This window comes from Acinonyx jubatus, chromosome B4 (assembly GCF_027475565.1).
Source record: "Acinonyx jubatus isolate Ajub_Pintada_27869175 chromosome B4, VMU_Ajub_asm_v1.0, whole genome shotgun sequence".
In the NCBI taxonomy this organism is placed as follows: domain Eukaryota; kingdom Metazoa; phylum Chordata; class Mammalia; order Carnivora; family Felidae; genus Acinonyx; species Acinonyx jubatus.
In genome coordinates, this window is record NC_069387.1 from 62,643,923 (window position 1) to 62,788,101 (window position 144,179).

Below are 144,179 nucleotides of genomic sequence, written 5' to 3' on the forward strand. Positions count from 1 at the left end.
AAAGTGGATCAATTTTAAAATTATTAAGGTGGGCTGGGGCAGCTGGGTGGCTAAGTGGGTTAAGCTACCAGCTCTTGATTTCGGCTCAGGTCATGATCTCAGGATTCATGAGTTGGGAGCCCCACATCAGGCTCTCTGCTGTCAGCACGGAGCCAGCTTTGGATCCTCTGTCTCCCTGTCACTTCTCCTCCCCCACTCATATGCGCTAGCTCTCTCAAGAATAAATAAATGTTTAAAAAAATATTAAGGTGTGGAAAGGACATTGAGCAGTCCCTTTACCTAGTTCCAAGTGTTGGTTAAAGTAGCTTCACATTACTAAATGCATCTTCAGTGATGAGCACTTAGATTTTCTTTAAAGTTTATTGATTTATTTTTGAGAGAGACAGGGACAACATGAGTTGGGGAGGGGCAGAGAGACAGGGAGAAAGAGAATCCCAAGCAGTTTCCTCGGCACTGTCAGTGCAGAGCCCTACGCAGAGCTCAAACTCTTGAAACCGGGAGATGGTGACCTGAGCTGAAACCAAGAATCTGATGCTAAACTGACTGAGCCACCCACGCGCCCCTTGAGCACTTAGATTTTTACTACAAATCCTCTTTTGTAGCAACATTAGGCTTGCTTCTTCTCCCTGGTGTCTTGGGCAACAATTGGGTTGTTCATGCTATTCACTGGGATAGAACACAGAAGCTAGTTAAAAATAATTCTTTGACAAATTGATCTTGAACATGTATTAAGGTTTATTGCTAGTGAGGGAATGGGAGAGCATGTGGAAATAAGAAGTTATAGTTGAGAAAACAAAGGTTTACATCAACAGCTAATTTTTTAAAAAGTAGCTAGTTAATAAATAGAGTTTTATTCACAGTCATTAGTTTTATAGAGGAAATCTAGGGCAGAATGACTCAGAAATGCTAGGTGTGTAGCCTACCAATTTAAAATAAGTATAGCTATTCATGCAAGAAGGAAACGATAAGGATGCATCTGGGCTTGTTAACTGGAGTAACAGTTTCATTCCCTTCTAGTAGTTCCTAGAAGTTCCAGTTTACAGGGAAAATGGGAAACCCCATAAACTGAGGGCAGAAATGGAAAACAGAAGCAACGAGCTCTAATTTTGAAAGGTGGCTGCCAGATACTACTGCAAACTAAGACGCAGAAACATGGTTTGTCTGTTTTTTCATTTGGGGTCAATTTTCCTTTCCTTTGGCACAGCAGAGCAGGTTTTAATTGTTGTCAGGAGGGATGGTGAGTTGATTTTGGACTATATTTAGTTGAAGGTTGGAAGATGGACATATGGGTCCAGAAATCGAGTGATATAGGTTGCAAACAGATTTACATTGTACATTTATGAAAATTATTGTAAAAGGGAAGACATACATCATGATTTAATCTCAGTTGAAGGTAAGCGTCATAAAAGGCTTATACTGTGACTATTTTGCTCACCATTCTATGCAGGGTGCCTAGAAGTGTGTGAAGGGCCTCAGAAGGAATTGCCCCAAGGTATGCCACTTTGGCCTGCAGATTATTTCTGAGCTGAAAACAATCAAGGTACAAAAAAGACTCAGGAAGAAACTGACCTCCCCTAACTGCCTAAAAGAATTTAAAAAGAGGACCTGCTCCAGAAGAGAGCTATCACCATAGATGACTATAGTATAAGATGAATTAGATGTGATTAGGGAGGAATTTAGCAGTCTTAAAATTCCTCTCTATGTCCCATTGTTTCCTATGGGGCAGCAAACATTTCTTTACCAAACATTTACTCCTTTTCATCTTCTGTGAATTGCTTTCCTTCCCTTTGAAGTCCCAAACTCCCTTCTCCTCAGTTCAGGATGACATATATCCTCATTTTATCTTCCTGCCTTTTCATTTCTCCTGTACCTGGCATTCCCCATAGGTACAAAATTCAATTTGGTCTTCTTCTGTTAATGTATTTAATGTCAATTTAAGACTAAGATCAGCTGGAAGAAGCTTTGAAGGGTAGAGGAAAGGAAGAGAAACCTATTTCCTCTCCAACACGTGCCTGGCACAAAGCAGATGCTCCAGTTTGACTGGATTTTGTAGAAATCAGAGTTTGGCGGTCCCCGGTTCCCAGAGGGAGGTGGAGCGCCACCTCCTCCGGAAGCCCTGTCCCTTTAAGAAAGGTAGGAAAAGGGAGAGAGAGGCTGCTGGGAAGGAGGGCGGGGCCCTCTGCCACCCGGAGCAGCGCGTCAACCTCCACGCGGGGGTTCGCAAGCGCCAGGCGCGCTTCTAAAAAACGCAGGAAAAGACGCACTGGGGCCGGGGGCTTAGCTTCCCTGGGCCCTGTTAGCCCAGCCTGGTAAGAAGAGGACTGTGTCTGCCCCTTTAAGGCTGACTCCTGTTCTCCTTGGAGGGAAATAACGTGGTCACACACACATTTGGGACTTACCCTTTTGAACTTCCCCTTCTTTCCTTAACAGTGCATACAGGTACCAAGTGTCCTCTACGTAAGTCGCGTGTTCATAACAGATGCTTCATTGGTGCTGGAGTGGGACGGGGAAACGTCGGTCTAGAAGACATGGTGTCCCAAACCAAAACCAGTTTCACGTTTGTTCTGCTGTATTTTTAAGCTTAGGCTTGTGCGATTCAAGGGCTGACCCGATACTTCTAATAGAAGGAGTCCAGAGAGAAGGCAGGCTGTTAGAGACCTGGGATCCCGAGGGCACGATCCGGAGATGATTAACACCCGATGGAAGTCTGTACCGAGTTCACACAAGTGGCCTGACAGGTATTTTAGCCTGCCCTGTGTTTTGATATTTTAATTGATCGCTTGCATTTGCAAGTGGGAGTTTATGTGTAAATATCTGGGTTATTATCTTGGGAAGATCTGGCAGTGTGTTCTTCCCTGACCAGTTTGCTGGCCTCTTTGGCCTATTGAGAAACCATCTCCAGTTCGCTACAGTCTTTCTGTTACAACCATTGGCATCACTCATCACGAGTCTGGACCCTAGTAAGGGTTTGAGTTTGGGGCCCCTCCTCTAAATATTTGAGTGGATGGATATATGACTATTTAAAACATTTATGTAGAACAGATCAGAGGTCCCAAGTAACTGGGTGTATAGTTCGTGTTTAAACTGCTGTTCCTTACTCTCGCTTATTCTCATTCAAGGTGTTTTTCTGTTGGAACAAGCGTTTTTGGCCCAGGCTTGGGAAAGATGAGTCATCAGAGATATTTACAGAAAGATATTTGGGAGTTGATATTCTTTTGTGACAATTAAATCCACAAAGTTTTCTTTTAAGGAAAACATCTGAATCTTGATTACATTGATGTTTTATGCTACAACAATTTTTATTGAAATAGAGTGTACTCAGTATGATTTATATGTCTTTGTCCACAGGCAGTTATAGTTTGTTAACCTCCACAACTCTTGGCAAAGCTTCATAAAAGCAAGACCAGTGTTTGCCCTGGTAATAACTCTGCCTCACCCACTAGAATCTAAGCTTCCTGAAGCCGCAGACTTTTATTTTGTTCAGGGTGCGTGCTTAAAGGTAAGTGATTTATTCAATGTGTGAAAGCACTTTAAAGGTAAACCTTACTTTATGTAACAGGCATGTTGCCAAGGATTTCTCTCAGATTCAAGTGCGTGTATATTTGTTGTTCTAAATTATTAAAAGGCTTTTGTTGTGAAAAGGCTTCCTTTTTGAAAGGTTGTATTTTCCTAAATTGATGCACCAACACTTCCATCTGAAATGGACTTGCACTTGTGAATCATCTGCTACAGAGCTTACACTGTAATATTTTCTCACTGTGTAATGGGATTTGGACGTGTCCGTGAGCCTTGGAATTTTCAGCTTTATTTCTATTTTTAGAGACGCACAGATTTCCAGTTGAGATCAGTGTGGCAGCCAGACCCTTCCTTCCTCATGAGGAGCGGCAGCTCTTGTCAACAGCATCACTGACAGAACCTGTGTTTTGGAAAAGGACTGATGGCTTTGAGCCTGGGTGGGAGAACATTTGCACCATTTCCTGTGAACCACTCTGGTGTCTTTCTGAAAGCTGTGAGAAGCAATGGTCTTCCCTTGTTTCCCTGGAGCCACAGCCCCTGGAGAAGAACTGGAAACGTTTTGGATCCTGAGATGAAAGGTTTCCTGGAAGAGAACACTGAAGTCACCAACAGAGGCAGCCTCACTCCTGAGATCCAGTTGCGGCTTTTGACACCAAGATGCAAGTTCTGGTGGCAAAGAGCTGACCTGTGGCCCTACAGCGATCCTTACTGGGCAATCTACTGGCCAGGAGGCCAAGCCCTGTCTAGGTACTGCCCTAATTGAAATGGGAACCTTTAAGGACCATTCAGATCCTTTCTGTTTTCTACAGATCCTTTTTTCTGCATTCTCCTTCTCACAAAAAACCAGAGTAAATCCCTAAATTCTTGTTTGTTTAATTTGGAACAGTTTACTTCAGGCTTATCAAGGTAATTCCCCATAGACAGTTCTCTCTCCAAGAGAAACCCTAGGGTCAGCTGTGAAGACCATCGCCAGCTATAAATGATCTGGAAATTTCACACTATTCTCAGGTTCATGGTTCATAATATATGGCCAGTGCAGAGTTCCTAGATGGAAACTAAAGCCCCAGTCCTTCAGCTTTCCTAGTTTAATTTCATAAATATTGCTCCTCGAGCCTCACACTCCCTCCATCATTGCATCTTAATCTCTCAAAGAACAAGAGATATGAGTGGGCCCCACAAAGGTTCCCTCTTCTGTAGTGGCTTATTGACGTCTCAAGTGAACTCTGGACTTGAATCAGCATTTTTTTTTTTTTTAAAGTAAGCCATATGCCCATTGTGGGGCTTAAACTCATGTCCCCCAGACCAAGTGTTGCACTTCTACTGACTGAGCCAGACAGGCGCCTCTGAATCTGCATTTTTTAAGGTCTCCTAATTCCCCAGACTGCAAAAGTGTTCTTTTTTTTTTTTTTTTAAAGTGTATTTATTTATTTTTAGAGAAAGCACATTCGAGCAGAAGAGGGGCAGAGAAAGAGGGAGAGAAAAAATCCCAAGCAGGCTCTGTGCTGTCAGCTCAAGTCCTGGGGCTCCATCCCACAAACCTCAAGATCATGAATGAACCTCAATATCATGACCGGAACCAAAATCTAGAGTTGGAGGCTTAACCGACTGAGCCACCCAGGCACCCACAAAGGTGTTCTTTAGAACATTTTCTCACACATTCACACTATGCTTTTTATTAAAACACAGCTGCTGAAACAAAGGCAAGACCTTGCAGCATTTCAATCTGGTCTTTGCTCTTGGATTGGTAAATGATTAAACCTGTTTATGCCTTGAGGTTCTAGAGCTCTGAAATGAAAAGGATAAGGACTTCTCATTCATAGGTATCATATGGCCTAACAGAACTAATGTTGCTTATAGTTTTAAATGTAAATTAAATAAATGTAAATATAGGGCTCTTCAGAGAATGAAGATTGGAAAGCTTTCTAGGTGTTAATAAACAATTCTGATTTTCTGGTTGTTGTTGGCAAATTTTCATGCTTTCTTCACTTACATCCTACCTTAAAAATATTGACATTTTAAATGACGTCTATTAAAGTGATTGTTTATCAACTTCAAATACAAATTCCTTAACAGACTGAATCAGAGGCTGCACATCGGTGCACCCACAGATGTGTTTTGTTTGGCCTTGTAAGCTTAAAACAAAAAATTAGTTGCTAACATTTTACAACTTGGAAAACTTCATGTAAAAATCTACTCTGACTTGAAAAACAGGACTATGTGATAACATGGGATTTTGTGTGGCAACAGTGCGCTGAAGATGGGGTAGCAGCTCTCCCTTTAGCCTGGCCATGGACACCCCTACTTTGCCATAGTCCCTGCTGTTCTTCACTTTCCACTAGTAAGGTCGAGTGTCAGTTGATAATTATTATTTCAGGGTTTCTCATCCATCTTCATTGTTTGATAACTATTTATCCCTGGTCCAAATTCTTTAGTTGAACTGGACTGTGTGCCTTATCAGGTCATTATAACGTTAGCAGTAGGTAAAACCATTCTAGGATGAACAATCAAGAGGAGACTGTGAATTTCGGATCTCACTTACTGAGTCCTGATTGTAGCAGTATTTTGTCTGCTTATATTCTTGGTGCTTAACAGTTTCTGGATCCTAGTAAAGTGCTCAGTACTTTAAAATGACACATTTTTGGTGGGTGCTTGGCTGGCTCAGTTGGTAGAGCATGTGACTTTTCATCTTAGGGTCATGAGTTCAAGCCCCATGTTGGTGTAGAGTTTAAAAAAAAAAAGGCTTTTTCTTTTATTATTTAAAAAAAAAATTTTTTTTTTTAACGTTTATTTATTTTTGAGACAGAGACAGAGCATGAACAGGGGAGGAGCAGAGAGAGAGGGAGACACAGAATCTGAAACAGGCTCCAGGCTCTGAGCTGTCAGCACAGAGCCCAACGCGGGGCTGGAACTCCTGGACGGTGAGATCATGACCTGATCCGAAGTCGGACGCTTAACTGACCAAGCCACCCAGGCACTCCGCCATTTCTTTTATACTTCTTACTGACCTTCTCCCATCTCAGATAGTGTTTTTTTTTCTTTCTTTCTATTTAGGTATCTTTTGGATAATCCTGATGTTGTCAGAGGAAGGTCTGTATTGGATCTTGGGAGTGGATGTGGAGCTACAGCTATTGCTGCTAAGATGGGCGGGGCATCGAGGATCTTGGCCAACGACATAGACCCTAGTAAGGATTTCATATTTAAAAATATTTAAAACTCTATTTTCTTTCAGGATAAATATCTATAGATGCCTCAACGTGATAGCTTATTTCCATGCGTATTTTGTAATCTGATATCGTGAACTTATGTTCAGTGGGATATTGATATTATCTGTGAGGATCCTGTGAGGCCTGAATTAAGTACATTTTTCTTAACAGGATTTATATTTATGTCTGTCAGATATCCCAAGGCGATACCACTTGGGAGCCTGGGAGCACTCACGTTAATTTCTGGGCTGCGAATTTCCTGAAATATGTAGGTTGTGTGTATTTGACCCCAAACCGAAGTGAGGAGAGGCCTTGGGTTCTTAAGGGAGATTTTAGTCCATTAAAACCCAAGTTGAGACAGGTAAGTTTTAATTTCATCCGAGTTTCTTTTAGTTTTCAGTTTTACCGAGGATTTAGCTCTTGAAGATCTTGTTTTATACAGGGGTCTCAGTTCTAACTTGCCACATTGCTCAAGCCCAAGGTTTGTTTCCCTGTCTTCTAGACTAACAAACCAAACCTCTTGGTTTCTAGGTCAGCAAATGTTCCTTAAAACCTCCACAGTTTTAGGTGTTTTGTGTTGTTTTGTTTTGTTTTCAGGATATCCATTCATATATCTGAAGCAGTAAATGGTTTCTATTGGTGTAAACTGCTTTACCTAAAAAACAACTTACAACAAAAGGGAAAAAATATTGTTAGGAGATTTTCTGAATCACTTAAATGAACCAATAGGGAATCAAAACTGCCCAGCATATACCAATGCATTTTGTTCTTTTTAAAGTTGCAGGAATGGCTATCACACTGAATTGTGAATTGAACCAACTGAATCCTTTTCCAATTTTAACCAAAAACATTTTGGATTTGGAACAAGATAAGTGGGACCTTGTTGTGCTTGGAGACATGTTTTATGATGAAGACCTTGCAGACAGTCTTCATCAATGGCTGAAGAGTTGCTTTTGGACTCACAGAACTCGAGTACTGATTGGTGACCCTGGGCGACCCCAGTTCAGTGGACATAGCATTCAACATCAGCTGCACAAAGTGGTAGAATATTCACTTCCAGAGCCTACTAGGAAGGAAAACAATGGATTGACAACAAGCACAGTATGGGATTTTCGGCCTTGAGTTGTCCAAGTGCTTCTAAGATGAATATAGCTATGTTTGGGTTTACTCCTAAGAGACCTGCCAGTTTAGAGCATGCCATTCCTGTTAAATGGCAAATCTTGTTTCCAAAATGTGAAGGCTTAAAGTTTTGTCAGCCATTGTCACGTAGTTCTGCATTATGCCAAATATACAAATCTCTACCTGCAATTTTCTAGTTTTACTGCTGTAGGGATAGAACTATAAAAGACAGTACCAAAATGGTAGCAACATGTAATTTAAGTAGTGGAGAGAAATGAGAAAGTGTAGCAAAGTCTGTTTGTGTAGTTGAGGACAACTATATGATATATCTTTGAATTAAACACAATACAAAATATATAAGAATGCTGTATTTCCAAAAAATCACCTGTAAAGATCAAAGATGCAGTTAACATGGTACAGAGTACATGGGCTTTGGAGTCAGGCAACTCTGTCACTTTCTAGTTGGGATTTTCAGGTAAAGCTCTCTGAGCTCTAATTTCCTCATCTATAAAATTGTAACAAAACTTAGTAAACCTCACCTCAAAGGCTATTATATTAAATGAAAGCATAAAGTACATAATATATAATAGGACCTCAATGGACAGTCATGCATAAAAATAAAGATTCTAGAATTTCCTACATACTCTGTACTGTGACACCTTATGATGCCTCTTTATGTCTCGCTAAGGTTAGCTAGAAATTGGTTATGCTGCCACTACATGTCCCAGGTTGTCAGGATCTGATAAATCAGAAAAAACCCTATGACATAAATGAGAATGTAAAGAAGAATATGTACAGTATACCACTATTTATATAGAAGAGATATACATATGTACTTACATATATGTTCACATATAAAATACATATTTGCTTGCAACATACATAGACTATCCCTGAAAAGATAAATAAGTAACTGGTAACAGTGGTTGTGTTCGGGGTAGGGTACCAGATAGCTGGTAGACTGGGGTGGGAGGGAGACCTAGATTTTACCTTTGGGTCTTATAATTTTGTACTAATTATATGTACTACATTTTCTTTCTTTTCCTTTTTTTTTTTTTTTTTTTTACTTTTTTTAATGTTTAGTTTTGAGACAGTGAGCACAAGTGGGCAAAGGGCAGAGAGAGGGGGACAAAATCTGAAGAGGGCTCCACCCTGACAGCAGCAAGGCAACGCGGGGCTTGAACTCATGAACTGTGAGATCATGACCTGAGCTGATATCAGACGCTTAACCTACTGAGCCTCCCAGGTGCCCCTATGTACTACATTTTCTATTCTCTAATTTAAAACTAAACACCAGCATCATATATGTTACAAGTGAAGTAGAAGATGCAGCCTTTCTAATGTGCTCTCACGTTCTTATACACTGCTTAGGAATTATTTATAACATACGCATTATATGTAAGCTTTCTAATAATACATGCATGCCACTGGGATTAGGGTACCAAGGAGATGTGATCAGTTATAGTCATACAGCAGAAATGTGCAGAAAGCAGTAAAGGACAAGTTGTTGCTTAAATAGGAAAATAGGATAATTAGATGGGAATTTTGGAGCTGGGGCTGCAGAGGAACTTGGGATTCTTGAACTTGGAAGTCAGAATTTATTCCAGCCTACTGAAACAACTCTTCTGCATCTAATTCCTGCTGGTTACTGGTCTCAAACATTATCAACTGTAAATTTTTATTCAGCCTTGGTTAAAATTAATAGAAATTATAGGCTACAATGGCATTGGATGATATTTGAGAGGAAAGAGTTTTATTGACATATCCTTTGAAGATTCAGAGTATTCTGCTGATTATTGCCCTTCTTAGCAAGATAAGAAAGAAAAATGGGAGAAAATTACACTCTGGAGCACTGTGGAAATTAACCTGAGACAAAGAGAAGATTTAAGCCTAAATATCTACGAACCCTGCTTCTATTATCCTCTCTTGGTGATTTATTGGGAGGGCACAAGAAGGTCGTTGAGGTATCCAAATGTTACTTATTTTAAAATCTCCCATGTATATAATGGTGAGCCGTGAAGGACTTCATAGTTTAACAAACAGGTTTGTATTAAGACTATTCACATTTAGTGGTGCCTGGCTGGCTCAATTAGTGGAGCATGGGACTCTTGATCTCACCCCACGTTGAGTGTAGACATTACTTAAAAAAATCCTTTTTTTTTTTTAAAAAAGGACCATTCAGGGAGCGCCTGGGTGGCTCAGTCAGTTAAATGTCCAACTTCGGCTCAGGTCATGATTTCACGGTTCATGGGTTCAAGCCCCGCATCGGGCTCTGTGCTGACAGCTCAGAGCATGGAGCCTGCTTGAGATTCTGTGTCTTCCTCTTTCTGCCCCTCCCCTGCTTGCGTGTGCTCTCTCTCAAAAATAAACATTTATTTTTAAATTTTTTAAATGTTTTTTAATGTTTATTTTTGAGAGAAAGAGAGAGAGAGAGAGACTGAGCATGAGCAGGGGAGGGGCAGAGACAGAGGGAGACACAGAATCCGAAGCAGGCTCCAGCCTCTGAGCTGTCAGTGCAGAGCCAGATGCGGGGCTCAAACCCACAGAGTTGTGAGGTCATGACCTGAGCTGAAGTTGGACACCTAACCAACTGAGCCACCCAGGTGCCCCAAAAATAAATAAACATTAAAAAAAATAATAAAAAAGGACCATTCAATTTTAAAGTGGTTATTGATATAGTTGGATTAATATCTTCCATATTTGTAACTGTTTCCTATTTGTTGCCCGAGTTCCTGGTTTCCTTTTGGTGTTCTACTCTTGTCCTGCCTTCTCTGCTTTAAAGTTTTTTTTGTTTAATGTTTATTTTTGAGAGAGAGATAGAGCGAGAGACAGAGTGTGAGCAGGGGAGGGCAGAGAGAGGGAAACACAGACTCTGAAGCAGGTTTCAGGCTTTGCGCTGTCAGCACAGAGCCTGATGCAGGGCTCGAACTCATGTACTGTGAGATCATGATCTGAGCCAAAGCCAGGCGCTTAACTGACTGGGCCACCCAGGTGCCCCCTGCCTTCTCTGCTTTAAAAAAAAAATTTTTTTTTAATGTTTATTTTTGAGAGAGAGAGAGAGAGAGAGCACAGGGGGAGGGGCAGAGAGAGAGGGAGACAAAGAATCCGAAGCAGGCTCCAGGCTCTGAGCTGTGAGCACAGAGCGTGAAGTGGGGCTCAAACTCACCAACTGCAAGATAATGACCTGACCTGAAGTCAGACGCTTAACTGACTGAGCCACCCAGGTGCCCTGTGCCTTCTCTGCTTTTAATTGAGCATTTTCTATGATTTTCTCTCTTCCCTTAGGATATCAATTATACATACTAAAAAAAATTTTTTTTAGTGGTATACATTTATGACTAGGCCGAGTCCACTTATAGTACAAGGAGTATTGTAGCACTTAATGACTTTCAGTTTGTTCAGCTTTTATCTTTCGAGGACAGGAGTGATGACTTCCAATCTCTTTATAACATCAGACTGGAAACTGGAAGTACGGAGATTATTTTTATTTATTTATTTTTGTCCTTTATTTTTTTCTGTGTCCATCAATTCAACAAATATTGGGTGTTTGTTATGTACCAGATACTGTTCTAGGTACTGGGAATACAGCAACGGGAAAAAAATTTTTTCTGTCTTTGTGAAGCTTATATTCTAGGGTGGGGAGACAGACAGTAAACAAAAAATAGACAAGATGTCAGATGGTGATAGATGGTAAGGAGAAAAATAGAGATCAAGGTAACAGGTGAGGATGATAGAGATAGATAGGCACGGGGTCCTGAAATTTTAAATAGAAATAGCTAATACAACCAGCAATATAAAAAGTCAAGAATATTAAACTGCAAAGTGCTTTAGGAAGATAATCCTTTACAGACCCTAAAAAGCTGATCTTCAGATCTTAAAACTTGTTTCCCCAAGAGAGGAAAAAGCTACTTTGTTTGATATTTACTATTAAATTTTATTGAATTTGTCTTTAGGGGTAGCTGGCTGGCTCAGTTCGTAGAGGAGGTGAGTCTTAATTTTAGGGTTATGAGTTCAAGCCCCACATTGGTGGAACCTACTTAAAAGAAAATTCACAGGTAAAACAGGCTTTACCCATTTTACACATATACATATGTACCACCTTTGAGGGGCAATATATATATCCATACTATAAACATACCATATTTATAAAGTAATCAATAGTAAGGTCAAGAAATAGAGTTGACTGTGTAAACCCTCCTTCTAAACATGTAGAAGAATTTTGCCTATGCTATACTTCCCTTCTTTTGCACTACTTCAGAGTTAAAATAGAAAATCTTTAAGAAAGTCCCACTGAGACAGGCTCATGGCACAGGGAATATTCTGAATTTGGGGGTAGTTTAAACACTGTATATTTCACTGTATACGTATGATAATAAAAGAGCAATACGTTTGAAAACTAAGACCTGTGCTATTTGTTTCACAATGTGAAACCAACAGAGCTTTAGAAACAGCCTCTATAATGATATTTTGTAGCTACTCATTCTTACAAATTCCTGAATGCAGTTTTTAAGGAAGAAATTTCATAGATACATAGCACGTATTTGGAAAAAGTAGCCATAAAAAGTAAGTGGCTGGGCAAGGGCCTCAGTAACATTCATATGCTGAATGGCTGAGGTGTATGATGTCATGGGTTTATGGCATTAAACTATTATATTTCTTTCTTTTATTGAAATATTGAATTCTGGGAAGATTTAAAGGCCTGATGTTCAGCTTTCCTTTTAGCCAATGAGCACTTAAATACTTCAGGAAGGTAGGGGCCAGAAAATAGTTAGGAAGGTAATTATGCCTTTAGAGATACTTCGAATTCTAATGGTTATTCATATTGGTAAAATTTCTCTTACAATGGCTCAAATATGTAAGTAGGAGAAGGAAATCTCCAGGGAAAACTGGTAATTTAAAACTTTGTTATTTAAGAAACAAACACAATACTCCCCCCACCCCCACCCCCGAATACATCAGAGGGCATGCTAGGCTTACCATGTCAAAAACAATGACTCCTCAAACAAACATAGAATAATACCACTATTAAAATGTTTAAGAGTCTGGTTAACTTCAAAGCAAAAACCACATTATTGGAAAGCCAATCTCAAAAACCATTGTTTCCTGGGAATGTAGTATGAAGATCATTGCTTTGATAAGCTTCAATAAGCATCAATAAACAGTCCAAGTCACTTGCTTTAGTTTGTTTGGGCCTACTAATTGCTCCAGGACTTCTCGTGAATGATCTACAAAAGAAAACAATGACAATATATTAACTCACAATAATCAGAAATATTTAATATGTCCTCAATATAAACTAGGGGTGATAATAACTATTATATCTCATAGGGGTATTTAAAAGATTAAAGGGCATGATATACAAAGAATAGCATACAACTAAAAACATTTAATTAATGGTAACCTTCATTTATTAGCTGCAGTGCACATGTCATAGTAATACTTTTTAAAAATGGGTATTCATTATTTTCTCTGTAATTTCATCTTAATTTCACCAACCAGAGAGTAATGGTATAATTTCACCATTAGTCTGTGTATGAACTTTCCCAGGGTCCTGGTGGGAAACAGACATACTAAAGTGATGTGCTTGAACAGGGTTTAACGAAACAACTATTTACAAAGGAGTGAGCAGGATTAAAGAAAACCTATAGGTGTGGTAAAGCACCTTGGAAAGCTGCAATATAAATGGATAGGGGAAGGAGCAGTTACTAGGACAATTTGACCGGTTGGTAAACATTTCCACATCATACAATATTATTATAAAGCATGATTTTTAATCGATAACTATTATATGAATTCATTATGATTTAACCAATCTATATTATTGGACATTTAGATGTTCTCAGTTATTCATATTGTATAGCAGCAGTTTTAATATGGTTTACATTTCTTTTGCAAAATTGATTTTATAAGATCTTTTAAAAATATGAATTAAAGCAAAAATACTGATAAAATGTTATTGCTTTAAAAATTATTCACAAGTTTACCAAACTTGTTCCATAGATACAGCCTATGTTGTAAATACAACAGATCTCCAAACTAGTCTTGGAAAGTTTCTAGGTTAGTGGTTGTTAGTTACAGATTTCACAAACCAATAGAAAAAAATTGGGCCCAATATATGGTCCCTAAATTTGATTTTAAACAATACAAAAATAAGCCAAAATGCCAAGATTTAGTGCAAGCAAGAGAACCAGAGTGTATGAAATGAGAATTATAGTTCAAAAAACAAAGGTTTATATCAGCAGCTATTTTTTTTTTTTAAAGCAGCTTGTAAGTGAACAAATGTAGTTATTTTGTTATAAATATCAGGGGTGGGGGTCCTAGGTGGCTCAGTCAGTTAAGCGACCAACTTCAGCTCAGGTCCTGATCTCACATTCCTGAGTTCGAGCCCTGCGTCGGGCTCTGTGCTGACAGCTCAGAGTCTGCTTCAGATTCTATGTCTCCCTCTCTGTCTGCTCCTCCCCCACTTGTGCTCTCTCTTTCCCTCTCTCTCTCTCAAAAATAAATAAACATTTTAAAAATGTATTGGGGCGCCTGGGTGGCTGGCTCAGGTATGTCCAACTCTTCTTGATTTCGGCTCAGGTCATGATCTCAGGGTGGTGGGATCAAGCCCCATGTCAGGCTCCATGCTCAGAGTGAGATTCTTCCTCTCTCTCTTCCTCTGCCTCTTCCCCTTGCTCTCTCTAATGTAAATTTAGAAAAAAAATTTTTCAATGTTTATTTATTTATTTTTAATTATTATTATATTTTTTTAGAGAGAGCGTGCGCGAGTGTGAGAGGGGCACAGAGAGAGGGAGACACAGAATCTGAAGCAGTCTCCAGGCTCTGAGCTATCAGCATAGAGCCCGATGTGGGGCTTGAACCCATGAACTGTGAGATCATGACCTGAGCCGAAGTCCGACACTTAACCAACTGAGCCAGCCAGGTGCCCCAATGTTTATTTATTTTTTGAGAGAGAGAGCGAGAAAGGCAGAATGTGAGTGAGGGAGGGGCAGAGACACAGAATCTGAAGCAGACTCCAGGCACCAAGCTGTCAGCACAGAGCCTGATGCAGGGCTCAAACCCACAAACCGTGAGATTATGACCTCAGCTGAAGTCAGATGCCCAAACACCTGAGCCACCCAGGCACCCCTCTCTAATGTAAATTTTAAAAATATCATTTATTATAGAGGAAATCTAGATTAAAGGCAGGTTTTAAATAGTTTGAAAGCAAAAAGATGGACAAGGCTGTATCATGAAAACAGTAACTATTAACAAAGCTGGAGTGGTTTTACTAAGAGCCGAAATGGGGAATACTTCCTAACTCATTCTGTAAGACCAGTATTACCCTGATGCCCTGATGCCAAATAAAGATATCACATACACACAAAGCTACAGACCCGTATCTCTAGTAAATATGTACTCAAAAATCCTCAACAATACACTAGCAAATCAAATCTAACAACATATAAAAAAGCTCATATGCCATGATCAACTGGGATCTATCCCAGGAATGAAAGGTTGGCTTAACATCTGAAAATGAATTAATGTAATACACTGTATTACTTTCTTATTACTAATGTAATAAATTACTACAACCTTACTGGCTTAAAGCAACACAAATTTATTATTATATAGTCAGAATCCAAATTAAGTCTCATTGGGCTAAAATGGATCAGCATTCCTTTTTGGAGGCTCAAGGGAGAGGATTTACGTTTGACTTTTCCAGCTTCTAGAGGCCACCACATTCCTTGCATTCCTCCATATTCAAATGGAACAACATGGGACAGAGTCCCCATGTTGCCATCTCTATGATTCTCCTTCTGCCTCCCTCTTCCATTTACAAAGATTTATGATTACACTGAGCCCACCTAGATAATCCAGGATAATCTCTATTTTAAGGTCAACTGATTAGCAACTTTAGTTCCATTTGCAATCTTATGTAACATAGCATACTCAGGTCCTGTGCATTAAAATGTGGACATCTTTGGGTGGGGGCATCATTCTGCCTATAACATATATATCAATAGACTAAAGGACAAAAACCACATCATTTCAATAGATGCAGAAAAAGCATTTTACAACACTGATGGTAAAAACATTCAACAAACTGGGAATAGAAGGGAACTTCCTCAACCTGATAAAGAACATCTAGGAAAAAGCTAATACTTAATGATGAGAGACTAATGTTTCCCCACTAAGATGAGAAACAAGATAAGGATGTCTGCTCTTTCCACTTCTATTCAGCATTGCAGTGGAGGTTCTAGCCAAGGAAATTAGGGAAGAAAAAGAAATAAAAGGCATCCATGTTGGTAAGAAAGTAAAACTATCATTACCTGTACATTATATAATACTGTATACAGAATGTCCTAAGGAATACACTAAAAAATTAGAACTAGTAAATGAGTTCAACAAGTCTCCACATACAAGATCAATATACAAAAATCAAATGATTTATATACACTAGCAAGGAACAATCCAAAAATGAAATTAAGAATTCCATTTATGTTACCAATAAAAAAGAATAAAATACTTAGAGATAAATTTAACAAAAGAAGTGAAAAAGTCTGAAAACTATAAAACATTGTTGAGAGAAATTCAAGATTTAAATAAATGGAAAGACATCTGTGTTCACAGATCAGAAGATAATATTAACATGGCAATACTCCCTAAACTGATTGCAGATTCAATGCAATCTTTCCCAGAATCCCCGTTCCCTTTTTTTTTTTTTTTTTAGAAATTGACAAGGGATGCCTGGCTGGCTCAGTAGTAGGGCATGTGACTCTTGATCTCAGGGTTGTAAGTTTGAGCTCCATGATGGATGTAGAGATTACTTAAAAATAATAAAATCTTTAAAAAAATTGAGAAGATGATCCTAAAGATGAGGGAGCATGGGGCACACTGAGGGCAAGGTATAGGCTAACAGCACACTCTGCACCCACCCCCTCCCCCCCCCCCCCCCCGGCCTCCTCCGGTGGAATACGTGTGATATTCCATGGACACTCCTGGCTATCGAAGAACAAAAGGAAAGGGATTTAAGTGCTTGCCATGGTGATGTGGGAAACTAAGGCAAATGAAAAATTAAACTCTCTTACTGCCTACAGCCCACTGACAAGTCCTTGAAACCAGCAGAGTGACCTCCCACTATGAGCTCAGCTGCCTCTAAGATGACACTTTGCTGGGGGCAAAAGAGAATCTTAGCTGAACATTATCCCAATCTCAAGGATCCTGTAAGTCTACTTCCTTTATCTCAACTGCCCCAACATATATGCTGTCAATCATACTTCAAGATTATGGCCTCCTCATATACATCTGAAGGGTTTCATGACTGAGGCTTTACTAAACGGTAATAAATGGTGTTTTCCTAACAACAGTTAGCCACCCCCCCCCCCGCCAGGTCCTGGAAACCTTGCTTCCAAAATTTCTTAGAGACTCACACTGTCCCTGACCCTCTCCCAACCTGAGGGTATATAATGAGTTACCGGTCACAAACCCAGTGCAGCTCTTTCTGCCCATGGATCCTGTCCCTGTGCTTTAATAAAATCACCTTTTTGCACCAAAGACGTCTTCAAGAATTCTTTCTTGGCCGTCAGCTCCAAACCCCAAAACTTCATCACTAATATGTATATGGGAATTCAAGGGACCCAGAACAGCCAGTACAATTTTGAAAAGAAGAACAAAATTGGAAACTATACTTCCCAATTTCATTTTAGTTGTTTTTAGGATTATTTTGGCATTTTTACTAGTTAGGAATATGTTATCAAACATTATACATACATGTTTGTTTTCTAACTCTATTTGAGTCATTCTTCTATAGAAATTTATTACTGCACATAAATAAGAGGACACTTTTCCCTCCAATAGTAACCATACAATATATTTTTATGTACTTTAAAGATTTTGAGGCTAGATGGCAGTATTATATTACTCAAAGCCTCCCCAGGCACCTTTTTCCTGAGAAAATAGAGTATTTAGGACTGTGAGTTTGAACAGGAGGAGTATTTGGTGCCTATGAGTTTATTATGCTATATGGAGAAACTGTGGATTCTCTAAGTATTTAGTGATCCCTTGCCAGAACACTGTAGAAACTGTAGGGGAGGAAAAACAATTTCTCCTCTATCCTCTAAGTTCTTGGCTGAGACACTCTTGTAAAAAAAAAAAGGCAATTAACCAGAAAAAAACCCAGTTTATCAATATGTTTACTTACTTCATGTATGCATGAGAGATACTCAGGGAAAATAAGTAAACTCCCTGAGACAGCCCTAGCCACCACGTCAAATCCCATCTTCAGCTAAAGACAAAAGAAAGATATTGGGGTGGAGTGGGCAGGCCAATTATAGGAAGTTACTAGAAAAAGCACAGTAAGGAGTACAAGGTAAGATTTGCTATACACATTTAGGTTGGTGTCTCCTCCATTGGTAAGATTCTCTTGGATTTAGAGTTACCCTTTTCCCTCCCAGTGTAGAGGGGGAGATCCTTACAGATGGAGATTTCCTTTATAAATGCAAGTTTCTCTTACAAGAGGATAACTTCTCCATTTTCAGAGCTCTCTGGTTGTCTGCTGTTTCTCAGACACAATCAGCTCAAAAAAAAAAAAATCCTTATCCTAAAGAAGCATATTTTGGGGTGGCATGTTCTGCCACCCTTTAAAACACAAACTCTCAACATTGAAAAAGACTCAAAACGTCATCAAACCAATCCCACTGCTGTTGCTTGATGTCACTCTCTTATTTCCCTCCCTTTTCTAGTAACAGTTAAGCCTCTTGACACTGTCGGCTCAGGAAATTGCTCTGTTGGGGAAAGAATTAGAGACTGAATCAGGTGACCTAGGTTTTTACTCCCAGTTCTACTATCAAGTGTTTCCACTTAAATTCATTCTCTGTTCCCTTATCCTTAAAACAAGGGTGTTGTATAGATGAAGTCTAAGGAAGCTTCTACCATCTCTCAAAATCTATGACTAACATAGTTGGAGGCCACTTTTTGAAAGAGATGCATGGCAGGGGCTTTTAAAGCACCAAGAAAAAGAAGAGAACTGTGGGAAATATAAATTAATGAATGTTTTCAAATGATCAAGGAAGATGTAATTTAGATATTTTTGTAGAATACACAGTGAAAAAGGTGAGGCTGGAAGATTTTTACAAACAACAGTTCTAATGCTTCAAAGTTCTAAAGCTTCATTTGTGTCTGGCAGCAAGAAGTTCTGTCATGCGTGGGGCGGGTGGGGATCGCCCCGGGTGGCTCAGTCAGTTAAGCTCTTAAGCATCAGACTTCAGCTCAGGTGAACTCAGGCTCAGGTGATCTCAGGGAGTTCAAGCCCCCTGTCAGGCTCTGTGCTGACAGCCTGGAGCCTGCTTTGGATTCTGTGTCTCCCTCTCTCTGCCCCTCCCCTGCACACACACACACACACACACACACACACACACTCTCTCTCTCTCTCTCTCTCTCTCTCTCTCTCTCTCTCTCTTTCAAAATAAATAATAAAAACATTTTAAAAACATTCAGTAAAAAGTTCTATCATGTGGGATTGGTAATGGATGAATAAATAAGGAGAAGGAAACAATAATATAGGGTTTAGAAAAAGTAAAATACAAAATAAAAAAAGAGTTGTCCTTTAAGCAAGGAATCAACTTTAATTAAAGGAAACTCTGAAGCAAAACACTTGGGTCTTAAAATATATATTTTTAAAGTTTATTTATTTATTTTTAGAGAGATTGAGAGAGAGAGAGGGCAAGTGAGTATGAGCTGGGGAGGGGCCGAAAGAGAGGGAGACAGAGAATCCCAAGCAGGCTCCGTGCTGTCAGCAGAGTCTGATGAGAGGCTGGAACTCATGAATTAGGAGATAATGACCTGAGCTGAAACCAAGAGTTGGTTGCTTAACCGACTGAGCCACAGGTGCCCCTTAAAATACTTTTGTTTTGGGCTCTATGTGGTAAATCGTGACATATTTATGATCCAGGAATTGAAGTAAAGAACTTCCTTGTATAGTAATCAAGATGAAACATATTCTCACATGTGACTAAAATTTGGGTCAGTTCAATAAAAAGTGGCAGATTTCCTGTTGGATTTTCGTGTCTTTCAGTGTAATACATAAATTAATCTAGTGCCGTCTCATTGCTTTATTGCCCTTCTAAAATCTAAACCTCCATGCCTGCAAATACTGTGAAACTGAAATGCATGTCTGTTGTAGATTAGTAAAGGTGTATGAGTTGAACTTACTGATAATCATTGCAGACATAATTGAATTAAAAATAGTTTAATAAGTTGTAAAATTATTTTCCTGTCTCCATAACGTGTATAAAAAATATATTATGTGAAAGAACAAAATTCAACCGAGTAAATTATTGGCTTTATTAATCGGTTCATTAATCAGGCTGCATCCCATCTAGCAAGTAGAGGGGAGTTCTAAGGAGTTGTACAAAATGGAAGATTTTTATAGGAAGGAGAGTAAGGCAAGAACTTATTAGCAAAAGAAAAGAAAGGATTGGTTCAGGCAAGTTCACCTTCTCATAGGAGGAAAGGCAAGGAAGGGGTCTTATTAGGTGGATTATCTCATCTTTCTTTGGGGGATGAAGAGGGCCCATATGACAGATTACCTCAGTGGTGCTGACCAGAAAACTCACATTGATTGGCTTAAAATTTCACTCTTGGAGAAGTTGAAACTTCAGTTAAGTCTTAGTTTGCTGTACTGGGGCAAGTGACTCTACCTTTGGCCTGTGGCTTTCTAACAATCATAATTTACGATATTTTAAATAACAGCATAGTTTTTTTTCTTTTCTCTTCTGCAGTAATAAAATCAGCGTGTTTCTAAGTTTCAAGACCCAATTTATAATGTGGAGTTCTGTTTATAGTGTGACCGTAAGGTTAAGAAAATTTAAATACACTAAGAATTATAGTAGAGAAGATAAACCTATTAATTGAGGGAATCTGATGAGAAACTACAGCAGACACTGCCAATTTTGGGGTCTGCTTACTTTGAGGTTAACATTATAATTGAACATACATGTGCATATATGTTTTCATGGAAAATAAATCATATTATCTTATATATTCATATATAAGCAACCACATAGATATATGAGCATGAAGAAAAAATGTTATATAATGTGTCACATGAAAGACAAAAAACTTTCATTTACCAGGCCAAGAAATTCTTTGGAGAAAAAATAAATAAAAATTAAACATAAAGTGAATATATTACCTCAGTTTATTGTCATTCAATGACAGCAGCAAAAATATACAATGGTTGTAGTGCTGACAGGAAAGGGGGAAGAGTAGAGATGATCTGGGTAGCTGAAAAACTTCAGCTTCTTCTCTTTATAAACCTTTATTAATAAAACCATGGTATATGAAATCTTTTGCATTATTATCAGATCTCCCAATTTTATGTCTGACAATTATACGCAAGGGAAAGCTGAGGTCCACAAAAGTGTTCTGTGCTAAAAAATCTTGGGAAATGCCTGGATAAAGAAAGTTAAATAAGATTCTTAGCTATAGTGTTTCTCAGAGTCTTTGATAAATTAAAATTCATTATAGTGGTATATTGCATTTCTCAAACTTTTTGGACATATAAACACTTTTAGTTCTATGCTATTGTTGGAGAATAAAAATTTCCCTCTACCCTTCAAGATTTTTCTGGCTGATCTATGAATTAAATTGACATGAGACAGATTAACAGGAGAAAATCAAATTTAATTTCCATGTATGGAGGTCTCATAGATATGGGACCTAACAAGTGACCAAGACAGGCAGCTTTTATACTTTTTTGACAGAGAAACAATAAATTTGTGGGGAACTGACAGGAAAAAGAAAACTTATGTTTGGGAGCTTGAATTAATAAGGAATTCTAAACAGAATTTGGGCTGGGGTAGTAAATAAGTAAAAAAACAAGGTTTGTTTACATAGGCTTCTTAGGTCCTGAGTTCAGCATCTCTGATGATAAGGATGTCTTTCTATCTCCTGGTACAGGGAGGGTACCTTTCACATGGGAGATTTGTTTCCTGCTTTCTAGAGACAAAAGACGGTCAGAGTGTTCTTGCACGGGCTGTTTCTTAAGTAACTTTACTTTTTATTTTTATTTTTTAAAACTTTTATTTATTTTTGAGAGAGAGAGAAAGAGAGAGCTCAAGGGGTAGAGGGGCAGAGAGACGGGGAATCAGAGGATGTGAAGTGGGCTCTGTGCTGATAGCAGAGAGCCAGATGCAGGGCTCAAAGTCATGAACTGTGAGACCATGACCTGAGCTGAAGTTGAATACTTAACTGACTGAGCCATCCAGGTGCCACTCTTAAGTAACTTTAATTCAAAATAATAAATACACTCCAGGGCATACTTTTGGGTGGCCTGCCCTGAGCCCAACACTATATCTATGGTATTTTCTAGAACACCATACCATACCAGGTCACTGTAGTAAGTTTAAGGGATTTCAGGGTAGAGCAAGGAAAAAGATATGACCACACGGTGGCAGTAGGACACAACGAGCTTTATTTGGGCAGTGCTTTGACAGATTTGTTCGCAGAAGTCCCTCACAACATAAGACCTTACAAAGACAACAGTGTGTGTGTGTGTGTGTGTGTGTGTGTGTGTGTGTGTGTGTGGTGGGGGGGGCACTACTGAGAAGGGAAGGAGGGTAAGGCAACTCTCAGAGGACAGGAGAGGAGGTTTAGGTCTCATGATGTTGCTCAGCATTACGATAAGGAGTCTCTGGGTCAGAGAGTTCCAAAAGGCAAGGGGGTCTTTCACACCCCTAGGTTTCATCTTATCTATGGTGGTAGATGTTGAATGAAGTTTTTCAGGGTATGCAAAGCAGGCAAGCTCTGGATGGCTAAAAATCGTCTTCTTCTTTTAAAAATTTATTTTATTTTATTTATTTTATTTTATTTATTAATTTTTTAATTGTTTTAAAATTTAAGTTTATTTATTTATTTTGAGAAAGATTAGATAGCACAAGCAGGGGGAGGGGAAGAGAGAAGGAGAGACAGAATCCCAAGCAGGCTCTACACCATCAGCACAGAATCTGATGTGGGGCTTAAACTCATGAACTGTGAAATCATGACCTGAGCTGAGATAAAGAGTCGGCCACTTGGGGCGCCTGTGTGGCTCAGTCAGTTAAGCATCCAACTTCGGCTCAGGTCACGATCTCACAATTCCTGAGTTTGAGTCCTGCGTTGGGCTCTGTGCTGACAGCTCAGAGACTGGAGGCTGCTTCAGATTCTGTGTCTCCCTCTCTCTCTGCCCCTCCCTTGCTCACATTCTGTCTCTCTCTCAAAAATAAATAAATGTTAAAACAATTAAAAAAAAAAGAGTCAGATGCTTAACTGACTGCACCACCCATGTACCCCCTTTATTTTTTTTATTTTAGAGAGAGTGTGTGAGTTGGGGAGAAGGACAGAGGGAGAGAAAGAATCCCAAGCAGTCTCCTCATTCAGCGTGTAGCCCAATGAGGGGCTTGATCCTATGACCCTGGGATCATGACCTGAGCTGAAATCAAGAGTTAGACACTCAACCAACTGAGCTACCCAGGCCCCCCAAGATCTGCTTTCTTAGCCTGTATTTAAAACCACTGGATAAACAAAGATTCAGTGCCGGTGGGCTTTTGAACTAACAGTTCCAATTTGATGTGAAGAAGTAAACAACATAGAAGTCATCTTTGGTTCATTTACATAACAGTAACATAGTTGGTAAATGCTGGCCTAGATAATCTTCCAGGTCAAACTATAGTTATTTTATCCTAAGTATTTTGAACTTCTGTCATTTTAATGTCTACTTTCACTTCCAGCAGTCACATGAAAATATAAGAAGTGATTTGAAAGGGATATTTGTTCCTGCTCCAAATGCTGAAGTTAACTGATAACTGTTTTTTTTACTGTAAAGCAATGGTTCTCAAAGTGTGGTCTGCAGATCCTCCAGTCAGACCTTTTTAGGGTTGTGAGCTAGTCATTTTATTCATAGTGCACCATTTTTATTTGAAAGAATGACTGTTAGCCTAAGGTTATTCAGACTTGGGCGCTTCTCAGACGATTTCTTGAAAAAGAGCGAAATGAACCTGTCACTTCAAAGAAAACAAGTGACAGAATTTGTTGGCAATGAAAAATTTTAGCATCCAAGTGAATTTTGGAAAATTTGTAGCTGCCACTATGATCTTGACAACCACCCAATGGTGATATTAACAAATGTGACTTTTTTTTGTCTGATGAAATGTGTCAACATTGGAAGATCTATATTACTAACAGAACCAATATTGTCTAAACTGCCAATGCATGACATTACAAAATCATGTATGGGTAAAAGATCCAAAGATCTAATCAAATGCAAGACAGACCAATGGATTGTAATGTAAGTATATAAAAATTTCATTAATATGTTTTCATTTCCTACACTGCAATTAACCTTTAAGAAATTACCAGTTACTGAGTTTTGGGGTAATGTCAAAGAAGAGCATCCACAGGGTAACCAGAAGGATAATGAGGGTAAAATGAGCAACAGTTGATTTTATGACATGTTGCCTAGCCAAGTTATCCTGAGACAAATATAACAGAACATTAAAATAGAACTATTTCAGCTAATGTTCCAGGAGTGGAGTTACCAGCTACTCTCTGATTCTGGTGAGATTCCAGACCACGTATACATGACTTGAAAATGCTTGGCTAAAATCTGATTTTGGAATCCATGGCACTTCATCCATTCAAAGATACAAAAGTGTTAAAGTTAGAAGGGATGGAGAGTAGGAAATTGAAGAAAGGATTTCTTTGAAGACAGCTGTGACTGGAGTTCTAGAAAGAAGCCTGGAGGTGCTTGCTTTTCCCTTCAAGCCTAGTGAGAGGAAATTCTAAGGAGATCAGTCGGTGAGTCTGATATGTCCCTTGGAGCTTGGGGGACACAGGACACCAATATCAGACCCATATCTGAGAAAAATAAAGGACAAAAAGCTATGGTGAGAGTCTATAAAGCTAAAGAGAAGACTGGGTTGGGAAGTACCCACACTCTCATTGCTGAAAGTATGTGTTTCCTGTGGACAGAGGTGGGCTGCCATGGGTTTGCCTTATATTCTGCTCATGAAAGCAACTGAGACAAGTTAGGAAACCTGAAACAGAGAAAGACTGAAGATATATGCTGGATTCCTGGGGATAGAGAAAGAAAACAGTAGCTACTAGCCAGAAGAGGCACCATGGCTTGAATCAAGAGAACTGCAGATAGGAGATATATGCAGTGATGGGGGTGGGTAGTAGGAAGTGGGCCCTGAAGAACCTCAAAAGTGCCCCACTGTTGACAGAGTACAGATCAGCTTTCCACAGGCCTGGAGTGCTGATATTCAGTCACAGTAGCACCGATAAGTAAGCCTTTTCTTTCCCTTCCCTCTGTTCCTGCTTATCCCAGGCCCACCCTGTACTAACATCGGTGGGATCAGAAACTGCAGTGGGCAAGCTGGGGGTAGGAAGAAAACTGAGGGCTGGTAAAAGAGAGGAACTAACAATGTCTGCGTATCCACTGCAGGCCAAATCTGAGCTGACCAGAGGAGCAAAAGCTTTCACTTGAACTTGTTTGGAGTACTGCATGGATTGAAGACGTTTTAGTTAACGAAATGAGAGGTTTCAGTGATAAGAAATGACAAGGCATTTTAACTCTCTGAGAATGATAAGAAAAGCCAATGGCACCTGGGATTTCACCTGGCAGTAGGGAAAATCTGCTCTTTAGAGCAGATTTGTAATAAAGTAGTGTGAGGAAAACAGAGTGACTATGAGTACCCCTTGCTTATTCAATCTATTGATCAAATGCACACATAGCTCAGGGGGTAGATATACACACTTAGATTGTTATTCTGGAAAGATTATCAAAGATTGCTGTTATTACATTCCATATTCTGTGGTCTTCTCTACCTTAAAATAAGAGCCTACTTGTTAGAATACATTTTTTTTTGCCTTATTTGATAACCAGAGAACCTCTGTTTGCCTTCTCACAACCCCCAGGATAATGTACGCAGGTACCAATCCCCTGCACTCAGTCCCATGAGTTTTTCTTGCTCTAAGTGATTTTTTAAAAATTATTATTACTAATTTTAATAGATATAACCATCCACATGATAAAAAATTCAAAAGGTACAAAGGGTATATAGTATAGGCTTTTTCTTGCTCTTGTCCCTCCACAACTTTCCCTGGAGGTAAGCACTGTTAACACTTCCTTTCTTTCTTTTTTTTAATTTGAGAGAGAGAGAGAGAGAGAGAGAGAGAGAGAGAGAGACAGCAAGTGTGAGCAGGGAAGTGGGGCAGAGGGAGAGAGAATCCCAAGCAGGCTCCATGCTGTCAGCACAGAGCCTGATGTGGGACTCGATCCCACAACCCTGGGATCATGACCTGAGCTGAAACCGAGTCAGATGCTCAACCAATTCAGTCACCCAGGTGCCCGTTAACAGTTCCTGATGTCCTTTTTGGCCTTAGTTTTTTGAGAAATGTCTTGGCCAAAAATAAGATTTAGTCTTCATTATAGATGTCACTGATACCACATACAACCTGTTGTCGGCTAGGTTTACATTCACAGTCCAAACATAAGAACAGAAGTTGCTAAAAGGACTTCTAGGATCATAACTCAACCCAGAGAATAACTGTTTAGACTGTAACTAGAGAAATGACATGGAAGGACTGGGCATCTATGCTGACTTACAAGTGAAGTCCAGGTTATATTGTAGTATATGGGCCATTGCAGAGGTGATGCAAAATGGCTGAGGTGCTAAGGTTTCAAGACATGGTCATGTATATTATCATGGCTCTTTTTTTTTTCACAATAACAAAATATTTTATTCATTATTTTATATAAATTGTGATACCAAAATGACATTTTGCCATTTAAAAATGTATGTTCTTATATATTACTATTATTGCAATTATATTTTATAAACAATAAAATATTCTTAAAGGTAAAATCTTTATATTTTACTATCTTTAGTAAAATTTTTTCTTAAAAAATCTTTTTTTTATTTGAATAGAGTTGACACACAATGTGACATTAGTTTCAGGTGTACAACATAGTGATTCAACATCTCTGCATGTTATACTATCCTCACCACAAATGTGGCTACCATCTGTCACCACACAACAATATCATTGGTTATATTCCCTATGTTATACCTTTTATTTCCAGTATCATGGCTCTTATACAGGCCAAATGGGCTGTGACTACTTTGTTCTCCTTCAGTGATGTATCACATTAGCCTAAGAATCCAAATTGTTCTGAATACGTTATGCTCTGCTCTGCTCATCACAAGTGCAGCTACCGTCTGTCATCATACAACATCATTGGCTATATTCCCTATGCTGTACCTTTTATTTCCAGTGTCATGGCTTCCAGCCACAGGCCAAATGGCCTGTGACTACTTTGTTCTCCTTCAGCGAAGTATCTATCACATTAGCCTGAGTCCAAATTGCTCTGAATCTCATTGGCTATAGTTTGATGAGATTATAGTCAACAGATCATTTAGCATATTTAATAGATGTAATATTACAAGCTTGAATTTTTTGTGTCTACATAAAACATCATGTTTAATGTCAACACTAGTACCACCACTATCATCCTCATCATAGTTAACATTTTTTTAATTTTTAAAAATGTTTATTTATTTTAGAAAGAGAGTGTGAGCAGTAGAGGGACAGATAGAGAGGGGGATAGAGAATCTAAAGCATGGTCAGCACAAAGCCCAATGTGGGGCTCGATACCATGCACTTGCGAGATCATGACCTGAGCTGAAGTCAGATGCTCAACTGACTGAGCCACCCAGGCGCCCCCATAGTTAACACTTATTGAACACTTAGCATTACCAGCACCACCAACATCGTGACTAACATTTACTGAGCCTTTACTATGTGCTAGCCACCATATAAAGTGTTGTCAGATAATTTTCACGATCAAGTTTACTACTATCATGTCCATTTACAGATGAGGAAAGTGAATAATGGAATGAGTTGAGTAATTTATTCAAGGTCACAGTTATTAAAAGATGAAGCCAGGATTTGAACCCAAGCAGTCTATCATACTAACCTGTTATTAGGGGGCATCCATGGAAGAGTAATATACGTATCTGAGGACAGCAAGTGAGGACAGCTTCTACAGCTTCATCAGTCAGATTCACACAATGTCCCATATGAATCTCCTATTTAAAAATAAAGAAAGGACAGTTAAAAGAAAAAAATTTATGATGACAGTATGAAAAAGCATGGGAAATACTCTGATACAAAAAGAACCAGGGGCGCCTGGCTGGCTCAGTTGGAGGAGCATGAACATCTTGATCTCTTGGTCATGAGTTTGAGCCCCATGTTGGGTGTAGAGATTACTCAAATAAATAAAACTTAAACAGCAAACAAACAAAAAGAACGAAATATCTACTTGCAAGAAAAATCCTATAGAAAGGACTAATGTAAGTATGTAGTAATTTGGAAAGTATAGATGACTTAAAAGTTAAGTGCCCAACCATTTTATAAATCAATATGGCAAAATCTGTTAAGGCTGAAGACAAGTATACCCCAGAACCCAGCAGTACCAACTGCAAGCGTCCATTATACATAGAGTTACTCTTGTATATGTGCCCAAGGAAATAACTTATAAATGTGCTCATTTTAATATTATTTGTAATAGTAAAGAAGTGAGTAATGAATAAACAAATGGTGGTTTATTAATGGGACAGAAAAAAGAGTTAAAATGAAAAATATCTCCTTGTATTAATAGGCATAAATCTCAAACAGAATGTTAGTTCAGAAACTTTGGAAACCTGTATGGTTGTGTTTTTTAAAGCCAAATGTGTACTTTCTATATCTAGCAATTCCATTCCTAGGTGTTTACCCAAGAAAAATGAAAATGTATGTCTATACAAAGATTTGTATGCAAATCTTCATAGCAGTATTCATAACAGTCCAAAATTAGAACAACCCAAATATCCCTCAAATGGTGAATATCCAAACAAACTGTGTCATATCCACACTATGGAATACTACTCAGCAAAATGAATAAATAAAAGGAATGAAATATTAATACATGCAACAACATGGATGAATCTCAAAAACATTATGCTAAATGAAGGAAGTAAAATAAAAAGGTAAAAAACAAAGAACAGTATTTCATGACTCCATTTATATAAAATTCTAGAAAAGGCAAAACTATAATGACAAAGTAAATCACTGGTTGCCTGGGGATGGAGGCATGGCAGGGAATGATTGCAAAGGGATGGGAGAAAACTTTTTTAGGATGATGGAATGTTTTATATATAATTGTGGTGGTTACAAGGCTGTATAACAATTACCAAAATTCATCAAACTTCATTACACTTAAAATGGGTAAATTTTATTGTATGCAAATTATACTTTAATAAAGCTTGGAAAATTAAACAATTTTGAATAAAAAAGCAAATTGTAATAGAACACATATATTATGAAGCTATCATTTGAAAATTTATAACATAAGACAATACTCTATCTTGTTTATAGATCTATATCTATATGTTTCTATCCATATATAGATAAAGTATGCAAACACACAAGGATAAATACACAGGCATCTTTAGAATAGTGGTTACTTCTGCAGGAAGAAAGGGAGAATGAATGTCATGGGAACTTTATAGGTAACATATAATTTTTAGGAACTGAAGTAAGTGCAGAACATGTTAAAATTCAAGGAGTGTCTGGGTGGCTCAGTCGGTTAAGCATCCAGCTCTTGATTTTAGCCCAGGTCATGATCTCATGGTTCATGGGATTGATCCCCATGTTGGGCTCTGTGCTGACAGCATGAAGCCTGCTTGGGATTCTCCTCTCCCTCTCTCTCTGCCCCTCCCCTGCTCATGCTCTCTCTTTCAAAATAAATAAATAAATAAATTAAAAAAAAAGAAAACGTTAAAATTCAAGTGTTTGGTCCACGGGTTTATGTTAATATTACTTTCTATACTTTTTCATATGTTTGAAATATTATATACCCCTTGTTTGATGTTTTAATTTGGAATCCTTCTGCATTGGTGGTGGGAATATAAAATAGTACAGCCACTATGAAAATAGTATGACAGTTCCTTAAAAAAATTAAACATAGCATTACCATATAATCCAGCTATTTCACTTCTAGGTAAATGCCCAAAGAATTGAAAGCAAAGACTTGAACATATTTTTGTATACCTATGCTCATAGCAGCAGTATTCACAATAGTGAAAACGTAGAAACAAATATTGATAGGTGAATGGATAAACGAAATGTTTATGTACTTATATAGACACACCCATAAGCATACATATATAAACATATTCATATATAAGCATGCACATGTTTCTGCATATATATATGAATATACCATATATCTACAATGAAATATTATTCAGTCTTAAAAGGAACGAAATTCTGATATGTGCAACAACAGAGATAAACCTTGCAAACATTGTGCTAAATGAAATAAGTCAGACACAAAAGGACACATATTGTATGATCCACTTATATATGAGTTATCTGTAATAGGCAATTCATCGAGACAGAAAGTAGAATAGAGATAGTTAGAGGCTGGGGGTAAGGGGTAATAGGGAATTACTATTTTAATGGGTAATGAGTTTCAGTGTAGGATGAGGAAAAATATCTGGGAATGGATAGTGGTGTTGGCAGCACAATAATGTGAATGTGCTTAATTCCACTGAATTGTACACTAAAAATGGTTAAAGTGGTAAAGTCTGCATTGTGTATATTTGACCACAGCAAAAAATATTTTAAGAATTTTGGAAGTAAGGGGGCACCTTGGTGGCTCAGTCGGATGACTGCCTGACTCTGGATTTCCGCTCAGGTCATGATCTCACAGTTTGTGAGTTTGAGCCCCGCATTGGGCTCTGTGCTGACAGTGCAGAGCCTGCTTGGGATTCTCTCTCTCCCTCTGTCTCTCTCTGCCCCTCCCTCACTCATGCTGTCTCTCTTTCTAAACAAACAAACAAACAAACAAACTTTAAAAAAAGAATTTTGGAAGTAAGGTTATGTAATGGTTGACACATTTATTTATGGCATTAATATTTTTTCCTTCCAAAAAGTTGATATTAAGTTGGTGTGCATACTATAATCAATCATATTGTGTAAGTAAAGGAAACCTGCGTATACCGAAAACTCATAAAATTGAGGAAAAAAGCATTTTCTGTTATAAACTGGCAAAGGTAGCCTATGATATAAATTGGCAAAGGATACGGACAAAGAAATACAATTTGAGAACAGATGGAAGGAATAGCGCTCCACCCAGGTACCATTTAAAATATATTAAGGCATTTAAGAAAAAAAAAAGATTCAATGTTGCAAACTGGGGTCTTGGCAAAATTGTGAATTCACAACATAACCTTTATAGGCAACAATCTTACAATATGAATTTAGGAGCATTAAAATATCCATACCTATTGACCCACTGATTCCATTTTTTGGAGTTTGTTACAGCAATGGAAGAAAAAATTTGTAAACCCCAACATATGACTATTTCTAACAGTTAAAAACTGGAAATAATCTGGATTACCAATAACAGAAAAAATGATTAAAGTAAGGAATGATACATTGTATGAACAGATTTTGTTCTCTGATACACCAATGCCTAGAACATAGCAAGTGCTTAATAAATAATTGTTGAATAAATGAAATTTTACAGGAAAAAAACTTTTAACCATGAAGACTGTAAAAACTTACAAAATGACTGTAATATAAAGTTAATATGATAACATTTATTGAGGTACTATCATGTGCCTGGAACTGCAGTAATACATAGGGATAAAATGATGATAAAATGATGAACAAAATGGTCTCTGCCCACTGGGAACTTAAATCAACAGAAATTTCAAAAACAATCATGACATTCAATAAATGTTGTCACATAAGTTTGTATAACTGTTTTTCAGTCTTTAGGAAAGGTTGTTAGACTTTTTTCTTTCTTCCTTCCTTCCTTCCCTCCCTCCCTCTCTCCCTCCCTCCCTCCCTCCCTCCCTCCCTCCCTCCCTCCCTCCTTTCTTTCTTTCTTTCTTTCTTTCTTTCTTTCTTTCTTTCTTTCTTTCTTTCTTTCTTTCTTTCTTTCTTTCTTTTAATTAAGTAAGCTCTATTCCCAATGTGGGGCTTGAACTCATAACACTAAGATCAAGAGTTGCATACTCTACTGACTGAGCCAGCCAGGTACCTGAAGTCCTTAGAGTTTTAATCAAATTTCTTGTCTTTCTTTCTTTTTTAAAGCTTATATATTTATTTTAAGAGAGAGAGAGTGAGCATGAGCAGGAGAGAGGCAGAGAGAGAGGGAGAAAGAGAATCCCAAGAAGGCGCCATGCTATCAGCCCACAGCCCAATGCTGGGCTCAATCCCACAAACCATGAGATCATGACCTGAGCTGAAATCAAGGGCAGGATGGATGCCCAACTGACTGAGCCACCCAGGCATCCCCAAATTTATTTTCAAGTTATAAACAATTCAGTAACATTGATAATATAATTTCCAGGAAGAGAACATATAAAAAGCAAGAGATTAAAACAGAGCATGTGATAAAAGGTAGGAATACATATTGCCCACAAGAGAAAAATCAGTAAAAAAGATGAAAAAGTTTGTGTTTCAATGAGCCAGAAATTGTGGTCACAAAAATACTAGATGCTATCAGACAAAAGTCAAAGTATATTTACTTTAAGGAAGGACTTAAGTTCTTCTTTAAAAAATTAAAAAAAAATTTTTAATGTTTATTTTTGAGAGAGAGAGAGAGAGACAGAGCGTGAGCAGGGGAGGAACAGAGAGAGAGGGAGACACAGAATCCGAAGCAGGCTCCAGGCTCTGAGCTGTCAGCACAGAGCCCAACTCAGAGCTCGAACTCATGAACTGCAAGATCATGACCTGAGCCAAAGCTGGATGCTTAACCGACTAAGACACCCAGGTGCCCCTTCTTTAAAAAAATTTTTTTAATGTTTATTCATTCTTAAGAGATAGAGAGAGACAGAGTGTGAGTCGGGGTGAGGCAGAGAGAGAGGGAGACCCAGAATCTGAAGCGGGTTCGAGGCTCTGAGCTGTCAGCACAGAGCCCAATGTGAGGCTTGAACCATGAGATTATGACTTGAGCTGAAGTCAGAGGCTTAACCGACTGAGCCACCCAGGTGACCCAACTTCTAATAAAGTTTAGAAATATTTCCATTGAAATATTTTGGCACTTAAAGAAATAAGATTTGTAAGTTTGAAAATATGAAAAATTGAATGATATGGCAGTATAATTGCCAACACTTATTGGTTCCTGAATCTCTTCCTAAGTCTGCTTAGGTTGGTGCTCCTAGTTTTGTAACACTGAAGTAAATATGCCGGTATGTTTCCTATCACTGCATAACATCTAATTTCCTGGTAGTTTTATTTGGGAATGGTAAACTGTGTTAACTGTTTGGGAACTTTATCAAAAATGATGATGGGGGCTCCTGGGTAGCTCAGTTGGTTGAGTGTTGACTCTTGATTGTGGCTCAGGTCATGATCCCAGGGTCATGGGATCAAGCCCTGCATCAGGCTCTGTGCTGAGTGTAGAGCCTAAGATTCTCTCTCTCTCCCTCTCTCTCTCCCTCCCTGCCCCCCTCTATCCCCTCCCCTGCTCATGCTCTCTCTCTCTCAACTTAAAAAAAATTATGATGAGTATAGGATAATGTTGTTGTAAGAATTAGATAACCTAATGAATATAAGGCAACAGTATGTAATATATAGTAAGTGCTCAACAAATGTTAGTATTTCAAACAGTAAACGTTATGGCAGAGTTTATTATCCCTACAGTTAGGATGCAATTTGGAATATTGGAACTTGGTATAAGAAATACGGTAATTTGTTAATCAAAGGATTTGTAAAAATATATATGCTATATGTATGTATATATACACATACACATGCAAACACACATACATACAAGCAGCATGCAGATATAAAAACAAAAAAATTATCTCAGGGCAATAACTCAAGGAGAAATATTTGGGCAAAAACATGGCACTGCTATTCTATTATGATAGTTAGTATTAACATTTATAATTCATTTACAGCCTGTTTACTTCCAAAAAACATTTGATGTGGCTTATTAATATAAAGCACATCTATATTAAATAAGACTTAAAAAACCCCAATATAAACTGGGAAAGGCGGAAATCAAAATCCTGGGATAAAAGGCTTCTTAATATATTTAGAAACAGGTTATAGGTGCCACATCAGTCACTGAATGGAAGGGCTGCACACTAATTTAGGATCTTTTTAAATAGCTGTACAATGCAGCTGTTGGGGAGGAAACCTTTTTCTCTATTCTATTATGTTCTATCTTTGGGAGCTTGTGAATTAAACTGACAAAGACAGACTAGCAAGAGAAAAGACAAAGTTTATTCACACACTAGCTCACAAAGAAAATGGCTCAAAGAAATGGCTATGATTTTGAGTTTATATATCATCTTAACAGGAGAAAGGGAGGGGGAGATAGGACACTTAGAGAAAAACAGATGACTTTCAGGGAAAACAAAATGGGCCTTTAGAGAGTAAAGGAGGTATGACAGTCTTGTGATAATGTTTGTTTATGTAATTTCTCATTTGATTCCTCCAGTGATGGAAGCAATCTTCCTGGTATTGGGTAGTCTTCCTTGAAAGTGGTTCGAGGCAGTTGAGTGCTTTTGGAAGTCTCTGTTTTTAGGCAGATGGGGTGTGTGTGTGTGTGTATGTGTGTGTGTGTGTGTTTCAGACAAAGCCTCTTTTTGCATTTGTAGATTTTTTTAAAGTTTATTTACTTTGAGAGAAAGTGAGAGAGCAAGCTGGGGAGGGTTAGAGAGAGAGAGAGAGAGAGAGAGAGAGAGAGAGAGAGAATCACAAGCAGGCTCCACACAGTGAGCACAGAGCCTGATGTGAGGCTCCAACTCACTAACCATGAGATCACAACCTGAACCGAAATCTAGAGCCGGATGCTTAACTGACTAAGCCACCCAGGTGCCTGCATCTGTTGATTTTTAAACATCATGGGGCGCCTGGGTGGCGCAGTCGGTTAAGCGTCCGACTTCAGCCAGGTCACGATCTCGCGGTCCATGAGTTCGAGCCCCGCGTCGGGCTCTGGGCTGATGGCTCAGAGCCTGGAGCCTGTTTCCGATTCTGTGTCTCCCTCTCTCTCTGCCCCTCCCCTGTTCATGCTCTGTCTCTCTCTGTCCCAAAAATAAAAATAAACGTTGAAAAAAAAATTAAAAAAAAAAAATAAACATCTTTAGCTCAAAATAAGTTTTATGTGACTGGCATATTCTGAATCCCTTCATGTATATTAAGAAAATAGAATAGTAAGGGACTAAGTAGTCCTGGCAATGAAGATTCTAAAGAATGTAATTTTTACACTGATAAACTTTCATAATCTTTACCCATAATAAGATTATCCTTAAATGTGTTAGAAACTAAAACTTATGGAAAATGAGACCTTTTGTTAGAAGCAGAATGGGTTTTTATTTGAAGCATGCTTTATCTAACTTTACTGTTTTTCTTCACTCTGGAAATAAAGAGGTGGAGGCAAAAACCCAAAGCAAACCCAATCAAAATAATGCCATGGAAACACCTAATTTATAAGGCATTGGTTGTTTGCTACATTCAAAAAATAATTTCTGACGATAATATAAAGAATTTAGTCAGCACCAACTTCATAGATATTTAAAAATTACCTCTAATTTCTTGGCACAAGGTCCATTAACAAGTGCAACCACCCCATCATCTGACACCTAAGCAAAGAGAAAAAGCAACACAGCACACAAATGGGAAAGATGGAACTAAAATTTTCTAAATATTATTAATCATTTATGTATAGTTTTATCGCCTCCCATTTAGCAAACATGTGTTTTAGCCACACTTATCTTTTTCACCCTTACTTAAAATAATTGAGGGAAATGTGCCAAATTATATTGCAATTATATGAACAGTGAAGCATGAGGTAGTCAACAAATTCAACAACAACCAAAAGAATTAATTATGCTTTTCTGATGAGTCATGGAAGTTCACTGGGCAAACACATACAGTCTCTATATAGTAAGTCTGTATTTCATTTACCTGCGTAGCTGAGAAATCAACACACTGCAAAAATGGGCAGTTTTCTCCTAATGCATGTAAGGACACATCAGTAATACCTAAACAGCCACCTAAATCAATTATCTTTAGTAGCCGGCAGTTACGTGCAAGAGCAAGGACTCCTTCATCAGTGAGATTGCAGCATCTTTTCAAAGAAGCTTCATGCAGGTATGAACAGGAGGAAGCCACTGCTTTTATTCCTGAGGGGAAACATAATTATGTATCAATGAGCTATATATGCATATATATGAGAAATGTGACTGATTTTCATTTTAGCAGTCACCAGTATTGATGTATCCAACTGTATGTTAGCCTTTTGCAAAGTAGTCCGTCTGTGAGGATATACTTATTTTCCAGTGATGCTGCCATTATTAAAACTTTTTTGGAAAGTTTCAGGAATTCTCTACATAGTCTGTAGTATATCATTCAGAATATCTGTAACGAATGGCAAGGCTTTATTGTTGACAAGTAGATTTGCCTTTAGGAAACAGCCAAAAGTTATTCAGAACCAAATTAGGCAATTGAATAGTAGATAAGTCTTTTTGTTAAAACAAAAGTTTTAAAGTAATAAAGTTAATTTTCTTGTGGACTCTGAAGGGAAATCAAAAGTTAAATTGCCCCAATGTCTTAGGTAATAGTTTTCATTGTTATCCTTAGGAATCATACATATGTTTCTGCACTCTCTCTTCCCCCTTTGACTCTTAAATCCAATTAAACTGATATAAATGCACATTGGAGACTGGTACATGATAATGAGCCACATAAATAAGAGAGTACTTTGGGAATCCTGGGCCCTTTAATCATGCACACACATTACAACAGTGTTAAAAGATAGCTTTATGAGCAAAATACACAAAAGGGAAGATGGTAAATTCATATGTAGGTCATTTTTACTGTTCTCTGTATCTTAAGAACTTAGATTTTTTATTTTTTTTACCCCCCAAAAGAACTTTTATTTTATTTATCAGTGTCCAGCATGAAAGTTCTTTTTAGTGAGTTACTATTTGTGTAAACATTTAAAAAACTTAAGCTTCTTTGTAATATTATAGGTAGCTTAACTTGCTAACCAAGATGACTGCAAAATATAGCCAACTACTCACAAAACTTTCTAGAAACCTAGCTAGACAAATTAGTCCCTCTTTTTTTTTTTAAATTTAATTTATTTTTAAAATTTACATCCAAGTTAGTTAGCATATAGTGCAACAATGATTTCAGGAATAGATTCCTCAACGCCCCTTCCCCCTACCACATCTTCTTTATCCATTCATCCATCGATAGTCTCTCTTTCTTATATTGAAGGGAAAGGTTAAAATTCTATATTGATAGAAAAAAAGGGCAAAAACTCTGTAATTCATGCAATAGTGACACTGAAAAATGCAGTCTGACTGGCTATTAAAAACTATGCATTGTAGGGGATGAAAGGTACAGCGTAGGGAATATAGTTGATGGTATTGTAATGGTCTTGCATGGTGACAGAGGGAAGCAACACTTGTGGTGAGCTTTGCATAATGTACAGGCTTGTCTAATCACTAAGTTTGTACCACTGAAACTATTGTAACATTGTATGTCAATCCTACTCCAATAAAAAATTTTTTTAATCAAAAGACATAAAAACAAAAAATAAACTATGCATTGTACAGACTGATAGCAGAGTACTTAGTAAGCTTACTCTGATGATGATTTAACTTTCTGTTGTAATTTTGCATCAAGAAAGCCTTAAAGTATGAACTGGTCATTTCTTATTCTGTTATACCAGGAAAAATATTTAAAATACAGACATCCAAACAAACATCCATGTTTATTTTAAATATGTTTAAATTGCAAGTAGTGACTTAGTGTATTCTTAACTTTCAGCAAAGGTTATAAGCAGGAACTCTAATTTGGATTCTTTAGCTTGGTTTGAATATTAAACATTTTTTTAATGTTTATTTATTTTTGAGAGAGAGAGAGAGAGAGAGAGAGTGTGTGTGTGTGTGTGTGTGTGTGTGTGTGTGTGTGTGTATACTTGAGTTGGGGAGGGGCAGAGAGCAAGGGAGACACAGAATCTGAAGCAAGGTCCAGGCCCCGAGCTGCCAACACAGAGCCTGACATGGGGCTTGAATCCATGAGCCGTGAGATCATGACCCGAGCTGAAGTCAGACATATAACTGACTGAGCCACCCAGGCACCCCTTAGTTTGAATATTTTTATTGATAAATACAGTTTCTGTTTCTTTGATATCTTCATACTCATTTTTGACATATTTACTACCCCTCCTTCCTGTTCTTTGTTCCAAAATTATACTAGATGAGGAATAGTAGTCTACCAATGTATTCAGTGTTAACAAACATACCTTTTGAAGTTATGGAAATTCTGTTTTCTTTTGAGGAACTTAAATTTAATTTCTTCAGCTTTCTGCAGTTGCACAGGTGCAGGAGAGCAGTATCTGAAATATCACAGCTCCGTAGATCTAGAGTTTGGACTTCAGGATGTAAAATCTATAAAAAATACATGATTTAAAAATTAATTTTTCCTATGAATATAAATGTTTATTCCATATTCAGTGTTTTGGTGGTCCCATCAGATAAATGGTGGATGGAAAATGTAGCAGAGAATACAAAGACATATCTGTGTGGAGACACATATGTAAGGCAGGAAAAATACAAGCCCACTTCTAACTGGAGGTGCAGCTTCTAGCATCCCCAAAATCTTTGCTGGGACCTGAGAAGCAGGATCGAGGTGGTGGCACGTGCTTATCTTTTTTCAGTAGATCTTGACTATTATTAGAGATCCTGGCTACATGCCTCTGCTCAGCAGGTATGAGTCTTTAATCACTTAGACACTGAATGGTTATAGGATATGAATATTACTTATCTACAACATTTACCTCCTTCATTCTTATTGGGAGCTAGTACAAGCAGACCCAGTATTTCTGAATGTTTACTTGAAAGCAACAAATATAGCAAATCAATTTCAAAGGGTTTTGAGCTCTTTTCTTGGGCGTTCTTTTTACTTTATTTTTTCCAAAGTAGAACTAACTTTACTTTTCTGAATGTAAAAGTAATGTATTATTACTGAAAAGATTTAGACAATATAGACAAATTATAAAAATAAGAAGAGTACTAAGTACATTATATACATGATGCCATTTAGTATTCTCTCTTTCTCAAACACATAAACACTCCTGAGAGATTCGTCATTACCATATTATAAAGGAGGGAACTGAGGCATCCAGAGCTTAAATAGTAACACAAAGTACAGAGCAAAAAAGAAGCAGAGCTAAGATTGAAAACCAGGTCTTTCCAATTCCAAAGGCTATGATTTTATCCACTATAACTAAAATTACCCATCATACCAATGCCCAGAGAAAAGCATTTTAGTTTTGGTGGCTTTTGACTTAAAAAAAAAAAAAAAAAAACTTTGAAGAAAAATGGGATCAGATTATATATAAGATGAGCATTTTTTACAAAAACAACTTATTGTGGTTGCATATGATTCCATTTTATGAATGCACCATAATGTATTAAATGCATCCTACATTGACAAACACTTCAGTTGAACATTTAGGCTGAGTTAGGAGGCAATATAGTATAGTAATTAAGAACATGTCCTCTGGAGGCAGACTGCCTGAGTTTGAACCCTTTGAGTGTGATCCAATTCTGGTTTGTGTGTGTGTGTGTGTGTGTGTGTGTGAGTGTGTGTGTATGCGCCTCAATACCCTCTTTATTAAAATTGGTAGAATATTTTGTGACAAATAAAGGTGTCTCGCTTATGTGTTATATGTAACTGTCAACTATTATGATAAATGGTATTATGATGAGCATACCTGTGTACTTTCCTGATTATTATTTCTTGGGATTCATGTCAGAAGTAAACGGTAAATGCAGATGCTAACTAACCCTATTGTGGTAATCATTTTGCAATATGTAAATGTATCAAATCATCACATTATGTTGTAGGCTGTCAACCTACACAATGTTACATGTCAATCATATCTCAATAAAACTGGAAAAAATACTAGGACTAAAATTTTTGAGTCCATAGTAAGTACATTTTTAGGACTTTTGATAGTTAATGCCACACTGTCCTCCTAAAAGGTTTTTATAAATTTACACTCCCACCAACAGGAGACAAAGTGACTGTTGGCCACACTATTGTCAACACTGGGTGTTATTATTTTTTAAGTCTCTGGCAATGCCAAACTGAAAGACAAACTGTGACTTTTATTACTAATGAGGTTAAATATACTTTTATACACTGATAGTGATTTATATTTTTTCCTTTGAGTATTTCCTGATTCTTCTGTTTTAGTATTTGTTTTGATTTTTCTTATTGGTTTGTTACAAACCTATAGAATTACATGTGTATTGCAAATATTTTTCCTAGTTTGTTACTTGACTTTGTTTCTTTTTTTTTTCTTCTTGCAGTAAGAAATTTCATATTATTATGTAATCAAATCCATCAATAGTTTTCTTCTTGGTTTCTAACTTTGGTGTCATGTTTAGAAAGGCCTCCTCCATCTAACTATAAAAAGATTTAGGAAATATTTCAAAAAGAGCCATCCAATGATGCATTCAACTTTGCAACAGATGTTAGATCTGGCTTTTTGAATAATTTCATAAGCAGGACTCCATTTTATAGGACAGGGATTTGAGAGAGAGCACTAAAGAAAGCATACTTCTGTTTTTTCTCTATCTCATTCACCCCTTCGCCCTTTCCTATTCAGGTAAAATGAAGTTTAAATGAATATTAAGGATGGTCATAAAATGAACATTTAAGCCACTCCAATATAAGCTAAAGGGTTAGAACAAAATGGGGATAGTGGGGAAATGAGGAAAAGCATCAATTTTCTGTAGTTTCATAATGTTTCTTCTGTGAGCCATACACAAACTATATATATATCCACAGAACCACTGGCAGTAAGAACCTGGGGATATTATTCTACCTCCATTGAGTCAAGCAGACTGCAACACTAAAATGTCTATGTTCCAGTGCAAGCTAACATGAAGAAATCAAAGCATTACAGGTACCTCAGGCTGTTAAAAGAAACACTAATGGCACATGTAAGTGCAATTACAAAGAGAGGTCACAGGGACAGTCATGTGCTGGAGTGCTATCACCACAGTTTGTTCCCTTTTGATTCCGGGCTTTGGGCAGAATGTGTACTAAAGTCAGCAGTTGGTAGTTAGAACCAGAGTTTCTATAGTAGACTAGTCTAGTCTAGACTAGAGTCTCCGAAGACAGTGATGATGGCTGCAAACCCATTTTATAGTTAAGGGCACTGACGCTCAATGTTAGAGAGTGGCAAAGCTAGGATTTCAAATCGGGTTGGAGGCCTTTACTATACTTATTGCCTTACAGAATAGCCAATTTTAGCTTAGCTGTAAGGAGGGAGAGTGAGCATTAGTTAGCAGTAGGGAGGTATCCAGAAGAGTGAGTTTAGAGGAGAGGCTTTTAACTGCTGATTGTTAGCCATGAGTGGATAAAACCAACGTAGTGGACTCTGATCAACATTTTTGTAAATTGAAATAAGACATAATAGAACAAAATAGAAAATATTCAAGTGTACTGCACACAGTATGTTACATGTAAATGTGGTTTGTGTACCAGAGGCATAATAGAACATATATTTCTTACTGTGGGTTTTTTTTTTTTTTTGCCATTTGTGTATTCACCCTGCATTTTAATTTTTTCCAGCCTTATTGAGCTATAATAGTTCAAAAAGCTTAAAACTTTTAAAAAATGTAGAGATCAAGGGTGCTGGTATGATGAAGACAAGGGAAGCAGATGAAAGAATGGTGGGAGAAGATTTTTAGGTAACTATTACACATAAACATTTGGTTATATGCAGAGAAAAAAAGAACCCCAATGTTTTATTATATTTTGAAATTATTACTAAACCTAAAAAAAAAACCATTATTACTAACCTACTATATGCCATTGCTCTAAAAATCTGAAACCATATCTAAATAGTAAAATATAATATGCTTGCTTTACAAATATACATACTCTTACCTCACTTATATTTGAATCTGTTATCTGCCCCTGGGTACTCATTATTTTAATCAGTCTGTCTTTTATGTTTGGAGGCAAAGGCTTAATGTCTGTGATATATCTGGAAATATTCTTCATGAAGCACCAAAGGCATCTGAAATACAAAACAATATAGTAAATTACATGGTACCTATACTGATTCCTAATATTTGATGCTGTTTGTTAGCACTTAGTCCTTTCATAAATAGGGTGTACATTTAATATAAATATTTGCAACATAAGCTTGGTAAGATTTAAAAGCCTAGTGTGTACTCAGTTGTGGACCAGAGGCTCTTCCCTCACATTTTTTTTCTCAGCATACCTCATTTACTAAAATGCATTCTAAATTTCAAAAAAAGTTTTTTCTAAGTCCTAAGTTTTTCTCTAATTCCTAAGACATACTACTAACATTTCTGTTACATATTCCTAAATAAACAGTGATCTAGGGCCTGTTAATTGACAAGTTTTATCTATTCATGCAGCAAACTTTTCATGATTTTTCTTAAAAATTATTTGTGTAATGAAATCATGAAAGAACTATGACCATGAAGACTGCACAAATAGTACAAATCATGGAGATAACAACCAGGGTTGTATATGCCTAGAGTAGGGTTATCAGAGCAGGCAATAACCAAGACCCATATGACCAACATATCTCATATGTGGCCTGAAATTCCAACTATCTGAGAACCTCGTACTTTAAACAAACAAATAAATATAAACCTTACTTAAATTTCTGACTACAAATATCCCCACATATATATAATTTTACATTCGTGAATTTCCCTCTCTGATCCTTTCCCCTTCCTTCCTCCCACTAATATCTAGTGTATGTTCTTTCTTATTTTTTTCTATGCTTTTACACACACACATACACACACACAAACATACACACATACACATTTAAAGGGTTGTGGGGGGTGGGTGATCATTGTTTCCTAAAATGGCATCACTGTGTACTCTTTTCTATACCCTCTTTAACTCAATAATATCTTACAAAATTCTTCAAAGCATCAAGTATAGTTCTAATGCTCCTTTCATGGCTATATAACATTTCACAGTGTGGATGATTTATTTAGTCATTCTCCTATATATGATATTCCACTGCTTCTAGGACATGTTAACATATGCTGTCAGATTGTTTTCTAGAAAGTCTATAACACTTCATATTTATTATATCTACCCTATTTCTCTACATCCCTCAGGAAATAGGTTTATTTTACTTAATTTTTCATTTCCATTATCTCCATTTCCCAATCACATCCTCCATCATCCAGGAATCTAATGTCTAGTATGTACCCTTTTGATGTATGTGTCCTTTTAACATGCTTGTATTTCTAATTTATATATGTGGTATTTGTCATAGATTTATCTAGTTTTTCACTCACCACTGCTTTAAAAGTCTACCTACTCTTGAATGTTGGAAAATCTTATGTGTGAAAAGTGGTACATTATTACTTTAATTTGCATTTCTCTATTTACTATAAATTTGACATCTTTTCATGAACCTATTGGCTATCTGGATAGCCTATTTCTCTAAATTGTCTATTCATATCCTTTGCCTATTTTACTATTTTTTGACTTAAATTTGTAAGAGTTGTTTTTGTGGCCAAATATATGACTGAATTTGTATTTGCTCTATAAACATTTAGAGAATGTATGTTCTCTAAGAGATGTAATGTTCTCTCCATTATGCATGTTTGTCTAACTATATCTCTCCATGTATGTATATGTGTATGCACACAAATATATTATGTGGACATATGATTGTTTATGGATAGTATTAATTCTTCTATATTCTTTTTTTTATGTTTACTTTTATTTTTAAGACAGAGAGAAACAGAACATGAGTGGGGGAGGAGCAGAGAGAGAGGCAGACACAAAATCTGAAGCAGGCTGCAGGCTCTGAGCTGTCAGCACGGAGCCCGATGTGAGGCTGAAACCTGCGAACCATGAGATCATGACCTGAGGCGAGCATGATGCCTAACCAACTGAGCCACCCAGCTGCCCCAACTCATCTATGTTCTTATTTTTTCTACTAAATTTGTAGAATTCTTAGTTTACAATACAATGCTTGTATTTTGAAATCAAGTTACTTTCTTTTTTTGGGGGGGGGGGATATTTTATTTTATTTATTTATTTTGTAATTTACATCCAAGTTAGTTAGCATATAGTACAATAACTATTTCAGGAGTAGAATCCAGTGATTAATCCCGTATGAAGTTACTTTCATTTCTACTAGTTTTTGCTTTTTGTACATTACTGTTTTATAATGAAAAAATTTAAATACATAAAAATAAAATAGAATGATATAAAATCCTTGCATCATAAATCTAGAATTTTAAAATTTATTATTTATCATATTGTGTCAAATATCTTTAAGACATAAAACATTTCAGATAAAATTAAAGCCTCCTTTGTACACCTACATAGGTTTACTCTTTATTGCCCTTGGTAGAGGCAACCACAACCATGAAGTTTTTTTTTTTAAACAGCTTTTAAAACAGTTTCTGTCCATGATTTTATTATATTTTTACTACTAAAGTATATGTGTGTAAATAACAGAGTATTGTTTTCTATAATTGTAAAATGTAGTATATTAAATTTCCTACCATGGCTGAATGTATCAATTGTCTTTGTATGTAATGACATTCCTTTTAATAAGACTTTGGTGTTAGTTGCAAATTCATGATCATTATTTCTTCTTCTTCTAGAATATTCCTTTCCTCAGTAAGTAATTTCTCTATCCACATTAATGTTTTTCACATTAGATTGTATTCAGTCTGGTTTTAACGTTGTTCTACCATTTTTCTTTGGCTTCTTTGGCTAACATGTTTACAAGATTCATCTGCATTGTTGCAGGTAGCTATAGTTGATTTAAAAAATTGTTTCTTAAAGTTTATTCATTTTTGAGACACAGAGAGAGACAGAGCATGAGCGGGGAAGGGGCAGAGAGAGGGGGACACAGAATCTCAAATAGGCTCCAGGCTCTGAGCTGTCAGCACAGAGCCTGACGTGGGGCTCGAACACATGGACTGTGAGATCATGACCCGAGCTGAAGTTGGACGCTCAACTGACTGAGCCACCCAGGTGTCCCAAGTTGATTTTAATTTTGAGTTTGTTCAAGTCCATTTTTAATACTGTATACTATTCCATTGTTTGAACAATTTGTCTTTTCTATTGTCAGTGAACATTTGGGTGGTTTATAATTTACTATTATAAATTATATTCATATGAATGCTCTTGGACAGGTCTTTTGGTGCACGTGTGCCTGTTTTAATCAAGTATATGTCTACAAGTGGAATTGCTGGCTCATAGGGTATGCATATGTTTAGCTTCATGCCAAACAGTCTTCAGAAGTGATTGTACTGATTCTTATCTTCAATTAGTGAAAGTTCCTGGAATCCATATCCTTGTCAGCATGGCATTATCAGTCTTTTTAATTGTAGCCAATTTATGAATATATGGCAGCAATGCAATGTGACTTTAAATTGCAACCCCTTATTGGGGCGCCTGGGTGGCTCAGTTGGTTGAGCATCCAACTTTGGCTTAAGTCATGATCTCGCAGTCTGAGTTCGAGCCCAGCGTTGGGCTCTGTGCTGACAGCTCAGAGCCTGGGGTTTGCTTTGGATTCTGTGTCTCCCTCTCTCTCTGCCCCTCCCCTGCTCATGCTCTCTGTCTCTCTCTCTCTCTGTCAAAAATAAATAAAAAAACATTAAAAAAATTGCAACCCCTTATTATGAATTAATTTGAGCATGTTTTCATTTCTTTATTGTTCATTTGGATAGTCTCTCGTGGAGTATCTGTTCAAGTAGCCTGCCCAGTTTTCTTTTGGGTCTACATTTTACTTACTGACATGTAGGAGTTCCTCTTCCATTCTGGACATGAGCTTTCTGTTGGTTATATATGTGGCAATTATATTCTCCCATTCTGTGGACTGCCTTTTCACTCTCTTTCCCATGTCTTATGTTGAAGTATAGTCTAATGTTTTCTTTATGGCAAGTTTCTTTTGCATTCTGTTTATGAACTCTTTCACTGTCCTAAGTTCATTAGGCTAATCTGCTATGCTTTCTTCTAGGAAAAATTAACTAAATGTGTTGTTTTATCTTTCACTTAAAAAAATTTTTTTTTAATTAAATAATCTCTGTGCCCAATGTGGGGCTTGAACTCACAACCCTGAGATCATGCTCTGCTGAATGAGCCAGCCAGGCACCCCGGCTTTTCACTTTTTGACTTAAAAACTACCTGGAATTGAATTTTGCAGTTGTCAAGAACTATGCAGAGTCTGAGAATTTCCCCCACTTACAAGCTTGCAAGTTAGCCTACTACCATTTCATGAGTGCTAGCAGAAGATAGATTCCTGAGTCAAAGAAAAAGGACTTTATTACACATGACAAGAGCAGTAGTCAGAGCTTCACATTTATGCTGGCTCTTCATGCCCTCTAAGTCCTACCGTGTAATATAGGTAGGGCCCAGATAAATGCTTGAGAAAAACAACGAGCTTGGGTGACTCACAACTTTTATGGTAAACTGAAGCAAGTTTGCTTTTTTTTTTTTTTTTTTTTTGGAAGGAGACAGTATTTGCTGCAAAAACACATTTGAGAAATGCCCTAGGTAAAGAGTAGTCAAAGCCTTACATTCTTGGCATAACCAGTAGGTTCATGGCAGATTGCCTCTCCCAACATCCACCCAACATGTTCTTGGCTGAACTCAAATATTTATATAAGTACACCACTCAGTCAGCTACTCTAATTTGACCAACAAACGGAGAAACCAAATCTGTTCAATTTGTCTCTTAAAGCATTTAATTAAGGCTACTATCAATAGTATCCTAAATAGTAAGATAAGGCCAATCTGCAGTAATGACCTCAACAGTGCCCGCCAGAGTCCCAGACTCAGCTAACTGTGAATAAGTATGGAGGGGGGGAGGAGGACTAGTCAGTCTCATTTAGACAGACAGGATGTAGTCCAATATATCAGCTATTATGAAACATGAAAAGGAATTTAGATTGTTATTCAATCTGAGGATTCCTTAATGCCCTTTACCCATTTAGCCCATCCCCCCTCCCACGACCCCTCCAGCAATCCTCTGTTCTCTATATTTAAGAGTCTCTTATGTTTTGTCCCCCTCCCTGTTTTTTATTTTTGCTTCCCTTCCCTTACGTCCATCTGTTTTGTATCTTAAAGTCCTCATATGAGTGAAGTCATATGATATTTGTCTTTCTCAGACTGACTAATTTCGCTTAGCATGATACCCTCTAGTTCCATCCACGTAGTTGCAAATGACAAGATTTCATTCTTTTTGATTGCTGAGTAATACTCCATGGTGTATATATATATATATATATATATATATATATATATATATATATACCACATCTTCTTTACCCATTCATCCATCGATGGACATTTGGGCTCTTTCCATATTTTGGCTATTGTCGATAGAGCTGCTATAAACATTGGGGCACATGTGCCCCTTCAAAACAGCACACCTGTATCCCTTGGATAAATGCCTAGCAGTGAAATTGCTGTGTTGTAGGGTAGTTCTATTTTTAAGTTTTTGAGGAACCTCCATACTGTTTTCCAGAGTGGCTGCACCAGTTTGCCTTCCTACCAGCAATGCAAAAGAGATCCTCTTTCTTTGCATCCTCACCAATATCTGTTGTTGCCTGAGTTGTTAATGTTAGCCATTCTGACAGGTGTAAGGTGGTATCTCATGTGGTTTTGATTTGTATTTCCCTAATGATGAGTGAGGTTGAGCATGTTTTCATGTGTCGGTTGGCCATCTGGATGTCTTCTTTGGAGAAGTGTCTATTCATGTCTTTTGCCCATTTCTTCACCGGATTATTTGTTTTTTGGGTGTTGAGTTTGGTAAGTTCTTTATAGATTTTGGATACTAACCCTTTATCTGATATGTCATTTGCAAATATCTTCTCCCATTCCGTTGGTTGCCTTTTAGTTTGTTGTTTTTGCTTATTGTTTCCTTTGCTGTCAGTTTATTTTGATGAGGTCCCAATAGTTCCATTTTTGCTTTTGTTTCCCTTGCTTCTCGAGACATGTTGAGTAAGAAGTTGGCCAAGATCAAAGAGGTTTTTGCCTGCTTTCTCCTTGAGGATTTTGATGGCTTCCTGTCTTACATTTAGGTCTTTCATCCATTTTGAGTTTATTTTTGTGTATGGTGTGAGAAAGTAGTCCAGGTTCATTCTTCTTCATGTCACTGTCCGGTTTTCCCAGCACCACTTGAAGAGACTGTCTTATTCCATTGGATATTCTTTCCTGCTTTGTCAAAGATTAGTTGGCCATATGGTTGTGGGTCCATTTCTGGGTTCTCTATTCTGTTCCATTGACCTGAGTGTCTATTTTTGTGCCTTGATTACAGCTTTGTAATACAGTGTGAAGTCTGGGATTGTGATGCCTCCAGCTTTGGTTTTCTTTTTCAAGATTGCTTTGGCTATTTGGGGTCTTTTCTGGTTCCATACAAACTTTAGAATTGTCTGTTCTACCTCTGTGAAGAATGCTGGTGTTATTTTGATAGGGATTGCTTGTTTTTTTTTTTTTTTTTTAAGATTTTATTTTGAAGTAATCTCTACACCATCGTGGGTAGAGAATTTACAGTCCCGAGATTGAGAGTCCTGTGCCCTACTGAATGAGCTAGGCATCCCCACATTTTGTTTATTGATTCATTGGTGATGGACATTTAGTTGTTTCCACTTTTTGGCTATTGTGAATACTGCTACTATGAATATATGTGTATAAGTATTTGTTTGAGTACCTAGTTTCAGTACTATTAGGTATATACGTAGGAGTGGAAGCTGGGTAATATGGTAATTCTATGTTTAACTTCTTGAGGAACTGCCAAGTAGTTTTCTCCTTTACTTCTTAATATGACTTCCCTTAGTTCTTTGAACACATTTATAATACTTTCTTTGAAGCCCTCGCTAAGTCCAACACCTGGGTCCTCTCAAAGGCAGTTTCTTTTGCCTATTTTTTTTCTCTGTGTATGGGTCACAGTTTCTGTTTCTTTGTCTTGCAATTTTTTTTTTTTCAAAAACAGCATAGTCTAGATACTATAATACAGTAACTCTGGATATTGATGCCACAGATTTGTGATTATTTACTTGTTTGTTTAGTGACATGACTGGACTAAGGCTATTTTCCTGACTGTATGCAACCTCTGATTTGCTCCTTAGTGGGCACGACTTGGACGTAAGCATTGTTACCCTGGGATGTCAGCGGTTGTAGTAGGGGTCTCTTTGACTATCTCTCTCTCTGATTATTTTGTTAAGTCTGTATTAATATCACACCCGCTGTCAGCCTTCACTCATTACAGATCGATTGCTCTAATGTTTTCAACAATGCGTGGGGTATAAATTGCTCCATAATGTCATCCAATTCATTTTGGACTCCTTTGTAGGATTAGTTTCAGAGGTCAGTGTTTAAGGCTTGTTCTGACCCCAGGCAGGCTCTTGTTATATGTTCCTTTCCCCGGTTCTCTCTGGTAAACTTCCTGGCCTATGGTTTAGCTTGCATCTCACATGAAGCTCTCAGGCTCTTTGTAATTACTTTTATTTAAACTCCCCCCACCCTCTGTTTCAAATAAAGTCATTTTCTTGACAGCTTTGGAGTTCTGTGTTTTGCAGTCTGTCTTTCTTCCTGGGAAAAATCTTTAAGCCAGAATTTCAGAACTGGGAACAAGGATGATGATATACTTTCATCTGAGTGAAACCCCTACTCTAGGAGCAGGGTGCTGGGAATTAGCTTCTGGTCTTCCTGGCTTGTCTTGTTTAGGATGGAACCTCCACCCACAAATGAGCTGCCTGATAAGTGGGGGCTAGGTGGAGGTAGCAATCCCCCAATCACTGACCATACTCACCCATAATTTAGCCTGTGCACAAGTATCTGGGGTGGAGTGTGATGATAAATGCTGGCATCCTGTCCTTCCCAGGAAAACACTGAGGCCTCTGAGTAGGAGCTGGGGGGAGAGGTAACCCCATCACCTTGGCCATACCCACCTGGAGTGGAGTTATAGTTCCAATGCCAGACTCTTGTTCTTACTGAGTTTTAAAAGATTATCTTGAATGAATATTTCTTCATTTGCTGTATACCCTTAGGAAGCTGTCTGGAGACTTGAGGCAGTTGTTTTTATAATTTTCAACTTTTATGCTTATTTTACTGGGGGACATATTCTTGGAGCTTCTCATGCTGCCTTTTGTAAGTCTTTCAAATATCATCAATGTTCACATCCATTTAACAAATACCTGTATGCCATTAATAAGAAATGTGGTGACTCCTTTTCTTTTAAATATGTACTTGGGTTCTTTTAAAATAAACTGTTCACTTTAAGTTTGCTTACTTTTCAGTAAAAGTTCTTTCTATCTCCATTAATTCTACAACAATTCTTGGAAAGAAATGGTGTGTGTGTGTGCGAGAGAGAGAGAGAGAGAGAGAGAGACATTCATGTATTTTTAAAAATACATAAATTTGCTAAATTGTGTTAAAAATTGAGGTGAGAGATAGTTTTCCTACTTGTGGCTGGTGTTCACAGTTTAATCTTTCATACTTCCATAGGTATGCCATGAATGTAAGGTCCCAACCGCTCTTTATTTGGAGCATTTCTCAAGGGGGTTGTGTTTGCAGCAAACTAAACTGAGAGATGAGGTATCATCTCCCTCCAACCCAAAGGAAAGCTTGCTTACTGCTTGTTATAAAATTGTATCACACAATTGTTTTTGTGTGATACAAAAAACACTCAGTGTTTTTCTTCCTGTAATACACCCACTGTGCAGGTATCCATCTGAGACCTCTGTGTCATCCTCATGGGATTTGGGGGAGAAGGGTAACTGAGGCAAACTGCTTGTGCTGCTTGCTGTGCTGTAACACAGTCCTTTGTCTCTAGCCCAGAAATCGTAGGTCTTCTGCCAGTATCCATGAAACAGTAGTAGTCTAATCAAGTAAAATCAAATCCTAGATCTAACAATATTGTGATGAGAATTGGATACTGATGGAAACATAGTTTTATGGAAGAGGAAGAAGAAAGGTTCTGTGGGCCTGGTCTGGAGATATGAGGAGACTCCTTGCGATCTGGTAGCAAATGTTCTCCCCATTTACAGCAATCTGTGCTGTCACCCAAAATAATATTTTAAAAAAATTGTTGCTTTCTCCACCTCCAGCCAAAGCAATTTTATGATCCACCTGAGGCAAGCAGCAGCTGTAGCTGTCAATTTGATCTGCTGCTGGGTTTCTTATCTCTGTCCATGTGCAGTAACAGAAAAATGTCTGTGGATATGGGTGGCCCTGAACTTCTGTGTATTATAAGGAAGGTTGCAGTTACTCAGCGACACTGCCCAGATGGCAGAAGCAAAACGATGTCATAGTGATCCAAATCGAGTTTAACAATAAATCCAGACTAGAGTGACCTGTGTCTCTTTGGTTTATATGGTTGTATGTAGAGAAGAATAGGCCATGGAATATCTCTCAGTTGGGCTGAGGGTTTCTTTTTGGCTCATCTACTATCCCCGTAATTACTGACCATATCACTAAAGATTAACAGGTAAGCTTCAATTTCCTTGTGCAGGTCATAATGGATACTATCCTGGGCTTATACTACCTCTTGCCTAAGACCTACCGGTTTCCCTTGGGATTTATTCACAGCTGAGTCTGGGCTCCTGGGAACACAGCTGAGGTCAATATTGCAGGTTGACCTCACCCTGCTTCTTGGAGCTCTATTAATAGACTCAGTTAAATGTTGTATTTTACAAACTCATTACATTTGGTCCTAGCCTCTGCTGATCAAATTAATCAGTGTGGCTGAAAAAGTATCATACTCATGTGATAATTTGTCAGAAGCCAAGATGGTAGGACCAAAAAGTGGAATGTTAGGAAAGGCAGTTCTTTATGGGTTTTTCATCATCTTACCAGTCTTGCTGGGAATGACAAGAATACACAGCCCTGATATGCTTTATCCGGGCCATCCACAGAGTTGTGTTTATAATAAGCAGACCTGTGCCATAAAGTAATATCTCCTTCCAGGACAAAGAGGTTGCTTACTGCTTACTATACATTGGCAGAGTCCCTAAATTCAGTGTTTCTTTTCTGTAATGTAACTCGTTGCTTGAGTAGACATTCATTTGGGCTGTGTTTCTCTCCTGGAATGCAACCCATTGTTTGTGTTGGCATCCATCTGAGCCCTTTGTGTTGCATCTGTGCGTCTTGGAGGTCAAGAGGAAGTGACATAAACATGCGAATGCTCATGTTGCTTGCTGTGCAATGAATAATAAAGTCCTTTGTGCCTTTGACCTAGGAGACTTTGTTCTTCTACCAGTATCCATGAAACAAGACCAGGCTAAAAATGTATCTGTTTATATATAAGACAGGTAAAATCAAATTCTACACTGACAGTCACTCCCCTTATATTTTCCTTAAGCAGATTTCAGCTATATTTTAAACTTTTTTCCATGGTGCCATCTTTTTTGCTCCCCCATGTCTCTTCCTCAGTCTTTGTCATCTTGGCCTTTACGGTCCTCTTCTCTGAGCTTAGCTGTGCAGCCTGTGCCACGTATTCCCCACAGTAAACAGTTTCCTCTTTCTGCTCCAGTTCCCTCCAGCAGCAACATAAGGGAGTTGGGACAGAAACAATTTAGTATTTTGAAAAATGCTGCTATGAGATTTACTAAATGGCTCACAAAAACTATCTAAAATTCTGTTGGTCAAAGAAAGTTTATTAAATTTACTGCAGCAAGGGTTTAACAGGGTCTGGGTAATGTCTCAATAGGGGAAAGCTATGTAAGAGTACATTTGGGATTCTCCCTCCAAGATGGGGAACGGGTTAGGATGAGACAAAATTTGTAACATAATAGTATAAGACTGATGGACACGACACAGGGTCTCAAAGTAAGCCCCGATGAAACAATCTATCCTGATAAACATAATGTTTGCTCTAACAATCAAAATGTTTGCCCTAATAACCAAACATTTGTTTAGATAAACTGATTGCAAAAATTTCCTGGAGCAAAAAGTTATATTGACGTTAAGCAATCTCAGTTCTCAGTCCCAACAGTTGACATAGGTGGTCTAAGTTCTCAATACAAAATGAAAACTGGCCAGCTAGAACTTAACAAAATCTTTAAAAGTTATTGACAAAAAGGGGGGGGGGGGCGGTGGATAGATCTCTCATTCAATATGAATTGCTCTACATTTTATACTTAAACTTATTAATATAACCATCAGTTATATGGTGAAGTAATGTAACAAAGAAATGATTTTTGGCAAAATGGTCTACTGATATGAGTGTTGCACAAAATTTCATCCTTAGCTTCCTTTTCTTCTCCCCATATTCTCTCTCATAAATTTAATATGGCTTCATCTACCATTTATTAGAAATTTAGTCCTAATATTTCAGTCTGCTTGTTTGATATTTCTACTGGATATTTGGATTCATTTTTCTCATAAGACACCTACTTCTCCACAGTTATCTAATATCACAATTCTCCTGGTCAAGAACGCTGAAAACTTTAGAGTAATTTTTGCTTTTTCTTTTTTCTTGGTCCTTCTATTCAAAATTATTCACCACTTCCCAGATCCAAAGGATTCTCTAAGGCAGTGCTGTTCAAAATGCTAGTCAGTGAGATTAGGAGCTCATGCAAGGATGTAACCAAGCAGTTTCCTTCATGGAGAAGTCCCATCCTCTGGACAAACAGTGCACTTAATAAAAGGGTTGATTGCTATTCTGGATCAAGCTCCTCATTACAATCCAGAAATAGCTTACTGCTCACCAAGTGCCAGCCTGAACATACCTTGTCCCAAAAGGATTTGCAAATATGATTCTCAAGGCATATATGGACCCTTACATGGGGGACAACACCCTAGTATGACAGTGAAGGTCATGTGGTCATCTTTTTACTTTACTTCCAAGTTCTAGATGATTTTTCTTTTTTTATTTTATATTTAGAGAGAAGAGAGCAAGTGGGGGAGGGGCAGAGAGAGGGGATGGAGGATCTGAGGTGGGCTCTGTGCTGACAGCTGAGAGCCTGATGCAGGGTGTGAAGTCACAAACTGTGAAATCATGACCTGAGGCGAAGTCAGACACTCAACCAACTGAGCCACCCAGGTGCCCCTAGATAGTTTTTCTTACCATGTTTTATTCTGTTTCCTCTTTGCTCACTAAGCACTACATTTTAAAGCTCCATCCATTTGAATATATATTCATCTACTCTTCACTTTCCTAACAGCTTCATAATACTTGAAGGCACCTCTCCCAGCAATGGACATTCCAATTCTCCACAATCGAATTCTGCAATGAACATCTTCATACATGTCTCCTAGTTTGAGCACTCCTTACCTCTTTCCAAGATTTTGCAACAGTTTCCTAATTGTCTCTTTATTCCCAACTTCTCCCTAATGCAAATCTCTCTCTACACCCAGTACAGTTCCAAAACCTTTTATAGACCCCTACTGCTACAAAATTAAACAGTCTAATATCATTTTGATCCCCAAAGTTCCACTTCTAATTAACAGCTTTATGTCTTACTGCTCTGCTATTCACATTGTATTCTCTAGCCAAATTGAAATGCTACTGTCTGGTCTTACATATTTCTAACTCCTGCTTGTCAAGCCTTTGCCCTTATTATTCCACTCCTTCTTAGACGTTTTTCCTCCCATTTGCAAACGTCAGATGCTACCAACCTTCAAATACAACCCTCTTTACAAAGCCTTCTCCTAGTCTTGTATATTCTTCTCATCAGAAATTTCAAAATTCTTTGTTAATCTCTCTTTTGTGCTATTATTCTACCAATATTATAGTTATTTATATACTTGCCTTATGCTTGCCCCATAAAACTGTACCTCTTTTATGCTAGATATTTGTCATAACCATCAGCATAGTGTTTCATATGCTAAATACATGCTTAACTGAATATTGAGCAACTCCTAAAAATAAGGAACTGTGGCTGTGAAGAGATAAAAGACTTGATTCTGGCCACAGAAGTTCAGAGGATCATTTATATGGATGCCTCAGGGAATCTTCAATACAAAGGCAAGAATTAAAAGACAGGAAGATAGCTAGGCTTTCATCTGTCTTCGTAACTTGCACTCTTAACTATTTCTCTGTCTTTACTGACAGAAAGAAAATCTTATTTGGATCAGGTATAAAGTTAAAGCCAAGAATGAAAGCAAATACTTTTCTCAGGACTCTACACAAGCCTGAGTTATACAAAGGAGAGTCAACAGATTTCTCTTTTACAAGAAGTGACTGTGAGGGGTGCTTGTGTGGCTTAGCTGGTTAAGCGTCCAACTTCAGCTGAAATCATGATCTCATGGTTCATGAGTTTGGGTCCTGTGTTGGACTCTGTGCTGACAGCTCAGAGCCTGGAGCCTGCTTTGGATTCTGTGTCTCCTTCTCTGTCTGCCCCTCCCCCTCTCGTACTCTGTCTCTCTCAAAAATAAATAAACATGTAAAAAAACATTTAAAACAAGTGACTGTGGATTGAGGGACAGAAGTTTATGAGATGTAATGTAAATATCAATTCAAAAGCATTGATTTCAAAAGCATTCAGCAGATAAAGATAATTGTTCTCCTCAGCCTTAATTTTTACATGGCAATTTTTTTATGTAATATTAACAGACTGAAAACTCCTGGAGAGAAATAATTGCTATTGTAACTACAACTTCCAGCATATATTTCAGTGAAATAATTAATAACAATAAATAACACTTAGTAGTATTTACTACTTGCTAGGGTTAAAATAACATGCAGACCAGGCTTAAAAATTCTTCAAGCAGACAAAACCAGTCAGGTCATATAAGTGAAATTTAATCCAGCTTATATCATGAATGTAAGACAAAATTAACCTAGGTTATTTCTTGTAAATGTCTCTGATAATCATAAATAAACCACCTTTCTAAAATGGTATAAAGAATCACTTTTAACCAATCCCCTTCTATATGTAAACTCTCATTTTTAAAAATTTTAATTCCAGTATACATAACATACAGTGTAATATTAGCTTCAAGTGTATAAAATAATGATTCAATAATTCTATGCATTGCTCAGTGCTCATCATGTTAAGTGCACTCTTTAATCTCCATTACCTATTTCACCCATTCTACACCCACCTCCCCTCTGGTAATCATCAGTTCTCTATAGTTAAGAGTCTGATTCTTGGTTTGTCTCTCCTTCTCTCTCTCTCTCTTATTTTGCTTGTTTTGTTTATTAAATTACACATGAGTGAAATGATATGGTATTTGTCTTTCTCTGACTTCTTTCACTTAGTATTACATTTTCTAGCTTCACTCATGTTGTTGCAAATGGCAAGATTTCATTCATTTTTATGGCTGAATAATATTCCAGTGTGTGTGTGTGTGTGTGTGTGTGTGTGTGTGTGTGTGTGTGTATGTGCGTATCACATCTTCTTTGTCTATTCACCTCTCAATAGACACTTGGGTTGCTTCTATAATTTGGCTATTGTAAATAGTACTGCAATAAACATAGGGGTGTATATATCTTTTTGAATTAGCATTTTCATATTCTTCGGGGAAATACCCAGTAGTGAAATTATTGGATCATCCAGCAATCCTATTTTTAATTTTTTGAAAAACCTCCATACTGTGTAAACTCCCCTTGTAATAACCAATCATTGTAAAGATTAAACAACTTCCTCATTCTCACTTTATGAGCCATCCTATGACCACATCTCGAGATTCTAACTATTTTTGGTTTTAAGTCTCCCTGTTCACTAACAGTTTGTTTCTCACTCAGTAAAACATTCATATCAACTAAAAATCTCTGAATTTTCTTTTGAAAGTTTTTGGTGTCAAAAGTGGGATCCAAAGATGACTCCTGATGAGCTCCAAGGCCAGAGAGTAATTAGGTGCCAGCATCCATGGAGCCCAATGCACACTGCTTTCTTAACAACCATGGGATTCCAGGGCAAATCTTCCTCAGATCTAAACTCCATTCCCTTTGTGTTGACTCCTCTGATTTTACCGAGCAACACTTGTTGAAGCTTTTCAGTAAGTGATGATATTCTGTTCAAAAGAGGGGGGAATGTGTGATTCCCTCTACTTTGGAATAACTGTTGGAAAACAGGAGCCCTGATAATTAAGTTTTCTTAGGGAATCTAAGGCAAAGATGGGTTCCATCTGGTCCAAAGCTCAGATCAGGATCTTATACTTTTTTAGAAAAATGGGTAAACTTTACGAAGAATAATTGGAACTGCAGTGACCATTTTGGGAAAATCTTTAATTTAGATAAAATAGCCCACGTTAGGGGCATCTTTAAAAAAAGAGGATCCCAAATTTCTTAAAGGCAATAAATGCATTCCTTGGTTGGTATGTCAAAGCTTCTAAAAGACAAAATGATTCCAAAAATAGCTTCTCTAGAAAATTCTTACAGCAAATGAAAAATGTGTGGTAAAAGCTTAAGTCATTGCAGCACATAACCTTATCCCATCAGCCAGAAACACAATTTGGGTCCAACTATTCTTTTGAGTTTTGTATTGTTGTACCTGACATACAGCTAAAATTTTTAAATGAAAGCTACAAGATCTGTTTACAACTGTCTGTATACTAATGTATATGTATGTATATATGTATGTATGTTATGTATATGTGATTTCAAAAAGAGCTCTATTTAATTAGCTTAAAGAAAAATAAGTACTTATATAAGTTTAAGGATTCTTAAAACTCTCAGAAATATAAACTAACGGAAATGCTTTTCAAGTTCATATGATCTGGAGAATCTTGAATTATAAAAGCTTCAGAAGTAGTTTAGGGGTGCCTGGGTGGCTCTGTTGGTTAGGCGTCTGACTCTTGGTTTCAGCTCAGGTCATGATCTCACAGTTTGTAGGATCAAGCCCCACATTGGGTCTGCACTGATAGCGTAGAGCCTCCTTGGAATTCTCTCCTCCCTACTCTCTCTGCCCCTCCCCCCTCTCTTTCTCTCAAAATAAATAAAGTTAAAAAAAAAGAAATAATTTAAATGTGTTGGTTTAATAAAAATAGGCATGTCTTCACAGTAGTCAACATTAGACACAATGCAAATATACAATCTTTTCTACCTGAGTTTACTAGTCAGATACGCTGGTGCTATCTCTGTTATAAAGTTTGTAAGCAAGGGGTGCCTGGGTGGCTCAGTTGGTTAAGGGTTTGACTCTTGATTTCGGCTCAGGTCAAGATTTCATGGTTTGTGGGTTCAAGCCTCACATTGGGCTCTGGGCTGAGAGTGAGGAGCCTGCTTGGGATTGTCTCTCTTTCCCTCTCTCTCTGTCCCTTCCCTGCTCTCTCTCTCTCTCAAAATAAATAAACAAACTTTAAAATAGTTTTAAATTTGTAAGCAAGAAAAACTTAAGATGCTAGTTAAGTGTTTAATGCTTAATACAAATATGATTATTAAAAACAAATTAAGTAGATTACATTAAATGATGGGTATTTGTTAAATACATAGATCATTCAATAACAAGCTAATATACTGAAATATTAATTGCTAAACATATGTTCAAGTTTATTTACTTTTGGCTGCTTAATTTTTACGAGACAAAAGATATTTGGATCTATTTGAATGTGGCCTTTTGCTGCATTAAAAAAATGTACTATGAAGAAGCACATGTCTCTAAAAAGTATATTTTTTTATAATTAAATATTTATAAATTTGCTAATCTACTACAGGATGCTGATATATGCCAGGCAGTTCACAACTTCCTGTCCTAGTTTTCACTGGAAAATAAAGATTAATAATGGTTAAAACTTATAATCCATATATAAAAATAAGCCTCCTAAAAACAAGAGTGAAAGAAAACAACTTTGTATACAAAGTATGAGAGGAGAATGGGATGTGTTTTTTGTAAGAGTAAGCAAAGAATATAGGATGTGTTTTTATTAGGAAAAAAGGTAATTTTGTCTTAAAGTAAAATGAGAAAGAAAAAAGGAATAAAACAAAAATCTAAATGAATACAGAAAGTTGCAAAAAGCTTGTGAAGAAATTTCATGTTGCATGGTCAAAGTTAGCTAAAATTCAATGGATTTATTTACAAAGATTTCCAAAACTGAGCTGAATAATATACTGACACAAAACCACAGTTTAATTTTCTCTGTTAAAAGAACAAATTTTCTTAGGTTGTTAGTCTGCTCCTAATAAGGGATTATGAAAGGTTTTTCTTTACCTTTGTGTATTTTGTCTAGGAAACAAAGATTCTGTGTCTTATTAAAGTAATTTCCTGTGTTTCATTTTGTCTTTATCAGGTTTTTGATTGCTTAGGAAAACAGTCTTTTCAATATTAAAAGAGCTAAGGTACTTTTTTAAAACTATGTACTTTCTATATTTGCTTTTGAAATCTTTTTGTCACTTTGGTTGAATAGATAACTAAGTATTATTTCACAATGACTTGTGATCCTATTTAATCAAGTGTTTTAAACCTTTTGGCATTTTTTACAAACTTCGCAAAATCAAATTCTAAATTAAGTCTTTTTGACTTTGAGCTAACTTTCAGGGTTCCTAAAGATCTTGAAGTTTTTTTTCTCTTCTTATAAAAAGGGAGACATTAAACTATAGGCTTTTTAAATGTGAAATTGCATGGAAAACATTATCAAGTAAAGCGGATGCTTAACCTTCTTAGGTTGTATTTGTATGGATACATGTTATTAATATAAGTGTTCCAGAAATTGCATGAAATTCCTAGGAATCTGATATGCCCTGATATAATGTTATCAGTCATAGTTCTAATCATTTTTAAATGTTGTATACCACAAAAATAGCCAAACTTAGCAGTCAATCATATCATTTTTTTTTTGTAGTGAGCTGTAACAAAGGCTATTTTTATCTTTTGTCATTTACAAACAGCTATTATTATACACTGAATCATCTATGAAAGCATTTATAACCAACTGCAGGCCAAAATGCCTTGTCTTCAAGGAAATTCATGGAAAAGACCCTGACAAATACTCTAGAATACAAGTTTCTGATAATTTTAAGATCATACCACTTAACTGGGTAAGAATTTCTAGCATGCTAATGGAGAAACTGATTGATTCATAAAACTGCTAACCCAAGAGCAAGAAAAAAATAATTGATTACATGGGACTAAACCAACTAATAGAGATGATTATCATTTTTATGACATTGTTTGAAGCATTGCTGGTTCTTTAATGTTTTGCTTTCCAAATTTAAAGAACCCCCTTTCTGTTTTCTTTTAAACTACTATATAACTGGGGAGCCTGGGTGGCTCAGGTGGTTGAGCATCTGATTCCTGATTTTGGCTCAGGTCATGATCCCAGGGTCTTGGGAGGGAGCCCTGTGTCAGGCTCTTTGTTGAGCATGGAACCTGACTAAGATTCTCTCTCTCTCTTTTCCTCTACCTCTCTCTAAAATAAAATAAAATAAATAAAATAAAATAAATAAAATAAAATAAAATAAAATAAAATAAAGTAAAGTAAAGTAAAATAAAATAAAATAAATAAAGTAAAAACTATATAACATAACAATGTGGTAAACTTTTGAGAACAAAAATTAAACATTTATCTTGTTCTCTCTACCTGATCCCTTCAGAGTTAAGACAAAAGAACTCTTACTGAGTATTGAGTATTCTTATTTTCATGGCAGTGTAGGTATTAGCACAAGTTCAATCAGAATTTGCTCTCTTTGTAACAGAACACAATTGGACAACCCATTAGCTTGAATTCTTGGCCTAAAGGGGTGTTTAAAGATCTAATCTGAGATTTCTTATTACCAGACAGTTTTTAAGAAACTAACATTGGATTTTTGGAGCAAACAAAGACCCTTGGATTACCAAAGCTTGGACTTGAATATCATTTTTGAAAATGTGCATAAAGCAACTATTCTGCTGCACTTATATAAATAATGAGCTGAATTTAATGGGACCAGATTCATTTTACAAATAAATTGGTCTTACTATGATTATCTTTGGTAAAAACAAAGTGGTTATAGAGAGAAAAATTATGTTTCAATAGAAAACTATAGTGTACCTGTTATTATATTCTAGTCCTGTTCATTATCTTTGAGGCTTTGTTATCTTTCTGTAAACTGGACTGGATCCTGAATTCTTCTAGTTTCCTCCAACATCTGGCTACAACTTTCCAACCTAACTTTTCCAATCTTCTCTTACCCTTCTGACTTGGAATAAAAACTAAAACTACCCTTTTCCTCAAGTCCTACAACCTAAAGTCAGACAACTTGATATAAACTTCAGAGAAATCACCACAACAGATCATGTACAGACAATCTTCGTGCCTACTTCTATTTCAGGCCACTCATGAGAGTTCACCAAAATACTCAATGATATCATCAAAATCATTCAAACTGTAAACCAGGAAAATCCAACAGATAGAAATTGCCTCCTCACTCCATTATCTAAAGATGTTTTGAAAAAAATGAAAATAAAATAAAGATGTTTTGAGCTCAAATCTGGAAATTTTCTTGACTGGTTGCTCTCCAGATTCAGAAACTGAGTTTGTAATTTGCTCCAAGTGTTAATTTGTATCTTTCTTTAGTTTCAATAGAAATGCCTAATTGCTCACACCATAGAGGCGTAACTTAGATGGAAGCGCACCTATAACACTCCTGAAATAAGACATCCTCATGTTTATCTTCGGTGATCATAACATGATTCAATAGGGCAAGGCACTAATGCAATATTAAGAAATGTACTTTCCACCAGATTTAAAAATGTGATCCATTCCAAAAGAAAACATTCCTAGAGACTTAGTTTATTGGAAAGGATACTCACAAAAGACTACAGTTAAATCTCTTCAGGAGAGATCTTATCTTCTGCAAAATCCCTACCATTACAGCAAGAATCTGTAAACTCTTGCACAGCCTTAGACACCCTAACCACTTAACAAGGAGATGCATATGCTGTAACTGGTTAAAAAAAAAAAAGGTTCCATGGATTTAAAAAAAAAAAAAATTTAAAGTAGGCTTCGTGCCTACTGTGGAGCCCAACACAGGACTCCAACTCACAACCCCAAGATCAAGACCTGACTTGAGATCAAGAGTCGGGCACTTAACTGATTGAGCTATCCAGGTGCCCCGTTTCCACGTTAATAAATTAGGAATTATTACCCCTTATTTAAAAGATCTTAAAGATCCGATGTCAATCTTTCATCAGATAGGTGATGCTTCTTCCACTGATTTACTTAGTGGGTTAAACCTTGGCTCCTGGGAATCTCTCCCAGAATTTTTGAATTTCCATCTCATAGTCATCATATTAACATCCCTAGCTGTAGCAGCGCTGACAACACTGACTCCATCTTTGGCCCTCCATCTTGTTTCTGCTCTTGCAATGACCTCCCTCGGAGCTGTATGTTCCAAGCCCCTTGGAGGTTAGAGTATGCCCTGACTGGAATGCAGAAAGGCTTGCTCTGATCTTCTCTAAAGTGGTGCACAGAAGGTACCACTTTAGATAACTAGTAGTGATGACTGATGCACAAAAGGCACCACTTTAGATAACCAGGAGAGATGATCTCGAATAGATGGCGCCACTTTAGATAACTACACTTTGCACCATAATGCCCTTTGCTCTATAAAAGCTGTAAGTTAAGGTTTGGACTGGGTGGAGAATAGCTGCATAGCACCTGGATTGTAATGGGACCGAGGTCCACACAGAAGAGTCAAGACACTCAGGCTTTTCTTTCCAGGGAGCAACTTTATTCATTGTGCCGGCATGGGCTCAATGGGTTTGTACCTGAGAAACTGAGCACCGAGCACAGCGGGGGGTAGCCTTTTATGCAATTTCTACTTCTTTGTCTCCCATAAATGGTGACATATAGACATACAGTCTGATTGGGCGGTCTATGTTACAAAGTCGTGAGGAATGTCACGTACACACACATAGCCAGGTTGCCTTCCCTTGAGGTTTTCACCACATTCCTTAGGGAGGGGCTCTACCACAGGATCATCTATCCACTGGCTCCCCTTTGTCAATAGGTCACCCTGAATAAAAGTCTGTGTAAACAGTAATGGAGAGGCTGGCTTCACTTTTCTGCTTCCAAGTGCCTACTCAGTCTGGAGGATACTTTACTGTCCCTCCCCCACCTTTTAACACTAGTGCACTGTATCCTCTCAAGAGTTTTAAATGCCTTTCGGCAGCCACTCACACACCAAATGATAGCCATCAGGATTACACAACTCAAAGAACTCAGTGGTCCCACTGCCCATGTCTTCAATGACTATGCAACTGTTGGTAATGGCAACTACATGACCATACAGCCCAATGACTACATCAATGGGTATACAGTATATTGGGCATACATCAATGGGTATACAGTAACAGTATATCGGCTCACACTTTCAGCTTTCTGAGGGAATGACCCCAAGGGAATAATTTTTAAAATAAAATAAAATAAAATGGAGACCATGCTTGAAAATCCCCTAAGCAGACCCAACCAGTTAGGTCACATAAGTGAAGCTAAATCTGGTTTATTTCACGAACAAAGTGAAATTTAGCAGGTTATTTCTTGTAAATCCCTCTGATAATCATAAACAAAGTTTATTTAAAAAAATTTTTTTTAAACATTTATTTTTGAGAAACAGAGTGAGACAAAGTGTGAGCAGGGGAGGGGCAGAGAGAGAAGGAGACCGGGAATCTGAAGCAGGCTCCAGGCTCTGAGCAAGCGGTCAGCACAGATCAAGATGCAGGGCTGGAACCCACCAACTGTGAGATCACGACCTGAGCCGAAGTCGGGAGGCTCAACCGAGTGAGCCACCCAGGCGCCCCAATCATAAACAAAGTTTAAATCATCTTCCTAAAATAGTGTAAGACGACCACTTTTAACCAATCCCTTGAGGTTTTTTAAATTGTAGTAACCAACCATTGTAATAACCAATCACTGCTTAGGATAAACAATATAGTCATTCTCAGTGTATAAGTCATTCTGCAACGACATGCCTCTGAGATTCTTGTTTCTCCCTCACTAAAATATTTTTATCAAGTAAAGTTCTTTGAAATTTCTTTTGACACTAGGCATCCTTCAAAGGACTTTACATCCGTTAAATTTATTCCTTACTACAATTCTATGAGATACGTACTGTTGTTACACTAATTCGATAAATCAAGAACTCAGGCACAGAGGTTAAGTTACTCTCCGTGGTCACGCAGCTGGTGAACGGCAGCCTGGGAGCTGAACCCAGCAATCGCGGTCACGCAATCACCGAGCCGTGCTGCCTCAAAGAATCAATATCTATCCCAGTTACAGGAACTGGGGGAACTCTGCTGAAGGCTTTTGAGAGCCACATGTAGTGTTTTTGTTGTTATTGTTCTACCAAGGCTTTCAGCTCTCCTCAGAAACAGGTCACTGCCAGCAACTACCAGAGCATCGAGGGTCAAGGCTGACAGAGTTCGGACCACCACCCATCTGGCGGGGCCCGGGGCGGAGGACAGAGGGGCAAGCCTCCCCAGCAACACACTTGGCACAACTGTCATCTACGAGGAGACAACAAGTCAGGAACCCAGCAACAGAAACACCAGCAAGCCCTCTTCAGAGGTCCAGAGGTGGAAAGCGGGCGGGGAGGGAGAGCGAGCACAGGGCGGGGCGAAGGGGAGGCGGGGACCGGGTGAACTCACAGATCCAGGAGCTGACTGACCCGCCGCGAGCTAGGCATCGCGGCCGACCAGGGAAGCCTCTTCCGTGGTCCCGGGGCCGCCCAAACGCAGCCAGAGACCGTCCGTCAACTCCTGCCACCCGCGCGACGCGTAGGCCCTCGTGACGTCACACGGCTTCTTCCGGTGACCAGGACGCAGCCACCCTCGGGACTACAGAGGGAAAGAAGAGAAGTGGCTGGAGGTGATAAAATGTAGAGTAGCCCTAAACTCGGTGAGGCACGACGGGAGTTGTAGTTCTTCCACCTCGCGGGCTCCGTTTCCGGGCGGTTTCCCAGTAGTTTTAGCCCTGCCTGCAGCCTGGCCTAGTACGCCTCCGGCGGCGCTTTGCTTGGAGCTTGCTGCTGTTACTGTAGGGATGTGTTTGATGCTGGTCCATGCATTTGGCGACACACCCTGGAGACTCTCTTGGATACGGACACCATTAACGTCAAACGGAGAGTTTTAGAACAACCAAGAGTGACCACTGTTTACCGAGCACTTTCTCTGAAGCACGCACTGCGCTACGTGCTCTCAATAATTAGCCACATTCATTTAATCCTATGAAGTCGGAATTATTTAGTCTTATTTTACAGATGACACTACAGGCCAACAAAAAAGCTCAGTAAGAATTCCATTATGGTGGTTGGGGGGGGGGGGGCGCTTATATTCAAATCAGAAGGAATTCCAGAGGGACACCCTTCATTTATCACGCACTGAAGGAGAGTAGAGATCGTGTTGGTGCTGAGGATTCAGTGGTGAACATATGCACCAGACAAGTAGAAGGACAATCAGAATAACTGTTAAACGCTGATACGAAGTTGGTTCTATGTGAGCACCCATGGAAGGGTAGGGAGAACAGGCAGGTAGGAGGGAAAATGGTGGTCTGTTAGGGACTGCAGACGGTTCAGGGTGGCAGCTACGAAGGGGAGTGGTGAAAAATGAGTAGAGCAGGGGTTGGCAAATTTTAAGGGCCAGACAGTAAAGATTTTACGGTTTTGTGGGCCATACAGCCTTGGTCACAGCTACTCAACTTGTAGCTGAAAAGAAGCCATAGACAGTATGAATGGGTAGAGCTGTGTTCCAGTAAAGTTTTTTTTTATGGATGCTGAAGTTTGAATTTCATGTAGTTTTCACTGTCATGAAATATTATTAATATTTTGAATTTTCATATATATATGTATGTATATATAAAAGTTTTGTTTATTTTGAGACAGAGATAGCATGAGTTGGGGAGAGGCAGAGAGAGAAGGGGAGAGAGATAATACCAAACCGGCTCCTCGCTGCCAGGGCGGAGCCAGTCACAGGGCTTGAAACTCAAGAAACTGAGATCATTACCTGAGCCAGAACTGAGGGTCAGACGCTTAACTAACAGAGCCACTCAGCCGCCACATCATATTTTGATTTTTCCAACCGTTAAAAAATGTAAAGGCTTTACATTGGAAACAAAAACGGGCAGTGGGCTGGATTTGGCTGGCTGGTAGTATGTCCTCTCCTGATCCGAAAGCTAAACTGGGGCCTGATGATCTGTGTTATATTAAACAATTTAGGCTTTGGGTGGAGTCATAGATAAGTTTTAAGCAAGGACAGGGCATGCATAGGTAAAACGAGTTTTAGAAAGAACTCTAGCTGTTAAGCATTAAAAACTGTAGAGGTCACAGGTGGAGACCAGATAGGAGTCTTGATGACAGCTTAAGTTAAAGTAGTAACAGTGGAATGGATGGACAGATTTGAGAGGTAATAGAAGTAGAACTGATAGGATACAGAGATTGGTGGGGATGAGGGAAAGTGAAGACTCAAGGCTAATTTCTAGGCTTTGGGATTGGAGAATTATGTGGCGTATGGTGGTGCTATTTATTGAGCTGAGAGGATTACAGGAGCTTTTTGAAGAGAGGAGGGTATTTAAATGTTGGACATGTGGATTTTGAAGTATCTATGGAAAATGTAGGCATGGAGCTTTAGATCTGCAAATTGTGCCGGTTTGCTTATAAAGACGAGATTGAGGGGTGCCTGGGTGGCTCAGTTGGTTAAGCCTCTGACTTCGGCTCAGATCATGATCTCATGGTTCCGTGGATTCGGGCCCTGTGTTGGGCTCAGTGCTGACAGCTCAGCCTGGAGCCTGCTTCGGACTCTGTGTCTCCCTCTCTCTCTCTGCCCCTCCCCCACTCACGCTCTGTCTCTGTCAAAAATAAATAAACGTTGAAAAAAATTAAAAACATAATAAAGATGAGATTGAATAGCAATGACAATACATCCATTTACTTATTAATACAGTAATTTTTTTGGAAGAATTCTCTGTTCTGGGAGCCAATTACACCTTGGAAGACCATAAGAGAGCTTGACAGAGCAGATAAGGTAGGACTTCATGGTCTTTTCTGTCTGTTGAGTGCTGCACATCTGTCCATCTAGGTCTTCCCACTGATTACTTGATTCTTCAAGCCCAGGAAAATATAGGCCACGTCCCATCATTATGAGATGTTCAGCCCTGGGTGCCTGAATTGTTCTCAGTGGTCAAAGGAAGTCATCACAGCTGTTTTTTTGTTTTTTTCTTTTAAGAAAATAATTATATAATGAGATAGGATGACAAAGTTCTAGTTGTTTCTAGCCAGTTATTTTAAAGGTCAAAGATGTGTAAGCCCTCATGATATGAAAATTATTAGAACTATTTTGATTATGATTTCCTGCAGCTTTTAGGACCTGTGGTGTCTACAAACCAGCCTCTCCGGTATTTAGCATACTGTATCAAGAATTATTTTGAGTCTCCACTGAATAAGATAGATCTGATATACATTGTGATTGCCTTGACAGTTTTATTTCATCCCTTCCTCTTTTCTTTTCTCTTTTCTTCTTCTTCTTCTTCTTTTTTCTTTTTATGGCAGCCATGTGGTTTGGAGAACTGACCCCATCTTCAGAGGTGGGTCTAGATTAGGCTAATCAGTGATTGCTGCAGTAATTGATTCAGGGATAAGCAGACCTTAATCAAGAAATCACCATATTCCCTCAGCCACAGAGTTGGGTTCAAAAATAGGCCCAGGGGCATATGACTTATTTGGGACCAATAAGAAGCAGGAAAAGTTTTGCTGCAGATTTTTGAGAAAGAAGTTTTCTCAAATTTATGATAATGCTTCATGAATCAACATTCTCAGCATTGTCACGTTGAATGAAGTTATATAGAGGAAGACAGATTAAGAGAATCAAGGGAGAGCAGCTAGGGTCCTGATTGAACTGTGCCTGAACACCACCCTTCCTCTCTATTATGAAATGACAAAAATAAAACAATTTAGCATCGAGTTTGATGTTCTTTACTTGAGGGAAAAACATCCATAGATTGAGGGAATCAGTGCCCCACAAGCAGTGGAGCACTCTTGCCATGGGATGTTTGGGCAGGAATGCATTTATAGTGTTTGAAGCAGCAACAAGGAAACAGGGAATGATTGGCTAGTGGGTCAGGGATTTCCTTATAAGGCTAGTATGTTAATCAGGGAATAAAGAAAGAATATTTGGCTTAAGCTGATTGGCTGGAGTTGCATATCTGAGAACAAATAAATCATTGCAGATTCTTAGCAGTTGGGGATTGGCTGACTGGATATACCAAACTCTGGTGAAGCAGAGCATTTACAGAAACATGAAAGTTAGAATCCAAGTTTTGTTTTGCTGATGTGGCAACCTGGGCAGGGGTGGCTTTATTTTGTGCTGTCACACAATTCAGTTAATTCCCTTTGTTGTTGATAAAATTAGTGGAGTTGAATTTTCTGTTTCTTGCTGCCAAAACATCCTAACAATTATGTATCCATAACAGGAGTCACCAGCATATAAATGGAAATTGAAGGTATGGGAATTGATGAGCTCACCCATCAGATGTATATAGAGTGAGAACAACAAGTCCTTGGAGAGGCAGCTGAGAACAACAATTGACTGGCAATTGACACTGAGAAGGAACAGCCAAAAAGGTAGGGGAAAAAAACAGTGGGGTGCTACAGAAGATAAACATGAGCAAAATTGTCACATGCTGAAGAGATGTCAAGTGGAATAACACTTGAAGGTAGTTTAGCCACAGGAAGGTCATTGAGGGTCCTTGAGGTGATGGTAAAGGATGTAGTCTGATGTAATGGGAGGAATGAAGGGGAAGAGAAGAAATAAACACACAAGTAGCCCAGCTCTCACTTACAATACATACTTGTTCAAACGAATTGCTGCTTCTATTAAGAGTCATGCTGAGAAGAAAAGGAGATTGTATAAAGGTAGAGCTCTTTGAATTTTTTTTTTAATGTTTATTTTTGAGACAGAGGGAGACAGAGTGTGAGTGGGGGAAGGGCGGAGAGAGAGGGAGACACAGAATCTGAAACAGGCTCCAGGCTCTGAGCTGTCAGCACAGAGCCTGATGCAGGGCTCGAACCCACGAACCATGAGATCATGACCTGAGCCGAAGTTGGACGCTTAACCAACTGAGCCACCCAGGTGCCCCATAGACCTCTTTTGCAAAGAAGGTAAAATGGGATATTTCAGGATGATTTATGGACCTTCTAGGTGTCAAACATGGTAAATACTTACATGATCTCATGTAGTCAATCATCAACCAAGTCTGAGATATCATGCTATCTTATAGATGAAGGTGAGCCTTACCTAAATAAATAGCCGTGTCAGACTCCAAAGACCATGCTCTTCCTACTTTATTTGGGTGCTCAGGAGAGGTTTATTTTATTTTTGAGAGACAGAGAGAGAAAGCTGGGGAGGGGCAGAGAGAGAGGGAGCCAGGGGATCTAAAGCAGGCTCTTCATTGAGAGTGGAGAGCCCAATGCGGGGCTCAAACTTATAAACCATGAGATCATGACCTGAGCCTGAGTCGGACGCTTAACCAACTGAACCACCCAGGAACCCCAGGAGGGAGGTTTATGATGCATCCAATGCCATCAATATAACTTGCAAAACTCCTTTTCAAAAGGTTATTAGGAATTTCAAGATGGTGATAGCAGAGCATTAAACCAAGGCTGGGCCTTGTATGACTGCATCATTAGTTTGCCCATGAAGCTGGCCTTGGTATATCCAGTACTTACCAAGAAAATCAGTTCCAACTACTGTCTATCCAGTAACTCTTTGTCAGAATAAAATTCAGAAAGAAATGTGAACACAGGGAAACTTTTTTAAAAAGTTGAAGTACAGTTGACATATTAGTTTCAGGTGTACAACATGGTGAGTTGACAGTTATGTACATTACGCAGTGCTCATCATAAGTTGTCATTATACAAAGTTATTATAATATTATTGACTGTATTCTCGATGCAGTACTTTTCATCCCTGTGACTTATTTTATTTTATCTTTTATAACTGCAGGTTTCTACCTCTTTATCCCCTTTACCTATTTTGCCTTTTATTTGCTAATAAATAAGCGAACCAGGCCTTCAGAAGTAGTGGCTCATCTCATAGAATAGGAGGAATTTATAGCTCTGATGATATGGCGGATATTTATAGCTCAGATATGGCAGTTGACAGTTCAGATTGGATAAGAACAAGATGTTCCTGTCTTTTTGAAAGGAAAACAGGATGTTCTTATTTTTGTGGCTTATCTCAAGAGGCAAAGATTTCAGGATTTCCTGTTAGTAAATGCTTTTGGGAGGTTCCTGTTATTCATGGTTTATCTTGGAATGCAAGGTTGTTAGGAATAAGTCTTTTCTGGTGCATGGTAAGTGATTTGTGGACAGTGCTAGGCTAAGGGCAGGATGTCATTTTCCCATTCTCCCCTCTTTGCTTGCTGTGCCCACTTTGCTATAGTTTCCTCTAGCTCGAAACCTCTTCCATTTCCTACCCTAGCTACCATATAAAGAAAACTTTATATGTTTCTTTAGGCAGGTTACATGTTTCTCTGGGCAGGTTATATAAGAATAATAAGCAACATTACTTTCCTTAAATTATGCTATTTATTCCTAGTGTGTTTGTGTATGTAAAGAAAAATATATAATAAATGTATACAGATAAAATGATTAAGTATACTTTATGCTATGTATGTATGTGTATATATGTACACACACAGTTGACCCTTGAACAACATGTATTCGAACTATGCAAGTCTACTTATATGTGGATTTTTTCCAGTACTGCAAATGTATTTTCTTTATGTTTTTCTTCACTTATAATATTTTCTTCTCTCTAGCTTATTATAAGAATACAGTATATAATACATACAACATATAAACTATGTGTTAATTAACTTTATGTTTTGGTAAGCCTTCCTTCTGGTCAACAGTAGACTATTAGTAATTGAGTTTTGGAGGAGTCAAAAGTTATATGTGAATTTTCGACTGCATAGTGGGTAGGGGCATGTAACCCCCACATTATTCAAGGGTCAACTGTATATGTGTGTTTTTGTGTGTGTGCATGTGTGTGCATGTATGTAGTAAATCTTGGGTCATTTATAAGTACGTATAGGCATACAAGTAGATAGAAATAAATTGTTGTTCAAATCATCTTTACATGTCATATCAAAATATAAGAACAGGCTATGAGTTAGGGTCTTCACTCTTAAACCATATTATATATTTTTTTTAATTAAAATTTTTTTGGGGGCGCCTGGGTGGCTCAGTTGGTTAAGCGTCCGACTTCAGCTCAGGTCACGATCTCGCGGTCCGTGAGTTCAAGCCCCGCGTCGGGCCCTGGGCCGATGACTCAGAGCCTGGAGCCTGCTTCCAATTCTGTGTCTCCCTCTCTCTCTGCCTCTCCCCCATTCATGCTCTGTCTCTCTCTGTCTCAAAAATAAATAAACGTTAAAAAAAATAAATAAATAAAATTTTTTTTTAATGTTTATCCATCCTTGAGAGAGAGACACACACAGTGTGAGCAGGTGAGGGGCAGAGAGAGAGGGAGACACAAAATCCAAAGCAGGCTCCAGGCTCTGAGCTGTTAGCACAGAGTTTAATGCGGGGCTCGAACCCACGAATGGTGAGATCGTGACCTGAGCTGAAGTCAGATGCTCAACTGACTGAACCACCCGGGTGCCCCATATTGCTTATATATAGATTCAAAATAGCAATTGCTCTTCTAAAGTTAATTTTCAGCTCAGTATAATCTATACTTCATCATCCACTGTTAACTCCAAATCTTCAGTTGGGTGTTAGTGTCCAGACCAGGTGCAAGATGGAACCACTTACGCTAAGCCCACATCAGCAAACTGGAATTTAACCAAGTTTCTATGCTTGGCTCTCCCAGAAAAAGTGGGCCTAGGCCAACCAATCAGTGCTTGCCTGTCCCCACAAGTTATCTAACCTGGCTCCAAGACTCTCCTTTGCTCCATATAAGGGAAGTAATCCTGCTTTAACCAATCAGCAAATGCCTAGTACAACTTCCTTGTTCCTTCTCACTTTGGTCTATAAATATTTCTTGCCTTGTACAGCTCTTTAGAGCTCCTTTCTATCTGCTAGACTGGATGTTGCCCCATGTATGAGTTGCTGAATAAAAGCCTACTAGATCATTAAATTATGGAAAAAACTCTGTTAACAGTATCAGTGATAATTGTGAATACTTGCTGGGTGGCTAGAATAGTGCCTTGCACACAGTGAGTATTTTACAGGGTCAAACTCATTTCACCCTCAAAGAAATCCTCGTTGGCAGGTATTTTTACTGTTATCATACCGATTTTCCAGTTGAGGAAACTGAGGCCCAAAGAGATTAAGAAACATGCCCAAGTCCATGTGGCTAGTCAGTGGTAGAGCTGGGATTTGAAGCCAAACAATTAGGCTGCAGAGCTGGGTTCTTAAACAATACTATATTGTTGCCTCTACCTCTTTAAAATAAAAACTCTTGATAGTTCTTCATAATTATAAAATATAGTTATCAGAGATTTAGAACTAAAAGTTATCTTAGCTATAACTCATTCCATCATCTTAATTTTGTAGTTTCAGGAAAGTTGACTGATTTCTCAAGATTTCTGAGCAAAGATAGAACTAGAATATGTTTGCTAATTCCTTGCCCAGTACATTTTCTATTTCTCAGCTCTTTAGGTTGTAACTCTAAAGGGGGCTGAAAACAAACAGAATAAAGAGAAGCCAGATGAGTGACTACTTTATTATCCTACCATGTGCAGGTTATTTCCAGGTAGGAATGTCCTTAATTGGTGCCAATGTGAAAATATTTAATTTCTTTTTGTATCTCATACTGTGTCTTACTCTAAATTGGAAACAACAGTGCCCACGCTCATGAATTCTTGTGCATTGTTAAAATTTTCCATTGACTGAGCCCTTGATTTAATTTGTATATAGGCTATAGACCCAGGTCTTTCAAATTCTCAGGAGTTTGAGGCATAAAATGTATGACTCAGGATTCTTGCAGGAAACAGCTGCAGAAGTTCAAACAGGATAGGCAAGGAGATATTAATAAAGAGGCTGTTTATAAAGATGTGGGCAGAATTTAGGGAAAGCAGGGATAAGGGTGGTTCAATACCTAGACTAGCAATAGCAGGAAGCCCTTACCTCTCCTAGTCCTGAAAGCCAGGAAGGGAACAGTTACCAAAACCAGAGAGAGTGGCCATAGGTGAGGCCATCTAGAAGCAGCTACGGCTTTTGGGCCAGTAAAGGGATGTAGTCAGCCTATGGCAACACAGCTGGCAGGGATCCTGAAAGAGTAAATGCTCTAACCCCATTCTTCATCCCCCTTTAGATCTCCTGGTGCTTCTGTGCATAGTTTCAACACACCCAGAAATTAGAGGTGCAGTCTACAAAAGTCAGCCTCTTAGAGCCCAAAGTAGAGAAGGATAGAGTGGAAAATAACGGATTCATAAGCCACTGATTTTTATATAAAATAATTAAATATCACAAACATTTTGAAAATTAATAAGTAATAGCTTAGTCTGAGCCGAAGTAATAATTGTTGTAGTTTTATAACAGTGAGAGGGATGGCAATCGTGGTCTTTAATCATGATGCTGAGAGCCAGTGCAACAGCAGCTTAAGTGTTGCCTTTTCCTAGTTAGCTTCATTATTTTTATAAAACTATACAATTCGTAACCCACATTTATTAGTCATTTGCAATAGAATCTAGTGCCTGTTATTTCTGTCAGATAGACTTTAAAAGCCTATTTATTCAAATAACTGTTTAATACCTATTATTTGCCAGGCAGTTTATCAGTAAACAAATGTCTCTCTTGGAGTTTACACATTAGTGTGAGAGCTACAAAACAGGCACACAAACAAAGCAATATATGGAGATAAGGGCTATAAAGAACTATAAAGATAGAATGGGGGAGAGATGGGGGAGAAGGGAGAGAGACAGAATGAGAGGGATTAGTTTTACTCTGGTGGTCAAGGCAGGCATCTTTAAGGCTGTAACATTTTTGATGAGATTTGTTAAAAGATAAACTGAGGGGTATTAAAAATTTTATTTGAGCAAAGATGGATTGGAATTGGGCAGTGCCAAACCAAAAGTAGTTATGAGTGCTGAGCCAACAATTCAGAAGAAAGACTTGTATAGAGAAAGTGCGGAAGCAAAGAAAGGAAATTATTTGATTGGCTATATATTAAAGTCTAGTTGGCTTTTTGTGATTGGTTATCCTTAGTGTTTTGATATTGGAACCTTGAGGCATTTACAGGCTTAGATTTTGGCTTGCATACGTAGGCCACCATGGCATTAGAGCCACCTCAGTCTAATGGCCTCCTTGTTTAATTAGTTTAACAGACTTGAAGGATGAAAGGAGCTAACCATGAAGGGATCTGGGGACAGAAGGAAAAGAAAGGCTCTGAAGCAAAAAATGTGCTTGGTAAAGTTCGAAGGATTGAAGGAGCCAGGTGGAAGGTGCCCCAGGGAAAGAGAAGAACTGTGGTGATAGTGAGCATGAACATCCATAGGACCTTCATGCCTGGGACTTCTGGGATTTCAATTCTGGGTTGGGGTCATGGTGTTGATGAGAGCATTTAGAATCTGAGACTGTTAAATCTCAGAGCCATGAAGCCTGCATGGGAAGAGCTTGGGCTGTAACCTCAGAGTTGGAACGCTTATTTTTTCCACAGTGAATGTAATGTGATTTGTAACAATGGTGAAGTTTTGGGGTGATGGGCGGTTCATGAGGTCTGGAGCCGATGGCCCAGAAATAATTCTTGAAGACATCTTAGGGGGCAAAAAAGGTGATTATTAAAGCATGGGGACAGGACCCATGGGCAGGAAGAGCTGCACTGGGGTTGTAGGGAGTGACCATTTTATGGAGTTAGGGGAGATGAAGTTAAGAGGGGAGATAAAGTCAAGAGGGAGTTTCCAAAGAGACTTTCATACACTAAAGACTTACTGGAGGCCTAGCTATTATCAAGGTAAGGTTCCCCGCCCCCCCTCTTCTCTCTCTCAAGTCATTAACATTAAGACGGTAGGGAGTTCCTGGATGTTAGGCTGTGATGAGGTTGCCTTTTTCTGGTAAACTGGTGGAGACTCTTATCAGTTTAACCATTTGTTTTTGTTTTTGTTTTTGTTTTCTTGTCCTTTCCTGTTTTGGTGTGGCTGGGAGTGTCCAAGGAATATCATATATTTCCTACCTCGGGAGGGGGTGTGGGCTAACTTGTACTTTGCCCTCAGTTTGCCGCAAGCTTCCTCATCAATAGGACACATTTATTTGGTCTTCATCTTGTTTCTGGCAGAGCTCCTAAAACCCTTGGAATTTTTTTTTTTTACATTTATTTATTTAGAGAAAGAGAATGTGCGTGCATGTGGGAGGGGCAGAGAAAGAGGGAGAGAGAGAATCCCAAGCAGTCTCTGAAGAGCCTGATTTGGGGCTGAAACTCAGGAACTGTGAGATCACGATCTGAGCAGAAATCAAGAGTCCTGTGCTTAACCTGCGAAGCCACCCAGATGCCCTAACCCTTGGAATTTCTTAAGAGCAATGGGAGTAGCCTTTGTTATAATATTTGGTCTTTTGTCCTTTGTCCCTGAAATAGCTCCAGATCCTTAAAGGTGAAAGGAGTGTCTTGTTCTTCATAACAAGCCCCTTTCAACCACACCTGAGTTTATGTTAATTTGGTAACTTTTGAAAAGGCTCTAAGGATGGGGGCTGGTTGCCAGGGGAAGCTACTGGATTAGAAGGTTGGAATTTTTAGTCCCACCCCCCATCTCTGGGGAGGGGAGAAGGGCTGGAGGTCACCAGTGGCCAATGATTAAGTCTATCATGCCTGTGTATGAAGCCTCCATAAAAACTCAAAAGAACAGGTTTGGAGAGCTTCCTGGGTTGGCAAACACATGGAGATTTGGGGAGGGTGTTGCACCCAGAGAGAACATGGAAGCTCCATGCTCCTTCTCCCAAAACCTGCCCTATGCATTTCTTACATATGGCTGTTCCTGAGTTACATTTCTTAATAATAAATTGGTAATCTATTAAGTAAAATGTTTTCCTGACTTCTGTGAGCTGCTTTAGCAAAGTAATTAAACTGGAGAAGGGGTTCATGGAATTTCCAATTTATAGCCAGTAGCTCAGAAACACAGGTGACAACCTGGACTTGTGACTGGCATCGTATGTGAGTGTGGGAGGGGATTTGTGAGCCTTTAACTTGTGAGATCCGGTGCTATCCCCAGGTAGATAGTGTCAGATCTGAGTGAAATTGTAGGACACCCAGCTGGTGCTGCAGAATTGCTTGATGTGAAGAAAACTCACACATCTGCTGTCAGAAGTAAAGTAGTGTGCAGATGGTCCCCAACTTACAGTGTTTAACTGATGATTTTTTGACTTTATGGTGGTATGAGAGCAATATGCATTCAGTATAAACTGTACTTCAAATTTTGAATTTTGTTCTTTTCCCAGGCTAGCGATATGTGGCAGGATCCTCTTTTGTGATGTGGGTAGTGGCAATGAGCCACAGCTTCTAGCCAGCCATGATTGCAAAGGTAAACAACCAATACACTTATAACCATTCTGTTTTTCACTTTCAGTACAGTATTCAATAAATTACATAGATATTCAACACTTCATTATAGAACAGGCTTTGTGTTAGATGATTTGCCCAATGTAAGTGATCTGACCATGTTTAAGGTAGGCTAGGCTAGGGGGCGCCTGGGTGGCTCAGTCAGTTGAGCGTTTGACTCTTGATTTCAGCTCAGGTCATGATCTCAAAGTTCATAGGATTGAGCCCCGTATTAGGCTCTGTGCTGTCAACACAGAGCCTGCATGGGATTCTCTCTCTCTCTCTCTCTCTCTCTCTCTCTCTCTCTCTCTCCCTCTCCCTCTCCCTCTCCCTCTCCCTCTCCCTCTCCCTCTCCCTCTCCCTCTCTCCCCCTCCCCTGCATTCTCTCTCTCACACAAAATAAATAAACATTAAAATAATAATAAGTAGGCTAAGCTAAGCTATGATGCTCAGTAGTTTAGGTGTATTAAATTCATTTTTGACATGGTATTTTCAGCACATGTAGCTTTATCAAGGTGTAACCCCATCATAAGTTAAGGAAGATACATAGTAGCAGAATATTGAGACTAGAGGAGAAACACACGGCAGTGAGTTTTCCTTAAATTGAGTCACTTAACTCCTTGGTAATTCAGTTTCTTCACTTGTAAAATGAGGATAGTAATATAGTATCTTATCCAAAATCCATGAGGACAGATATATCTGAGAATTTCTAAATTTTAAGATTTTAGAATGCTGTCATGGTACATATACCAGATATTATGAGACACCCTCACGGGGCTCTAGGGCAAATCAAACCTTAATATTTCTGCATTGAAAGGTATTATGGTGGACAGACTCTTAAAGTGACCCCACACTCTCCACTTCTTGATGTTTACTCCCTTATATGATCCCGTCCCTTCAAGTGTGGGTAGGACCTATGACTTGCTTCTAACTGAAAGAATATGGCAAAGATAAGATGTATATGATTGCAAGTGCATGATTATGTGATTACATTACATAGGATTGTAGTATCCGTCTTGCTGGAGTGTCAGTCTCCGTCTTTTCTTCTCCCTAGCACTCATCCTTGCTGGCTTTGAGGAAGCAAATGGCCATGGTAGGGGATGCCACACAGCAATGAATATGACTTCTAAGCTGAGGGCAGCCTCCGACTTGCAGGCAGCAAACAAAACAAAACACACACACACACACACACACACACACACACACACCAAACTGAAGCCCTCAGTCCTACCACCTCAGGGAACTGAATTCTGCCAATAACATGAGTAAACTTGGAAGTGGATCCTTCCCTGTTTGAACCCGGTAGAGACTGCAGCCCCAGCTGACCTTGATAGAAGCCTTGTGAGATCCTCAGCAGAGAACCCAGCTTGGACTCCTGACCAGTGGAAACTTAGAGATAGTAGGGGCGCCTGAGTGGTTTAGTCGGTTAAGTGTCTAACTTGGGCTCAGGTCATGATCTCACGGTTGGTGAGTTTAAGCCCCGTGTGGGCCTCTATGCTGACAGCTCAGAGCCTGGAGCCTGCTTTAGATTCTGGTACTCCCTCTCTCTCTGACCCTCCCCCACTCACACTCTGTCTTCCTCCATCTCTCAAAAATAAATAAACATTAAAAAAAAAATTAGGGGCGCCTGGGTCGCTCAGTCGGTTAAGCGTCCGACTTCAGCTCAGGTCATGATCTCACAGTTTATGAGTTTGAGCCCTGCATCAGGCTCTGTGCTGACAGCTCACAGCCTGGAGCCTGCTTCGGATTCTGTGTCTCTTCTCTCTTTGCCCCTCCCCAACTTGTGCTCTCTTTCTCTCTGTCTCTCAAAAAACAAATAAATGTAAAAAAAAAAAACTTTTTTAATAAAATAAAAAAAATTTAAAACTTAGAGATAGTAAATGTGTTGGTCTAAGTCACTAAATTTGTAGTAATATTGTTCCATAGCAATAGAAAACTAATAAAGTTATGGATATTCATACTTTTTTCCTGATTTTTAATTTTTTAAATAAAAAACATTATAAGTAATCTAAATAGCCTCACATCCATTCAGGACAAATTTTGCTATCAGGAGAGTTTGGGCAGCAAATATAGGAAAAGTCTGTTGGTTTTCAGGGTCTTTTGGGCTTCCAAATTAAGATAAGAGATCTTAGACTTGTACCATATAACCTTATAGGGTTGCTGGGCAATGGAAAAAAAATACTGTGTTAAGCATTTTGGAACAGGATTTAGCACATAAGAAGTACTCCGTAAACTATGATTGACTATTATTATGATTAGAATCGGAGCTCCTGGGACAGGTCAGCCTCTCTGCTGTTATTCCTTGTAAGTTGCTTCTCAAGTTTCCCCATTTCTAACAGGAGGGCTTCTTAGCGGAGACCAGAAAGATAGTTGGGGGAATAACTTCTGTTTATTGAGCCCCTGTTCTGGGGAGGTTTGGGCTGGGTGTTCAGCGAGCTATAATGTGAATTGCTTGTGAGTGAAAAGACATAGGGTCTGCTTGTGGCCTTACTGCTGAAGAGGTGCACAACCCTAGGGAAATGGCTTTTTGCTGAGTCTCAATTTCTTTTTTTTTAAATTTTATTATTATTTTTTAAGTTTTTTATTTTGAGAGTGAGAGAGTGTGCAGGTGCATGAGTGCATGAGTTGGGGAGGGGAAGAGAGAGGTAGAGAGAGAACCCCAAGTAGGCTCCACTGTCAGCACAGAGCTTGATACAGACTCAATCTCAGGAACTTGGAGACCTGAACTGAGCTCAAGAGTTGGACACCTAACCAACTGAGCCACCCAGGCACCCCTGAGTCTCAATTTCTTGATCTCTCAGATGGGGCTAGCTGATCCCTCCCACCTAAATATGTGAGAGGAGAGGTATGACAAGTGTACTTGAGACTGAAGGATTATTTTTGTTTTTAATGTCATTTGGAAAAGGGAAGAACATATGTAAGTTGTGCCTGACCTTTTCTTATATACACAAAGGAAATGCTCCCAACCCCAATACAAAACCTCACCTTCATCCCTGCGCAGAGCACAGAGGAGTGGCTCCTTGTTTTTTGCCTAGTCTTCTGTGCAATGTGAATGGGGACTACAGGTCTCTACCTGCTCAGATCACCATACCTACCTTTGCATCCCCTATATTTTTTTAAGTTTGTTTATTTATTTAGAGAGAGAGAGAGAGCACATGCGAGTGAGGGAAGGGCAGAGAGAGAGGGAGAGGGAGAATCCCAAGCAGGCTCCACACTGTTAGTGCAGAGCTTGAACTCATGAACGGTGAGACCGTGGTCTGAGCCGAAATCAAGAATCGGATGCTTAACTGGCTGAGCCACCCAGCACCCCTGCATCCCCTATTTCTTATGCAGTGATGACCTGTACAGGATCTCTCTCTACTTCCTCCACTAGACTATGGGTTCATGAGGGCAGTCCAGTGCCCTGCATGCACCTCAGTAAACATGGAATCAATGAAAACAGGAAAAGGAGTAAGGAGATTACCAGGTGAACAGGAGGGTAAAACACTTTCAACCTGGACACTCACTGTTGATAGTCCCAGGTATGGTCAGAATAGTCAAATTTGGATATATTTTGAGGGTTTAACCAATAGATTTGCTGAAGTATTGGAAATGAGGGAAAGAGAGAAATCAAGGCATTGTTCATTCATTCATTTTCAACTGATAATTATTGGCTATTGACTAGATACTAGGTACTATTTAAGATGCTTTAGGTGCAGAGCAAACAAGATGTTAAAGAGCTCATGTTCTGATTGATGGAGGCAAGCAATAAACAAGCAAGATATTGCAAAGAATGTCAAGTGCTAAGAAGAAGACAAAAGAGGACAATGTAACAGGTTATTAGGTAGGATATATTTGGCTGAAAACCCAATTCAGAATGGCGTGAACGTTAAGAGTTTTATGTCATGGGAAAACTCAGAGTAGGATTGTTCCACAGTTGGTTATTCGGTGGCTCGATGACATCATGGCTCCATCTCAGCATCTCTGTGACTCGCAGGTTTTCTTCTCACGCTTGTAAGATGATTCTACAGGTCTAAGCAATACCTCCTCGCACTAAGGTGTAGGCAGGGAAAATCTGTTTTTTCTCACATCTCTCTTTTAAGGGCATAGAAATCTTTGCGTAGAAGAACCCTCCAGCTCTATCCTTACTAAACCATCCTTGCCAAGGGGAACAAGACATCATCTTTGATGTAGATCAGTCATGATTTATCCCTTGGGGTTGGACATGGGCCTGACCACCCTTGTAGCATGTAGGTATTGGATACATGAACAAAATGATGATTCTGTTAAAGAGAGAGGGAATGACCATAAGCAACAAACAGTGTCATCCAAAGAGGCAGGGAATAATTAGAAAGGGTAATGTGACCTCCCTAGAGATGGTAATGCTTGTTTGAGTCTTGTCAAGAAGTAGTTGTTAGTCTTAGGAAATCTGGGGACTAGCACTGAGTATAGGGTTTCTTTTTGGGGTGATGAAAATGTTCTGAAATTGATTGTGGTGATTTTTGTACAATTCTGTGAATATACTAAAATGTGTTAAATTATATACCTCAAGTGGGTGAATTATATGGCCTATGAATGATATCTCAAAGATATTATTTTCTAAAAGAACAATAAATGCAATGCCTTGAGACTAGACAAACTTGGTATGAATCACAAAAATTGTTTGATTCACTGGGCCAGATTCAGTGGAGAATTCTCATAGCAAACTTTAGTTATAATTCATTCATTAACAAAGGGTATGAAACTCAATTTCAGAACTTTTATTTTATTATTATTATGTTTTTTGGTGCGAAAAGGTCATTTTATTAAAGCGTGGGGACAGGACCCATGGGCTGGAAGAGCTGCGTCAGAACTTTTAATAAAAGGTAGAGAAATACCCTGTATTTTCAGATGTGATATTCCCTGTTGGTGTTTTTTTTTTTCCCCCAAGAATGCAGTTTTCCTAGGCTTCAAACCACTCAGCATGGATGGCCTCCAACAGACCTGCAGCCACTAGTAGGTGGGATCTTGTCTCATCCAAAGGGCTTCTTCTGTGGCTTATAGAGGGAGATGTTACATTCTCCTTACATGTAACATCTGGTCTACTAATTCAGATGATCATTTTCCATTGCATACAAGCCTCAGTGATAGATATTACCCAGCTTAGTTTCTGTCTTTCTCTTTTGTGGCTGAGATTATTTTTGCTGTTCAGGGATTAGTTTTTGTTTGTTTGTTTTTGTTTTTGTTTTTTTTGGTCCTAACACAATTATAAGAAAACATGTTTAAAAAATCACTTTAACATTATTGAAATATAGGGACGCCTGGGTGGCTCAGTTGGTTGAGTGTCTGACTTCGGCTTGGGTCATGATCTCATGGTTTGTGAGTTCAAGCCCCGCAATGGACTCTGTGCTGACAGCTTAGAGTCTGGAGCCTGCTTCTGATTCTGTGTCTTCTTCTCTCTCTCTGCCCCTCCCCAACTCCTGCTCTGTTTCTCTCAACAATAAATAAACATTAAAAAAAAAGTTTTAAATGGGGATGCAACTGGTACAGCCACTCTGGAAAACAGTATGGAGGTTCCTCAAAAAGTTAAAAATAGAACTACCTTACAACCCAGCAATTGCACTACTAAGCATTTATCCAAGGGGTACAGGTGTGCTGTTTCGAAGGGACACATGCACCCCAATGTTTATAGCAGCACTATCGACAATAGCCAAAGTATGGAAAGAGCCCAAATGTCCACTGATGGATGAATGGATAAAGAAGATGTGGTATATATATGTACACAATGGAGTATTACTTGGCAATCAAAAAGAATGAAGTCTTGCCATTTGCAACTACGTCGATGGAACTGGAGGGTATTATGCTAAGTGAAATGAGTCCGTCAGAGAAAGACAAAAATCGTTTGACTTCACTCATATGAGGACTTTAAGAGACAAAACAGATGAACATAAAAGGGAAGGGAAACAAAAATAATATAAAAACAGGGAGGGGGACAAAACAGAAGAGACTCATAAATATGGAGAACAAACTGAGGGTTATGGGAGGGGTTGTGGGAGGGGGGATGGGCTAAATGGGTAAGAGACACTAAGGAATCTACTCCTGAAATCATTATTGCACTATATGCTAACTAATTTGGATGTAAATTAAAAAAAAATAAAAGAAGTTAAAAAAAATTTTTTTTGAAAACACTGTGCTCACCATTGATAGGAGTACAGTGCCTTGTACAGATGAGGAAGCTGATACAAGTGTTATGTAACTGTTCTTTGTGTTTAATAAATGGCAGCATGAGAATCTGAAAAAAAATATTTTTTAAATTATTGAAATATAGTTGACATACAATGTTGTATTAGTTTCAGGTGTAAAACACACTGATTCAACAATTCTATACAAAAAGAAAGCATTTTTATCAGAGCCAGTGCTTTGCACCTTGCAGCTGGGCCTTTTCTAACACTCTGCAGAGGTGCAAATGAGCATTTACTAAGAACTGGCATTTGTCCAAAGCTGTGCAAGAGAGGGAGCTCAAGTCTATCTCCTAAACATAACTGAGGAACAAAAAGAAGGCCAGTGTTGCTGGAGTTCAGGGACAGAGAGATAGGCGGGACTGGATCATTTAGGGCCTTGACAGCTAACTGCATTTGGGAGCCACTGGAAGTCTTGAAACAAGGACATGACAAGACCTGGAAGGCATTTTAAACAGATCAATTTAGAGCCATAAATTTGGGTAAAATACCTGCAACACGAGTAACTGAAGAAGACTAGTATCTAGAGTATAAAAAGTACTCCCACAAGATAAATATGATAAAAGCCAAAAAATGCAATTGGAAAATCAGCAAAATACCTGAGTCACCAGTTTCCCCAAAGAGGAAATCCAGGTGGTCAATAAACATGTAAAAAATGTTCAGTCTCATTAATCAACCAGGAAAATATGCTAAAACCACACACACACACAAATACCCATATAAGCCACCAGATTGTTAAAAGTAGAAAAAAAGAATCTGATATTATCAAAGAGCTTTGACAGTAGTAATGCAAACATTATGTAGGGAGACAGTGGAGAGCACCAGGGACTCAGGATAGAGTGTTCATAATTAAAAGCCAGACAGAGGAAGGGGTGGGTCCTCAAAAGGAGATTGAGAAGGAGCAGCCAGTGAGAAGGGAGGGGAACAGAAGAGTGTGGCTTTAGGAAATCTTAGAGAGGAAGGTGTTTCAAAGAGATACCGCTCAGAGATCAATTATGATTTAGATGGAGAACAAATCATTAGATTTGGCAAGGTGAAGATGGGTGGCAGGTTTGATAAGGGATATTTTGTGGAGGAAGCAGGCAAAAGCCTGACTGACTTTACCTAGCCACACTGGGGAGTTGAATGCTCAGGGGCCACCATTTAGTTTGTTCACTTTCTTCTTTTTTACGGTTTGTCTCAAAAAATATCAAGAGACATATTGTTGACCACCAATTCTTTATAAAGCAGTGCACGTATGCCTTCTTACATGTAGCTAGCTGGTATCAGAACTAAATCCATCATACCCTTTCCAGTCCAAGTTACAAAATAGTGATAATCTTAAAAAAAAAAAAAAAAGAGTTCTCCTTAAGCACTGGATTTTAATAATGAGCAGAACAAAAAGTCCTCTAGTACTTCTCCTTATACCACATATATGCCTAGAACTGACTCATTTTCTAGACATTTGTGATTAGTGGCATCATACAACTCTAAATAGAATATTTGCTAGCATGAACACAGAGCAGTAATTCCTCTTTCACATTAAATGCCATTGACATTATATGATGCCAAATGCACTGACATGGAATTTTGCCAGCAGCTTGTTTTGCTTTCTCTGAGCATATTTTCAAGAACTTTCTAGCTGGCTTTTACAAACCTTTTGACAACAGTGAGAACCACCTGGTTTAGTAAATAAGGAATGCAACTCTGAATGAAATATTGGTAGTTTTGGTCTGTTTCTGACTTTAGCAAAAATAATTATTAAATTCTGTACTAAATTGTTTTGTTGTAGTAGTAAAAAATTTAATTGGTTTACCGGAGGTCACAATGTTATGCTAGAAATTGAAATGAAGGCATCATTAACTTCATGCCAAAACCTGACAAAGTTTCTTAGAAGATAGATAGCACAGTGTCAGAAAAAATAACTGCATTGCTGATTTTCATATATTCACCCTTACACTTCTATCCATATATTTTTTTACTTGTTTCTGTGAAATTACCACATTGGTCTCCTTCAAAAAATGGGCATCCTGTTCATTTTTTATATTTATGCCATTATGAACTTTAATATTTACATTGCTATTTTCATCATTAAAGTTTTGCTTTAGTGCTTCCCGAGTTCTTGATAACATTTAAACATTGGAGATATAAGACCACACAGTAGTAACCACACAAAACTTAAAGTGTGAAAATATTTTAAATCGAAATGAACTGCACCTGATAACTGAATATTAGTGGAGACAAATTGCCAAACACAGTTCTTATAGTTCATGTGGTATGCCAAAAATGGTATAATCACAAAGAATGTAGCAGGACTTATTATTTGAAGACAGTAGTATAAAGTTAGTATTTTTCCTTTTGGGGGGTAAATCACTCAAAAGTAAAGAACAGAATAAGAAAAACTATGAGGCAAATCCTTAAATTACAAAATAAGTGGATGGGAGTGAGAGTATGGGAGGTTGTTAAGAGTGCAGATTTTAGAAAGATCTTATTAGATTTAGGGTTTCAGATTGGATTGGGGTCAGGGTTAGGATTAAATAGCAAAATATACTACTTAAAAGTTAAGGACATAGCTTAAATCTCTTGTATAGAGCCTAAATCTTTCATTTCAAAGGTAGGAATGCAATTCACAGGTTGGTTGTAGGAGCTTCCCTGGATCCACATGGCTTCAAGAATCAGAGAAAGTGCAGCAACATATGTATCACATAGACAAGTTGTACCTTCAGAAAACAGTCTTTGTCTGTGACACTTGGGGAGAAGAGACTGCACTGTGAATATCCCTATATGGCCTATATCCATTTGCTGGGGAAAAGTTAAGGTCAAGCAAAATACTGGGTCATAAGCAAAATTCTTGTTGGTTTGGAAAACAGTAGATAGCCAGAGTAACAGGAAGCTGCCTGAATGCGCAGGAAGCCAGGAAGAACCGTGTAGGCCTGAGGAAGTGTTCCTATAGCAACACGATTGTTGTGCGTACCAACCCTTGGAATGGCAGCTATGTGGACAAGCTGAACCTGGGACACTCTTAAGCCAAAACCCAAGGAAGACTGAAGTGGTCTTGGCTGCTGACAGAAATAGAAACAACCATTATCTGGAGGAGAGCTCTCCAAGTTCGGTTCAGAGGACTCCCACAGATTATGACTAAGCACTGAACTCAGAAACAAGATTACCAAATACACAAGAAGGCAACAACCATGAGTAAGAGTCAGCAGAAACAAACTATCAATTTAGATTCCCCAAAGATTTCAAGTATTGGAATTATATATATATATATATATATATATATATATATATATATATATATATATGTAACATGTATAAATAAAACATATGTATAAATAAAACATATATAAATATGTATAAATAAAATATATGTATTTATATATTTTTGAGGGGCACCTGCGTGGCTCAGTCCTTTAAGCATCTGACTTCAGCTCAGGTCATGATCTCACAGTCATGAGTTTGAGCCCTGCATCGGCTCTCTGCTGTCAGCACAGAGCCTGCTTCAGATCCTCTGTCCCCCTCTCTCTGCCCTTCCCCTGTTCTTGTGTGCACGTGCTCTCTCAAAAATAAAACATTTTTAAAAAAGCAGCTGTGTGAACTGTTTAAATAAAGCATGTAATTTAAAAAGTGATCATTCAATTAAAAACATCCAGGAATGAACAGAAACATTTTGGGAACAATTCAAAAGAAACCAGAAATAAAAAATACAATTGTTGGCAGCAAAAACAAATAAGCAAACAAATAATAAACTGTAAAGAGATTAACTAGATAACTCAAGTGGGAGTTTATGAACCAGAAGATCTGTCTGAAGATCTGATCCAGAATGTAGTAAGGAGAAACAAGGAAATGGAAAATGTGAATAAAAAAAAAAAGGTTAGAAGATATGGAAGATGGAATGATAAGATCTAACAGAGTTCCACATAGAAAGAATGAGAAAGGAGGAGAAACAATATATAGAGATAATGGCTGTGAATTTTTTTCTAGAACTGATGAAAAACCATAAATCCACAGATCTTAAAAGCAAAGGGAAAAAATTAAAAATCTAATTCAAGAAAAAAATCACAGAAATAAAAAGATACTTGAGTCTGAAAATATAAAAGGGCAAATACTATTTTACAAAAATAGTCCCACATGGTCAATACCAACATATGTCCTCATAAAATTCTTAGATTTCAAAAATTAGCATTCTTTGAAAGTGAAAGAAAATAAATCACTTATAATGAGGAAAACAGGCTGACTTCACATTTTTCCACAATATTCATTCCTAGAAGACATTGTAGATAGAGCAATACAGATAAAATCCTCAAGGAAAGAGATGTGACCCAGGAATTATATATCCAGTCAAACTGTTGCTGAAGTATAAAGGTAAACAGTTCTGAAAACACAAGATCCTAGGGATAATGTTTCCGTTGACTCATTTGAAGATTCTGCCAGTGAACAATTTTTTATCAAACAATAGATAACTAGAAAGCATAAGGTAGGTAACATTAAGGATTGCTGATAAATAGGATTAAAGCTAAAAAACAAATATGGGTATTATATTTACTAAACAAAGATAAACATTAAGAAAGATAATATAATTAACTAAAATTGGGAAATTATGGAGAAGAAAGGGAGGTGGAATGATGAGGCAAACTACTGATTAATTGTTGCTTAAAATTGGGCATTTATAATCCTGTCTAAAGATTAAACATTGACAAAAATACCAAGTCATAATTATCAGAAGAATTGCATGTCATAGGGGCACTTGTACCCCAATGTTTATAGCAGCACTCTCAACAATAGCCAAATTATGGAAAGAGCCTAAATATCCATCAACTGATGAATGGATAAAAAAATTGTGGTTTATATACACAATGGAGTACTACGTGGCAATGAGAAAGAATGAAATATGGCCCTTTGTAGCAACGTGGATGGAACTGGAGAGTGTTATGCTAAGTGAAATAAGCCATACAGAGAAAGACAGATACCATATGGTTTCACTCTTATGTGGATCCTGAGAAACTTAACAGAAACCCATGAGGGAGGGGAAGGAAAAAAAAAAAAAGAGGTTAGAGTGGAAGAGAGCCAAAGCATAATAGACTCTTAAAAACTGAGAACAAACTGAGGGTTGATGGGGGGTGGGAGGGAGGGGAGGGTGGGTGATGGGTATTGAGGAGGGCACCTTTTGGGATGAGCACTGGGTGTTATATGGAAACCAATTTGACAATAAACTTCATATATTGAAAAAAAAAAAAGAAGAATTGCATGTATAACCAAGCAAAATACCACACAGGAAATAATTTTTTAACCTTAAGAGCATGAATGATATCACAGTATAACAACTAAACAGTCATGGCATTCTTATGACTAAATAATTGTAATAATTATAATTATAATATAATTGTAAATAATTGTAATAATTATAAATGAGTTAAACTCATCCAGTAAAAGGGAAGAGTCAGATTGTATACAAAATAAAAGTAATTCTACACTGTAAAGAAAGAGAAACTTAAAACTGAAAGAAAAAAAGCATTAAATAAGACACTTCATATGCAAAAGGGTGCAATTCACAGAGATAAGAATTAGGGATACCTAGGGGCGCCTGGGTGGCTCAGTCAGTTGGGTGTCCGACTTCAGTTCAGGTCATGATCTCACGGTTTGTGAGTTCAAGCCTCATGTCAGGCTGTGTTGACAGCTCAGGGCCTGGAGCCTGTTTTGGATTCTGTGTCTCCCTCTCTCTCTCTGCTCCTCTCCTGCTCATGTTCTGTCTCTCTCTCAAAAATAAATAAAGATTAAAAAAAATTAAAAAAAAAGAGTTAGGGATATCTATGTACATATGACATAGCATCAATATAAGCATAGTCCTTAAAGCAAAAGTTAAGGTCTACACAGAGAAGTAGACAGAAGCACATTAATGGCAGGATACTTCAATTCATCCCCCAAGTCCATGACAGATTAAATATACAAAGAAACAAATAAGGATATCATGGACTTAAATAACATAATATAGTAGAGTTATTAATCAATTTTGTGATTCTGAAAACAGAGAATATATCTCATATTTTCCCAATTAAACAGGAAACCTTAATAAATTCCAAAAACAAACAAAAACCAAACAGTACAGACAACTTTCTCTAGAAGCAATACAAGAAAACTAGAAGGCAATAGCATAACAAGGAAACAAAAGCCCCACTTGGAAAATAAAATATCTTGGGTTATACAGCTCTTGGGCCCAAGGGAAAAATGGAATTGCAGACTATTTGGATAAAACAGTAATAAAAACATTACATATCAGAATTTATGTGTTACTGCTAAAAGAGTGTTCAGAGGAAAGTATTTTAAATATTTTTATAGTATATCACAATTTGGTTAGAATAGCTAGGGATTGTACTAGGGGATTTCAAAAACCTACTACATACATAAATATCCTATTTAATAAGCAAAAATCACTGGCAACAAAATTATAATCCAAAACTCAATGGAATTCTAGAAATCAAAGTGTCTTTCAAACTCTTACAATGTCAAAACAAAAATATGAGTCTGGATATTAGCAAGGCAAGTATTTATTAAGGGGGACTATTGCAATAGGGAGATACTCAAAACCTAAGCGAGAAACATCTCTGAGAAGGTGTGGGCAAGCAAAATTTTTATATGCACAGACCAGGGGACAGGTGACTGTGGAAAGAGGAAGGGGGACACTAAAATTGCAAGGAGGGTGGGTCTTGAACTTAATTAACTGTGTCAAATATTGCAAAAGCAGAAAGATCAAGGTAGGAAATTTTAGTTGGTGGTTAGGCACATGGGGTGGAGTTTGCATCTGAGACGGAGCAAACAATTACAGTGCAGAAAGTTTGCATAAAGGTCAGTGTCTAACTGTCTTTTAGCAAACTAACGTTACGTCAAGCATTAAGTTTGACCAGTTTTGTCACTGGCTATCAGTGGCTGCTTAAATGATTTTGTTTTTTAAGTGGATATAAATTGCATATGTATCAGGTCATGTTGATACAAACATATCCTAGACTATAGCTCTATAAATGTTCCAAAGTAGGTCTTATCCACAGGTCATTAAATTACAAAGCAGCTAGAATATTTCACCGTATTAACTAATAAGAAAGAATGAAGCATCCAAATGAAATTAAAGATCAGCAAAATAAATGTAAGAAAACAGAGAAGATTAAAAAGATAAAAGTAGAAACTACTTAATTATAAAATAAAAATGGTAGAATTAAATAAGCCAAGAGCTGGTTGCTTGAAAAAAGAAAAAAAAAACTTTTAAGTATGTTAATTAAGAAAAAAAGCACAAATATACATGATGCAATAATTTGGAAATTCTAGGTAAAATGGGTTTGTTTTAAGAAACTATAATATACCCAGGGTGACTGAGTGGCTCAATCAATTAAGCATCTGACTCTTGGTTTTGGCTCAGGTTATCATCTCATGGTTCATGAGATTGAGTCCACATTGGGCTCTGTGCTGACAGCATGGAGCCTACTTGGGGTCCTCTCTCTCTCTCTCTCTCTCTCTCTGCCCCTTCCCATGCTCTCACTCACTTGCTCTCAAAATAAATAAATAAACCTTAAAAAAAAGAAAGTAGCTGTAATATGCCAAACTGATCTGCAAAGAAACTGAAAGTCTAAACAAATTAATTACTTAAAAGAAAGTATAAAGAGCTATCCCACACACACAAAAAAACACTTTTTATAGGCTGTTACACTGCAACCTTAAAGGATAGATAATTCCAAAATTATTTAAGGTATTCCAGCACACAGAGAAAGAAGAAACCTTCCAAGTTCTTTATATGAAACAAGAATAATTTAGGTACTAAATCTGATAAAGACTATAAGGAAAGGAAATGCCCATTAATTTCACTTACTGATGAAATAATACTAAATAAAATATTAGGACATGGAATCATGCAATATCTTAAAAGAACAGTATGACAGAATGGGTTTATTTCAGGAATACAAAGGTGATTAAATATTAGGACATACATTTTATGAATAGATACAAAGAATATCAACTACAGACTTTGAAACAGGATTTGATCAAAACTTAAAATCTACTTTTGAATCAAAATGTTTATAAAAGAATAAGAATAGAATATACTACTTTAACATAAATCTAGTTTAATGCCCAAGACAGCTTCTGTTTGATAGAAAAATGTTAGAAGCACTCCCACTAACAAAAAGTTTAAAAAATAATGACTACTATTTTCACCAACGTTTTCCTAGCTAATGCAATTATCTTTATAATTTGGGGAAAAATTAGAAGTTAAAAAATATTGGAAATAAGTATGCTGCTCCCATTCAACATTGTACTAGAGGTTTCAGCCAAGGCAATTAGGCAAGAAAATAAAATAAAAGGCATCTAGATTAAAAAAGAAGTAAAACTATTTCTATCTGCAGATGACATAGTTTTATATATATAGAAAGTCCTAGAGAATCTACAAATCCATGGGGGCTAATAAATGAGTATAGCAATGTTTCAGAGATACAGCATCAATATACAAAAATAATTGTATTTTTATGCATTAGTAATAACAATCCAAAATTGAAGAAAATACTTCCATTTACAATAGTATTAAAAAGAACAAGAAAGTTAATATAAATTTAACAAAAGAAGTGAATGGCTCATAGTTAAAAAATAAAACATCATTGAAAGAAATTAAAGAAGACTGGAAATTGAACAAACACTCATGTTTATAGATTGGAATACCTAATGTTAAGATGACACTACTCCCCCACATTAACCTACAATACAATGCCTGTCAAAATTCCAATCGCCTTTTTGCAGAAATGGAGAAGCTGGTCCTCAAGTTCAAGGGGCAAGGGGCCTTATAGAGCTAAAACATCTTGAAAAAGAAACACAATATTCCAATTATAAAAATAAGTAAGATAGGGTCGCCTGGGCGGCTCAGTTGGTTAAGTATCTGACCCAGCTGAAGTCATGATCTTGTGGCTCATGAGTTCGAGCCCCACATTGGGCTCTGTGCTGACAGCTCAGAGCCTGGAGCCTGCTTCAGATTCTGTGTCTCCCTCTCTCTCTCCCCCTTCCCCACTCATACTCTGTCTGTCTGTCTGTCTGTCTGTCTCAAAAATAAACATTAAAAAAATAAATAAGATATAGGGATATAATGAACAGCGTAGGGAATATAGTCAATAACACTGTTACACTTTTATATGATGACTGACTTATTATGGTGACTATTTTGTATATAAATATCAAATCATGTTATACACCTGAAACTAATACAACATTGTATGTCAATTATTTTTTCAATAAAAAAGACTTTCAGATGTATAACAAAAGAAAAAGTTCAAAGTTCGAACACACAATTCTCCATTTGAAAACTTACTTTAAAGCTCCAGTATTCAAGGCTATGTGGTACTAGCATAAGGATACACATACAGATGAATGGAATGAACTGAGAGTCCAGAAAAAAACCCATACACTTATGGTAAAATGATTTTCAATAAGAGTGTCAAGACAATTCAATGGGGGGAAAGAATAGTCTTTAATGAATAGTTCTGTGACAATTGGAATCTACAAACAAATGAATTTAGAACTTAAGTACCACCCACTATACACAAAAATTAACTGAAACCGGATTAATACCTAGATATAAGGGCTAAAGCTATAAGAAAACATAGATATAGATCTTTGTGACCTTGCATTAGTCAATGGTTTCTTAGATATGGCACCAAAAGCATAAGCAACAAAAGAAAAAAAATAGATAAATTGGACTTCATTAAAATTAGAAATTTTTGTGCTTCCAGAACATTACCTAGAAAGTGAAAAGACAACCAGAGAATGGGATAAAGTGTTTTCAAGTCACATTTTAAAAAAATTCTGCAGGGGAACAGTTACCATAAAGTAAGTCGAAAGGTAATGGCTACTTGAGGAAATTCATTTTATATTTGTATCACAAAGGGATAATTTTCCTAATATAAAAGAGCACCTACAATAACTAAAGGAAAAAACAACCCAATAAAAAATGGACAAATCATATGACCAGATAATTCACAGAAAAGGTAATACAAATGATTCAAACATAAAGAAAAAGTAAACTTCTTTCACAGTAGAATGCTAGTTAATGTCCTGCTAAGTGATCATTTTTGAACTGTTTGATTAGCAGAGAAAATAATTTGATAATAATGTATTGTGTGGCTGAGCCTGTGGGGAACTAGGCACTCTAATTTCCATGAGAGGATGAATTGCCCCCATGAAGAGAGATTTTGGCAGTAACTTTAAAAGTTACAAATTCACATACCTTTTGACCCAACAGTTCTGTCTCTAGGAATTTGTCCTACAGATAGATTCAAATGTGTATGAACTAACATTTGTACAAAGTTATTTATTAAGATCTTAGTAGTTTAAAAAAGAAAACTTCTTTATGTCCATTCAAGAATTCTCTGAGCTGTATAAGAGAATGAGACTACTCTGTGTACTGAAATGGAAGGCTGCCATAGACATACTGTTGCATGTATGTAACAAGTAAGGTGCAGAAGACTATAGCCTTAAACCACTTGTCTAAAATGATCTGTGGTGTGTGTATGTGTGAGTGTGTTTTCTTACATGTTGTAAAATATCTCTGGGGGCTCCTGAGTGGCTCAGTCAATTAGGCGTCTGACTTTGGCTCAGGTCATGGTCTCGTGGTCTGTGAGTTTGACCCCGCGTCGGGCTCTGTGCTGACAGCTCAGAGCCTGGAGCCTGTTTCAGATTCTGTGTCTCCCTCTCTCTTTCTGACCCTCCCCCGTTCATGCTCTGTCTCTCTCTGTCTCAAAACTAAATAAACATTAAAAAAAATGTTTTTTTAAATAAAGTATCTCTGGAAGGATACATAACAAACTGACCAATATTGGCTAGGGGATGTGGTTGTGGTGAGACTTTTTACTGTTTATCCTTTGACCTTTTTCAATTTTATGTTTTAAGTAATCTCTACACCCAAGGTGGGTCTCACTCACAATCCCTGAGATCAAGAGTCATGTGCACTACCGACTGAGCCAGCCAGGTGCCCCAACTGTTTTCAGTTTTGAATCATGAAAATCATAATCTATTTTTAAGATAATGAACTAAGAATATAAAAGGATTTCTGTAAAAATAAGTAATGAATCTTTAAAAAAATTTTTTTAATGTTCATTTTTGAGAGTGTGATAGAGCATGAATGGGGGAGGGGGAGAGGTGGGGGTGGGGAGGGACATAGAATCTGAAGCAGGCAGTCTCCAGGCTCTAAGCTGTTAGCACAGAGCCTGACTTGGGGCTAGAACCCACGAACTATGAGATCATGACCTGAGCCAAACTCAGACGCTTAACTGACTGAACCACCCAGGTGCCCCCAAGAAGTAATTAATCTTAACCTCACATTTATGAACTATGTGTGAACAAAATTACCTCTTTGCTTTTTCCCCCTGAAATGGCCAACTTTTTTTGAATATTTGATAAACCACCACTAGTTGACTACTCTTTGAGCAATTCTGTCCTAGAACATTAAACATTAAGATCCCAAAGAGTCCACCACAGATGGACTCAGGATCTGTCTATATTGCCTTAGGACTAAGTATTATATTCTTATACCAGAAATTAAATGGGATCTTATTTAGAGAAATTTAGTTCTTAATTCAATTCAATAAATATTTGTTGAAAACCCATTATGTAATGTAACTTGTTATGGAGAGATGAATGTATCATGGCTACCGTTCTTAAGAAGCCCACAACCATGCTAAAATACCAAACTATACTTAGCCATATAAAATACGTTCCAAAGATCCTAGCAACACCATGGCAACTGGCTAAAATAGCCTTTTATAACACCTCTGTGCCTAAGTTTACATCTGAGAAGATATACATAAAATTGTTATTAGCAATTACCTCTATTGGGTGGGGTTAGTAGGAAGCAGATCAGGACTTGTAAGTTTTTAAATATTAAGAAAATGAAGATGGTGGCATCATGAGTGATTTCATTTAGTTTTAGGATTTTTGTTTTTCAAATGTAAACATAGGAACAAATCAAGAGTTTTAAAAAAAACAAATAGAAGGGGTGCCTCGGTGGCTCAGTCAGTTTAAAGTCCAACTCTTGATGTTGGCTCAGGTTATGATCTCGCGGTTTGTGGGTTCAAGTCCCACATTGGGCTCTCTGCAAAGCCCACTTTGGATCCTCTGTCTTCCTCTCTCTCTGCCCCTTCCCCATTTGTGTGCTCGCTCTCTCTCTCCCTCTCTCAAAAATAAATAAATATTAAAAAAACACATAAAATTATTTCTTCCCATAATGAAAACAAATTCTTATATACTGCTTTTCCAACAACCTTCACTTAACAGTATCAAAACTTGGCACTTTGTGTTTTCCTTGACCCTTGATAAATTAAGAATAAGTTTGTCTTAAGAAGAATGTATAATATTTCAAAGGATGAGATCATCAACCAAAATGTGAAACCTAGACACTGAATTTATTGTTTACTTAAGTAAGGGAAGGCTATGCTGATCAGACACAGTCTCACTGAGCAAAGCAAATACAGGTTTTATGGGAAATTTTGTTTGGGGAGGTATTGGTTACTGAGGAAGGAGTAGCTGAAAATCAGCCTTAGAGACATGGGTTATAGAAGCATGTTTCCTGTTCCTGAGGTGTGTTTACTGAAGTTGTCACTTATCAGTTAAATAGTTTTTAAAACCAGCTTTGGTGTTTGTTACCATGGCTATAAAAATATCCATCTTTTCCTAGGTTCCTGGGGATATTTTTTTATTCTTAAAAAATAAGTTATGTCTCTTTTTGCCTGCCCTGGATTTAAAAACTAGAGGTTATCTTACACTAAAAGGAAACAATTTCCTTAGTCTAACCATATTTGTTATTAAAAGGTCTTAATATAGTGTATTCATTTCCTATTGCCAGTGTAACAGATTACTGCATATTTAGTGGTTTGAACAACAAGAATTTACTGTTTTATAGTTCGGTAGGTTAGAAATCTGACACAGGCCTCACTAGGCTAAAACTAAGGTGTCAGAAAGGCTGCATTCCTTCTGGTCTCAGGGGAAGATGCTGTTTCGTTTTCCAGCTTCTAGGGGTTGCCTACATTCCTTGCCTCACCGCCCCCTTCCTCCTCCTCCAAAGCCAGCAACATAGCATTCCTTTGACTCTGCTTCCGTTGTCACATATTTCTCTGATCCTTCCTTCTACCTCTCTCTTTCCCTTATAGGGACTTTTATGATCACATTGGGTCCAACTGGACAATCCAGGACATTCTCCCCAAATCTGGTTGAAGGGAGGTCCAAGACTGGTATGGTAGCTCAACACCACCACCAACTGACCCTTCTGTCTTGCTGTATACCATACTTGGCAATGACCGGTCAGACTCCAGAATCATGCATGTGTTCCAGGCAAGAAGCATGAAATGGAAGAGGCGGTACCAGAAATAGTATTCAGCTTACATTTCATTTGCCAGAACTGAGTTATAGGACCACCTCTAATGGCAAGGACATCTGAGAAGGTAAGTTAGCTTTCTTACATCTCTAAAAAGGGAAGGAAATTGGAGATCCGTGTTGGAACAAGGGATAGATGTGCTAACTTACCAGAATGACTGCAAGAACTAGATGAACTTAACAAAGAACTTTGTCCGGTTACTGAAGAGCAGGGACCAGGTGCTAGAATTTTAGTGGACGACTTGCTACATGTGTTATGTAATACCTGGTGACAGGTTAGGTGTGGCTTCTACTCTCCTCCACTCCTCAGGGCTGAGTCACAAGAGATGAGGGCAAACCTGATGCAGACAGTTTCACCTTAGGACAGCCACCCCATCTGTTCCCTCCCCGTGTTACCCGTGTGTAATCCCCTGCTTGTTACATAGTCTCTTCAGGAGCAAATGCCAAGTCACATGCCTCCCAGTGCAGCTGCAACCCATCAGTGAGATTTCACAATGAATGCTTCTGTAAACCAGGTGCAATCTGACCTGCTAACATTCCACGTTTATCTTACTTTGCTACATTCTGGAGAGCTGAGTGGCAAGAAGGCAAATCTAAGGTCATATCCCCAGGGTCCCTTGGTCTGATGTAGGAGTTCAGACCAGCTGAAACCCCTTTTCTTGCAGGAACCAAGTACCTAAAAAAAATCATCCCTTTCTTCCTCTCCAATTCAGAATCAGTTGAAAGAGATACAGAATCAGACAAATGAAGGTCAAACTATCAGCTTCATAAAGCTGACTGGAAGACACGGCCAAGTGGGCACTCTCACACTTTTCCCAGAGTTATCCAGTAGTCACTGGCACAGTGGAACAACACAGTCTTCCCAGCGGAATAAAATCCCCGGAGAGGAAAGCTGACACGCTGTCTGCAAAACACTGGACTAGAGAGGGTGGGGGAAGGGCTGAGCTGTTTATTCTCCCCAGCTTCCCTAGGGAGGAGTAAATGAGGGGTGGAGAGAAGCTCAGTAATTCTCAGTTTTCCAGGAAGTTTGAGGTCACCAGGGAACAAATGAGCAGCCAGGTTAGAAAACCGTTTTGGTCTAGTTCAAATTACTGTGTATGGAAACACAAGGGGTGGAAAGAACTCTTCTTCCCTATATCTAGGAAAGCTCATTTTGTGTTTGTGTGTGCGTTGTTTTTCTTCTTTTTTCCTAATGTTTATTTCTGAGAGAGAGAGAGGGAGAGAGAGAGAGAGAGAGAGAGAGAGAGAGCACGCTAGAATGAGTGGGGGAGGGGCAGAGAAGAGGGACAGAGGATCTGAGATCTGAAGCTGGTTCCTCGCTGACAGCAGAGAGCCAGATTTAGGGCTCAAACTCATGAACTGTGAGATCATGACCTGAGCTAAGATGCTCAACTGACTGAGCCACCCAGGTGCCCCTGTTGTTTTTCTTTTTAATTAAACTTTTTTTTTGAGATAATGGTAGATTCACATACAGTTGTAAGAAATAATGCAGAGAGATCCCATCCAGCTTTCTCCGGTGGTAACATTTTGCAAAACCATAGTACAATGTCACAACCAACATATTGACATTGATACAGTCAAGGTACAGATTATTTCCATCAACACAAGGACCCTTCATCTTGCCCTTTTATAACCATGCTCATTTCTTGTCCCCCACACTCCAGAAAGGGTTGGTTTAATGTGCTCTACTGTTTTCATAAATGGTAGATTTCCTCTGATGTATTTTCCTTCCTTTTAATACACAGCAAATAAAGACACTTGCTTTCAATTTCTTTGTATCAGTAGGATTGTCTTTAGGCACCAAAAACGTTTTGCCTCTAGGCTTGTGTTAACACTCTTTTTGTTTGAGAGTCATATTACCTAGTCATATTACCTACAGTCATAAAACATTTCTCTGGGGAAAGGTGTGGGTAGGAAAATAAGTTCATTCATAAAATATCCTTCAGACATTCTTCACTAAGTTTGTAAATACCATGATCAATATAGATTTCATTTTTCCTTTGTTCAATCTCTGGAGCAGATTTTATTTTTAAGATGGTTGTGAAAATGAACTGTCTCCCTCCTGCTTAAGTCTTCAATAGCTAAATAGTGTTCTTTGATTGTATCAGAAACTAAAACACAATTAGAACTTTATTTTTTCTTTGTGGACCCATCATGACATACCTCAGTTTCTCAGGACATGTCTCTCACTGGGTTTACTTCATAGAATTTCTGGAATCATCTCAGAAGACTCCCAGAAATACCCTCACCTCACCTGTTTCACCACCCTGTCCCTCCAGTTCTCCTGGTTTTGAAGTCCCCTTCTGGCCTTACGTTTCTTTTTTTTTTTTTTTTTAAGTTTATTTATTTATTTTGAGAGAGAGAGAGCATGTGAGCAGGGGAGGGGCAGAGAGAAAGGGAGAGAGAGGGAGAGAAAATTCCAAGCAGGCTCCGTGCTGCCAGCAGAGAATCCGATGTGTGGCTCGAACCCACGAATGGTGAGATCATGACCTGAGCCAAAATCAAAAGTCAGATGCTTAACTGACTGAGCCACCGAGGCACCCCTGGCCTCACTTTCATCCCTAGCTTGGAGGCCCTACCACCCATCATCATTTGCAGGCTTCCTGACCCTCTCACATTCTTACTCTCCTGTTCCACCTGTACTGTAACCCCCAAACAATTGTCTTCTTCATTCCCATTAGGAGGCAACTTGGCGAAGAACATACCATATTAGGTTTTACATGTGACAAATATAGATTCAGATCTTAATTCTGAAGCTTTTATTCTTTTATCTATAGCAGACATTTATTAATTTTTGCTCACCATCATCCAACCCCTTTTCTTTTGGCAACAGCATCACAATTCTTTAGTGAATTACCTGTCCAACCCTCTAGGCTTGGAGGCAGCTCCCCTAAGCATATGAGCCTTGCTAGGACAAACAGTTCCTGTCTCTCTGGAACTGGACTCTGGAATGGAGTGATCCAAAGCATTAAGTGATTCACATAGGCAGCTATTTGTTTCTACTACCAAGACCTGTGAAAACATTTTGTCCTTTACATACTGGTTCATTAGCCTCCCCTTTGTTTTGATAGCTTGCACATATCCTATCAATGAAATTGCTTTTTATCTTCTATTAGCCAGAGTAATTTTCTGTTGTTTGCAACCATGAGACCCTAATGTGCTAGCGGTAGAAGCTTATATTAGTGCCTTAAATTCTGTATAATCAAGACAAATTACATATACATACATGGATGTCACGAGCATTAAATGTGAAAACAAACCTAATGGTTCTGGCATGTAAGAGCCACAATAAATCCATGACCTCTAAATTCAGGTGAAACTCCAACAGAGCTTGGCAATCTTTATTTGTTCTGGGCCATCTGCTTCTCCAAAATTCCCTCAGCAGATTTTACAAACATTTATAATTTTCTTCAAGCTGCCCATTTAGCCTCCCACTCAATCTCAACAGCCTGTCTTAAGCATAACAGGAGAATGTCAAGGAGACAGAGGTACTAGGTTTGCAGAACCTTGCAAGGTTTTATTGATCTTGTGATTCATGCCAGTGTTGTGATGTCTCAAACCTAGCTCATGAGAATAAACTTTTAGAAAACCATATATGATCAAAGCCATCCCAGATTGACAATGTTGATGACAACAATGGTAAGAGTCTCCTTTCCATTACCTACATCCTATAATAAGTAATACTTGGAGTGCTTCAGTGGTTCCTTTGGCATATAGGTACCACTGTGCAATATGCAGACTTAGACTGGGCAGATGGATGGAGTGGGGTTGCTCTGCTGTTGAAATTCTTTCTCTTAATTTGATGATGGTGGACTTGAAGGTCATATCTGCTAGTTTACCTTCTAACGTAGGCTTCTGGTATGCGTGGAAGTCAGTACTATTCAGTCTTTGAACAGCTGTTAGGATCAGAATGCTCCTGGTTTATTCCAGTACTGGAGACACTATTGGAAACTTTTTGTGCCTTTTTCCCAAACATCAGAATATCAAGATTACATGTGGCTCTAAATAATTAATGTAGTAAAGGATGCAAATTATGTCTTTTTTAATTGACATATAATTAACATACAGTGGTGTATTAGTTTCAGGTGTACAATATAATGATTCATCAGTTCTGTACATTTCTCAGTGCTCAAGATAAGTATACTCTTAATCCCCTTATTAATATTTCATATTTTATATTTCACCTGTGAATTATGTCTTGGTTACAAGAGTCTATAAAGCATTCTCAAAATAACAAAAATACAAGCATATCAGTGTAAAACAACATCAGCCATAAATTTATGCAATCTCAATAAGTAAAAAAATAGTGCTATAAGAGAAAGGAATCCTGACTGACTTCCAAAGGTAGTTTCAGAGCATCTAGAGCCAAACCTTGTATTTTCTTATTAATTTCTAGAAGCTTTTTGTATATACTTTTCTCTTTCTTTCCCTTCCCCCTCACTTTTCCTTACTCTTCCCTTCCTTCCTTTCTTCTTCTCTGCCTTTTCACCACAAATAATCTAGAACTAGCATTAAGTTTATTAGACATGGCATTTTCTCAGTACATATGTTGTAAATATTCTATTTATTTGTTTGTTTATTTATTTATTTTCCCACTTGAGAGAGAGTATGCATGCACAAGCAGGGGAGAAGGGCGGGAGGTGGGGAGAGAAAGAGAGAAAGAGAGAGAGAGAGAGAATAGAATCTCAAGCAGGCTTCACTCTGAGCATGGAGCCAAACATGGGGCTTGATCCCATGGCACTGGGATTATGACCTGAGCTGAAATTGAGCCAACCAGGCACCCCATCACATTTTTTCTATTTAAAATTTTGTTTTATTTTACAATTCTCTCCCCCCACAACTACTAAAGTTTTTCAATGTTTTCATATTTTTCCCTGGATGAAACATAATTTTTCTTCTTCTTTTTATTTTTTTAAATGTTTATTTATTTTTGAGAGAGAGAAAGAACATGAGCGGGGAGGGTCAGAGAGAGAGGAAGACAGAGACTCCCAAACAAGCTCCATCCACGCTGTCAGTGCAGAGCCTGATGTGGGGCTTGAACTCAGGAACTGTGAGATCATGACCTGAGCCAAACTCAAGAGTTGGATGCTTAATGGACTGAGCCACCCAGGCACCCTGAAACATGAGTTTTTCTTGTGATCCCTGATCAGTTTTATACCTTAGAACCACAGTAGCACTTGCTGGCTGGTTTCTGGCAGTCTCTTGACTAGATGGGCTTAAAGTACAGAGATGGTTACATTAGCCTTAGAATGAGGCTCTGGAGGCTCCAAGATACGAAGAAATTCTGGGTGCTCAGTCTCAATGCCAGTGACTTCACTGGCAAAAATAAGGTTTGTGGCTTGAATAAAAGGAAACACCTAAGCATCTGACGTCTAGTTTTTCCCGTGAGAGGAGCACATACCAACGTGGAAATGTTCAATGTTTCTGACCCTGTGGGCATATGTACAGCAGGCTGCTGCCTGGGACCATGTGTCTGGGCATCATGACGTTATTGAACATGATGAACTCTTGCTTATAGCACATTTATATGGTGGAAATGTGAGGATGTGAGGACGGCACGAGTAGCTGCAGTAACAACAGCTGCGGGTTGTGGACCCAGCGTCTGTGCTAACAACACACGGTGGGACGTGACTCAGAGTGTGGTCTCGTGACAATAGTTTGGGAGCAGTTTAGGTCTGAAACCCTGAGCATTCCAGGGAGAAGCTGGTCTTCGCTGGACAGTTTGTCCAAGAGGACAGAATGTGGCAAGGTCCTGGGAGCCTTGGCACAGCCACCGTGAAGTATCTGAAGGTGGTGCTGGCGAATGGGAGTTGATTATGAAGCTGCATGCAGCTCTTGATTTTACCAATCTCTGCATGAACTGATTTTGACAGTGAGCTGCTGACTCTTCTTTATGTTGAACTAAAATGGTGAATAATGGCTTGGTGGATACATTGGTGGCTTCTCCTCGGAAGACAGGGAAAGCCTTGGCTGGGATCACACTCCATCATGCCTTTGCACTAAAGGTTGTGCCAAATGGATAAAACTCTGTTTGGAGATAAGGTTTCCTTTAGAATACTTTTTTTTGGGATGCCTGGGTGACTCAGTTGGGTGAGTGTCTGACTTCAGCTCAGGTCATGATCTCACAGTTTGTGAGTTCAAGTCCCACATCGGGCTTGCTGCTGTCAGCAGGGAGCCTGCTTTGAATCTTCTGTCCCTTTCTCTCTGTGCCCCTCTACCACTTGTGTTCCATCTCTCTCTCTCTCTCTCAAAAAAAAAAATATATATATATGTATATATAATACTTTGTTTTCTTATTAAGGTTTCCCCTCCCAATTACAAGTTCTCAGAAGTAACTGATCTCCTCAAACTGAGTCAACACATCTATCTATTGAGAAACCTGTGGGGCTTTCATAGTCTTAAGCAAGGAGTTGGTTATAATGGTGTGAAGTTCAAGAAAGAGAAGGAATCTGGAGATTTAGATTTGGCAGTTAGCTGCATACAGATGGTAGCAAAAGCCACTGGAATAGAAAAAAGGGAGAGTGTTTAAAATAATAAGAAAAAGAGTTGAGGGTTGAATTGCAGAGAATACCAATACTTACAGAGAGGTAAAGGAAAAAGGTCAGCAATGGAAGTAAGAAAGTCATGAAATTAGAACAAAAGCCAGGGAGGAATGGTGTCACAGCAGCCAAGGGAAAAGAAATTCATGGAAAACAAATGACGCAGAGATTAAGTAAGGACTGAAAATGTGTTGGAATTTACATTTTTAAATGTTTATTTATTTTTGAGCAGAGAGAGAGGGAGACAGAGAATCTGAAACAGGCTCCAGGCTCTGAGCTGTCAGCATGGAGCCCGATGCAGGGCTTGAACACATGAGCAGTGAATTCACAGCCTGAGCCGAAGTCAGATACTTAACCAACTGAGCCACCCAGGCGCCCCAAATGTATTAGAATTTTAAATGAAGAACTCCTAGCAATGTTCCAGTGACCTGGGATTACAGTTCCATTGGACAGGTTGGGGTGCAGGTCAGATTTCTGTGCACCAGGTGAAGAAATGTAAGCGTGTGTGGATTTCTCTTTCAGGAATTCAGCCATGGAGACTGACTGGTAACTAGAGTTGAACTAGGAAGAACAGTTTAGGAAGGACTTTGTTTTTTCTTTTTTCCCAAGAAGGTATACAAGTGAAGTTTCAGAGGATAGTGTCAGAGTGTCTAGAACCAAGATAGAAGAAGAGCTAGTAAGGACAAAGTAGTTTAAGTTGAAAGAGCACAAGGGTGATGGAAGCCAGAGAAGAGAATAAAGGATACAAGGGAAGGGAGGTAGCCAGGCTCCAGGATGTCCCCCTATGAGCCCTGCATCCCCGTATTCACACCCTTGTGTCACCTCCTCCCATATAGTATCAGGGATGGTCTTTGTGACCGATTGGATACAACAAAAATGGTGCTATGTCACTTCTGAGATGAGGTTATAAAAGACACTGTAGTTTCATCTTGGTGCCTTCTCTCTCCCTCGTCATTTGCTCTGGGGGAGGCCAGCTGCCATTGCATAAGCAATCCTATGGAGAGGGCACACATGGTGACGAGCTGAGGCTTCTTGCTGACAACCAAGTGACAGGCTTGGGAGGGGATCCTCCAGCTCCATTAAGTCTTCATATGACCGCGGTGCTGGCTGACAGTTTGGATGTAACCTCATGAGATATTCTGAGGCAGCAACACTCAGCTAAGCTGTTCCCAGATTCCTCACCATTTGAAATGGTGTGAGATAATAAGTGTTTATTGTTTTAAGCTGCTAAGTCTCCGTAATTTGCTATGCAGTGTAGGGGAGGAAAAAGTTTTCTTCAACCCTGTTAAGGTCCCTGGCTGGGTCTGAAAATTAAACCGGCAAAGACAGATTAACAAGAGAAAAGCATACAAATTTAATACAAGTGTTATGTGACACAGGAGCCTTCATAAGGAAATGAAGACCCAAAGAAACAGACCTCAGTATTTTGATGCTAGGTTTGCTGGAGAGTGGATTGTTGTGGAGGAATATGATAGATGAAGGGAGTATGAGGTAACTGTAGTAGCATACTTAGCAAGGCCTGTTTGCTCGGATTCTTCTTAGTGTCCTTTTGTCTTTGGAGATAAAGATGCTCCTTTCCACCACATTTAGGGAAGGCGCCTCTCACATGAGGGCTTTATGACCCGTTTCAAGGCAGAAGGGTAGGAAGAGGGTCAGAGTGATCTTGCTTCTGCTTGTTTTCTCAAACTCCTTCAGCTTAAAACACTCAGTACTCATATTTTGGGATAGCGTGTTCTGAACCCCATCTGCATAAGTAGATAAATAATACAGGAGGGATTGGCTTTGGGCAGGAGGATGTTCTTTGCTTTCTCTGAGACATTATCAAGTCTGGTCATTTTTACAAGTTCTTATTCTTTAAGCTTATCTTTTATTGCTTACACTTGGTATCTTAAAATATTTCACATTCTAACTTACAACTAGACTTTAACTATTTTTATTACTCAAAAAAACCACATTAGAATCTCCTACTTTTTTGTAACATCCCATTGGAATTTGTCTATACTACCTCTTAGCTAGTATCCATTTAATGATTCATTTGAAAAATGTTTAAACTTTAGAGAATGTTATAATGTTATAATGTTATAAACTTTAGAGAAAGCAGTGGTTACTTTTAAAATAGTAGAGTGACAGATGAGCTATTTGCTAGTGTATCCAAATTATCCAACAATAAGGCTTTACTGAACAAAGCGGTATGGGTGTTAGCATAAAAGCATGAACAAATACCCAAATGGTATACTTGTGAAGTTAATAATTCAGGCAGAAAAAAATGATACATACAGAGAACCCATGCATGCCTGAAGAACAATCTGAAAACAAATCAAATCAAAGTTGTGTTCAAAGCAAAAATCATGTTTGCATGACGAACAGTAGAGTATCAGTGAAGACAAATGATACCCTTGATCACAGAACAATGAGAAATTCTTCCAGCAAGTGAGCGTAACTGCCAAATGGGATCATATAAAAGAAGTATGAAGGGAAAACTAATTTTGAGGATATAACCAGGTGGAACTGAAGCTGATTCTTGAAGTTCTGCTTCAGGTCATCCAAGAGAGTTGTGCCCCGCTTTTAACCATTAATGATAAGTATAAGATTCATGCAGGAGCGCCTGTGTGGCTCAGTTGGTTAAGCATCAGACTTCGGCTCAGGTCATGATCTCACGGTTCGTGAGTTCGAGCCCCATGTCGGGCTCTGTGTTGACAGCTGGGAGCCTAGAGCCTGCTTTAGATTCTGTGTGTCCCTCTCTCTCTGCCCCTCCCCTACTCATGCTCAGTCTCTCTTTCTCTCTCAAAAATAAACATTAAAGGGGCGCGTGGATGTCTCAGTCAGTTAAATGGTTAAGCATCTGACTTCAGCTCAAGGCATGATCTCACAGTTTGTGGGTTCCAGCCCCACATCACGCTCTGTGTTAACAGCTCAGTCTGGAGCCTGCTTCAGATTCTGTGTCTCCCTCTCTCTTTTCCCCTCCGCCCCTCTCACTCAAAAATAAACAAACATTAAAAAAATAAAAAAAATAAACATTAAAAAAACTTTTAAGTAAAAGATTCATACATAAACAATTATTCTGCTGGTGGATGTGACTTATTGCATTAATAAACTTGTGAATTTTCAGTCATTTCCATTATTTGTCTCAGACCGTTACTCTTGTATTCATTTTAGGAAGGATTTATATGCAAACCATTGTACAAATTTTAAAATGCCAAATATGCCTCAAAGAAATGAAAGACAGTGGGTTTTTTTCCTTAACAAAAGAGGTCTTTTTTGTTTTTGTTTCTGTTTTTGTTTTTCATTTTTTTATTGCAATCTATTCTCCTTTGTTGTATTTTGGGTTTCCCTAGCTTGGAGCAGGATGGACCACAGTGAGAGTCTGGAGCTTGGCAGGGTCATGGGACCAGGCAAAGGTGACAAGATTAACCGGCCCTTCTGTCAGTACAGAGAAGGGTTTAACAAGGTGGACAAGACATAGTTTTCATGGTTTCCCATTAATACTCTATAGGAAAAATTACAGTACTTGGGTATGGAAGATCTTGATTTGAATTCTGATTTTACTATTTAGTAGCTATGTGATACTGAGCAAGATATTTACCTCTCTGAGTCTGTGTCTCCCCCACAAAGTAGAGCTAATAAAAACCCTGCCATTATTACATTCTGTTTTTTTTCTTAAAAGTCAAATGAGCCCTGTATGAAATATTTGTGAAGCTATTTTTTAAATCTATAAACATTATTATTTTTATTGTTGATACTATTATCGTTTCTTCTTACCTTGAATTTTTGTGTTCTTGGCAAAAGCTTGAATGGTCTTTAAGTCTTGAATGCACTAGAGAAAGGCTAACAGCTAATGCTAAAAAAAAAAAAGGAAACAAAATCATGTCTTTTAAACAAAATTATTAACACATTTGAAATTAATTTTTGAGTCAAAAAATAATGTCTAAAACAAGTCTTTATCACTGGAAAATATTAAATATTTATTTCTTTTATTAAAACTTTTAAAAAATGTTTTATTTATTTGTGAGAGAGGAACAGAGTGCGAGTGGGGCAGTGGCAAAGAGGGAGACACAGAATCCAAAGCAGGCTCCAGGCTCCAAGCTGTCAGCACAGAGCCTGATGCAGGGCTTGAACTCACAAACCGTGAGATCATGACCTGAGCTGAATCAGGTGCTTAACTGACTGAGCCACCCAGGTACCCCACATATTTATTTCTTTGAGATTGCAAGGATTGTATTTAGCACCCTAGAACAAGATCTGTTTTCCCAACACTAAAAAGCTAACCTATTAGCATTTGCTATTGCAAATAGTTGTCACAAAAAGAAAACAATGGAGATTTAATTTATGGATTATATAAAAGGTGAGACCCTTAGTGTATTAAAACAATTTTTTTCTAATTATAAACATAACACATCCATTGAAGAAAATTTGGAAACTGCATATAAGTATGAAGAAGAGAATTATAACTCGTAACCACATTACTTAAAGATAGTCACTGTTAACATTTTTGCGTAGTTTTTCCAATTCCTTTCTCCCTCTTTTCTGCTTCTTTCCCATATATTAAAAAAAATGTTTTTTTTAGTGTTTATTTTTGAGAGAGAGAAAAAGAGAAAGAGAGACAGATCATGAGCTGGGGAGGGGCAGAGAGAGAGGGAGACACAGAATCTGAAGAAGGCTCCAGGCTCTGAACAATCAGCAGAGAATCCCAAGCAGGCTCCTTGCCTTCAGCACAGAACCAGACATGGGGCTTGATCTCATGAATTGTGAGATCATGACCTGAGCTGAAACCAAGAGTTGCTCACTCAATAGACTGAGTCACCCAGGCACCCCTAAAAATCTTTTTAAAATAATATCTGAAATTATTTCAAAGGTAAATATTTTTTTCTCCAAGTATTTTCCTAAGGGTCCTACGTTCAATGCTTTGCATTACTCCAGACTCCTTTTTTTTTCTTCCTTGTGGGAAGTCATCAATTCTATCATTGAATCCTAAGAATTCTTTCCTTTCTATCCTATTACCGTAGGCCTAGGCCAGGCTCTTTTCTCCTCCATTCTAGATTATTGAAGTAAGTTTTCTTACTGGTCTCCTTCTTTCTAGTCTTTTTGCTCTATAATTCATTTTATAGACCTTTTTAATGCATCATTACATTGCTCAAAAATATTGACTGTTTCTACGTTCTATAGCAGAGGTTGCAAAGTGGATCTCCAAGGCTGGATATAGTCTGCAAATTTGTTTTATTGCTCCAGTGTTCTGAACATTGTTTAATTAGTTGGAATCCTTTAGGTGGGTCATATGCTTCACTGATTTATGTTCCTCGCCTGGCTTCTAGGTTTCCAAGTATAGCTGAGCAGATTTTGCATTGTATAATTCCAGGGGGCACTATGTACATAGCACCCCCTACAGTTGTGCAGTGCACAACCTATATGATCACAGCCCGTCTTGAAGCCTCCAGATGTTTGAAGCTCTACACTCTAGTTTATATAATATGGCAAAGAAAACTGTTGTCTTGTCTAACCCTGTCCACAATAACGACTAATCAAGCCCATGACGTACTAAAGCCTAAAAAAAGGCTGACATTTCTAAAAGCATTTCGCTCTAAGACAAGTCTTAAAAAAACAGGAATATTCTAAAAGCCTTGAATTCTAAGATAAGCCATAAAGTTATTTTTTATTCAAAAGAAACATTTTGTTTTTCTTTTTTATCAAAATGGACCCCAAAGCTATCTAATCAGAATTACTGACTACCAAGGAACAAATGGAATTATCTCCTGACCTTGTGATTTTTTTTTAATTCAAAGACTTCTATTTTCTTGAATAGGTGAGCCAGTTCTGTATTAACTTGTCTCCTTTGCAAATGCAAGTTAAAACTCTAGTCAGTTCTTCAGTTTGTGTCTGAGTTTTGCAAAGTAAAGTTCCTTTAATCCTAATTCTAAACTCTTTACAATGTGGATCCTATATCCCCACAGTTTTCTCTTTTGCACAAATATTACACTGGAGACAAACCAATTCCCCTCTTCACATAAACTTCACAATGCTTTGTTGCATTTCTCCTTCCCCTAATCCTCTGCCCTCCTTTCCTTCTTCTCTTAACCTACATCACTTCTGTTTAAGGCCATTTCACTGCCACTGCCTTTGTGAAACATCTTTTGCCACTCTAGTTTCCATCTGTTTTTCTTGGAACTCTTTATGCCTGTATTGTCTTAACCTTATTTATTTGACGCTGTGTGAACCTGTATGTATATGAATTTTTTAAAAATTATTTTTTATCTTTTTTCTTAAAATTATTTTCTATCATTTTTCTTATAAAAGTAAAACTTGTCCAACTTAAAATACAGAAAATATAAAGGTGCAAAATGAAATGAAACACTTGTCATAAAACAGTGAATATCAAAGGAAAAGAAACCCTAATGAATATTTGTATAATCTTGGGATGAAATGGGGATATTCTCATGCCAAAAACATAAACCTTGAATTTAGAAACAATAATTTCCTTTGTAAAAGAGTTACCTTTCTACATGAACACAGGAAAAAATGGACAGCCTTTCCAGACCTTGATTAATAGCAGCATGTATCTTTATAAAGCTCTTTGTGCTGTTGTACAGATAGGGTAAAAATGTGTAGAATGTTGACACTTACAATAGAAACTGTTCATATCACCAGAGCTTTTGGTTCTGGACAGAATTTGGACAGTTCTGGCAAGAAAATAATGGAAAATTTGTAATTTCTGGGAATGAAACTACTAAACAGCAGATGGGAATTAATCACCATTCTTTCAGGCTTAGTGCTAAAGAGAAGCTATTGGATTAGTCATTAATACTTTTGACATCTGAAGAAATCTACCTTATTTTCACAGAGCCAAAAAAAAAAAGGAAAAAGGAAAGAAAAAAAAGAATTTCTTTCCCCCAAGGAAAATATAGTAAAACCTCTAAGTAATAAGTACCAAATAAAACACCTTCAAACTACTATGAATCACCGGTCTGTGTTCCAACCTATTGAGCGGGTGAGGTCCAACGATAGCTTGGGAAGTCCCCTGACTCCAAAATCTCTAGGCATACTCTCTACCCCTCACCTCATATGGCTTTTGAAGTTTTCATCCTTTATTATGAATAATTGATTTTTTCTCAAACTTACGGAAACTGTGAATCAAAGCTTCTGTAGTAAATTGTGTTTTATTTATTGGCCTATAATATGTAATCTAAGTAGAAAATGATGAATTTATTATGCAAATACAAGAAAGCCTTGGGAAAGTCCCTTAGCTCTCCCTTAAAGATCCAGAATGTTGTCTTTTAGAGATGGCAACTTGGTTGGGTTGAGAAGGATGGCGAATGGTACAGTGTCATAGGGATTAGTGTTGAGCTAGTTCTTTGAGAACAAGTCATTTTCCACATCAGAGGATGTATGTGGAAGAGTTTATTAAAATTATGGAAGCAGGCGCCTGGGTAGCTCAGTCGTTTTGTATCTGACTTTGGCTCAGGTCATGATCTCACAGTTAGTGAGTTAAGTCCCACATCAGGTGACCACGAGCCCCCTTTCGGGTGAACACAAGCCCTGCTTCAGGTGAACATGAACCTGCTTCTCTCACTCTCCCTCTCTGCCCCTCATGGGATTCTCTCTCTCTTCCTCTGCCTCTCGCTCACTTGCATCCTCTCTCTCTCTCTCAAAAAAAAAAAAAAAATTACATAGACACGAATGCCAATCCAAGCCTCCTTTTGTTACTGACCCCCTTCCAAATGAATTGTGTCAGTCACTGTTTTGCCTGCTTTATATTTAATAACATATTTACTCTTCTCAACAACTTGGGAGGTATGTAATATATATCCTTTTGTTTTGTGGTGAGGGCATTTGAGTTTGGGAGAGAGGAAAATTTATGTAAGAGTCCCTGAGGATGCAAGAGTTTTCCGTGTGGCCCCTGTATGTCTACTTTGCCTGAATTGTTTCTCCCATTCTTCTTGCACAGGATCCTAGTCCCTATCTGTCTCTCCCATCTATGTTGATAAATTCAAGTTGCCCAAATAATGGCTGGTAATCTGCAGTACAATTTCCTCCTCTTTCAAGACACTTTTCTGACCAGCTATTCCCCAAACTAGCTGAATTTTGGCTGATAGTCTCCTACTCAACACCAGCTAAAATTCTATGAAATTCTTGCCCCTTCCTTCCCGAAGATAAACTGTTCTCTAGCTCCTTCAAGACACTTTTTGGGACCAATATTTTAAAATAAAGTCTTATGCTAATGGTGCTCTGACTGATTTTTTCCATATTATTTTCCCCAAAGCCACATAGTTAGGAAGTAGTAGAGCTAGGATTTAGACCCTGATTGTTTAGTAGACTATACTGATAATTCTCCATTTTAAAAGTTACTGGTTGAATTGGTTTGCAACCTGAAATACCCTTTCTCATAGAAATATCCTTATCATAGAAGTGATCCCATGGTCTGAAGCCAGCTCTTTAGGATGTTATAACCACCCTGAGCTGCTATAAGTGGAAGAAACAAAGCAATAATGAAATAAAAGATTGGAATTAAGTGAATGAAAGAAGCAGGTTTTGACAGAGTCACCATAAAGTTTATTGTCCAAGTAGGAGACTTGGGAGAGTGAGAGTTGCTATTAATAATTACACTAGGAGAACAGGCATAAATGGGGACTATACTGGACACGCCAGCACATATCTTCAATCTAGGTGTAGGCCACAGCTGAATGACTTTGAGCAAGGCCTCTTAGCCTGCTTGAGCCCCAATTTCTTCACTGTAAGTGGGAGTGTTGACACCTAACTCAAGGGGGCAGTAGCGAGAATGAAACAAGAGTATACTGCACACTTGAATTTGTAAAGTACTGTATAAATATAACCTTTTAATAATGATAATTACTAATATTACTTACCTGCACCATCACACAGTATGTGAATACATATGTATGTATGTATAATTTTTTATTGAGGTAAAATTGACATATAATATTATATTAGTTTCAGGTGTAGGATTTAATGATCTGATATTTATATACATTGCAAAATGACTAGTGCACATCATCCACTGTATGTTAAATGTTGATTTGTATTGCTTTTCTCTTTGATACTCTCCCTGTCTAGATAGTCTCTTTGTAACTGTAGTAAGAGGCAGAGAAAGCAAACCAAGCAGTAAGAGGCCATAGGCATCCATTCCCTACCAGGGCACACAAACTACCTGGGGAATAAGTTGTTTCATTTCAGGAAAAACAAAACAAAACAAAACAAAACAAAACAAAACAAAAAAAACAACTTGTTTTTATTGAAGTATAATATGAATCAATGTTGTTGATTCAAAGGTCAAATTTATAACTACAAACCCCAGTCGTGAATCCAGCTGGAGAAAGGTTCATGGATATTCAATAACCATGAAGTTCTTGAGCCCAAGTTTATTTTTATTTACAGTCTAAAATCTGTACTCAGGTATTCTTATCCTTGATCCATGGTTACATCTCCCCCAGGTCTTCCTCCAAGGTGGCACTGATTACATCAATATGCTTAGTGATGATTTTCTTCATTTCTCATTATAATATTATCCTCAAGAGGAGGCTCATCTCTTTGGTAACCAGTGCATGCCTGGGGAGTCCTGCTTTGTGGAGCCCTTTACCTACGCCCTGGGCCAGCTTCCAATGTGTTCTTGGCTTACTCGGTAAGTAAGATCTGGTTGTCTCAAGTCTGAAGCACAATTTGATCTTCATTCTTTTATCTCTTGTCTGAGAGCCAGCTATTCAACTTCATTCTTCTTTATTGCTGACCAGGGCAATTTTCCCATAGAACTGAAAACCCTCCAAATACCCATATCTATATGTCCTTGTTTTCCATTTTCCAAGGCTTTTAACCAAATATAACTGTTATTTACAATTCTATGTAAATTCTGTGTGTGTTTCTTGCATTCTGTTAGGATTCATTTATTTGTACATTCAACAAATGTTTATTGGGCACCTAGTATATGACAGGCATTGGTATAGGTGTAGAGATAATACAGTGTGAAGACTAAGTTTTTGTTTGCATTCAATTGGGGAACACAAAAACAACAAATAAATAGATAATATATTAAATAGTAATAGGTGCTATGGAGAAAAATAAGAGCAAGGTGGGTTAGGCTGTCCTAGGGGTGGGTGGCAGAAATACAAAATAGTTTGTAGGGTGGTCAGGGAGAGCTTCTCCATGAAGGTGACATCTAAATAGAGACCTGAAGGATGTAAGGGAGGAAGCCATATGGTTATGCGATGAAATAGTCTTCCAAACAGAAGGAAAAGTAAGTGCCAAGGTCCTGAGGTATAGAAGCATGCTTGCATTCAGGAAACCGAAAAGAAGCCAGTGTGGCTGGAGATGAGGGACCAATGGGAAGAATAAAAGGAGAAGTAGGGAGGCGAGGGCTGGGTGTTGCTTATAAAATCATGAGTGAGATAGAATGTCATTGAGGCCTTGAGCCAAAATGTGACATGATCTGGTGTCCATTTTCAACAGCATGAAGAACAGCTACAAAGAAATCTAGAGATTAATTAGAAAGTTATTGCAATAATCTGGGCAAGAAATGATGATGGTTTGGAACATGGTGGTAGCAGTGAAGTGCTATGGGATGGGCAGTTATGGTTATCGTACATTTTGATTTTAAAGCCGATGTAATTTGTTAAAGGATTCATGGAGGGTTTGAGAGAAAGACATCAAAGATGACTCCAAGATTTTTGCCCTAAACATGCAAGAAAAGTTTTTCTTCACTGAGCTGGGTAATGCTATAGGAAGGGTAGGATTTTTTTTGTTTTTCCCAGTTGGGGAATATTGGGTTGTTTCCAGGTTTTGGTGATTATTGATAAAGCTGCTTTAAACATTCACATACAGGTTTTTTGTGTGAACATAGATTTTCATTGCCTTCAGATAAATGTGCAAAGTGTATGTTTCACTTTAAAAGAAACTGCTAAAGACTTCTCTAAATTGGCTGTCTCACCAGCAAAATATAAGGATGCCAGTTACTTTGAGTCCTCACCAGCACTTGGTATTGTCAGGTTTTTGTGTGTGTGTAGTCATGCTAATAGGTACCTAGTATTTCATTTTCATTGTAGTTTTAATTTGCATTTCCCTAATGACTAGTGATGTTGAACATCTCTTCATAGGCTTATTTGCCATCTGTACATCCTATTTGGCGAAGTGATTGTTTAAATCTTTTAAAAAGAAGGCTATTGGGGCATTTGGGTGGCTCAGTTGGTTAAGCATCCATTTCTTGGTTTAGCTCAGGTCACGATCTCATGGTTTGTGAAATTGAGTCCGACATGCTGACAGCATGGAGCCTGCATGGAAATCTGTCTCTGTCTCTGTCTCTGTCTCTGTCTCTCTCTGCCCCTCCCCTGCTCATGTGTGTGCATGCGCACTCTCTCAAAATAAATAAATAAAACTTTTAAAAAATAAAAAATAAAATAAAAAGAAGCCTATTTATTTTCTTATTTCTGCATTTTGAGAGTTCTTTCCATATTCTGGAGTCAAGTCCTTTGTCAGATAGATGGTTTGCAAATATTTTTGAGGAAAGTTAGGATTGAAAGAAAATCGGGAACTTGTTTTTGGAGAAGTTGAGTTTGTGATCCCTGACATTCAAGTGGGGGTGTGAAATAGGTAGAAGTTCAGAGGGGAGGCTCAGGCTAGATATATAAATTGGGGAGTTATCAGCTTGTAGATGGTTTTTAAAGCCATGTAACTAGTTAAGTCCACCTGAGCAAGAGTAGACAGAGAAGGGAAGAAGTCCAAAGAGTGAGTTCTGTGGGAAGATGTAGAGGAATTAGCAAAGGATACTGACACATAGTAGGGAGATAGGAGGGGGATCAAGAGATAGAAGGGTGATGTGGTGCATGGGTGGCTCAGTTCGTTAAGCCGCTGACTCTTGATTTTGGCTCAGATCATGATCTCCTGGTTTGTGGGATCAAGCCCTGAGTCTGGGTCTGCCCTGATAGGTCTTTCCCCGCTTGCATGCCCTCTCTCTGTCTCTCAAAATATATCAACTTTTAAAGAAAGGCAGAGGAATATCACATAAGCCACATGAAGAAAATGGTCATAAACATACTCTAAAATGATATGCTTTTTAATTTTATCACATGATATCAGTTTCCTCATTTGCCTTCTTCACTAAATGTCAGATTTTGAGGCCCGGGAATTTATCACATCCATTACTCTCTCTCTGGGGCTCTGGTTAGCTCAGAGCCTGCCACATATTAGACTCTCTTGATGGGATTTCTTTTCCATGTATTTATTTATTTATTTTTAATTTTTAATTTTTTTAACGTTTATTTATTTTTGAGAGAGAGAGAACCAGTGCGGGAGGAGCAGAGAGAATGGGGGACAGAGGATCTGAAGTGGGCTCTGTGCTGACAGCAGAGAACCTGACTCAGGGCTCAAACTCATGAAATGTAAGATCAACTGAGCTCAAGCTGGATGCTTAACTGACTGAGCCACCCAGGTGCCCCTACTTTTGTTTATTTTGAAAAAAGTTGTAAATTAGAGAAAAGTTACAAGAATACTATCATGAGCTCTGGAACCCCCTTTACCCAGGTCAATAATGTTTAGTAAACATTTTGCCAGGTTTGATTCTTTTTCTTCTCCCTTTGAAACTAAGTTACAGAGATCACGACGTATCATACCTAAGTAATTTAGCATCCATCCTTAAGAAAAAGGTATAGTCATACAAAACCACAGTATAATTACCAAAGTCAGGAATTTTGACATCAATACACTGTTGCTGTGAATATACAATCCATGTACAAATTTTGCCAGTTGTTTCAGTAATGCCCTCCTTCCCTTTCTCACTTTTCATTCAGCTCCTGTGTCCCTTTAGTCTCCTCTGATCTGGAACAGTTCCTCAGACTTTGTCTTCTTTGACATTGACTTTTCTTTTTTTGACATTGATGTTTTTGAAGCACATAGACCAATGTTTTTAGAATGTTAGCCAATTAAGATTTTTTCCAATGTTTCTTCATGTTTAGATTTCTTCCATTTTAGGCAACAAAATGCATAAGTGACATTGTATACATATTAGAAACTCAATGTTGGTTGAATCATTATTAAAGAGAGTAATTCACTAATTTCTTAAAGGGAGATTATGTCAAGTCAGAAACGAAGATGAATATTAGATGCTACCCTGCTTGCATAGAGATAGGTAGATAGGAAGGTGGGGTTGGGGGGAGGTGCTAGCAAAAACAGGTCTCTGGATGAGAGATTAGAACTTTTATTTACTCACAGCAATAACGCCAGGTGGACTAACACTGTTGCATAGTCCCTCGGGCCTAAAACCCCACATAGGGAGACACTGATGAGAGCAAGGTGGCTAGACCTACATGTAGGGAGGGATGAGGGACTCTGCTCCCTTATAGAAAGAGAAATAACCTTTCTTCTTTCCCTTCCTTGAAGGAGGGAGAAAAGTCTTTGCCTCTAGTGTAAACTAATTCTCCTTAGGAACAGAGGGGAAGAATTCTTGGATTGTTACCCTTTGGAAGCTAAATTATCTAAATTGTCTCTGAGGGAAGATAAAACCAGCCTCTTTGAGATTGCAGCCAGGGTTTTCTGTTCTTTTGATGTGTGAGCACATAGGCAGATAGTTCCCCAAATCCTTCCTTAGGCATCTCTGGGGAGGAGGGAAAGTTCCCTGTTCTGGAATGTAAGGCTTTGACTCCAGGTGAGATAAGTTTTATTACCCTTTAAAGGGCAACAAACATCTTTGAAAGCAAGACTTTAAACATTCTCATCTTCATAGTAGATCAATGTCCATAGCTCAATGTCCTGCAGAAACACAGGAATATAGGGAAAATTGCTCTTCCCTAGGCTACAGTGCAAAATTTCAGAATGGGCAAAATTTGTATTTTGTGATGCATGGACATCCTTTCTGCACTCTTTCCCTCTCATTTAGTGCATCTTTCCTTTGACCTTTGGTAGTCTCATGAGACTCTACCCTATCACTTCAGTTTGGGTTATGAGATCCATTTCAAAATACTCTATGCTACAAGATTATTTTGTCCTGTGTCCCCAAATTAAAAAGTTCCCTACTTTTAGGGTACTGGATCTTAGCTTCTTAGAAGGAGAGCAAGCTAAAGTTTAACCATCAAAATTAGCCATCAGCAAATCATGTGCTCTTAATATTGCAGGAGATTTTTGTCTCCCAGAGTTCTGATACCTATCACATAGAGGTGGAGAGATTGAAAGAATGAGATGAAGTAAATTTTGTGAAAGCACACTTGGGATTCGTAAAATCCCATATAAATGAACGCAAATTTGTGTAATAATAATTACTAATGCTACTGCACTAAGGCCTGGGTACAAGAAGACACTATTTTAATTCATGGCTTGTGTTGACTTCCGCCATTTTAGTGCATAGGCATTCATTTTCCTGCTTTCCGTCTCATGGCCACAAGAAGGTTGCTGCATCTACAGACACATTTGTGTACATTCCTGGCAGAAAGAAGGATGTGAAGTAAAGAGCAAAGAGGACAAAATAAGCTGTGTCTTTTTATTCAGAAAGAGACACTATCTCCAGAAACTACTACCCGATGGGGTTTTGGAGTGGTGGTGGGGGTTTGGAGCTGGTGGCCAAGAAAGAATTCTTGGAGATGTCTTTGGTGCAAAAAGGTGATTTTATTAAAGCACAGGGACAGGACCCGTGGGCAGAAAGAACTACACTGGGGTTGTGAAGAGTGTCTGGTTATATATTATGGAGTTGGGGGAGGTAAAGTCAAGAGGAAGTTTCTTAAAGGGATTTCCATATGCTAAAGAAGACTCAGATTACTGGCGCCCTAGCTATTGTCAAGTTAAGGTTGTCTTCCCTCTAGTAAGGCATTAACATTATGACAGTAGGGGGTTCCTACTCTGTATTTGCCTCAAGTATTTGTCAATGGGCTGCAGGTTATAAAGAAATTTAATTATACCTGCCCTTTCCTTCTTGTCTTTGTTTCCCATATCACTGTGAAGGAGAGGGTGATATTAGAGGATCCAGGAAACTGAGTCTATAGGTTTCTAGAGATTAGGCTATTGATAAGATTGTCCTTTTCTTGTAATTTACTAAGATATTTGTAAACTGATGGAGACTCAGGACTGGCATGACTGTGATCTCTATCAGTTAACCATTTGTTTGCTTTGCTTTCCTTTGTTCTTGGGCAGCCAGGAATGCCTGAGGAATATCACACATATCCCACGGTGGGGGGAGTTGTGAAGGGTGGGGGTGGGGAGAGTGTGGGGGGGTGTGCTAGTTTGTGATTTGCCCTCAGTTTGCCTTATGCGCCCTCATCACTACCTTCATCTTATTTTGAAAACTGTCACCTGGCCAGCCCAGATGCCAAGGAAGATGAAAGAGTATTTTTTTAAATCACATCTACTTTGAATAAAATCAGTGCTCTATTAGGAAGAAGGACTGGGCAGGGGTGGGGTGGGTATTGTTTGAATAGGCAACTGGCAATGTTAGTCCCATATAACAGTTTTACTTCTAGGAATTTATCCTACAGTTTTACTCACTGTTGCAGAATCTGTTGGTGCCCCAGGCATCCCTGCTACCATTTTGGTGTGCTCATCCCCCCAGCAGCTGTGGGAGCTGCTGGGAATAGCTCCCACCTACAACCCCAGAAGATTGCCCTTGGATGATTAGAGCCACCTGAATCTTAAAGTGCCTGGAGTTATGTGCTGCTTTCCCATACCTCCCCCTCAACCCCCATCCTGGAGTAGCCAGTGACTATTTGGATGTTGGAAAGTGGTGGGAGGGACACTAAAATATCCTCCAGACTGAGAATGCACTTTGAGACCAAAAAACAGAGCAAGCCACTCCATACCATACACAGAACTTCTTTAGGGTGAACAACCTACTGATGGGGGAGATCAGGCAGGCAAGGATCCAGGCAACACACAGCTATTCTCTGCCCAGTCTGGACTTTAACTTCAGCTTTTTTAGAGCGAGGGGATCATTGTGGTGAGGTCAAAGGGTAGTCATCTAAAGTGGTGACTTTTGTCTGTAAGTCACCTCTAGTAGTTATCTAAAAGGGTGCAATCTGTGAGCCAGTCATCTCTACTGGTTATCTAAAGTGATGTCTTCTGCGTGCCAATTTAGGGAAGGTCAGAACAAACCTTCCTGTATTCTGTTCAGGGCACACATAGTCTGGAACACATAGTCCCGAGGGAGGTCATTGTGCAGGCATGAACAAGGTGGAGGGCCAAAGATGGAGTCAGTGTTGTCAGCACTCCCACAGTGAGGGTACAAATGTTCTGGTCCTTGTCTGAAGGCAGACAGCAGCTGCTTGTACTTTATGCTTCAGAGCTCCCTAAAGGAACAGCCTGAATCCAGACTTCATCTGCAACCACATTCTTGCTTTACTTCTTCTCCTTCCTTGTCCTGCTTCCCTCATTCTCTTAGGTATACTCCTGAGAGTGTTCTAATAAAACACTTGCACAAGAATCTCCATCAGAATCTCTGCAGCTGGAAAGACAGTCCTAAGACACTCACACATATGTGAAATGACACATACAAGATTATCCATTGCTTTATTATTTGTAATAGGAAAAGACTCTTAACAAGCTAAATGCCCATCATTAGTATACTGGTTAAATAAAGTATGGTAACATATATAATTGAATACTTACCATGCGAGGGTTAAAAAGAATGAAGCAGCTAAACTTGTAATATTGGTTCTTCTGGGAAAGAAACTGTGGGTTGAGGAACAGGGTGAGAAGTAAACATTTCACTGTACTGTTTGTTCCTTTTGAATTTGAAACCATTTGGATGTATTGAATATTTTATAAAGCAAAATTGACATTAAAAATTAATGTGGACTAAGCAAGTAAATTTGGTACTTAAGTGAAAACTCCCAAGTACCTGTAACATTTATTAAATGACTATAAAATAGTAGTAACGAAAACTATTATTTACTAAGAGATTACTCTGTGGCCTATGTCTTCTCCTTTTATATCTGCATTTCTCAAAGTCATATATACATCCTGTCACCATACAGGTCTGTCCTCTCTGCTAAGATAAGTCTTAATAAGCTTATCAATGACCTCCTTGTCTTTAAATCCAGTAGCTGTTTTTCAATCCTCATTTTTGTTGTCTCTCAACAGCATTCTGTGACATTATGCCTCCTGGTTTACTGCCTACACTATACCCATGTCTTCCTAGCCTCCTTGCTCAGTTTGTCTGCTGCTGCCATCTTTAAATGTCCAAATTTCTCAAGACTCAGACTTAGGCTGGCTTCCCTTCTTACTTTGTGCTCTTTTCTCAGGCCTTACTATCCACATCCATGGCTTCAGTGACAATCTATGGACAAACGCATCCCTGATTTTATAAAATCTCCTCTGAACTCCTCCTGTTTTCAAATGCATGTTTACTATGTCCTCTTGGATGTCCAGTGAATGGCACCACCAGTGACCCAATTTCTCCTTTCAGGAGACTAGAGATTGTCTTTCTCCTTTAATGCTCATATCCAATCCAATGTAATGTACCTCCCTTCAATAAAACTTTGCAATGGGTTTTCATTGCGTTTCAAATAAAATCTAAATTTCTCACCAAGGACTCCAAGACTACATGATCTGAGCTATGCCTACCTCTTCAATCTCATTTCAAAGCATCCCTCAGGGTTCTGTTCTCAATACTGGCTCTTCATTGTCTCACCTACTTTTGTTGTTTTAAGTTTTTAACGTTATTTTTCGTGCTTTCATGTGTTTGGCCTTTTCTCAGTGTTCAAGTCTCAGATCAAGTGTTACTTCCTCAAAAATTGTTCTCTAACTATGCATCTAAAGTGCCTTCATGCTGTTTTATATTTTCTTCTTAGCACTTACCACAATATGTTGTTACACTCATTTATACATGCATATACATACATACAGTATTTATTTATGAGTTTATTATCTGTCTCTAAAATTCACCTCTATCCCACATGTCCACCCTATTAGGGCAGAGACCTGTCAGTCTTATTCACCACTGTATTCCTTTTATCTAGAAAAATGCCTGGCATATAGGAAGAAATTAATAAACATTTGTTAAAAGACTTTCACATCACTCTTATGTTTTTGCCCTCTGGTCACATTGGCTTTATTTGAGCTCTCAAAAAAATGCAGGCAACTTTCTCCCTCAGCACCTTAGCACATCCTATTTGCTTTGCCACCAAGAATTCCTTGCCACCATATTTTTAGTTACCAGCTACTGTTTTTCAGGTCTTACTGTACATGTTATTTCCTCAACTTTATTATCCCTGATATTCTAGACTAGATGAGGTCAGTGTTATATAATCTCCTAATGCCTGTATTTTTCCTTCATAGCACTTATGAAAATTTGTAATTATATTTATTTGTTGCTCTGTTTCCTACAGACTAGAGATCAGCAAGCTATGGCCAATGAGCCAAGTCTAGCCACAACCTATTCTGTAAATAAAATATATTGGAACACTGTAACACCCATTCATTTATATATTGCTTGTATGGCTCCTAAAATATTTACATTCTGGGTGCCTGGGTGGCTTAGTAGGTTAAGTAGCCGACTCTTGATTTCAGCTCAGGTCATAATCTGGCAGTTCTTGAGTTCAAGTCCCGCGTTGGGTTCCGTGCTGACAGTGCAGAGCTTGCTTGGGATTCTCTGTCTGCCCCTCTGTCTGCCCTCCCTGCTTTCTCACTCTCTCTCCAGATAAATAAATAAACAAACTTAAAAACAATTAAAATATTTACATCCTGGTTCTTTACAGAAAAAAATTGTTGATTATCTGCTGTAGACTAGAATATAATCTCTATTAAGGCAAGCATACTATCTGTTTTACTTATGTCTTCCTAGATCACTACTAAAAATTAAAGAACTCCAATAAAAACTAGTTAAAATAAATGAATGGTAATCACTCTGCTAAGTACTTTGCATATATTATCATATTTTATTCTTTACAACTTTATGAAATAATTAGTATTATCTACAATTTACAGATGAGGAAACTGAAGCTCAGAGCCATCAGTGAGTGCCCTAAGATCACACAACTGATATGTAGCAAACCAAAGTTTGAAACTAAGTTAAAATTTTTTTTCTTCTATGAATTTTATTTAGAAATAATTAATTGATGCTAAAACTAGTCAGTAAAAGTTTAATAAGGAACAGTATGTTATTACACAAATTACTAATTAATTATAAAAGAAAAACAGAACTTTGCAGTGGAAACACCAGTTGATCAAGGTTAACGTCACCAATAATGGGGTAAACTGATATTATTCCCTCCTGATGCAATATAATGAGAAGGTCATAACATCTGTTATGCAATGTTAATGCCCAAAACACATGATCTGAATCTAATTACCAGGAAATATCAGACAAATTGAGGGATATTCTGCAAAATTCAAAATTTCAAAACATCAATTAAAAAAACAAAATTCAAAAATGTCAATGTCATGATAGATGAAGAAAAGCTAAGGAACTATTACAAAGGAAACTAAAGAGATATGACAACTAAAGGCAATGTGTGATCTCAAGTTGGATCCTCGAATAGAGAATCTTTACTTTGTTGATAAAGGATATCATTGGAACAGCTGATGAATTTATGTTAGAAATATTGAAGGGGGTGCCTGGGTGGCTCAGTTGGTTGAGCATCTGATTCTTGGTTTCGACTCAGGTCGTGATCTCATGGTTTGTGAGATTGAGCCCTGTGTTGGGCTCTCGTCTGATAGCATGGAGCCTGCCTGGGATTCTCTCCTTCCCTCTCTGCCCCTCCCCTGCTTGCACACACTCTCTCTCAAAAATAAGGAAACATTAAAAAAAAAATAGTGGAGGATTACATGTAGGTGCAGATTTGTTTGTAGCTTCTCCTGAAAAGAGGGGGAGACTGTTTCTTCACTGTATAAGTCAGGGCTCTCTAGAAAAAGAGAACCGATGGAATGGATATGAAAACAGATCTAGATATATAGATAAGAAGGATTGGCTCATGTGATTACAGAGGCCAAGAAGTCCCAATGTCTGCCATCTGCAAGCTGAAGAACCAAGATAGCCAGTGGTATGTTAGTCCAAGTCTGAAGTTCTGAGAATCTGGGATTGTTGGCATGTGTCCTGAGCTGAGTCTGAACTCCTGAGAACCAGGAGTGCCAATGTCTGAGGGCAGGAGGCGATGGATGTCTGAGTTCAAGCAGACCGAGTGAATTTGTCCCTCCTTTTTGTTCTACTCAGGCCTTTGAAGGACTGGAAGATGCCCACTCACACTGATGAGGGTGTTGTTCTTTATTCAGTCTGCTGTTTCAAATGTTAATCCCTCCCACAGACATCCCCACAGACACACTCAGAAATCATGTTTTACCAGCTATCTGGGCATCCCTTATCCCAGTTAAGCAGACAACATAAAATTAACCATCATGCCTACTTCTTGAATCTTGGGCTGGTCTCATGACTTAGTTTGCCCAATCAAAGTAGAAACAGTGTTATAGATTTCTGAATTTCAGCCTCCAAAGGTCTTGTGCTTTTGCTCTTGCTTTCTTAGAATGCTGCCCTGAGACTACCATGTAAATAAGCTCAGTCTAGGTTACTGGACTATAAATAATAAAACAAATTTAAAATTGTTTTATTTTCATGAAGTCAGGGAGTGATTCTGTGTGCTAAGGTTTTAGATACATACTTGGTATAGTTAAAAGAGAGATGATTGTCAGAAAGGTTTATTTTTACACATAAAGCTAAAAAAACCAAAAAAACAAAAAAAAAAACCACCCTTTTTGTGAGCCTGGGTGGCTCAGTTGGTTAAGCGTCTGACTTCAGCTCAAGTCATGATCTCATGGTTCATAGGTTCGAGCCCTACATCGGGCTCTGTGCTGACAGCTCAGAGCCTGGAGCCTGCTTCTGATTCTGTGTCTCCCTCTCTCTGCACCTCCCCTGTTTGTGCTCTATCTCTCTCTGACTCTCAAAAAATAAATAAATGTTAATAAAAAAATAAAAAAAAATAACTATCTGTTAAAAAAATTTTTTTAATGCAAAAGAAAACATAAGAATCATCTTATTTTACTTATGTGCCACTTAACTTTAATTTATTATTGTTTATTTGTGTTTAGACAAGAAAGAAGGATTTTTTTTCAGAAAGTAAACAATTTCTATTTCAAAGGAGCACTAGTTGAGAGCCAGCACAAGTGCCATTTGTGTGAATGAGACTATCTTGGAGAGATTACTGTAGCCACATTAGTAATTCCAGGGAAGACCAACAGAACTACCACCCAGCTGAACAAATTGCAATTCTCAAAACTATGAGCAATAAATAGATGCTGTTTTAGGTTACTAATTTTGGGGGTGGTTTGTAATGCAACAAAAGCTAACTGAGACAGGTGTATCTGAGATCAATTGGCTGCTTGAGTAAAGGCTCATGAGGTGAAATTGTTAATTAGAGTCATCAATGTACAGTCTGGTTCTCAGCTCACAGATGTGCAAATTTAAAATCGTTAATAAATCCAGCATTGATCAGACTCCATGAATATGATGATAACCAAACTCAGAAGAAATGGTTTATAAACCAGGACATCTAACAGAAAAAATTATAGTAAAAATTATATATTTTTTCATTTCCTCTGTTTAGGTGACTGGAAAGCATTTATATAATCACTTTACTTACAGGCGAATGGAATTAGAGCAATAGGAAGTATATTGTTTATCCAAACTATGAAATTCTTTTTTTTTTAATTTGTTTTTAATGTTTATTTATTTTTGAGAGAGAGAGAGAGAGAGCACGACTGGGGGAAGGGCAGAGAGAGAGGGAAACACAGAATCCGAAGCAGGCTCCAGGCTCTGAGCTGTTGGCACAGAGCTCAACACGGGGCTCAAACTCACGAACTGTGAAATCATGACCTGAGTTGAAGTTGGATGATTAACTGACTGAGCCACCCAGGCACCCCAAACTATGAAATTCTTGATCTAAATTATAATGAGGTAAAGTAAGCCAACTTTATCTTCCAGGAGTCTGTAACTATGGCACAGAGTACATGTGTCCACCATGGTCAATTTCTCTGGACTCTAGTAATTAGGTAATCAGTGCCAAAATCTTGCTCTCTTGCTATCATCAATTATCTCCTCTAAACTTTTCTTTTACTGCAAAATTTCTTTGGACAGTGTAAAATTGATATTTTAGCAATGTTGGGTACAATCACATTCTAGTCCTTTCTCAATAGTCTTACATCCCAATCACCTTAATGGATCTTGTGTGTTTCTAGGTATTCTTATATCATAGGTGTTTCTCATTTGCCTTTTGACTTTGTTAATACTTTCTTTTTTTTTTTTTAATTTTTTTTTCAACGTTTATTTATTTTTGGGACAGAGAGAGACAGAGCATGAACGGGGGAGGGTCAGAGAGAGAGGGAGACACAGAATCGGAAACAGGCTCCAGGCTCTGAGCCATCAGCCCAGAGCCTGACGCGGGGCTCGAACTCACGGACCGCGAGATCGTGACCTGGCTGAAGTCGGACGCTTAACCGACTGCGCCACCCAGGCGCCCCAATACTTTCTTGACTTATGCCATGTGTAATTTTTTTTAGTAATCAAGTTTGTCATTTAAAAAGATCTCTTTAGGATTTTGTGTCACACTTAGGAGGTCAGAGTCCTCAGAGATATACCTCTGGGTGTTGGAGGCAAAAAAAAAAAAACAAAACACCAAAAAACAAACAAAAAAAACAACTTTTATCCCAGGGTCAGCACTACAGGAGTAGGCTAGTTGACCTGGTAACAAAACACATGACTTCAATATAGATAGTAAGAACCCATGTCAATTATATCTCAGTAAAGCTGGAAGATAGATAGATAGATAGATAGATAAATGAATAGATAGATAGGAAGAGTTCCTGAATATAATAAAAAATCAAAAACTTGAACTTGAAGAAAAATAATCTTCCTCATTCCTGATCTTTGAAACAATTTCCTGATTCATAATAGAGGATTGTCTCACTAGCTTTGGTTTTGTTTTATTTTCATGAAGTCAGGGAGTTGCTATTCTTTTCTGTGTGATAAGGTTTCAGATACATACCTGGTATACTTACATGAGAGATGATTGTCAGAAAGGTTTATTTTTAACACTAAAGCAAAAGAAAACACAGGAATCTTCTTATTTTACCTACCTGCCACTTATTTTAATTTATTATTGTTTATTTGTGTTTAGACAAGAAAGAAGGATTTTTTTTTCAGAAATTTAAATAATTTCTATTTCAGAGACAATTTAGATAACTGTGCATTCTGGGTAACCTGAAATTTTTGTCCTGTTATAATATACACAAATATTTTTTGTATATGCATAAAACAACTTACGTTTATGTTCCCTGGCCATGACCCAAATCTATTATCTTTTAACCTAATGGTATATTATCTTTTGTATCAAAGTAAAATTTGACCTAACAGAAAAGCATATGTAAAAAAGAATAAAGCAGCATTTAGGGTATATTTGCTTATGTTGCTGTCAATTTGTATAAAGTGACATTCTAGTGATACTTCCTATATTGTCACATTTATAAATATGTGACCGGAGCACTGGTCGGTTAGTTGGTTGAGCCTCCGACTTTGGTGCAGGTCATGAACTCCAGGCCTGTAAGTTGAGCCCCATATCAGGCTCTGTGCTGTAAATGCAGAGCCCCGCTTTGGGATTCTCTGTCCTCTTCTCTCTCTGCCCCTGGCCCACTCTCATGCTGTCTCTCTGAAAAATAAATACATACATACATACATACATACATACAACAACAACAACAACAAAAAATGTGACCATACAGTGTGGAAAAGTAATGCTATGTGTTCCTTATATAATTGTTATTATAAGATCTTATTCATTTTCAACTGTATTTATGTCATTAAAATTGATCTCCATAGGTCTGCTTTTAGCTTATAATGCTAACTAGTGAAAATACAGAGCTTGGTTTTATCAGTGCAAACTTTTCTAATGAATAAAAGATGTCTCAGAAAGCTATAAAGGATATGCTCCCATGCCCTATAGCACAGAGGAAGAGATCTCTTTCTGTGACATAAACCTTGTTCAAAATATTTGATTTTATAAAATGTTAAATGGTGGATATTCATAAAAATATCGATTTTTTTTCTGTACAATATTGAGATAGTGTAAATATTCATAATTATTTTCAGCATGTTTTATATCTTGTTATTATAAATCTGTCCTGGAAAGTATATATTTTTTCTATTTAATGAAACTCTGTATTTCTTTTCTTTTTTTTCTTTTTATTTATGTATTTTATTTTAATTTTATTGTTTAAATTTACATCCAAATTAGTTAGCATATAGTGCAACAATGATTTCAGGAGTAGATTCCTTAATGCCCCTTGCCCATTTAACCATCCCCCCTCCCTCAACCCCTCCAGCAACCCTCTGTTTGTTCTCCATATTTAAGAGTCTCTTATGTTTTGTCCCCCTCCCTGTTTTTATATTATATTATTTTTGCTTCCCTTCCCGTATTCTCATCTGTTTTGTCTCTTAAAGTCCTCACATGAGTGAAGTCATATGATATTTGTCTTTCTCTAACTGGATAATCTCACTTAGCATAATATACTCTAGTTCCATCTATGTAGTTGCAAATGGAAAGATTTCATTCTTTTTGATTGCTGAGTAATACTCCATAGTGTGTGTGTGTGTGTGTGTGTGTGTGTGTGTGTGTGTGTGTGTATACACCACCTCTTCTTTATCCATTCATCCATCGATGGACATTTGGACTCTTTCCATGCTTTGTCTATTATTGACAGTGCTGCTGTAAACATTGGGGTGTATGTGTCCCTTCAAAACAGCATCCCTGTATCCCTTGGATAAATACCTAGTAGTGCAACTGCTGGGTCGTAGGGTAGTTCTATTTTCAATTTTTTGAGGAACCTCCATACTGTTTTCCAGAGTGGCTGCACCAGTTTGCATTCCCACCAACAGTGCAAAAGAGATCCTCTTTCTCTGCATCCTTGCCAATATCTGTTGTTGCCTGAGTTGTTAATGTTAGCCGTTCTGACAGGTATAGGTGGTATCTCCCTGTGGTTTTGATTTGTATTTTCCTGATGGTGAGTGATGTGAGCATTTTTTCATGTGTCAGTTGGCCATCTAGATGTCTTTTTTGGAGAAGTGTCTATTCATGTCTTTTGCCTATTTCTTCACTGGATTATTTGTTTTTTGGGTGTTGAGTTTGGACTTAGCATGCTTTCAAGATTCATTCATGTTATAACATGCATTAGTACTTCATTTCTTTTTATTGCTGAATAATATTCCATTGTGTAACTATATCACATTGAATTTATCCATTCATCAGTTGATGGAAATTTGTTTCTACATTTTGGCTATGATGAATAGCGCTACCATAAACACTCATGTACAGGGTTGCCTGGGGGAGCTCAGTTGGTTAAATGTCCGACTTTGGCTCAGGTCATGATCTTATGGTTCATGAGTTTGAGCCCCGCGTTGGGCTTTGTGCTGACAGCTCAGAGCCTGGCGCCTGCTCCAGATTCTGTGTCTCCCTTTCTCTCTGCCCCTCGCCTGCTCACACTCTGTCCTTCTCTCTCAAAAATAAATAAACATTAAAAAAAACTAAAAAAAATATTCATGTACAGGTTATATTTGAACATACACTTCCATTTCTCTTGGGTATATAGCTGGGAGTGGAATTGCTGGGTCATATGGAAGTTCCAGGTTTAACGTTTTGAGGAACTTCTAAACTCTTCCTTCCAGCATTGCATAAGGGTTTCTATTTTTTCACATCCTCCCCAACACTTATTATTTGTCTTTTCATGACTGCTATACAAGGTGGATTTTTTCTTTCATACTTCCAGGTATAATCTGTGATGAAAAATCAATAATTACCATCTTGAGACTGTCCTAAGTTCTGAAAAAGGATAATGCTCTGAGAGAATAGTTTCTTGTTTATCACTCAATTTTTCTGTTCAGTTTTTAGTTGGGAATATTATATTATATAATTGTTCAAGTCAAATGATTTCTAAATTTACATATCACCAAGAAGTGGTGAATTCACCATTACTGGGCATATTTAAATAGATACGGCATGACTAGTTAGCAGAGACATTAATTACAAAGACAGTATGGGTTAGAATAGATGGTGTTTTGGGGACTCCAAGATCACCCCACATTTGGTGATTTTTTTATACAACATAAGCTACAGAGCAAAAGCAATAGGAAAAAGACATGAATCAGGTGGTGTCTAAAGAGGTCTAATACGTATTACAAATCCTGCCTTATCTGAAGCCACACAGGATATGCTTTCTCTCCAGAAGCAAATTACAGGGACATAGGAGGAATATCTTTACTCAGAGAAGGCCATTCAGGACTCAGAGTATGAGGTTTTTATGGAGGACTGGTCACACAGACACATGCTGTTGTGCTACCAGTGGTAGCAACCACAACTCAGGACCTCAACAATGAGCTCAGGTGTATATCATCAGTATGGATTTTGTGCAAAGCAAATTGACAAGCTGGTATGGCATTGTACATTGCTTCGGATGTACATAATAAAAATAATTAATTAGTGATGTAAAGAACACTCTGAGGACCACATTGCTGGAGGCTGGCCAAGGGTCAGCTCTAGTTCAAGCCTGCCTTAGAGATGTGAGGACTGAGTGACTAGACCTGGTGTGTTGGCTTTCCTCATGGATAGTCTCTTAAAGAGAGTTTTTATCATTCTAGATTCTTTATTAACAAGATTCACACACAAAAAAGTCAATATGCCGAAAGACTGGAGAACAAATTTATTGAGGAGAAAACTTAGATTGCAAGGAAAATAATAAGGAAGTGACTAGAATCAATTACATAAACCAGTTTAATATATTTGCTTAAAGAAAAGATTGGTAAGTAGAACTTAGATATCAATATTGTGGTATTAATTTTTTATTATTTTTTAAGATTTTTACTTTAATTCCAGTTATTTTACATACAGGGTTGTATTAGTTTCAGGTGTACATGTGGTATTTATTTTTAACTTGGGATGGACATATCAAGTCTATTCTATCTTCTACAGCATGAAGTCTAATTTCTATCTTGATATGAGCTGAAATATGGCTCAGTAGGAGTCCAGCAGGTAGGCATGCAGGAATAAGAGAGCATATAATCCGTTTCAGAAAGGGGAAACAGAAATTCTGGGTATCAGAAGGTTAAGTTTGGACCAGATAGCAAGGTCACACTGGCCCTTTTAGGAAAGGGAAGCTTAAACAGCTAAGAGTGAAACTTAAGGGTAGATGAGGAAGTGAAAATGCTTAGTAGGGGAAAAGAGTAGAAGCAGGAAGGGAAATGGGACCACAAGTGTTGCTTTTTGTTTCTCTTCCTTTTTCTTCCTTCCTCTTCTCTCTCAACAAATATTAATAAAATACCTGTAGTATAGACATGAAGAAAATTTACAATGTGCCCTGAATGAATGATTTTCAAATCAACTTGAGTCACATGTGTCTAGATGTTTTCCTAATGTGCATTAAACCCCTTGGTTTGTTGAATTTGCACTGAGGGCTCTTAAAGGAAAGGCCTTTCCTGGGAAAGTGTGGACAGACAATAGATTGATTTATAGCTTTGGGGAAGCCTGGATGTTTGGATTCTGACTCTTGGTTGACGTAAGGGCAGTGGAGTTTATGATGTGCTATTTAAAATTTGAATCTCCCCAGCAACTCCCAAAGTCACTTTCTTTACTAATGGTTTTCAACTAGTCTAACCAGTTAGATCACCTGGTTTGATTATGTGACCAGAGGGACAAAAACCCTGCCGGAAACTTCTGTTCTAGCCTCTCCTGAAGCCAAGATTCCTTGCACATATCTTTATGGTTCAAATTGGTGATAAAGCCTCAGTCCTCCATAAGTTTAAGAACCAGGGGAACTTTTTTATTTTGTTGTTGTTTTAAGCTACTAAACTTTTGAGGTAATTTCTATACAGTAATAGATAAATAGCTAATTAATCAAGGCATGGGTTGGTCATTTGGGTATCTGGATGAAATAAAGCTGAATGTGATGAATAGTCTCTTTATTTCTTGCTTTAGAGAGCATTTTTACAGTTCCCCATCCACACACTACACACATTATACACATTTTGAAATGGGTGAGAGGTATGCCTTATTTTCTAAGTTGGGAAAAGGGTGATTGGAATACTAGTACACCACAACACATTCCCAAGCAGATCGGTTTTATGAGAGGGCAAATAGAAGCTGAGAGACAGAAATTAGTTCTTTTAAAGCTATTCATGTTCATGCACATCATGGAAATTCTTCAAGTTCCCCCAAGGGAACATATCCCAGTTTGAAGACTGGAGAGGAGATGTGCTGGGTTGGGAAATACTCCATACTAGGAAACAGTGAGTGTGATGAAATAAATACTTTTGAAAAGGATTCCAGTGGGTCACTGTTGCTGACTGTCAAGCTATAGTCACATCTAGAAAGGCATCATAAACCAGGATCTGGGCTCAGTTGGGTTTTCTGGGACAATAGAAGACATCTATGCATGGGCTCCATCTCCTTGTCTTTTTTTTTTTTTTTAATTTTCTTTCCAGTGTGTGTTTATTTTTGAGAGAGACAGAATGCAAGTGAGGGAGGGGTAGCGAGAGAGGGAGACACAGAATCTGAAACAGGCCCCAGGCTCTGAGCTGTCAGCACAGAGCTGCACACGGGGCTGGAACCCACAAGCCACAAGATCGTGACCTGAGCTAAAGTTGGACGTTTATCCGATTGGGCCACCCAGGCACCCCATCCATCTCCCTGCCTTTGATGCTCTTTTTCTCTGAGAGATGGAAGATGGGTGTCAGCTTGCTTGGTTGTTTTTGACAACTTTTTTCCCCCTGGAATTCTTTTGTTTTATTATGCTTGTTAATGTGGATCTTCTAATTGTTTCTTTCTCCCTCATACATATTTACCCAACATAGGATCTTTTGCCCTTCATGGTATGTTTTGCATGGCAACTCTTGATACATTTAGCCAACATAAGACATTTCAAATGTGACTCTGCAATAGCTATTTAATGTTTTATTATCACTGCCAGTGCATAATCACATTTTTAAAATTTCTTTTTTTTAGTTTTTTTTTGAGATATAATTGATGCACAGCACTACAATACATTAACACCTGTCATCTCATAGATACAAAAAAAAAAGGAAAAGGAAAAAAATTGTTTCAAATATACTATACCATTTAAAAAATCTTTTCAATCCACTTGGAAGCTGACTCTTAATAAAGGGTACAAGTAGAACTCATTCTCAGATATCTTTATAGTTCCTGAGGTTTTGGTCAACTCTCATAGCTTCACTTGACATCTATGCATCTATAACAAAGATGCTAAAAGTGATTCTTCACTAGATCAGAATTGGGGACTGGTGTTGAAAGCCGAGACAACCAAAAAAGAGAGATGTTTTAAAGAGAGTTACCCATTTTGGGGCTAGATTCCACCCCTGGGCTTACCAACACACAGTAGGATACGCTTTACTCAAACCAGCTTTCACCCTGTCTCCAACTCCAATCTACAGAAGAGGGCTAGGGAGGGGTGAGGGTCAGAGTTGCCCACAACCAGTGGTCCTTGCTTCCTTCACAAAACTACATGAGGGAGAAGACTCCAATAGAAATACTGAGAGAGCTTGGGATGCCTACAACACGAAGACTGGCATTTCTTCTCCAGGTGAACCTTAGAGTTGTCAGCATGATAGTGAGAGACAGCCTTGGAGTCGTCACAACTCTCACTGGATGGAATGGCAGGAATACACGTGTTTCCTTGGGCCTTTAGCTAGCCCCAAAACACTTTTGGTAAGGTGAAGGGACGCTAGCAGTAAAAAGCTAGAGGAATGCAATAGGGGTAGGATGAGGTGGAAGAGGTCAAGTGAAAGCCTGATCTCATGTCAGTGTAGTGGAGGAAATCATGGATCTGAATATTACTGACCCAACCCCACCCCCACCCCCAGCTACTTTCGGTTCCTCAAGCCAAAACTCTAGCAAGAAATGAAGAATGAAGGGTAGGGAAGTTTTGAATTACATAATGACTGCATTTTTTAAGTGGGCTGGACTAAGTTTTAATAACTGAAAGTGAGGAATCCAAATGGAGATCATGGACTCTGTCCATGATGTTGTTACAAGACAAAGAAAGGGAATTCAGCAGAGCATGATTGAAAGCACTGACTTGAGAAAAAAATTTTTTTCCATATATTTTTTTCCCCACTGAATTGAGATTCTTATAAGCTACTTACTGGCTGATGACTCTAAAAATCACATTTCTAGCTCCATTTCTATATTCTCAATGGCCTTCTGGGCATCTCCACTGGGATACTGTACAAAGTCCATATATGTTAGTTCATTAGTAGGGGCTCAGGAGCCAGACTGACTGGGTTAATTGCAGTCTCTGTAACCCTAGCTCTGTAACCCTGGGCAAGTTATTTAACCTTTTTGTGCCTCAGTTTCTTCATTTATGAAATGTTGATAATAATATATTACTCTTAGGATTGTTATATGGACTAAATTATTTATATTGGCTGGCACTTGATAGAACAAAGCGAATAGAACAAGGATTTCAACCCAGTTTTATGAGATTCCAGAGTCCATGCTGTCAATCTCTGAGATCTACTCATGATTACATGCTGGAGTGACAATATTTTGACATACATGACTGTAAAATATATTAGTAAAATTCATTTCAATTAACTTCAGCTCTTTCATCTTCTTTGATGTGATTACTAGAAAATTGAAAACTGCACGTGTGGCTCACATTCTATTTCTGCTGGACAGTGCTGCTCAGAACCTTATCATTATCTGAAATTTTCTAGCCTTCAAAACCTCAAACATCTCACTTACCAAATACAATCTCTTTCCTTGCATTTTTCCTAAAATGGTCTCAGCTCCTCAACTTATGCACAGAGACACCCAATCCATCAGTTCACCTAATAAACATCTATTCATCATTTAGGGGCAAATCAATGATCACTTCCTCAGAGAAGCCTTCCTTGACTTCTCTGATTAGGTCACAGGCCCTATTATAGCATTCCTTAAACATTGTATACTCAGTTCTTTCTGTCTTATTCCTTGTTATAGTTACAATTTTCTGTTTATTTACTGGTGCAATTATTTGAGTGTTGTTTGGTTCCTCCACTAGAATGGAAAATCCCTAAACGGGTGAACTGTATGTTTTGACCCAACAGAAATTCCCCAGTGGCTAGCCAAGCAGTTAGCCCATACTAAACATTCAAAAAGATAAATTTTAAGTACATAAACATTCTTTAAAAAAAAATTTTTTTTTTACATTTATTTATTTTTGAGAGACAGAGTGAGACAGAGCACAAGTGGAGGAGGGGCAGAGAAAGAAGGAGACACAGAATCTGAAGCAGGCTCCAGGCTCTGAGCTGTCAGCACAGAGCCTGATGTGGGTCCCGAACTCACAAACCATGAGATCATGACCCGAGCTGAAGTTGGATGCTTAACCGACTGAGCCACCCAGGTGCCCCAGTACATAAACATTCTTAATAATTTCCAAACTCACAGGGCTCTAGACTCTACTGACACTAATATTCTATATTTTGTCCCTATTCATCAGTCCTAACTGTATTGACACCTGCCCAGATTAGATGCCATGATTAATTACTGCAATGGTTTCTTGCAAGTATCAAACTCGTTTTATTGCATCTCACTAGCTCTAACTTGAGGTAAACCCGATCCTCTGCCTTCTCTTTTTTTAAACCTGGCTAGCCTTTTTCCAAGCCCTGGTGGAGAAAATGAAACCAGGTATGGTGGGTGCCTCTAAATTCATAAACTCTAAACTTGACTGTTTGGCAAACCCAAAAGGGCTTCATACTTCCTGGCAATTCTACCTTATCTTGATGTAGAATTTCTGTCCCACTGTTGTTTAAAAAAATTTTTTTTATTGTGAAATATCATTTGTACAAAACTTTAAACACAACATATACATAATAATAAAAAGCATCCATATATCCACCGTTCTGTTTAAGAAATAGAATATTACCAGTATCTTTAACTAAGTGTGACTTTCACCTTTTCACTTTTAAGAGTGAAAGGGTGTGCTAAATGGTCAGGATGCAATGACAAGAGGTGTAAACCAGTACTCTCCCAGGCAAATCAGGACACATGGTCACCACAGGCACTCTCCTGTGCCCTCCTGTGTGCCTCACTCAAATTGTATACTCCTCTACTCTGAATTTCATATTATCTTATTTTTGTTTCTTTATGGTATGTATGTATTCCTAAAAAAAGTTGTTTCATTTTATCTGTTTCTAAGCATAATATAAGTTGAATCATACCACATAAATTTTTCTGGTGTTTGTTTCTCTTATATAACAGTGTTTTTGAGATTTATCCATGTGATGTAAATATCTGTAGTTCATTCATATTTTTCTGCCGTATTCCATTCATGAATACACAAAATTTACCAATTCTGTGGTTGATTGACATAAAGCAGTTTTCAGTTGGTTGACATAAGGCAATTTTTAGTTGGGGGCTATTACAGTGTTGTTAAGAATATTCTTGGGATTGTGTCCTGATGCTCATGTGCCAAACTGTGGATCAAGGACTTTAGGTTATGTGCATGTTCATCTTCACTCTGTAATGCAAAACTACTTTACAACGTGGTTATATCAATTCCCACCAGCACGGTGTGAATGTTTTTATTCCATATCCTCACCGACACTTGGTATCATCAGATTAAAACATTTTTGCAAATCCAGTGCCTAGGAAATATTATCTTATTGTGTTTTTAATTTGCATTCCTTCTTTCCTAAACAGGTTGAACATTTTTTTCATATGTTTATGGTTCCTACTTTATGAAATGCTTTTTGCCCATTTTTCTGTGTATTTTTCTTTTTTATTTGTAGAAATTCTTTATGTATTCTGGGTATTAATCCTTTTGGTTGCATGACTGCAGGTATTTTCCTTTTCCTTATGCATTATCTTTCACTTAATAATGGCTTTGATAGATGTTCTTAATTCTAATGTGATTCAGTTAATCAATCTTTTGTTGAGTGTTGTTTGTGTTGTTTAACAAACACTTGCTTACTTTAAATTCTTAAAATATTTTCTTATTTTGTCCTCCAAAAGTTTTGTAGTTTTGCCTTTTATATTTAAGACTATAATTGGTTTAGAATTCTTTTTTGTCTCTTTTCTCAGGAGCCATGCTTTTTACACTGATGTGCAGTGCTGTTCTTTCATAAGTAATGATTCTATATATGCAGGGAACTTTTTCTGGGTTCTTATTTTTATTTCATTGATCCATTTTATTATTTGAAAATTTTTTTTAATGTTTATTTTTGAGAGAGGGAGAGAGAGACAGAGTGCAAGTGGGGGAGGGGCAGAGAGAGAGGGAGCCAGAATCTGAAACAAACTCCAGGCTCTGAGCTGTCAGCACAAAGCCCGATGAAGGGCTTGAAATCACGAACAGCCAGATCATGACCTGAGCCAAAGTCAGATGCTTAACCAACTGAGCTACCCAGGTGCCCCTCCATGGATCCATTTAAAAAAATCTCAAAGCTAACATACGTTTTTAAAAAACGGAGTATTTGGGGCGCCTGGGTGGCTCAGTCGGTTAAGCGTCCGACTTCAACTCAGGTCACGATCTCGCGGTCTGTGAGTTCGAGCCCGCTCTGGGCTCTGGGCTGATGGCTCGGAGCCTGGAGCCTGCTTCCTATTATGTGTCTCCCTCTCTCTCTCTGCCCCTCCCCCGTTCATGCTCTGTCTCTCTCTGTCTCAAAAATGAATAAATGTTAGAAAAAAAAAATTAAAAGCAAAACAAACAAAAAAAAAACCGGAGTATTTGACTATGGTTGGCTCTTTGTTCTTCAATAATACCTTTAGAATCAGTTTGTCAAGTTATAAATTAATCTTAGAGAGTTTAAGATATTGATCCTTCTTATATAAAAGCATGATATATCACTATTTTTAAGGTTTTCTTTACTGTATCTCAATAAGTTTTATAATTTTCTCCCAAAAGGCTTTGTACACTGTTAAATTTATTCTTTTTTTTTTTTTTTAATGTTTATTTATTTTTGAGAGAGAGAGACAGAGTGCAAGTGGGGGAGGGACAGAGAGAGAGGGAGACACAGAATCCAAAGCAGCCTGCAGGCTCCAAGCTGTCAGCACAGAGCCCAACATGGGGCTCGAGCTCACGAATTGTGACACCATGACCTGAGCCAAAGTTGGACACTTAGCCAGCTGAGCCACCCAGATGCCCCAAAATTTATTCTTAAGCACTTGAAATTTTTATAAAATGTGTTTTTTGGGGGTATTTCCCCCAACTTTTTGTTATGAAAAACTTTCAAATACACAAGAAAATTGAAATAATATAATGAATATCTGTATATCCTTCACCTAGATTCAGTCACTGTTAATTTTGTCATATTTAATGTCTGTGTGTGTAATGTTTTGTTGTGCCATTTCCACAAACTTTGTGAAGTCATCATTTAAAACTAGGAAATCTAATTTTATTGTCACATCAAGACATTCTAAGCTAATTTTGTGTTTTCTAAGTATTCACAGTTGCCTATTCCTTTCCCTCTGCTTTGTCTTGACCAAACTGTAGTCAGGCTTCGATTTCCCCTAAGGCCTCTGAACTCTGCTTGCACCAAGCTTCAGCATACACATAAAAAAAATGGACCATGCACCCCCTTATTAGCTTCTCCTGAAATTTGGCTGATCTTTTCCTGTCAGACCCCCCTTGCTTATCCAGTTTCTCCATAAAAGATTCTGCTCATCTCTGTTTCTCTTCTTTTATCCTATAAAAGAAAAATCATTTTCTGTTTGATTTTTAGATGCTTGTAGATTTCTGAGATAAGAATGTTCTCCCTACTACAATAGTCTTTATTTCTAATTAAAGTCTCTTCCTACCTAAGTCTGGGTTTGTTTTTATTTGACATTTCTCTGCCTCAGACCTGGAATCTGCCGTTTTTTCCACTTAAAAGGAAATTATTCCTTTTAGTGTATACTTTTTTATTGTCTCTGTGTGTGTTTTAGGCTTTTTTAATGTAACTATTTGAAAGGAGGTTGTAGATATCATGACATTTCGCCTGTAAAAATCTCAACAAGCATGTTTTAGGAATAAGGGGAGCCTCTCTCATAACTATAATCTGTTACCCCACCCAAGATAATTAACTATAATTCTATAATACCTTCTGACATCTAGTCCATATTCAAATTTCTCCAAGCATCAACATGGGCTTTTATTGCTGGTTTTTGTTTGTTTGTTCTTTGATTGTTTTTCTCTTCTACACAAAATTCAATCAAGGTTCAATTTGGTCATCTGGTCTTTGGGTCACTTTCACCTTAGAACATTGGCCCTACCTTCTTTCTTTGTTCTGTATGACATTGGCTTTTGGAAACTATACATAACTATTTTTACATATATCATAGGATAATGCAAATTAGAAAATATATCAAGAGTAAGCCATAAGAGAAATAAGATACAAAAATAAAAGAAGAGAAACCAGCAATGTTAAATTTGATCTGACAGTATCAATATCAACTCATTATTTTAAAAGTGTATCACTTGCTAATTTTCTTCACTAAAGAAGTAATGACACTCCAGTAGCATTGAACACACTGAGTGCCCAGATTAGAGTTTCTAAATATTATTCCCCCCTAAAAGGAATCATTGGCTTTTAATTGAAAAAAATGGGTGATTCCAGATCTGAGGCAGTGAAGTACAACGTAAGCATAGAACACCTTGTTATGACCCTGAGATTAGATTTCCTAGTTTTAAATTATGACTCTCCCACTTGCTAATTTTTGTGAAAAATAGGCCAAAAAAACCCCATTAACTTCTCTGTGTTTCAATATCTTAATCTGTAAAGTAGAAGATAATAATAATACTTCATAGAGTTTAATGGAATAAGTGCTCAAGAGGTATTAGGTATTAGGTAGAGGTATTAGGTATTGTCATTATTTTCATTAGCACCATTCAGACTTCCTATTGTTATTATAATAAAACCCAAAATCTTGGGGCACTTGGGTGGCTCAGTTGGTTAAGTGTCTGACTTCGGCTCAGGTCATGATCTTGTGGTTCTGTGAGTTCTAGCCCTACATTGGGCTCTCTGCTGTCAGTGTGGATACTCCCTCTGCCCTTCTCCTGCTCATGTGCATGCTCTCTCTTTCTCTTTCTCTCTCTCTCTCAAAAATAAATAAACATTAAAATTTTTTTTAAATGATATAAACCAAAATCTATTTTTTAAATTATTTTTAAAGTTTATTTATTTATTTATTTTGAGAGAGACAGAGACAGCATGAGCAGGGGAGGCTCAGAGAGAGAGGGAGACAGAGAATTCCAAGCAGGCTCCCCACTGTCAGTGCAGAGCCCAACACAGGGCTCAAACCCATGAAACCTTGAGATCATGACCTGAGCCAAAACTGAGAGTTGGATGCTCAACCAACTGAGCCACCCAGGCACCTGTAAACCAAAATTGTTAATAAGGCCTGCAAGACCCTGTCTTTCCCTTTCTACCTTATTATGTTCACTGCATACCATTCTTCTTTTTGCTTTCAAAATATGAACCACATTTGTTAATGTGCCACATTTTCATCCACTTCAGAGACTTGGCTCATAATGTTCTCTCTTTTTGAAATGTTTTCTTTGTCTTTTACATGGATGCCTCAACTCAGCTCAAATATAACTTCCCTAAGGAATCCTTTCAAAGAACCCTCGTTGTTGTATAAACCCACAGTACACTATACTTCTTCGTAGCACTTTATCAGTTATGATAGATTAGATTATGTTGCAGAAAAAATAATCCCCAAATCTCTGTAGTTTACGACAACAAAGGTTTTGCTTTCTAATCACATGTCCCCGAAGATTCTTCAAGAGATTTTGTTCATTTTAGACACTTAGTCATTTAGTACTGACAATGTACTTACCATCTTAAACATTGGCAGTTGCCATGTTAGGGAGAAAAGCTCCTTAGTTTCTCACATTGGGCACCTAAATACTTATCCTGGCTATGACCCATGGCACTTTTTTCACAAATTGAAGAGAAATTCACAAAAATAAAATTAACCATTTTAAAATGAACAATTCAGTGGCATTTAACTCATTCACAATGTTGTACAACCACAAACTCTATCTAGTTCCAAAAATTTCATACCCCAAAATAAAACCCTGTACCCATTAATATACCCATTAAGCAGTTACTCTGCATTTCTCCTATCTTCTAATCTCTGGTAACCATCAATCTGCTTTCTGTCTCTATGGGTTTACATATTTTGGATATTTCATAGAAATGAAATCATGGAATGTGTGACATTTTGTGTCTGGCTTCTTACACTTAGCATGTTTTTCAAGATTCATTCAGACTGTAGAATATAATAATAATTCATTTCCTTTTGTGGCTGAGTAATATCCCATTGTATGTGTATACCACATTTTTAAAAATCCATTCATGGATATTTGGATTGGATATTTTGGCTATTGTAAGTAGTGCTGCTATGAACATTAGTGTCTAAGTAATTGAATTTCTGTCTTCAATTCTGTTGAGTATATATATAGGAGTAGACTTTCTGGATCAGATGATAATCCTCTGTTCAACTATTTCAGATACTGCCAACTGTTTTCCACATGGCTGAACTATTTTATATTCCTACCAATATATGAGGGTTACAATTTCTCCACATCCTCACCAACACTTGTTATTTTTCTTTTTTCTTTCTTTCTTTTTAAATCATAGCCATCCTAATGGATATGGTATGATATCTCTTTGTGGTTTTGATTTGCATTTCCCTAATGATTACTGATGTTGAGCATCTTTCACTGTGCTTGCCACTGGCCATTTGGTATATCTTTGGAGGAGAAATGTCTATTCAATTCCTTTGCCCATGTTTAAATTGTATTGTTTGTCTTCTTGTAGTTGAGTTGTAAGAGTTATTTATATATTCTGGGAATAAGACCCTTATGATTTGCAAGTATTTTCTCCCATTCTCTGGGTTGTCTTTTCACTTTCTTGAATAATGTCCTTTGCTGCACAGAAGTTTTTTTTTTTTTTTTTTTTTTTACTTTTAACGAAATACAATTTATCTGATTTTTCTTTTGTTATTTGGGCTTTTTGTGTCAGATCTAAGAATCCACTGACAAATTTGAGTTCATGAAGATTTATCCCTGTTTTCTTCTAAGTTTTATAGATTATTTAGCTCTTATATTTAGGTCATTGATCCAATTTAAGTTAAGTTTTAAATATGGCATGTAGTAGGGGTTACAGCTTCATTGTTTTGCAAATGGATATCTAGCTGTCCCAGAACCATTTATTGAAGAGATCATTTTTCCCCATTGAATGGCCTTGGCACCCTTGTGGAAAATCGATTGGCCATAAATATATGGGTTATTTCTGGATTCTCAATTCTATTCCATTGGTAAATATGTCTATCTCTATGACAGTATCACACCCTTTTGATTACTGTATCTCTGTGTAGTAAGTTTTTACTCTTTTTTTTTTTAATGTTTTTTTTTTTTTTTTTTTTTTTTTTTGAGACAGAGAATGAGCAGGGGAGGGGCAGAGAGAGAGGGAGACACAGAATCCACAGCAGGCTCCAGGCTCTGAGCTGTCAGCACAGAGCCCAACGCGGGGCTCAAACTCACAGACTGTGAGATCATGACCTGAAGTCGGACACTTAACCGACTGAGCCACCCAGGCACCCCTGTGTAGTAAGTTTTTAAATGGGGAAACATGAGTCCCCCAACTTTGTTCTTTTTGAATACTGTGTTACCTCTTCACAGCCCCTTGCAATTTCATATAAATTTTAGGATTGGCCTTTACACAGCTGCAGAAAATAGACATGTGTCACTTCTGTTCATAACTCATTGGACAGAATATTAACTTGGTCTAACCCAACTCCAATTTAATGCTATGTGTCAGAAAGAAGAGGAAAATCATATATTAGTGAGCAGCACCAATATCTATGAGTCTTATTTTTAAATCAAGAAAGTCACCTTGTCACTCTAGGAGGGGACTGATGACCGACACCCCATATATTTAAATGACACTCATATATTCACTTTTTTCTGATTCTTCTTTTCCTAACCTCTTCTTGCTAAGTCAGAAAGTATGAAAGGTATGAGATTTTAAGCTGTTTGCAAGCTAATAAATGATCCTGCCATAGGTTTTTATATAGACAGTGGCAGAAAACAGGAAACCTCTGTGTCAGAGACAAAAACTGTGTACTCACAGCAAAGGCAGCAGCCGAGGTGACATCATAGCTCAGTTCCCTGAACCCTGGTCCTTGTGGGGTGACACAGAGAGGGCCAGATGGTACCTATACACGCCTTTTGGTTACAATAAAGAAGATGACATCCAACTTCGGAGACTCTGATCTTACACAGTGCTGCTGGCAAATCCACCCATCCTACCTTCTAGAGAAAGACATTATTTTATTATCCTGGAATGTAGGTTAATGTTCCAGGGAAAAGGTATCTGTAAATTTCACAGAGGGAGTCACCATTTTGATCTTTGCTTATCTAGGAATGCAAATACATTTGCTCCAGGGTAAGTCCCTGTCTCTCTCTTTTCAGGGTTGCCTGGCTGTACAAGCATTCCTAGACAGATAGTTCTGGAGCACATGGGCTAAACATGTAGGAGTGCTGCAGGTTATGGAAAATTGTCTTTTAACATCTCTTAAATTGCCCCCTTCAAAGTTCTGCTTTTGAACATTCCACTGTACTTGCCTTAAAAAAAAAAAAACAAAAAACCCATCCTTTCCCAACTATTTCAATTGCAAAGACTCCTAAATTAAGTGCTACTAATTTCCTCATCATCAAAACACTGTGGGCAATAAACTTAAAGTGTTTGATCACAATATGTTGGCAAAAAGCACAATGATAAATGGTGTATGGGACAATAATCTTGAGCTAAAAGAGGAGGTAGGAAAACTCCAAGCCAAATTTATTTTACTTATTTTATTTATGTAAGTATTTATTTATTTATTTAAAGGCAGAGTGAAAGCAGAGGAGGGGCAGAAAGAGGGAGACACAGAATCTGAAGCAGGCTCCAGGCTCAGAGCTGTCAGCACAGAGCCCGACACAAGGCTCGAACTAACAAACTGTGAGATCATGACCTGAGCTGAAGTTGGATGCTCAACTGACTGAGCCACCCAGGCGCCCCCAAGCCAAATTATTTTAAATATAGCCTATTATACGGGTGCCTGGGTAGCTTAGTTGGCTGAGCATCCAACTCTTCATTTTAGCTCAAGTCATGATCTTGCAGTTTGTGATTTCAGGCCCCACGTCAGGCTCTGTGCTGACAGTGCAGAGACTGCTTTGGATTCTCTCTCTCTCCCTCTCTCTCTGCTCCTTCCCACTTTTCTCTCTCTCTCAAAATAAATAAACTGAATAAATTTTGTTTAAAAGATAGCCTATTATATTAGATACTAGGAATTTGTATTGAATATTACCATTTTTATTAAAAAGGGAGTAAAGAAAGAATACATATGCAATTTCTTGTGTATAGATATCAATGTAATTTTTGCATTTTGTACCATATGAATAGATATTTATTTATTTAAATTTTAAATATATCCTGTCAAGCACATGTGCTAAAATAATTCAGGATAGAGATAGGGTAGTTTTCATATTGTTGAATGGTTTCTTTTTATCCATGTCTTTCCACTTCCTTTTCTTGAACCCAAGATGATAGTAGTGAGGGTACAAGTGTGAAAAGGATATTTTTGAAGTATCTTGGTGATGTCTTCAAAAATCTGAGGGAATTTCATTTCCAACATAAAATTCTGTACCTAGCTGAGTGAAGAATCCAGTGTGAAGGTAGAATAAAATCATTTTCATTAATTGCACCAGTTAGTGCTACAGATGAGTTAAAACTTTATTTTTGGGTTCAAAATGACACTCTCTACTTCACACTTACTAGGTTGGCTATGATTTAAAAAAAAGAAAAACACCCTGAAATTAAGTGTTGGTGAAACTGTGGAGAAATTACTATATATTACTGATGGGCATGTAAAATAGTGCAGGCAATACAAAACCAGTCTGGCAATTCCTGTAAAAGTTAAACATAGAATTGCCGTATGACTCAGCAATTCCACTAATAAGCCTATTCCCAAAGGAACTGAAAGCAGGGACTTAACCAGATACTTGTAAGCTGGTTTTCACCACAGCATTATTCACATTAGTCAAAAGGTGGAAATAATCCAAATGTCCATCAACAGATAAATGGACAAGCAAAATATGGCATATACATGCAATTAAATTTTTTTTTAGCCATAAAAAGAGAATAAATAGTGTTTTGACACATGCTACAACATGGATGAACCTTGAAAACATTATGATAAATAAAATAAGCCAACTACAAAAAGATACATATTATAGGATTCTAGTTACATGAAATATCTAGAATGGGCAAATTCATAGGGACAGAAAGTAGAGTAGAAGTTACCAGAGGCTGGAGGGATGGGGATGAGGAGTTACTACTCAATCGTTGTAGTTTCTGTTTGAAGTGATGAAAAAGTTATGGAAATAGATAGTGGTAACCAAAGAACAACATTTTGAATGTGATTGATGCCATGATACTTAAAAATGATTAAAATAGCAAATTTTATGTTACATATATAAACTAAAATTTTTAAAAATTAATAATTTAGTATTCCAAAAGCCACTGAATTTTATAAATAGGTGAATTGTATGGTATGTGAATTGTCTCCAATAAATCTGCCTTTAAAAAAAGGGCATTCACAATTTCAAACTTGCTGAAAAAGAGACAGCTCTGTATATGTTAGTAAGAACAGTCTGCACATAGGATAAGGTTGACCTATCATTATTATTATTTTTTTTAAGTTATTTATTTTGGGGAAAGTGCAAACAGAGGGACAGAGAGAGGGGGACAGAGGATCTGAAGCGGGCTCTGGGCTGAAAGGCGACAGTAGTGAGCCCGATGTGGGG

The 144,179-nt window shown here is 38.0% G+C and overlaps 2 protein-coding genes and 1 long non-coding RNA gene across 14 annotated transcripts; 2 read left to right on the forward strand and 1 right to left on the reverse strand.

Annotated features, from left to right (window-relative positions):
* The first annotated feature begins 1,956 nt into the window (after positions 1–1,956).
* Positions 1,957–8,479, forward strand: ETFBKMT (electron transfer flavoprotein subunit beta lysine methyltransferase). 9 transcript variants are annotated; one of them, XM_027035856.2, is made up of 6 exons: positions 1,957–2,457; positions 2,581–2,738; positions 3,349–3,499; positions 3,821–4,263; positions 6,568–6,698; positions 7,498–8,479. In XM_027035856.2, exons 4-6 carry the CDS (start codon positions 3,938–3,940, stop codon positions 7,839–7,841), a joined length of 801 nt encoding a protein of 266 aa, XP_026891657.1. In that variant the 5' UTR covers positions 1,957–2,457; positions 2,581–2,738; positions 3,349–3,499; positions 3,821–3,937; the 3' UTR covers positions 7,842–8,479. The 9 variants fall into 9 exon arrangements, with proteins under 9 accessions (XP_026891657.1, XP_026891658.1, XP_026891655.1 ...); XM_027035857.2 differs by having other exon boundaries at positions 2,586–2,738; XM_027035854.2 differs by having other exon boundaries at positions 1,957–2,439.
* AMN1 (antagonist of mitotic exit network 1 homolog) lies at positions 6,277–64,613 on the reverse strand. 2 transcript variants are annotated; one of them, XM_027035861.2, is made up of 8 exons: positions 64,430–64,550; positions 52,308–52,459; positions 41,844–41,976; positions 38,182–38,326; positions 35,832–36,049; positions 35,450–35,506; positions 27,838–27,949; positions 6,277–13,063 (listed from the first exon to the last, which is right to left on the reverse strand). In XM_027035861.2, exons 2-8 carry the CDS (start codon positions 52,340–52,342, stop codon positions 12,990–12,992), a joined length of 774 nt encoding a protein of 257 aa, XP_026891662.2. In that variant the 5' UTR covers positions 52,343–52,459; positions 64,430–64,550; the 3' UTR covers positions 6,277–12,989. The 2 variants fall into 2 exon arrangements, with proteins under 2 accessions (XP_026891662.2, XP_014930427.1); XM_015074941.3 differs by lacking the exon at positions 52,308–52,459 and having other exon boundaries at positions 64,430–64,613.
* Positions 64,614–64,758: 145 nt separating this feature from the next.
* Positions 64,759–112,418, forward strand: LOC106977432 (uncharacterized). Of its 3 annotated transcripts, XR_008300201.1 has the most exons (5): positions 64,759–66,799; positions 68,244–68,394; positions 76,204–76,286; positions 95,649–95,939; positions 111,935–112,418. It is a non-coding gene; the product is annotated as an uncharacterized LOC106977432 (long non-coding RNA). The 3 variants fall into 3 exon arrangements; XR_003413039.2 differs by lacking the exons at positions 95,649–95,939; positions 111,935–112,418 and adding an exon at positions 81,213–82,314; XR_001430650.3 differs by lacking the exons at positions 95,649–95,939; positions 111,935–112,418 and having other exon boundaries at positions 76,204–86,029.
* The last annotated feature ends 31,761 nt before the right edge of the window (positions 112,419–144,179 follow it).

Excerpts from the sequence above, each read along its gene's own strand:
- ETFBKMT (XM_027035856.2), top strand. The coding sequence starts at position 3,938 with ATGGCTTTGAGCCTGGGTGGGAGAACATTTGCACCATTTCCTGTGAAC. Across the intron at positions 4,264-6,567 it reads GGAGGCCAAGCCCTGTCTAG|GTATCTTTTGGATAATCCTG; the intron begins GTACTGCCCTAA and ends CTTTCTATTTAG. Across the intron at positions 6,699-7,497 it reads GGCCAACGACATAGACCCTA|TTGCAGGAATGGCTATCACA; the intron begins GTAAGGATTTCA and ends TTCTTTTTAAAG.
- AMN1 (XM_015074941.3), bottom strand. The coding sequence starts at position 64,467 with ATGCCTAGCTCGCGGCGGGTCAGTCAGCTCCTGGATCT. Across the intron at positions 41,977-64,429 it reads GTCAGTCAGCTCCTGGATCT|ATGCCTTTGGTGCTTCATGA; the intron begins GTGAGTTCACCC and ends TTTGTATTTCAG. Across the intron at positions 35,507-35,831 it reads TTGATTTCTCAGCTACGCAG|GTGTCAGATGATGGGGTGGT; the intron begins GTAAATGAAATA and ends CTCTTTGCTTAG.